Below are 105,071 nucleotides of genomic sequence, written 5' to 3' on the forward strand. Positions count from 1 at the left end.
TTTGGCCTATTTCAGCATTATCATTAGGCAGGTGTCAGATATCAACACTTCATGTGTGTTTTACATTTTTAAACACGATACAGCACGAGATATCGTTAATGTCGATGTAGTTTATTTTAAATGACAATAAATTTCTGCCCTTGAGCCGCCAATTCGTTTTGATGACCTGTGTGTCATCAGTTGCAGTGCATTGTGGGATTTGTAGTATGAGTGAGTGGTGGGAGAGCGATTTACCGCGGGCCATTAATAATAGACGTATGAAATTATCCAGACACGGAAAAATATCTATATATGACTTTTAGTCCATATCGCACAGCCCAACTATAGATTCTATGCAACAATTACCTATACTCCATAGTTTCATATAGCTCCAAGTTGATCTCTGTTTTCATCTAGGCATTGTATTTTTGTGTGAATGATTTTACCACTTTTCTTACTGTAGCTCCTAAAGTTTTCAATTTATCATATTATTCTGACCTCGATTAGCATATTGCCGCCAACTGCAGATAATGTTAAAGGCGGTGGCTAATATAATTCCCAATAAACCCCTATGTCATTGGACACATCCCTATTAATTTATGGTGATAATTAACGAATGATGGTATAGATGGCACTAACTAACTTTTTTATTCAGGTTCCGTTAGTATATGTATATATCACTAAGTATAAGCCTATTCATTACCTACCTTTGAGGATGAACAAGTTTAAATGGTGGGTGGCTGAAAGAGCGAACACGACCCCCTCAATCTCGTCAATCTGCTTGACCTCTCGCAGCTATGTTACCCACATGTAAAAATGTGATGCCACTTATGTATGTTGTTCGGGTCTGTTTGACCCGTTTTCATTTTTTTTCAAAAGAAAAATAACATGATTAATTATTGTTAAAACTCAGACACTTTGGCCTTGGCTCATTTTCTGTGAAGAATATAAATTTATTTAATTATTTAATTATTATAAAGGTACAGAACATTGAACTGTATAATTGCACAATTTTCATTTGGAGTGTTGCAGTTTTGCACCTTGATACTTCTTCCCTGCTATACCTCTAGTCTATTATGGTCTTACACCTTGTAATTGACATGCAATTAGTATGCTTTTTCCACTACTGAAATAATGTTATTTACCTTGTACTCATCCAGGAACGCATCAACCAGGAATATATCATCCTCGGGGTCAAGATTATTCATTTTTCCACGCTTCCATTTCCTCCTTGTTTAACTTTTCCTGATTTTCCTTTTTCGTGGGGAATTTACGCGCCAAATCCCGTCAATGAGCTCGCACCAGACAGGAAGTTAAATGCACGGAGGTTCCGGTAGATGTTAACATTAAAACCACTCATCGTAACTTATCAACATTAGTTTCACCCGTTGCCACCGATTGATGTGTTGATCAGCAAATCAACCTCAGACGCAACGCATACAGTAGGCAGGGGTTTGATCCGTCAGACGGAGCGAAATTGTAAGGAAGAGTATGTGGAATCTGGGGCCACAGCTATGTTTAGGCAATAGTAGCATCCATAGCAACCAAAACGTAGCAGTTTCACATTATTCTGGTGAGATCTGAAAAATCTTTGCAACAACGCACAAGCGAGTGATTATGTACATTCACTGAATGAATATTATGAAAATAAAATATATATTTTTTGCTTAGAATGTAATCAAACCTTATTTTGATGCAGAAAATCAAAATATTGTCCATAGCAACCAAAACGTAGCAGTTTCACATTATTCTGGCGAGATCAGATAAATCTTTGCAACAACGCGCAAGCAAGTGATTATGTACATTCACTGAGTGAATATTATGAAAATAAAATATATATTTCTCGCTAAAAATGTAATCAAAACTTATTTTTATGCAGAAACTAACTCAAAATATTGTTTTTTTTCACTAAAAAGTAGAGAAACGTCCGCCATGTTTTTTGTTCTCACGGCCGGGCTCTCTAAAGTCACGTGACTTGGACGCAAAACAATAGGCAAAAAAAATGTAACAGTCATACAATTTAAGGGCCATTATTGTAACCCCTCTATGTTTTGCACTTTGGACCAACGTAGTCAGGATACATTTTCATATGAGACTGGGATTGGTCAAGGGGCTGGTGAGGTCCGAATAATTAGGTACAAACCTTCTATAATATCCTGCCAGCCCCAAGAACTGTCTCACCTCCTTTTTGGTCTTGGGACGCGGACAGGTCGCAACTGCTGCTGTCTTGTCAATTTGGGGACGCACCTGTCCATGTCCCAAGTGGAAACCCAGTTTTTACTTCCACCCGCCCAATTGCACACTTCTTTGGGTTGGCCGTGAGTCCAGCTCCTCTCAGCGATCTCAACACGGCCCTCAAATGCTGCATATGCCGCTGCCAGTCATTACTAAATATAATTACATCATCAAGATAGGCAGCAGCATACGCAGCAGCATCCTATCCATGAGACGCTGAAAGGTAGCCGGAGCCCCGAACAGCCTGAACGGAAGGGTGACAAATTGGTGTAATTCAAACGGCGTGGTGAAAGCTGTTTTTTCCTTAGATAATGGAGACAAGGGGATCTGCCAATAACCCTTTGTTAAGTCCAGTGTCGAATAAAAGCGAGCCGTACCGAGCCGATCAAGCAGTTCGTTCACCCATGGCATTGGATACGTGTCGAATTTTGACACAGCATTGACCTTACTGTAATCCACACAGAACCGAACCGAGCCGTCCGTTTTCGGAACTAAAACTATCGGGCTCGCCCAGTTACTGTTGGATTCTTCTATTACTCCCATGTCAAGCATTGCCGCTAATTCTGCCTGAACCACTTTTTTCTTGTGTTCAGGCAAACGATACTGCCGGCTGCGAACTACCACGCCCGGCTCTGTCTCAATATGGTGCTGAATTAGATTAGTACGGCCAGGTAGGGGCGAGAACACGTCCGCAAATTCCGCTTGTAATTTAGTGAGATCAGTGAGCTGGGAGGGTGAGAGGTGATCTCCTCCTGGAGCCAGCGCGAGAGATTGTGTTTTGACATTCACCTCTGGCCCAAGATCATCCTCTCCTCCAATCACCGTCGCCAGCATCACTGTCTCCGGCTCATTCCATTTTTTAAGGAGATTGAGGTGATATATCTGACGTGCCCCTCTCCTATCTGACCGTATTACTTCATAATCGAGATCTCCAATTTGCTGTGTGACCTCAAACGGTCCTTGCCACTTTGCAAGTAATTTTGAGCTTGACGTGGGGAGCAATACAAGCACTTTATCTCCCGGTGCAAATTTACGTAGATTAGTTCCCCTGTTGTACAACCGGCTCTGTCTGTCCTGAGCTTGTAACAAATTCTCCATTGATAGCCGCCCCAAAGTGTGGAGTTTTGTTCTCAAGTCCATTACATACTGAATTTCGTTTTTACTTTGAGATGGTCCGTCCTCCCAAGTCTCTCGCAGGACATCCAGTACCCCATGGGGCTGGTGTCCGTAGAGAAGCTTGAAGGGGGAAAACCCAGTGGAGGCTTGCGGGACTTCTCGCACAGCGAACAAGAGGGGTTCTAACCACTTATCCCAATTTTTGGCGTCTTCCTGAACGAATTTCCGAATCATGGTTTTAAGCGTGCGATTAAAAGGTTTGACCAGCCCGTCAGTTTGTGGGTGAAAGACGCTGGTACGAATCGTTTTAATGCCCAATAATTCGTAAAGTTCACGTAATGTACATGACATAAACGCCGTGCCTTGATCGGTGAGGATTTCTTTTAGAATCCCCACCCGGGAGATTAGACTAAACAGTGCGTCCACAACACTCTTAGCAGAAATGCTGCGGAGAGCCACTGCTTCAGGATATCGTGTTGCATAATCCACAATGACTAATGCAAAGCGATGTCCTCGAGCTGATAGCTCTAATGGCCCGATGAGGTCCATGCCAATTCTCTCGAAGGGGACCTGCATTAATGGAAGGGGGCGCAAAGGCGCTTTTGGGGTGGCTGGTGGATTCACCAACTGACATTCACGACAAGACACGCACCACCTGCGCACATTCTCATGAATGCCCGGCCAAAAAAATCGGGTCATGAGGCGATTTAGTGTTGTTGCCTGTCCTAAGTGTCCAGCCATTGGATTAGAATGAGCCGCTTGGGAAAGCATTTCCCGGCGGCTCCTTGGAACTAACAACTGGGTTGTATCTTCCTTTGTCTGGGTGTCATGGGTCACCCGATACAACCTATTTTTTATCACTGTGAAATATGGATAGGTAAGCGCGCGTCCAGGCTGGAGAGGCTGACCGTCAATGACTTGGACCTGTTCAAATGCACGTTTTAATGTCTTATCCTGAGACTGCTCCAGGGGAAAGTCATCGCGCTCCGAGAGAATTATTCTCTCGATTTCACTCTGCTGCCCTGAAGCAACACTCAGTGGTCCCCGATCAGTCTCCCCCGCCTGCACCCGCGCCTCCGCATCCACCGCATTTTTTCCCCAAGAAGCATCCGTGCATAAATAACCCAATAATTCAGAAAATGCTGGCCAATTTGTTCTCAGAATTAACGGATGCCGGAGGTGCAGATTAACTGCCACCTTAACACTATGCTTTTGTCCCCTGAATTGAATAATGACCGGTATTACAGGATATTCCACCACATCCCCGTGCACACACCGCACCTTAACCACGCAGCTTGTATCCAATACCCCGGATGAAATCAGGCTTTGATGTATCGAGGTTTGGTTACAGCCTGAATCCACCAAAGCCTGTTGGTACCCCCCTTGATACTCACGGGTATTTGGTACCAGTCAGCCTGACCGGGGGCAGCCTGCGGGACGTCCGGGACCCGGACCATTGTCCCAACCTCCATCACGAGGCACTTATCTATGAAATGCTTCGGGTCCCCGCAACACCAACAGGCTGGTCCAGACCTCCCTGCCGCTCCAGTGGCAGGGAGTGGGGTAAATGATTGGCGTGGAGAAAGCGGAGAAGCAGGAGTGGGGTCCTGTCCCGTGGCAGCCAGTCGGGACTCGCGGATAGCCAGGTGGCCGCGACCTGGGGAGAGGGACAGGACGAGAGAGAGGGACAGAAGATGTAGAGGGAGAGAGAGAAGCAGATGGAAGGGGTTCGCCGACCCCAGGGCACGCCACCATATGGTCCTCTGCGAGTTGGATGGCCGAGACCCGCGACATGGGGCGGTGGCACTGGACCCACTCGGCTGTCTTCTTCGGTAGCCGAGTAATAAACTGCTCCAGTACCACTCGATCGATAATCCTCTCCACGTCGCTTCCCTCAGCCAGCAGCCATTTGCGGCAGGAGTCCCGGAGCTGTTGGCCCATCGCGAAGGGCCGGCCGGACTCAGCCAGCTCGAGTGAGCGGAAACGCTGGCGATGTTCCTCAGGGCTCCGGCCGACCCGCTGGAGGATGGCCCTCTTCAGGTCGTCAAAGACCAGGAGATTCTGGACCGGAAGCTGCTGTGCCGCTATCTGGGACTCCCCGGAGAGCAGCGGGACCAGGCGCATCGGCCACTGGTCCTGCGGCCAGCCTGACAGCTCGGCCGTCTTTTCAAACAAGTCAAGGAACGCCTCCGGGTCGTCCGCAGATCCCATTTTGTTGAAGGGCAGGGGGGCGGGCACAGCGCGATGTTCCGTGGCTTCCAGTCGAACCTCCCGGTCAATCCAGCTCCGGAACCTCTCACGGTCCTCCTGCTGGGCTTGGACAACGACTTGGAAGGTTCTTTCTTGATCCTTCCGTAAGTCCAGCAGGGCCTGATGTTGTTCCTGTTGCATGACCGCGAGGCTGCTGTTAATCTCCGCAAATGGCATTCCGGAGGACGATTGCATGGCGGCGGCTTTCCTCTCCCTTCCCGGGTTTCGGCACCAGTGTAACAAAGTTCAGTATTAGGAAGGAAGAGGACAGGGTCGGCTTTGACTACTGACAGCTCTTTTATTCAGTTTCTGAGAATAAACAAAAGGGTGTGCAGACAGGCACAAAACGGTCACAACATAAATCACAACTTTTCACTCCAGCACTTCAGTGTCTCCGAGGCAGCAGCAGTCAGTAGTCCTTCTCTCTCTCTGCCACTCCTGTTTCTCCTGGCGTTATATACTCTCTCCACGCCAATTACTGAAACAAGAGACAGGTGTTCGTCATTTGCATTTAACCCACTCACTCACCGCTCGTCTCCTAACTCTCTCTCCCGCTGCAGACTTCGCTGAACCACGCCCCCCTTGCCACATAATGCAATTAACCTTTTTGCATGGCACCTAACGTTTTCTGCAGCAATTTGTTTCTTCTATAAAGAGGGCATTGAAGGTATTTTATCTTGCCTGTACTCAACCAAACTTGTACTTTACATGAATGCGAGTGCATTAGCAGTTAGTTGTGAATTGTAGGTGTTTGATTTAGGAGATGAGGTCATGACTGCACCGGTGATGAGCAGGGTTGCCAGGTTTTCACAACAAAAACCTGCTGTAAAACACATTCGTTCTACCATTGGTCCGTGACGATAACATAATAGGAGGTGTGCGCCGAGGCTCCGCCTTCACTCACATGGAACGCTTCTATGACTCATGTGTTTCAGTTCGTTGAGGTAAGATCTCCGCGGGTGAAAACATGAACATAGCCGTAATAGTACAAAATGAAGTTGTGCTTCTGATGAATTGAGGCACTGACACTGTTTTTCATGTTTGATACTGTAAAGCTGCTTGCTTTTAAGCAATCTATTGAATAAAGTGCTATATACAGTGGTGTGAAAAAGTGCTTGCCCCCTTCCTGATTTTTTTGCATGTTTGTCACACTTTAATGTTTCAGATCATCAAACAAATTTAAATATGAATCAAAGATAACACAAATAAACACAACATGCCATTTTTAAATGAAGGTTTTTATTATGAAGGGAAATCAAAATCCAAACCCACATGGCCCTGTGTGTCTTGTTCAGCCATGTGTGTTTAAACGACTGTCTCATAGCTTCTTTGTTTGGTGTTTTGTTGTTCTGAAGCCAGTTGCCTGACTAAGTGTTCTCTTAAAATTAAAATTATTTTATTTATCTGTTGTATTGACAAGACCTTTATGAAGGATATTGGTTAACTTGTGGCGTTTTGGGCACTTGCGCTTAACAGATTTTTGTAGACTTTTGAGAGGCTGTTGTGTCAACCTTGAATTATTACAATGTTGCGGTGTTCAGTTTCATTTTGATTTTAGAAAATAAACATGATTTCTCATCAATCAAATCGTTTATTTTTACTGGCATTTCTCTTAGGTATCGAAGACTAGTGCATCTCTGAGCCTACATTTAGCATGAGTAAAATACTTAAGTAATGTTAAAATCAGATGCTCCAAGATTTTTTACTCAAGTTGTATTAGAATTTGTCACTTTTAACTTGTAATGGGAGTAATTTTTTGCTGTCAGGTATTTCTGCTTTTACTCAAGTATGGTTTTCAGGTACTCTTTACACCTCTGCTCTTTCCACAGGTATGACTTCTAAAACAGTTCTCTTTCAGTGAATCCTCATGTGGCACTTAAACTCACCTTTAAATCTGAAACTCTTTCAACACTGATCACATGTAAAAGGCTTCTCTCCAGTGTGAATATTCATGTGTTTCCTAAGGTTTCGTTCCCGTGTGAAGCCTTTCCCGCACAGAGTGCAGGTGTAAGGCTTTTCTCCAGTGTGAATTCTCATGTGGACTTTAAGGTTTCCTTTAGGTAAAACTCTGTCCACATTGTTGGCAGGTGAAAGGTTTCTCTCCAGTGTGAATTCTCATGTGGATTTCAAGGTTTCCTTTCCCACTGATACTCTTTCCACACTGTTCACAGGTGAATGGACTCTCTCCAGTGGTTTCCTTGGACTATAAGGTTTCCTTTTACAGTGAAACTCTGTCCAACTGTTCACAGGTGAATGACTCTCTCCAGTGTGATTTCTCATGTGGACTTAAGGTTTCCTTTTACAGTGAAACTCTGTCCACACTCTTGACAGGTGAAGGTTTCTCTCCAGTGTGAATTCTCATGTGGATTTCAAGGTTTCCTTTCCCACTGATACTCTTTCCACACTGTTCACAGGTGAATGGACTCTCTCCAGTGTGATTTCTCATGTGGACTATAAGGTTTCCTTTTACAGTGAAACTCTGTCCACACTCTTGACAGGTGAAGGGTTTCTCTCCAGTGTGAGAATTCTCATGTGGGCTATAAGACTTCCTTTTTGACTGAAACTCTTTCCACATTGTTTGCAGGTGTGAGGCTTTTCTCCAGTGTGAATTCTCACGTGGACTTTAAGGTTTCCTTTAAATGTGAAACTCTGTCCACACTGTTGGCAGGTGTAAGGCTTTTCTCCAGTGTGAATTCTCAAGTGGTCTTGAAAGTTTCTATGTTGATCAAAACTCTTTCCACACTGTTGGCAGGTGAAATAACTTTTAGTTCCTGTCTTTTGAGCTTTTTTTTGTGAGGAACACTTTTTAGCCTGTGTCAATCTTTCTCCAGTCATGAAATCATAATGTTTATCGTAATGTTTTTTCTCTTCTTCCCTTTCATTAAGTTCATGACTCGCCTCTTTCAGTGCCATCAGGTCTAGGACGAAAACAGACATAAAAAAATGAGACATTTAATGCATCAAAACCAAAAACATGTATGCTCTAAACCAGGGGTGTCCAAACTTTTTTTAAAAGGGGGCCAGATTCAATAATAGGGACTTTAAGCAACAGCTGTCGATGGAACGGCAACGGCGACTGGAAGTAAACTGTCAACTGCCGTAGCTAAAGAACGCAAAAATCGCTAAGCAACAACAAAGAGGACGGCGTGGATCATTTAATCATTTAACATAGTAAACAATACATTACATGTAAGTAAAAGAAAGAGAATTAATGCCAAAAGCAACCAATGACATACAGATATAACTAAAATACCACATAACCATAGAACATAACATTTACTTATCTAGTCTGTCACGTATTATCAACTACGGCAAATCAGCTACTCTCCCGCAGTAGACGGTAACAGTAGAATGCCAAAAAGTAGCAGTTAAATTTGCGCATGCGCAACAGAACGCCAGAATGCCGTTGCTGTTGTATCAGCAGCTGCTGCTTAAAGTCCCTATTGTGGACACATCTGGGGTTCCTTTTCTATATATACAGGTGCTGGTCATATAATTAGAATATCATCAAAAAGTTCATTTTTTTATTGTAAATTATTTTTAAAAATGAAACTTTCATATATTCTAGATTCTCTACATGTAAAGTAAAACATTTCAAAAAACATTTTTTATTTTGATTAAAGCGTACAACTCATGAAAGTCCAAAATCAAGTCTCTCAAAATATTAGAATATTTCCTAAGATGAATCAAAAAAGGGATTTACAAAACAGAAAAGTTCTTTAAAGTATGTTCATTTGTGCACTCAATACTTGGTCGGCAGCACATATTACAGCAAATGACTTGCTCCTAGCACAAATTACAACATCAGTGAAGTGTGGCATGGAAGTGATCAGCCTGTGGCACTGCAGAGGCACTATTGAGCCTTCAGATCATCTGTATATTGTTGGATCGACTGTTTCTCATCTTTCTCTTAAAAATATACCATAGATTCAGGTCAGGCATGTTGGCTGGCCAATAAAGCACAGTAATATCATGGTCAGCAAACCACTTGGAAGTGGTTTTTGCACTGTGGGCAGGTGCTAAAGTCCTGCTGGAAAAGGAAATCAGCATCTCCATAAAGCTTGTCAGCAGATGGAAGCATAAAGTGCTCCAAAATCTCCTGGAAGATGGCTGCATTGACTTTGCACTTGATAAAACACAATGGACCAACACCAGCAGACGTCACGGCCCCCCAAATCATTACTGACTTCAGAAACTTCCCACTAGACTTCAAGCAGCTTGGATTCTGTGCCTCTCCAGTCTTCCTTCAGACTCGTGGACCATGATTTCAACATGAAATGCAAAATTTACTTTTATCTGAAAAGAGGACTTTTGACCACTGCTCACTGTCCAGTTCTTTTTCTCCTGAGCCCAGGTAAGATGCTTCTGATGTTGTTTCTGTTTCAGAAGTGGCTTGATACAGGGTTCCTACGCGGTTTGGAAAAGTATGGAATTTGATTTGAGTAATTTCCAGGTCTGGAAAAGTATGGAAAAAAGAAATCGGAGTATGGAAAAATATTTGTGTTTCCAGACTATTGTCTCTATTCAGTTTTCTAATTTATCATACCTGCAAACTAGTCACTTTACAGCAAAATTAGCCCTTTTGAATCAAAATACATAATTTATGTGAATCGTGTAGATCCGAAGAGGTTTTTTTGGGGCGAGTGTGTGTGTCTCAGGATTCTCACAAGAATTGAAAATGGGCTACTTTCCCATAGACTGGAGTGAGTCGCAATCTTTCTTGGCGCTCTGTGTCGTCATAGATCGCTGTAGCACTCGTGAACCGACATCTCTTCTGCTTTACTAATTACAACACACAATAAACATAAATGAACATCCAAAGGTATGTTGAAAGATACAGTACAACTTACCGAAATCTGTATCATGTCACATGCAATCGATCAATCAGTGTTTCAACCGCAGAAAGGCGTCAATAAAACGGCTTGTAAAAATGTCACATTTAGCCTACCTCAGAAAAGCCGTTCAATGTCCAAAAACTAATGTCAGCTACAAAAATGAACTTCAAGAGGAGCATTTTGCTAAATATATGCACTATAGGCTATTGCATATTCATTGTATTTGTACTTAACATGTGCTTCAATATTGAATGTAAATCTGTTTCATGACAGCCACCATTTAAATGTTTAGGCCCACATAAAAAAAAAAAGAATAGAAAAATAATTGTCATTAAAAATGTATATAAACTTCCTTATATGTACATTTTTTTTCTTTGAGGAAATTTGCCTTGTACTGTACCTGATAGGCCCCAAATTAATCAATACTGAATCAAAGGTAATCAAATCAAATCGCAAGCTTCTGAATCAAAATCACATTCAATTGTGAAATTTGTGCTCAGCCCCTTCTGGCAATAATTTATTATTATTTCATAACTTGAAGCAAATGTTGTTGTTTTTTCCATTTATGTTCTTGTCAGAGTGCACTAGAATGCTTCGTTTACATGTTAAAATAACAAAAATCTTCTCATGGGGGAGGATGCCCCCAGACCCCCCTACAACAACTTCATTCCTACACATCACCTTTTACACCTCTTTTGAATTTGCAGAGGTCTAGAAACGTATGATTTTATAAAATATTACGGAAACTGATACTGTGCTTGTGTAGGCTACACCTACTCGTAGGCTTCTCTATATAAATGCTTTGATACCAACAACAAATACCGACAACAGAGCAGAATGGATAAATCAGAGAAGGATGTGAATGAAGTGAATGTGTCGAATTATTAGAATGTTAAACAAATTAAATATTTACGCCTATGTAGCGAGTGGTATTGTCAGAAATGGAAACAAACTAAGTCACTGCGCCACCCTGTTAAACAGGGAATATATTAGTACTTGTAGATTATTCCCAAACAGAAGTCACACAGGTTTGTGGTTTTAAGAAGAGAAGGGCCTAGCCTGGATGCCAGCCGAACTTAGCCCCGCCCACAACATTTTGAGGTCGGGGAGTTCGGTCTGGACTTGATCCGTAGAGGAGTAATTATGCCCGAACAGAAACTGTTCGGACCAATCACATTGTCAGGGCGATGATTGACAGATTATCACCAGAAACGTAATCAGCCACGTCATCAACAAATGACAAGCGATCTAACCAATCAGAACGCCGCATCCGCCATTTTGTCCAACAAAGCATCAGGAGTTAGAAATTAACATTGGTAGAGTTAAACTTGAAAAATTGTGCATATTGACGTCTTTCCGCGTTTGAAACAACATTCATTCTCATGTTCATTCATGTTTATTTGATGCTATAAATGGACTCGTAGTAAGAGATGATCGGTTAAGGAGCCTCTTGAGCTGAGGCATACAGCAATCTGTCACGATCATGGTCACAACCCATTAAAGAGCCACAAAACGGTTTTTATTGTTTGATTTTTTTTAATAACTACACAGTTTGAAAGCTGGGACTTTGTTTAATATCATAAGTAACCTGCTCTGTCTCGTCTGTCGACGTGTTGTCAGTTTCCTCTTTGCTCCGCGATGTATTTTCCACTCTGTGTGGCGTGACAGCGCCACGGCTTGTCGGACAAAGCAACAGTAACTAAGGGGGGCGGGTCTTTGCGAAAGGTCAATTAGTTTACAACAATGATGGCTGTTGTTGAAGAACTGAGATGTGTAGATTCCACCATCGCGTCCATTTTAGAAGATATCGACAGTGCATTAATTTTAAAAGAGGAACAGAGGACCGCGATCAAGGCATTTGTCGATGGGAAAGATGTCTTTGCCGTCCTTCCTACGGGATTCGGCAAAAGTTTGATTTATTTTGGCCCCGATGGTCGCTAAGAAGAGTTCTGTTGACAACTATGCATCGCTCAACATACGTCACTTACTCTGTAGCTCTGATTGGTTGTAGGTCTATCCAATTGAGGTCTTTCCTGGATCGGTTGAAATACTCCCCCATAATCAAAGCCCAATGGAGCAGTATCAGACTCATATTCGAACTAGAATTGAGTATGACCACGTCAGGCTAAGAAGGGCCTAGACGTGAATACTAAATACCAAACTTTATTTCAACAATCAAACACTAATTTAAAAATCAGTAAAAAACTGTAAGACCCCTACTACAAACATGAAGCAGAGAAAACATAGAAAAGGAGACCAAGGATTACCAATGGCAGAAAATCGTTTGGAAGGAGGTCTGGAAATTTGAGTATGGAAAAGTATGGAATTTTGAAATGGAAAATGTGTAGGAACCCTGTTGATAGTCCTTTTCCTGAAGATGTCTGAGTGTGGTGACTCTTGATGCACTGACTCCGGCTTCATTCTACTCATTGTGAAGCTCTCCCAAGTGTTTGAATCGGCTTTACTTGACAGTATTCTCAAGCTTGTGGTCATCCCTGTTGCTTGTGCACCTTTGCCTACCCAATTTCTTCCTTCTAGTCAACTTTGCATTTAATATGCTTTGATACATCACTCTGTAAACAGCCACCCCATTCAGTAATGACCTTCTGTGACTTACTCTCTTTGTGGAGGGTGTCAATGATTGTCTCCTGGATCATTGCCAAGTCAGCAGTCCTCCCCATTAGTGTGGTTTCAAAGAACAAGAGATACCCGAAATTTATACTGTAGGGATGGTCATTTAATGAAACTCAAATGTAAATATTCTAATATTTTGAGATACTGGATTTTGGATTTTCATGAGCTATACGCTCCAATCAACAAATTAAAAAAAAAAAAAAAAAAAAAAAAAAAAATTTGAAATGTTTTAGTTTACATGTAGAGAATCTAGAATATATGAAAGTTTCATTTTTTTAAATAACATACAATAAAAAAAAATAACTTTTTAACGATATTCTAATAATATGCCCAGCACCTGTGTATATATATATATATATATATATATATATATATATATATATATATATATATATATATATTATATATTTATATGAATGTTCTCTGAATCTCTGGATGATATTATGCACTGAAGATGATATCTTTAAACTCTTTGCAATTTTCGCCGCAGCATTGGGGGAATTTGTGATCCTCTGCCCATCTTGACTTCTGAGAGACACTGCCACTCTGAGAGGCTCTTTTAATACCCAATCATGTTGCCAATTGACCTAATAAGTTGCAAATTGGTCCTCCAGCTGTTACTTATATGTACATTTAACTTTTCCAGCCTTTTATTGCTACCTGTCCCAACTTTTTTTGGAATCTGTAGCTCTCATGAAATCCAAAATGAGCCAATATTTGGCATGACATTTCAAAATGTCTCACTTTCAACATTTGATATGTTATCTATATTCTATTGTGAATAAAATATAAGTTTATGAGATTTGTAAATTATTGCATTCCTTTTTATTCACAATTTGTACAGTGTCCCAACTTTTTTGGAATCGGGTTTGTAGTCCAAGTGCTTTGCAGTGGTCGGTTTGTTCAGGGTAGACAGCTTTTAGCTGTTGCGGCGTGTCTGGTGTACGAGTCGAGTCGAGGATCTATTTCAGAACCGGCCTCTATTCAAATAATCTGGCTGCTGGCACGGGCCAGATATTATTGCTGGCGGGCCAGTTTTGGCCCAAGGGCCGCCTATTGCGACCACTCCTTTATGGTATTTAGTCTATAAACACATTTAAAGTGCATATTGCAGGTTTAACATTTTTTTCGAGATGAATATATAACCTTGTACAAAAATACCATATAAAAAGGTACTGCAGGGTTTAAAAATGTTTTGCGAGACATAAGGGCATTAATTTAGTAGATAAAGTGACGGTCTCTGTAAAAACCGCTTTTTTTTCAGCGTCGCGTCATTTTACGTCACTACAGGGAGATGTTCGCAGAGCTCTGTGTTGATTCAGTGCAGAATATATTGGTATTTAGCAACAGCGGCCGTGAATCGGTGTGTTTTCGGTAGTTTTTGTATTCTATTTATCATCGTAATGGTAAATTATTGTGTTTGTGGAGGTTGCACAAACTTCAGCCTGTCAGGACATCGAGTACAGAGGTTTACTAACAAGAAAAACTACGCTGCTATCTTCTGTGCCGGGGTTTGTTTTGTGCAGGTGAAGAGACGGGACTTCACTTCTGCATCTGCGTCGAAAAACGCGTTCATTTTAGACTGGAGGATTATCATCCTGGCGATATGATGGAGTTCAACATTGTAATACTTCTGTAAATTATTATATTAAATGAATAAACTTACACACGCTATGCTTATTCACCGTTTTTACTTGAATCAATTTCAACACTGATGAATACAAATTATGTACACATGCATACAGTCTCACACTCACACAAAACAGTTTTGAATGATGTGCTGGTAATGTAAATACTCCAATTTCATGCATGCCATGTATGTAAACTTATATATACATTCAAGTTCACACAACTACATAATCACGGCGTCATACATCCTCACACAATCAGTGAATGGGCAAGGAATAAACTCATAACACAGAATTAATGAATAAAGGATAACATGAAATACATACAGTAAGTTTGTTTGGCCGCCGGCGGGAGACATGATCACGGATCCGTCAGAGATGCAGCTCGATGAAGACTTACGGTGCACATTTTAAGTTTTGTGTTTGATTATTACATTTGCTAACTAACTTACCAAATCAGTCGTGATGAGAAACGGCTATATCACGTAACGTTAGTGTGGACGGATATTAACGCGTGTGACATACGCTTGATCAAAGTTTATTCGTTTCTGTTATTAGTAATCAGTTAGGCCTACTCCTAGATGACCAATAGCTTTGCTATTGCCTGATTCATGATAATAATCTGTACAATATTGTGATCTGAGCACATGTCGTTAACGTTATATCTGTAAGCTAACACCGGTCTCTGTCCTGTTCTCCACTGGTTCTCCTCACACGAAGGCTCAATTTGTCTCTTTTGACCGTTATTCTGTCTAATCCTGGCCTGTCCCTGCTCTCTTGACCACATAGGCTAATTGTATGGCTGTGATTAGTTATACGAGTATAAATAAGCATTTACAATTTCCTCAGCATCCGAACTGTCATTGCGAGCCATTGTGTTCCTATAGTTTATATTGATCGCGTTCCCTTCAGTGACGTCACGTCCGATTAGGCATTTTTCAGATGCGGAAGTAAAATTTTCTCACAAAAAACGACTCCAGAAGCCTATGTAGCGTATTTATGCGTGTTTTTTCAAGAAAATCTATTTCATACATTATTTTTCTACACATTGAATCACTAAAGCTCTAACCTGCAATATGCCCTTTAATATAAATACGAATGCACAAAACTGTAAGTTTGACAAAAAATAATAAAGACCAAATTACAGACTATTTTTTCTTTTGAGCATGAACAGAAAAACATATTTTCCATTGTTCTCTATTCAGAAGATGATATTGGGTTTATTGTTGCAGAAAATAATTGTTTTGGCTACTTCTGTAATATTCTCTAAGATTATATTTCTGTATATTCTCTATTTCTGTAGAGCTGGGCATTTTAATAATGATCAAATTCATCTGTGAGAATAAAACCAACCTGTTTGTTCCTCAATATCTTCATGTTTGACACTGAATGTTTCTTTAATCTTCGCGTCTTCAATCTCTTCTTTAATAAACATTATCTTCATATCTTCACTCTCCTCTTTATTAAACTCCATATTTATGTCTTCACTCTCTTCTTTAATAAACTCAATCTTCGTGTCTTCAGTCTCCTCTTTAATAAACGCCATCTTTAAGAAGAGAATAATTAACAGAGTTAATGGTCTTCAATGACCGGTTGGACAACAACAACACTTAAAAAGTGTTTGCTAAAAATTAATAAACTTCATATTTAGACATTCATGATCTACATGTGGTATTTAAAGGATTATAGATTAAATGATTACTCTTTGATGAAAACACGATTGGTTAGCTTGTTAGTGTTGTTCTCGCTCATGTTCACTGTTTGAGCAGCACGAGTCGTGATTCACTGAATCATTTCTCAAAGTATTTGATTCAATTGACTCGGAGTTGAAAAGTTCAGTTTCTCCATCATTACTCGCCACAGACTGAACTCGTGTTCATGATAAACTGATTTATGATATATAGAAAGAGAGAAATGAGACGCAGGTTTACTGTTTCTCATCAGTGGATATGAGTTTTACTCACACAAATATTCTTCATTACAGATAGATAAAGAATCACACTGTTACATTAAATAATAAAGAAACTAATTTCACATCGCTTGTAAAACTATTAAAAACCATTAAAGCTATTTTTGTTGATTAAAAAAAGATTCAATTCTTAAAACAAACCTTTATTCAGCAGAATCACAGCAGATGCAGGAGCACGGCGCAGTCTTATGACATCATGTTGTCACTCCAAAATAAAAGTCCTGTTCAGACGCTGCATTGTTTACAATAACATAAGTGCATAAAATCCAATAATTTTACCTGGGGGGTATTGCACAAAAGCAAGATAAGGGATTAAGCTGGGATTTTCCAGTTATCCTGGCTGAATTTAGCCCTGACTCGGTTGCATGAAGGGAGGCTAAATTAATCTACATTAAGTTACTATGGAGATTTACACTTTGCAGCTAGCCTGCTCCGGAGCAGGCTAACTGTCAGGCTAAACTGAGCTCCTCTAACACTGACCAATAGGAATGCAATGATATTACAACTGACTCTCTCACATACAATTATTTGACTTTATTAACATATATATATATATGGAATTCAGGTTGATTAGGACACTTTTTGCTATTGAAATGACTGGGGAAAAGTGTCCTAATCGACCTGAATTATTTATATATATATATATATATATATATATATATATATATACATATATATATATAGGTTTTCCTTTCTTACTGGCTAAATGTTTTGTGCCCAATATTTAATTATATTGTTTTAAAATATATGAATACATTTCTCTCTGGTTTTGTTTGGCAGTAGTACTCTTTATGGTTATTAGAAGAGCAGAAATTAAAATCACAAAATTAAAAATTAAAATTAATATGCACAGACTAAATTTTAATTGGTAAGATGAATCAAAACTCAGTAATTGTCCCAAAGTATATAGATTTACCCCATTACAATAGTCCATTTACAGTTACTATCATAAAAATACACTTACTTGTAGGTTTAAAATTGTACATAAGGCACATTTAATGTCCAACATCAAATATTTTAGCGAAATGTATATTTTAGAATTATTGCTTCTATTGCGTCCCGTCTGTTTAGCGCGCATGTGTGCAGCAGCGCTCGTTCAATGTGAAGTTTAGCCTCAAAATGGAAATATTTGCATTACTTTCTAACATTTACAGATGGAGAATAAACTTGTGAAAAGTAAGTTATGCACTGAGGAAAACAGCATGTCTCAAACGCATAAAATAGCACAAAATGTATGCCGTTTCCTATGGTGGATCGATTTGATCCATGATCGACCTCTAGGGCTGCTTAAGAAAAGTGTGCACGCTAAATTATCTTGACTAGGTGAACCTGGATCGAATTAGCGGGACTGCGTGAACTTCAATTACCTTTTATGAAACCGTTTTAGCCCAAACTCATTTGTTAGGTTAATTCAAGTCAGGTTTTGGAGTTTAATCCTCGCTTTTCTTAGCATCTTTTATGAAACAGCCCTCAGGTAATCTTTGTAGTAGAATTAAAACAGTGACAAATATTATACAAACAAATGTGTTAAAAAGGTTGTTTGAGTTCATAAAGCAGAGTTCATTCATGTGTCCGAATTGAAACACATTAAAACTCAGTGTGTTTTTACCAGTATATAAAATGTGGACAAATTTTAGTTTAAACATGGGTATAAAATGTGTAAAACGTTATATTTCAAGGATCAGTATAAGTAAAAGAAGCAATCAATATTAAAGGGTTAGTTCACCCAAAAATGAAAATTCTGTCATTTATTACTCACCCTCAGGCCGTTTCACACCCGTAAGACCTTCGTTAATTTTCGGAATATTTTTGGCGCTCCAAAAATATTCTTGTTGCTTTATAATATTAATGTTGAACCACTGTACTCACATGAACTGATTTAGATGTGTTTTTAGTACCTTTATGGTTGCCTGGAAAATCCAGCCTCACCACTGCTAATCAGACACATTTAAACCCAGTATTTTAAAATGACATAAATGGCATTACCAGAATAAATAATAGAGATTACAAGGAAACAGAGGTTTTTACAAATTCAACAGCTCTAACTGAACTGTGGTGCAAAACGCTACCGCCTATTTTTAGAAAAGGGTCCAAAGCTGTTCAATATGTTCCACCCTGTCTTCCTGTTTCAATTTAAATACGTCAACACATTGAATAAAACTGCCCGTTTTTACTTTCTTGCCTTAACACTTCCTACCTCATTACTGATTTAAAATATCAATTTCTACAACAAAATGCATATCAAGCGCGTTTAATGCCATTTTGACATTTAAAATCCATTTAAACTATATAAAATCCTTTTAATACTATTACAAATCACATTTTATCAAAATTTACCACTTCATGTATTCATCTGACAAATGTTTTAACAATAATATAACATTACACTTACACTGAGACTTTATTTTTAAAAGGGAAACCTGGAACATGCATTTTCTTATCTCACTCTTGATTATTGTAAGCACATTTAATTAATGAAGTTAACAAGGAAAATAAACTTAACACAAAACAGACACTTGAATAATGAAAGTTAAAGGGTTAGTTCACCCAAAAATAAAAATTCTTTCATTTATTACTTACCCCCATGTCATCAAAACACTACTTCAAAAAACTTTAAAGCATTATAAATCTTTTGTGTTGTATCATGATTCAGATTATGTGTTAAACCAGCAAATTCAGGGCCAAGTGATGAAATCACGTGACTTTAGCTCTCCAAACAGCTGATTCAACACACTGATTCATTATGTTTTAAAATCAACCATCACTATATAAGTCCACTTTAATGAATAGATTTAGCAACTACAATGTCAATAACAAAAATCACAAGGTGTGGACAACAATAACTGAAAAAGTTAACAGCGTCAACCCGTCTGTCTCGCGATCTGTCAAAGATATTCAGAAACGTTTTAAAAATATGGTTCAAGAGGCAAAAAAGGAAATATTCAAGCGAAAAAACCCTGCAACAGGGGGAGGGCCAAATCCTAAATTGAAAAGGACAACGGAAATGATAATTGAAATATATGGAGACGAATCTCCAATGTTTTGGGGAATCCTATGGGATCACATTCCCGCCAATAGTATTGCAGTCACGGATCAAAAAATAATAAGCGTAAATCAAAAATTTAAAAACTGTAAAAAATATATAGCGCAAACTTTAAAAAATAATGCAAAATGATTGGAATGGCAAAGAACGTGGTCATGGATCATAATATAATAACTGTAAATCGAAAAATCAAAAGCACATTTAAAAAAATAACAAGCATGAATCAAAACTTTAAACACATTAAAAATGATATTGTACAAATCTTAAACTTGTGTTTATGCGTTCTTAAAAGTTGTTTTCCTTGCTTTTATTACTCTTTTCTTTCTGCTCATATTTTACTCTTTTGTGCGCTTGTGCTGTTTTTCTCTTTGCTCTTCTTTCTACATTTTGCTCTTGCGTTTCCAAATGTTGCAGTTCGAGTTTCATGCAAATTAGGCTGGGCTTAAACACCACCATTGGTCCACTAGCTCTAGATTGACAGCTCCTCCTTTAGCCAATCAATCGAAGAGGGAATTTGACTTCACTCCAGTTCAGTGCGACTCATGGATGCTGTGGCTAATTCGTACAGGTGTGAAGATGAATAATTAATGTCAGCTGGCAAATGTCGGACAATCTCAGGTAATTGAACATAAACATATTGTTAGTGGGTTAAATGTGATATATTATAGGTGCATTAACTGCTCGCTTTAATTTGGTTTGATAATTTCACTTAATATTTCGTGTGTATTCACAGGCAGTGTCAAGGCTGCTTTTAGAGATGTTCTTTTTTAATATTCAGATATGGCTTAGTAATATTTGGGGGCATAGATGGCTACTCAAGAAAGGTTAGTGATAAATTGAGTCTATACAGTTATTAAATAATTGTGTAAATATGTTGTCATACAATTTTGTAGATGCCAATAACTTTACAAAACGTGTTATTCATCAGGTCATGTATCTGAGGGCTGCAACCAACAACAGGGCAGAGACTGCTCTAGGTTTCTTCCTCGAGGCAGTAGGAAAGCACAAGTTCCCTCACGGTATGTATGTACATTTTGGTACATCCATCTACTGTTGATATTAGCCACACCCTGCTTCATTAGGGAATGCAACTTTCCTAGGCTACTTGTACCTCTTCTGCTTATAAAGAATAATAACAACACAGCTGAGACTTAAGAGGAAAAAAACATTTGTGGAAGTAAGTGATTTATAAGTAATAATAATGACAACACAACTGTGATTTGAAGAAAAAAAGAAAAAAAAAAGAAAACAGATGTTAGCCATTTATGAAGTACAGCTGTCATTTTGATATACACATTTACATTAATATTACACTTTCACTATTGGCGATAAGCACTGAAATTACATTACGCAGAAGTTAAACAAACATGATATGAATTGAGATAGTAGATGTGCTATTCTATCACTTTTCCTGTGACACGCTGTTTTAATGACAGCGAGGAGCGCTTGGAGCACAATTTCTCTTTAAACTAAACTGCAGATGTTATGACAAAATATTTTGATCAGTGATGCACACTTAACTTGGATATTATGGAAGACACTGCTGGATTCGGTAGTCTAACAGTCCATTGTCCAGATTGAATAGGTCCAATGATAATATCTTACTGTACAACCACAGCTGCAGGAGGTGTTGATGTCGTGTGAAGGATCTTCAAACAATTACCATTTAAAGGAAAAATATGAGGAAAACGGTAAGATTTGGATGTTTTCTTTTTAAAATACTTTGTCAGTGACGCGCCGAGAAAGACAATTGTATTTACACTGCAATAAATAAGTATGCCTATCTGTCTCCACTAAAAATAACTTATAAACTTCCTAAAAGATATGTTCACCTTATCAGTAAAACTGCTTAAATTTGATTTGAATTGTTTAAAACTATTAAAATACTATTTGGCCAGTGGAAATGAATGAAGTAACTCTATATTAAAACCTTTGTCTGAAGCAATTTATACAATTTTGTTTTTATGCATATTTTGATATATTTATTCTAAAACATAGCATTTATAGTCCATATCTAATATTTTCCAATGTCTTGTACCTTTGACGGTGTTAACCGTGGTGTCACGTGGTTGGGAATGTGCATGGAAATGATATGCAGATGAGGTTATGCATAGTAAAACTAGGCGTCGTAATCTCCATATATGGTGATTTCGGGGAGGAGACAGGGTGGAGATGCACGTACACACAATCTTCCGCTGACTGGGATTTATAAAGGGATTTGTGCGCAGGTTCTGGCGTACGCATGGTTTTATAAATCTGATTTTTTTTGTGCGTACGTAGAATTTAGCTTTTGCACGTACGTACACTTTTAGGATGAAATCTACGCAAAGTTTTATAAATGAGGTCCCTGGACTTCATTTTTGGAAAGATACCAATGATTTTTATCAGCCATACACAAGTGCACTTTGTGGTTGACGTGCTTCAGTCAGTGCTTTTGAGTGATCTTGGACTTAATTGCCTAGAAATTTCAGAAGAAAAATTTCTGTGTGTTCATGCTGATAGATTGTGCGATTACTACCCTCTTCCAGTATATCAGGCTTCAGGACTAAATGTTGTATCCCTGCATCATGCAATATACCTTTTCTAAATTAACACAGATATGGATATTGAAAGCTTATCATGTGAAATTAAAAAGATACTGCCTGAACTTGAGGATGAGATGCTGAAGGACACTTGTTGCACACCTAATTGATATTATTGGTGTCAGAAAAAGAGAAGATCTTATATTTGTTGGAAACGATGACATTACTCCTTTTCTGACTCCAATACAGAGCCGAAAACTCATCCAAGCTTTTAAAAATGGTGAGTGCAATCTTATTCACAGCAGAATGTCTTTAAATAGATAGTTAACCCCCATACCCAAACCCCCCAGTCATCATTTACTAACTCTCATGTTGTTCCAAACATATATCACCCAGATAGCAGAACAACCTTAAATCAACATTGAATCAAGGTTGAAATTCAAGTTGATTTTTCATCAGGTTTGCACCCTGAAATAATGTCATTTCAATTTACATACTGTACATATGTATTTCTAACCACACACTGTTTGAACAGGAATTAACATCACATTCAGGAAAAACAAGTGGCTGTAAAAATGGCATTTCATGGTGACTAAAACAAATAGACCTGGTTTCACAGACAGAGCTTAGGCTAAGCCAGGATCAGACCTTAGTTCAATTATTTAAGTAGATTTTATAGACATGCCTCAGAAAAGTGTTTATCTTGAGACAAAACAATGGCAGTGACATATTTTAAGATATGTTTTCAGTTAAAACTGCTCAGACAGCATTTTAGTCTGGGACTAGATTTAAGCCTTGTCTGTGAAAGGGGTTAAGTAGTAAAAAAAAAATACACAAGAGCACAGACACATTTTAACATGTCAGTACTAGTTACTTTCAGTTAAAACAGCTCAAATATGCATTTTAGTCATTGGAAAAAGAGCCTGGAAAACTGTCACAACATAAATGCAATATGCATCTGTAAAATGGAAGTAAATACAAAAGGAAACTCACCAACAAAGACAGAAACACAGTACTACAGACTGAAACACTACCACAGTTCACTGTTCAGGACTTGAAGCTTTAAGGATTGAAGCTCTTCTGATGCAAAAAGTATGTCCTTATTCATTAAATTGATACTCTGACGAACTCAGGGATTTCCACCACGAGCAATGCCCGAAAGCTGATCAGGAGCATAAACAGAGCCAGTTTTGCAGAAACAGCAAATACAGACTTTGAGGCCTCCTTTTTTACATCTAAAGAAAACAAAAACCAACAGGAAGTTAGAACTACACAACATTCTTGAACATTTGATCGGTAGTGGTGTATGACTGACAGAAGGTGGGTCATAAATATTTGGAAATGTGACTGTTACAATGTACAACAAAATTAAGTGAAACTTTAAATATGATTGTGGCGACCAGGGCGGGCGAGAGCCGTGAGAGAACGGCGCGAGGCCGGTGACGCGAGAGATAACGAGCTACACCTGGGAGGCGCACCGGCCTTGAGTCTCTCACGCAGGACATGCAGGAGCGTAAAAGGAGGAGCGACGTCAGTGAAGGACGAGAGAGGACCAGGCCTGGACTTTATTTTACGTTTTATTATGTTTGTGTGGCCGGCAGACGTCCGCGAGGGTCTGCCGGCATTACTTTCGTTTTGTTCTTTGTTTATTTATATTAAAGTTTTGTTGAATGTTCGCCGGTTCCCGCCTCCTTCTTCCCGTATATACGAACTGTGTTACAATGATTAAAAAAAGGTTTAAGTTAAAACACGCTGAATTCAAATTTATGACTATTTAATAAAGACCATTATAGTATGATGTATATCATACCCAGAAGCAGGGCACAAGCTGATGTGACTGAAGTGAAATGATTCAAAACTTTAACTCCCTCGATCACAATGTCAGTGTCAGCAGGAGGTTCAGGAAGTTCTCCAGCTCCTTCTGAATAATGAACACCACAAAGAGCTGTTCAGGGTCACCCACAGAATCATCTGTCTGGTTATCCTAAAGTTGTGCACATAAAACAAACAGATGCATTGCCTTTTGCTAGAATAAATACAAAATAAACACATTTATACTTTTACTGAAAAATAAATTGAAATCAGAGCTAACATGTCAAAAACAAATAAAAGAACAGACAAATATTAAAGCTGCAGTCCACGATTCTTCCTCTTTGTTGCCATCTCTTGTTTGGAAACCTGCAATTGCAGTCATATGCGGAGCAGTTACCTGTACGTGCGTTGTGCCTCGGCACAGTTCATCAGCGGATGAATCTAATGCTTGCTGTCAATCACCGCACCGGTGTGGATACTGAACTTCTGAATCACAGACTCTACGTCTTGAAAGTATGACCAATATAAGAATTTTCACTGGAAAATATCATCTGAACAAGTAAGTAACATGTCTGCCACTTTTGTTCTGACCAACTGAGGAAAAAAGCATTAGGCCTACAATAAATCACGCTGCCAATGATGATTAAATCTAACGATCGCTTAGCTCAGATAACATCAAACCGTGCAAATTATTATTGTTATATTGTTAATGTTAACAACATCAGCATTGCTATGACTATGTGTGTAATAGCTTTACCTGTAGATTTCAATGTCTGTAGTCACTCCACACTCCAGTCCAAAGTCTTTTGCTTTTTGACTACGAGTGAATCTCCAGTTGTCACTGATGATTGTCATTTGGATCTTTCTGGATTACAATCCACCATCAAAATGATCAGTTTAATTATTTCAGCTGCTGTGAGAAAAGGCTATAAATGGTCCGCTACCAGCAGCTTCCTCACATGATATAACTGACTAGCCTCTCAACGGGACTCCTTTTTTCTGTTTACGGACGTGACGTAATGACGCACAGACGAACTGCTGCATGCTTGAGTTTCCCACGGAAATCCACCATGTCGCTCTTATTATAAAACATTACAAGCTTACCGTTGTGAATCGAGCTAAGATAAGGAGATAGTTTTGAACACTGGCTGATTATGTACTTGCTCAAAAATTGATTTTGGATCATTTTTAACCAAAAAAAGTTACAGACAGCAGCTTTAAGCAAAGATACATTTAACTAAAAATTACATATTTAATAATTTTATAAAATATTTTGAACTATTGATTTTTTTTTAATTTTCCTACTTTTTAAAAGTTATATTCATTTAAAAAATCCCATGAAAATATGTTTGCACAAAAGACATTTACAAAAAATACATTGAAAAACTTATTTCAGAATTGTAATATTTGAATTTTTGATCAAATTATTAGCTCAGCCTTGGTAAACATAAGACATAAAAAAAAAAAAAAAAAAAAAAAAAAAAAAAAAAAACATTACATTTAAATAATCCAATTTTTGGCCACAAGTGTGTATAGCATTAAGGTTTGTTTTTGAACCCGTCTGTGGGACAGTAAAGTTTAAGTGTACAGACACAGCCTTAATGATTCTGTAGTTTTTTTTTAATATAGCAAAGTCATTTTTTTAATTTAGTTTTTCCAATGACAACATACAATAGTTAACATACAAAACAAAAATCTGAACAAACTGAACATACTCTAAAATGGCAAAAAAACAAACCAAAAAAAACAAAACAAATAACTGTAAAAAGAAAAGTTCAAACAACCATAACTATATACATTATTATAAAAAAAATAAAAAATCAATTTCTTAGCAGTTTTAAAAGAGACCACCCTGTTGTTTTTGTGCAGCAGGATGACCTTCATCAGGAGCTCCCTCAGGATGTCATCTATGGTCCCGTTGTAGAGGTGTGACGGCACTTTGTACACAATGTCATTTCTGCTCAAAATGTGACGCATTCCATTTACGTCTGTGACCCCAACCACCTCAATTTCCTCCTCCAAGGGCTCAATCTCCTCAACCTGGATTTTCAAAATAAGTAAATAAACATTAAAGGTGATACAGAGGATGTTTTTGAACAACTGAGAAACCAAAGACTGTTAGTGAGTTTTTGAAATGAGCGCATGCGTAAGAACAACCCCCCTCCTTCACAGCTCATTTCGAGGAAACGCTTCCCTAAACTTGTGCACTAGTATTGGAACACGAGTGTTTGTTTACCACCGGCTTTCGCTGTGTCGTGTTAGTGGATTCATTATGTCGGACTCACCGCAGGTAACTCATAATCTGCAGTTGTTACTCCTGACAAAAACATTGCATGCGGCGCCTGTGGAGTGTGGAAAGTTACTGGAGCGCGCAGCCGCGCTCGTCTCTCACAAGGAACGTCATGGCAGTGATTGACAAGCCAGAGGGCCAATCGTTTACGCAATGATCGCGTAAACGATTGGCTGATGTTTTTAAGGCCCTACCTCGTGCACAGATGATGTATATTAATATTATTCCTTTCAGTGCACCTAATAAATAGTCTTTTATCAGTTAGTAAAGACAGTTTAAAGTAATATTGCAAAAATGTATGAAACAAAACATCCTCTATAGCACCTTTAACAGATTACTGTGTGTGTGGGAAATTATGAAAACAACATAAAACAGAAGGACAGATGGATGATCATAAGTACCTTGATAGATGTATAGTTTGAGGACTGGAGTACTGGATTACAGAGCCAAAATAACAGAAATCATGACAAATGTCCAAATAGTTATGGACCGAACTGTAGGTGTGTGCTCTCACTTCTGTAATGTCAACCTCATGAAAATGTTTTGGAAATGTGTATTTAATCTGTCCTTCAATGTGTTAAACTTAACACCGTTTCCTCTTTCTTTACAACTCCCAGTTCTGTCCAGCAGCGGTTTTGACTCGACTCCAGACCCGGTCTCCTCTGGGCTCTGACACAGGCCCTGTTTCCACCTGGAGTTAAGATGCATTTTCGTTGATCAGATCACAAGTGAACGAGGGAGACACATACACGTTTACACCTGGTGTTATAATCCATCTCTTTTGTCCTCTTTCAACCACTTCTGTCCCGATTTCTTCAAGGGGGTGGGTAAATGTATTGGTTTTTTTAGATCTTTCAATCTAATAGACAAAATAAGCTTGAGCAGTTTACATATGAACACGCCTAGAGATGACAGGAAAACATACAGAGAGCATCAGTGTTTGTTACTGCTCTGACAGCCGTGAGACCAGCTGAACGCAGTGAGTGTGTGTTAGAAATCAGGGATGGTGAGAGAACATTGTGCTTGGTACGTTTTTCATCTTCAAACCAAACTTGGGTCTTCAGCCAACAAAGTTTAAATCCAATCTAGCTAGCGTGCTTCCCATAATGTTTACACATTAGATCAGTAGGCGGAGAGTAGACGGTCTTTAGTGGCGGTTTGAACGCATTCGACCACATGAGCGTTTACACTATGAAAGCATCATTTTCAAATATCTCTGGAAGTGGTCGAAAGTGGACAAGCTCAAACTAGACCCCATTTACACCTGTATTTAGTGTTGTCCACTTATGATCAGCCAAAACGCATCTTAACACCAGGTAGAAACAGGCCCACAGTCTGCTTCTGGCAAGGTAATGCTTTCACCCAAAAATTCAAGTAACTATAGCATTACCTATAGTGTGGAGTTTGAATGCTTTTGTTATCAATGTATATATAAGCATTTGACTGATTCTTGATTCACCACCAGGTCTCCAGATCATCCTACAGCTGCGCTGGAAGAATGTAATGGCTATTGTGAACACTTATATTCCTTTTCTGGCCTGCTTTCTGCCATCTTACTCTCCCTGTAGGAAGTTGAATGAGTTTCTTTGAAGACAGAACATTCAAGGAAAACTTACCTACTCTCTCCCTGGATATAATATATAATTAAATGTTTTGTTGAATGCAATTGGTTGCCTTGTATATTTTTCACTGTTGACCAGACTTCTTTCTTGACTTAAACTGAGCAGCTTCATTCATTGATATTAACTTGTTGTGCATGTTTATGTGAATGTATCTTAACATAACGCAACATTAGGATGTTAGTAATATTTATGACCATAGAAGCATGAGAAAATATATATACAGTACATGCTGTAAATGTATACCTTATGGGAGCAGCCCCCTTAAACACTCACAAAAAATTAATTCAATTCAAAGGACTTTATTTGCATGAAAAAAATTATATATAAATCCATTTGAATTGAATTACTTTTTAATTCATATATATATATATATATATATATATATATATATATATATATATATATGAAACATACTACATACATACACATATTTTTGTATGTATTTGTGTGTGTGCTGATGAATGGTATATCCTATGTTTAGGGAAGGCTATGATGAAGGGTTACATTAGCCATACTGAAATGAATGCAGTTAACAGAAATTCTAACGTTATGGATCGTATTTAGGAACATTGTTAATTCACTCAGTAACCATCTCTCCAGTTACCTATACATTTTCACATACTACACTGTTAACGATAATGCCATCTCTCTTTCACTCTCCAGATATAATATACTACTGTAAGTGTAGTCAATGTAGTAATCAATTTTATTCAATATTTAATAAGTATTATGGGTTAATATTTACTGAAAAAATTGCTGCAAATACAGTAGTTGCTGTGAATGTATTTTACGTTATGGGAGCAGCCCCTCGCTCCAAAATTAAACACAGAAACTGATTAATGCTGTTTCCGCCACTCCCCAGGAAAAAACACAACACCACACCTACTTTTACCTTTAATCTCTAACAAACATATTTAACTAAAAAATAATAATAATAGTACTTGTGTTTAACACTTTTTCACTAAATGACTATTTTAACTTTTTTAACACAATTTTAAAAATTTAAAAACCAACTAAGTTGTAATATTTACAACTCCATAAATAAACATAATTAGCAACTTTTTCTTTCCTGAGTTCCCAGAATGCTTCAACTTTTTGTCACATTTGCCATACTTTGGACGTGCTGATGCTTCCGGCTCTTTTTCCTCACTCTCTTCAACAACCTGTTCTGTTGTCCTGCAATCAGTCAACTTGCCCTTGCCATTATCTTCAATGTTCACAGTCTCCTTTTCATTCACAACATCCAGTGAATTGACCTGTTCACCACAGTCATTCCTAAAAAAGTCCTCCAACATGAGATCTTCTGCTGACGTGCTGCAATTTGCAGTAGGAACTGAATCTTTTGCCTGATCCATTTCTTTAGTGGGTTTGGCACATGCAGGCAAAATTGTATCTGCTGTAACACGGTTTCCTCTGACTGTCAATTGAATTCCCTCTTGCACAAGCAGCTTTGACACCAAACTATCTGTCTCAAAGAATCTTTCAGAAACTAAATTTAACAGCTGCTGCAGAACAAATTCATCAATGACAAAATCACTCATTTTGCCAGTTGCATCTTCAACAGAAACTTTTGAACGCAAAAGTGCAAAAACTGAAGCAGTTCTGCAATACGCCCCACACTGTTGGCATCTTGTGATGGGTGTTGTCAGGTTCACATTTTCCACTACATGTTGTTTTGGACACAAGTAGTCCACATTTACCTCTGCTGTCACAACCTGCCCTTCAAAAACTGTGTAGTTGTCAAAAACTCGAAATACCTCAATCTCAAGATCTCCTAACATCATTAATTTTGACTGAGCTGTTGTGGATATGCACATTTCTCCACCAAACTGCTGCATGGACACATTTGTCAAGTTGTACCACTTGGCTTTTGAGAGAATTTCACCTCCCCATACACATAAGGAGATGCTGTGTGTTTTATCTGCAACATTATAGGTTCTTTTCTTCATTCTCTGATGGGATCGTGTGAAACTCTCCCGATCTTCAGTAATTTGAAGAATTTTCACCGTCACTTTGATCTAAAAAAAAAAAAAAAAAACCTGCTTAATTCCATATAACAACAAAGACACATACACATCAAATTACTAACGTTTAAGGCCAAGCTAATATAAACTACCATAACTCTTTTTGTAAAAAAAATATAGAACATAATTTATAACATACATAATTATAGAATTAATTTGTTACTATTTGTAATCAACGTCATTATCAATTTTTTTTTCTTTTTTCCCAACACAACTTATAAATTCACTCAGTCAATATGAACTTAGACAAAATACTATATTGCTTAATATATTATTATCTATTCAGTCATTTCTTTACTTATACAATCAATGTCAACATTAGATATAAAATGTTTTATCAACGCATATAAAGTAATCAATCCATACTTTGCAAACACTCAAATAAATACAATATTACAAAATTTAAGTCCCCATGTAATCAATTATTTTATACCTTAAAACTCATCTTTGCTTACCTAAATGACATTTAAATAAAAAATCAAGTAAAAAAAATGTCCATGACTTAAAATACCTTGAATGTTACACTACACCCTTGCCTCATTTAAAGGGGTACTTCACCCCTGGAAAGATGAATGTGTATTTAAAATTGGTCATTTATGTAGTAGAAATGTGAAATTATTTTTGAATTTGGAGCTTTCTAGACTGAGAAAAGGCAGAAAATGTATTTTTCACTAATGTGGATGAAAGACAACAACTCCCAGAATGCACTTGTTTTGCTGCCCTTGCGAGGCCACGCCCAAACCACGCCTATCGGTTACCAGGAAATTACCAGGAAAATTCAAACAACTAGGCTTGCTTTGTTATATATTAATTCTATAAATCGTGAGTTAGTTCATATATTTACAGCGAAATTGTGCTAAATTGACACACGGCCTAAGGCTGAAACAAATTCCTGCAAAATCATTTACAAGTAAACAGTGCCGTTGATATTCCGTATCATAGCAACAAAGCGTCTCAACGGAAAAAAACGCTGCGCTGCAGAAGCGCTCTCAAGCGCTCACAGACGGGCGTTTTAAGCAGAGCGCCTAGCGTTTTCAGCTGGCTAAAAACGCTCTGGTGGACACACGGCCTAAGCGTATTCGCCTAGAGGTAAGACTCGCTGATACTAGCCTCTATTTCTGATAACACAGGAGCCTATATGTAGTGTTGTAGGTAGCAGTGAAACTGCAAACTTAGCAAAGTAACGTTAGATAGACAATTACATATAAGTTGCATATAAGGCTACGTTCACACTGCAGGGCTTAATGCTCAATTCCGATTTTTTGAAAAAATTCGATTTTTTTGCAAGGCCGTTCACATTTTCAATTCAATGCGACCTTTAGTGATCTCCTGTGTGAACGTGAAATGACCCAGAAATGACCCGCATGCGCAGAAGAGTACGCGACGTCACTCGTTGTTTGCGGAAGTAGCTAACGTTAAACATGGATGTCAACAACAGTGTAGTCAACAGCGGAGCTCTTGTTGCAATATTTTCCCAACGGAGCCAGCACAATTACAATCTTCTCGTTCTAAGAAGAAAATTAAAAAGAAGGAGGAGAGCAAGGTTTTTGGCCATGGCGTTTTGTGGAGCAGTGTTAGCAACGTCGGTACAGAGAAACGTGTGGGTGCGGAGTCGCAGCCAGGAGTGGTGGGATACTGATGTGAGTGGCTTCACTAATACAGAATTCATCAGTAACTTTCGAATGACCAGATCCACATTCGATTATGTTTGTGAGCGCCTTCGATTAACTCTGTCACGGGAAGAGACATGTCTGCGGCGGCCCATAACAGTGCAGAAACGCGTTGCAGTTGGAGTGTATTGGCTAGCAACAGGTGCGTGCTATCGTACGATAGCTAACTTGTTCGGCATAGCCAAGTCTACAGTCTGCTCCATTGTACACGAGTTCTGCCAAGCAGTTCGCCGTGTCCTCATGCCCCATTACATAAAACTGCCCAAAGGGGATGACCTGCAAGAGGTCATTGAAGGCTTCCAGCAGAGATGGGGTTTCCCGCAGTGTGGAGGAGCAATTGATGGGAGTCATATCCCCATCATTGCTCCAGAGGATAACCACGCAGAGTATTTCAACCGCAAAGGGTGGCACTCAGTTCTGCTCCAGGGTGTCGTGGATCATCGGTTTTGGTAAGAAATATAGATATTGTTTTATAATAGTTTAAAAGTACTGTACTTGCCTCACTTTCTTTTGGTAGAACCATACATCTGCAAGAATATTATCCTTGAAAATACTGTACATAGGACACTGTACACTGTTCAGTAATTTAACACTGTCTTCCAACAGCTTCACCAACATCTATGCTGGATGGCCAGGGAGTGTTCATGATGCGAGGGTACTCCGGAATTCCCATGTGTACTCACTCGCAGAGAGAGGGGAGCTTTTTCCACCTGTGAATAATCTAGTAATATAATGTATACAATGTCTTTAATTATTTTGCCTTTATATGTGCTTTTAAATCTTAAGGACACTGAGGAGATAATGGGCGTTCAAGTGCCAATCATGCTGCTCGGTGACCCGGCTTATCCCCTTCGAAGCTGGCTGTTAAAAGGATACTGTGACACAGGGACCCTGACAGCTGAGCAGAAGTACTTCAATGAGCGCCACAGCAGAGCCAGGATGACTGTGGAGTGCGCTTTCGGCCGACTGAAGGGCCGGTGGAGGTGCCTTGCTAAACGGCTGGATGTGGACGTTTCCCTCGTCCCCACCATAATCAGTGCATGTTGCACACTCCACAACGTGTGTGAAATGCACGGGGAGAATTATGAAGAGGCTGGTGGAACTGTTCCTCATGTTCCTCATGTTCCTCATGTTGAGAGATGGGCTGAAGGAGGGGGATTTGTAGATGTGCAGCCATCAAGAGTCAGAGAAGCACTGACTCAGCTTTTTTTTAGCCAACGTTGAGCCACAAACTGGGCTGTCACAATAATTACAATATCGTTCGACATTTTGTACTTTTTGACCTCAATGTTTATCTGTACATATATTTGTTAGTTAGTTTATGTGTCATTACAAGGTCTTCAATATTTTAATAGCTCAATATATTGAAATGTTTTAAAAATCTTGCATCATTTGTTTGATGATGTTACTTGACTTGTGTGTAAAATAAATTAAAGTTGAACTTCATGCTTTTAAAAGCCATTCTATGAGATGTTTCATGTGTAGTTTTTAAGTGAGTTGCTTTGCATTTAGTGTTAGATGTATAAAAAAAATGAATTAAATGAAAATAAATTTTATTTAGGCCTACTCTAGGATTGCATGGGATGCTGGAGCCTATTTCAATTCACAATTGACACAAATAAAATGAAATAACCTCAGGAAATGTATGACTTTATTTAAACATTTAAGTCAAATTATCCAACAAATCACAGTTCAGGAAAATGATTTCACAGGACAATCACATAGGTTTAAAAGAAAAAAAATAACATTTCTTTTTGCATTTTACTGTAATATGTACCTGTTATCTTGACAGGCCTAACCACAAATTAGTTACTATAGCTGCAATAAGTTTTTAAAGAACATTTTCAATACTGCTATTGCGGTTTCCTTTTTATTAAGAGAAAACAGTGTGGCTATAATAGTGCAAACAAATACAATGCAACTTCAATTTTCCATCAACAAAATAACCTTGCATATCAATAACCTTCACACTTCAACCTGAACATTGTGCAAAACTGCATCATTAACTGGCATTAATGTTTTAGAACCATTCATAAAATTGTAAAGTGGGTTTCATCATCTTTAGACTGGAAAGGTGGCTGATGATCCTCGTTGTCTAAAGCCTGTTTACCCTGAGTATTTGCCGGTGCCTGGAAAAATGGCGGATGTGGATGAGTATTATTGAAGGGCAGTGGTTGATTTAAATCTTGAAAACAGGGCAGGGCTGGGTGGGAGATGGAGAGGAAGCCACAGGAAACCATGTGGAATGATGAGTAGGAGGACGAATTGAGTTGTAAATCTGAGAGGGCTGAATTGGTGCTTGGTAGAAAGGTGGCTGTGGAGGCTGGATTGATCTCTCCATAAACTGAGATATCATGACGAACATTTTACGATCATGCTCTTGCTGAGCTGCTTGCATCTTCAACAAAACATCTGTGTCGTCATCTTTAAGGGCACTGGTAATCTTGTCAGCAAACACCTCCAGCGTTGCCTCCATCTTTGATTTTCTTTTTCTGCTCTTGGCAGTAGTAGCTGTAAAAAAAAAAAAAAAAAAAATCAGATCAAAATAAGGATTACCATGTTTATTTTTTTATTAGTATAACAGTAAAAATACCAAGCATTCCAGTTTATATCTAGTAATAATTATGATTATTTATGGCCATTTATAAACAATACTAAGCTGTTCAGGAGTGGAAGCCAGTTCAACGTTTAATTCAAACAAATTAATTTCATATCACATGTTTTAGGTCGAAGGTTGCCAAGACTTCTATCAACCTCTTAACTTCCGCTTTAACTGAGTGCATTTTCTTGGGCTTTACCCAAATCTAAAAGCTTACAGCCTACAGAACAGACTAACACCTCATTTGAAAGCTATAAAACTGATCCAGTTGCCATCACTTTTTGACTTTTTTTATGATCATTCATCTGTCAATTTTTTGTTGCACTTTCATCATATTTTTTTATTTCTTTTTGTCACGTTATCACTTTTTTGTCATGTTTTTGTCACTTTTTTGTTGCATTTTCGTAACATTTTCGTTGTTTTTTTTCCAAGAAGCTTTTAGATTTGGGTAATGACAAACTGTAGAAAATGTATTCGGTTCAGGTGGGGGTTAAGAGGTTAATTCAGTTGGAAAACGATCAAAATACAGCCAAGTACATACAAGCAGTGGGTGTGGAAGATGCATGGCTGTTCACAGATGTATCTTCACTTGCTGCAGAACTTTCATCGGAGGTAGAGGCAGAAGGCGAAAGAGCTACAAGGGTCCCATCACCTGTGTATGCATTTAACAAACTGTCACACAACGTATTTCAATTTTATAAAGTTAAGTCACAGTAGCTATAGGCCATGTGCAAATAACCCACCTGTATCACCGCAAGAGCGACTAGCTAGGCTGGCCGCGACAGCTGCGGGACCTGGGCTCTCCTCCTCGGGCTCCTCTTGGCCAAAGCAGCTGTCCAACAGTTCTAGTGGCTGAACGCTGGGCTTATCCCCCAAAATGCAGTCCAGCTCTTCGTAAAATGGACAGGTGATACGTTGACGGCCACTTCGTTTGTTCCAATCTTTAACCTCCTTGTATTTGGCTCGGAGGCTTTTTATTTTTCGCTGGCATTGGAGCCAGGATCTTCGGTAACCACGCTCGGCCATTTCGCTAGAAATGGTTTCGAAAACCGCCCGGTTCCGATAACAGCCCTCAAGTTTGGCCTGAGTAGAGCTGTCACCCCAAATATTTATAAAATCTGCAGATGACTGCAGAGACCGATAAATTTGCGAGATGAACCACTGATGTAGTGCAGACAAAATAATGTTAATTACTGTAAGCTTAAAAACATAATTGACACCCACTTTTGATAAAATCTTTGATCTATGTCCGTGAGTAACCTCAAACGCGCATATGTTATGGGCGTGGCGAAAAAATGCAGAACTACCTGTTATTACTGGCTGTAGTTTTAAGCCTCTGGCCAAAAAAGCCTCCGATGACGCAAAATGACGATTTTTGCGTCATCTGAGGCTTTTTTACAGAATAAAAATGCATAAATCTCTCATCTCGGGCTGATATGAAGGGGGAAAGCACAGTAATAAGAAAATACTAGTGGTATTCTACTAATACAAAGCTTAATGCTAAATCCTGAAGTAACCCTTTAATATACATGGTTCAATTAATATGTAAATTAGCCCCACTTCACAACTTATTTAGTGATACTTGATTTCAAAACACTGCTTCAGGAAACATCAGATCATAAATGAATTACTGTATAAAATCATGATTCAGATCATGTGTCAAACTGCCAAACTAATGAAATCACATGACTTTGGCACTCCGAACACCAGATTTGATTAATTTATGATTACACACTGATTAATTTATGCTTATATGCTTCATGAAGCATTATTCTGAAATCAACCATCACTAAATAAGTCATTATTTAGTTTTTTTGGTGCACCAAAAATATTCTCATTAATATTGAACCACTGTACTCACATGAACTGATTTAAATATGTTTTTAGTACCTATATGGATCTTGATAGAAAAAATTTCATTGCTCCCTATGAAAAACTCACAAAGCCATCGGATTTCAACTAAAATATCTTTATTTTTGATCTAAAAATTAATGAACGTCTTACAGGTGTAAAACAGCATAAAGGTGAAATAATTTTTGGGTAAACTAACCCTTTGATAAAAACCTTCTAAAGCAAAACAATGATTTTGTATAAGAAAAATATTAATATTTACACATTGCAAATTACAATTCTACCTTTGGCCCAAACAAATATATGCAGTTTACATACACCTAAACCAGTGGCGTGCAGTGGTGTTCTGAAATGAGGAGGCACATTTTTTTTTTCTTATGAATCAATGTAAATTCATGTGCATTACTCTTAAAGTTGACACATCTTCCTTGTTAAATGAACATTACATTACAGTACATCAAAAAAGAAAAAAATAAACCAAATACAATTCTATTTTGTAAATTTACATTAAAAATGTTATACTCTACTTATCAAAACCAAGTCAATCTCATCAGGTTAGTGTTTTAAGCATTTCATTCCACTACATTCATTCCAAAATAATAACTAAAGGCAATAATAATTTAAACAATATATTTTATTAGTGTATTGCAGTTTTTCTTTTATTTTGGATTATCAGTCATGCTCCGTAAACACCGTCTTTCACAGACACTAATTTTATTTTTAATTTCACCAAGCTGATTGCACTAAAAACCCCGCAGTCATGTTTTAAGTCCTTTTCAAGTTTGATTTTGACGTGACAGTGATATCTAACTGGGTGATCTGGGGCCGGTTGCATAAACCACTTAGACTAGTCTTAAAAGTTAAGACACTAATGTTTTTCTTGAAGAGTGGTCCTAATTTTTTAAAGTCTGTTACATAAAAGGTAGACTGGTGTAATTTGAATTGAAAAATAACATTGATTACCCCTTGTTAACTGCAAGTTGGTCAAACTAGTTCTTAAGACACAGTCTTAATATAGTGACTAAGTTTATGCAACTGGCCCCTGTTTACTTACTTTTCAATTAGTCTTCCGATTGACGCCATCATTTGTTCAGTTAAACTGACGCGTGGAACGCGCACGTCAACGAGAGGCGGGATTTATCGCACAAACCAATCATATCCAATCATAACCAATTACATCCAATCATAGCGCGATGGAGACATTGCCTCCTCTCACGAGACTTTCCCCCATTCATTCTCAATTACCCCCCACAAAACCCACCGCACGCCGGGGGTCTGATGATTTTCTATGGATTCCTATGAGAGCAAAAGGGAGGCACGACTCCTGTAGACTGTAAAGCATGACTCCTCTGTGTAACTTCACCTGCGGGTGTCGCTGTTGGACAGTGTTCCTTAAGAAATACGCGTGACTTGTGCTCTTTTTAATTTCATAATTTGTAATATTTGTGTTGTTTTATATGTAATATGGATTATTTTCTCATCCTATTTTTTTGAGGAGGCTCTGCCTCCCTTGCCTACTCGGAGGAAATGCCCCTGACCTAAACCATAACTTACACTTGACACACTTCACTACTTATGGTGTCATAAATTTTGCTTTACACATAAGTAGACTGCTTATGTTAATTTATACAGAAGCTACAATTTTAAACATCCATATTCATTTACACATCCTAGACACATATATCTTACCCATGCCCTGACAATACTTCTGATTATATTAACAATATTAACCAATTGTAATAAAACTGGTCTCAGTAGATTCCTTCGGTCATGCTGAGAACATAGATATCAAATTTGCCATAGTGGGCTAAACTTCCTGTACGCCATATTATTTTTCTATAAAAACCTACTTTTTAGAACTCCTCCTAGACCGTTTCTCCAATTTTACTCCAAAATTGAACCATATCATCTTCAGCCCATGCCGACAAAAAGTTATTGACTTCAAGTCGATACAACAAACAATTTTCGTATACCGGAGCAACAAATTTGAGGCATGATGCAAAACCCAGTCTTGAAGCTGTATCTCTGCAATGCTTTGACATATTGACACCAAACTTTGCAAGTGTCATTGTCACCTCACTCTGACCATACCACATTAATTTGGTCACAGCGCCACCAATTGTTTATGTTCACACACATCTGGAGAGGTATACTGTCTAGTGTAGTCATGTTTACCCAGACACACAGGCAGCTGTTCAGGAGCAGAAAGCTGAGCAGCAAGTTGTTCACGGAGACGGTTCCCAGACAGGTCCCTCTCATCCACTGCTGCATTATCCGTGTCCTCCTCGTTGTCGTCTTCTCCGTGGCTTTCCCCTTCCTCTTTCATCATATCACCTGCTGTCACACAAACGTTGTGGAGGATGCAGCAGGCACCAATCACCATTTGGGCCGAACAGAGGCCTTATCTCCAGGGGCCTTAAGAAAATGGCACACTCGATGATGTTCCTTGCCCTTGAATGATGCTTCAACTTGACCATGTTTTTCAAAAATCATGTAGAAAAATGTGTGGTATATTTCAAAGTCATGAAAGTAACCATTTTCTGTCATCTGTGTGTGTGTTCTTACCTACGACAGGCTGGCGGTATGGTGTCATGATTGCAACAGGATGCTGCAGGCATGGGTATCCACCATCTCCTAACAGGAAGTATCCAGCTGGTGGATACAGAGCCTGCTGGTACATCGGTGATCTACGCAGGACAAGGGCATCATGAGCAGAGCCTGGATTGCCAATGTACACATCTATAAATGTGCCCTTGGCATCACAGGTGCCCTGCAGTATTATAGAAGGAAACAGTTTCCTATTAATGTAACATTTTTTTGTAGCTCTGCAGGAGGAAGAATTCTGATGTGGCACCCATCGATGGCACCAGCTGCATGCCGGAATGCCTCATGACCAGCAAGGTCAGCAAAGCCAGCCCCCACATGCTCCATCTCCTCTGGTTTAGGGAAATGAATAAGTTTGTGGAGGATGGTCATCATCTCCTCCACAATGTTGTGAACAGTGCTACAAACCGTCGCAAGTGGCATGCTGAAAGTGTCTGAAGTGACCTGTAGGACGCTCCACAGGCAAGCCAATATACCATAACCAGCACTTTGATTTCATGGCTCCATCCATGGGCTTTCTGATGGGGCAGCATCTGGACCAGCATGTTGATGTTGTTTCTGGAGAGCCTGAAATCATCTCCAGAAAAAAACTTGACCAGGATGGGTACCTGGTCATTGATCTGGGTATAACTTGTTATTGGACGTTCTTCCTGTTAAAAAAACAAAACTATTTTTTAGAGTGTGTTAACACTGTTGTTTTAGTATGTATTTATTATATATGTATTGCTTATTTCATTGTCTTTACTGTCAAACCATAATATCACCATAGGCCAGTAGGTTCGATTATGGAGATGTAATAAAGACAACACCGGTTAAAGAATAAAGCAAATCTTTGTATTCAAATTAACTATTAAAGAAATTGACTATTTTTTAAAGGGAAAAAATAAATAAAAATGTTAAATCAACAATTTGTCACAATTTTTGTTCAATAACAACACAGATTTTTCAATTAAATTCAATTGACAGTAAGTGAACAATTTCACCTGACTCTTTGTTTGTTCGTTAAATTATTCTGTTGGGTGCACCCTCTAGGCTATATGATTTTCCTAGAATACTACATTAATATCAATTTTCAAATAAACATTTACAAAGTTCACAGTTGTTAACTTGAGCAGTTCACTCAATCACATTCCAAAAAAATAAATCCTTGGAATTGAACACAAAGCAAAAATAACAGTTCAGAAGAAAACAAGTTCAATAAATCAGATCAAAAAAGTTTTAGTTCGAAAAATTCAATTCAGAAAGAATTTATCTGTGCAAAGTCAAATCCAAACAAAAAATAGTTTGTCGTGGTAATCTTTTGTAAGGAACTCAGTACGTGTGTGTCTGAGTCCGGGACTCTTGTGTTGAAGTGTATTCTTGTCTTGTCATGTCCATCTTCACCTTGTGCTTGCCCTCACTCCCTTGTTGGTTACTATGGCCACCCTTGTTAGTTGCCTTGATGATTTTCCCCTCCCCCTTGTTACCTCATTAGTCTTTCTCTGTATAAATAGGTCCCGGTTTTAGTCAGAGTTTGTCGGTTATTGTTTGAGTTTCTCAATGCCATGCCATGTTTGACCTGGAGTTAATGTTATTTTAATGGTACAATCTGTGATATTTTTTTCCGCTAGAGGTCGCTAGAAGCCTATTCAAAACAAAGGCGTAGTTTGATGACACCAAGTTTTAGAGCGGAAACTTGGGACATGTGGTCTCCATCTCAACGGACGGTGTACAAAAGAATAGGGATTGGACTCGGGAAGAACTCATGTTCATGGATGCGATTATTAACATTACTGTAGTATGAAGCAGAGCAGGACCGTGTGTTGCGGGAGCTGAACGAGGAGCTGGAGCGATTGATCAACACACGCCCCACGAGCAGCGGGACTTTTATTATGACACAGTCGCCGGCGCCGCTTCCGCTTTTCCGGTCATGAGTATGAGGTTTACGGGAGCTGTCCTTGTCGACAGAACCAGTGGCAGATGGTAAACAGTAATTATGTTCCATAAATAAGTAACACAATCCACCATAAAACGTGCAAGAAGTAAATAAGGAACTGCTTGAAGCAAGCTAGTGGTTTGCTGGACGCTAGACACTACTTCCGCATTTGTCCACGACACTGTTGTCATGTGGTTTCTACGTCAGTAAAGGCGGTAACAAAGGGTAACTGGAGTCATTGACAGGCGACTGCACTGCCCCGTGTCACTGTTAAGAATGGGAATTTTCTCATGATTTACAAGTAGTTGAAAACATTAGAAATATTGTTAGTAATCAGCTAGACAAAATATATAACACTAGCCTAGTGGTTTTTGGATATTTTACTGTGAATATCTTACAGATTGTACCTTTAAGCAAATTGGTTACATAAAACTATGTAAACATACAGTCTTTGCTTAACGTGTGTTATGTGCATGTTGTGCAAAGTAGAAACGTTAGTACACAAGTAAAAAACAAACAAACAAACAAACAAACAGGTAGTCTATTTTTATCAAGAGTCACAGCCCTCCATCTGCCACTTGAACAAGACTTGCGAAATTTCCAAATACGCGTGGGCCTTTCTTCTCATGGACAGTTTGCTCAGCTTCTTCCCCACCATCTTGCCAAAGCACATATATTTGTCCTAAAGTTCCTTGTCCTCGTCGTACTTCTGCAATCTCGCCATTATGGCTTCTTGGACTGGAGTTAACTGCTCTGTTTTCCTCTTCTTTGAGCAAAGAGGCGACGGCACAGATGTGCACGCCGATGAAGACATGCATAGTGAAGAGTCTGATGAGGAAGATAATGGTGAGGACAGAAGGGCAACTGGTTCAACAGGGTCAACGGGGTCTGGGTTGATGCATTCCAGGTTGATCGATGACAAAGATCCAGGTTCACTGGAGCACTCCATCTGAAACAATGTAACAATAAAAAGTCCCTATCCTTTGCGATATTTTTACTGATCTCCCTCCATGAATTTGCCACCCTAAACACGTCTTTGTACTCTTTCGAACATGAATTGTACAAATGTGGGTACTTTCTAATCTCTTCACACAAATGCTTGTCGAGTTTGCCGTCTATTGTCGTGTTTTTCTCTTTTTTTTCACGCATGTTGTTTCGATGGCTGAAAATCGTGCTCAATTCTGTGCGTATTGCCACCTAGTGGACTAATCTGTACTACTTGCGCATGTGCTGTTACACGCGGACTGTCCGCGTGGTCTCGAAATTTGGGCTGTGCGCAGACGGGGTGTGCAGCCGGCCGCGAGCCTTCCGCATGACGAAAATTACATCATGCGGACGGTGCACTAACGCGGACGGCCGAAGTATACCCGGGGCTTAATTTTGTCCTTCAACCGTTTGGAGGTCGTTGAAGTCCACTATATGGAGAAAAATTCCTGGAGTGTTTTTATCAAAAACCTTAATTTGTTTTGGACTAAAGAGAGAAAGACATGAACATCTTGGATGACATGGGGGTGAGTAAATTATAAGGAAATTTTCATTTGAAAGTGAACTAATCCTTTAATTAGTCTTTAATTTGTGCCGATAGATGATAGTTTTGTGTGTCGATAGTCAGAGATATGTTGTTGTTTAAAGGCAAGGCAAAAATAGCATTGTTGTTCATGTCACACAACCTCAGTAAAAATTCCAGGGCAAATAAACTTCTGCCACTCTTCGACCGAAACTCGAACTTGTGTTTAGCTGTTACTGGAAGCCAGGGATTGTAGTTTAAAGTTATAAATGTGGATATTTTTCTTACAAAAAATGCATTGCTTTGCCCTGAACTCTACACTTTTGCTGAACTCTACACTTCGGATTGTGTCCTCATGATCAGTGCTATTTTCCATCTAGCCATACCATTCAAAACCATGTGCATTTGTCTTTAGTAGCAGGAAGGTACTCTGGTCTTGAAAGCGAAGAAAGTGAATGTTATCTCAACAGTATGTCACTTTTTTCTTGATGTCTTTTATTTTAAGGTGGCATTCTGTATGTATTTAGATACCACTTACAGGTGCTGGTCATATAATTAGAATATCATCAAAAAGTTGATTTATTTCACTAATTCCATTCAAAAAGTGAAACTTTTATATTATATTCATTCATTACACACAGACTGATATATTTCAAATGTCTATTTCTTTTAATTTTGATGATTATAACTGACGACTAAGGAAAATCCCAAATTCAGTATCTCAGAAAATTAGAATATTACTTAAGACCAATACAAAGAAATTATTTTTAGAAATCTTGGCCAACTGAAAAGTATGAGCATGTATAGCACTCAATACTTAGTTGGGGCTCCTTTTGCCTGAATTACTGCAGCAATGCGATGTGGCATGGAGTCGATCAGTCTGTGGCACTGCTCAGGTGTTATGAGAGCCCAGCTTGCTCTGATAGTGGCCTTCAGCTCTTCTGCATTGTTGGGTCTGGCATATCGCATCTTCCTCTTCACAATACCACATAGATTTTCTATGGGGTTAAGGTCAGACGAGTTTGCTGGCCAATTAAGAACAGGGATACCATGGTCCTTAAACCAGGTATTGGTAGCTTTGGCACTGTGTGCAGGTGCCAAGTCCTGTTGGAAAATGAAATCTGCATCTCCATAAAGTTGGTCCACAGCAGGAAGCGTGAAGTGCTCTAAAACTTCCTGGTATACGGCTGCATTGACCTTGGACCTCAGAAAACACAGTGGACCAACACCAGCAGATGACATGGCACCCCAAATCATCACTGATTGTGGAAACTTTACTCTGGACCTCAAGCAACGTGAATTGTGTGCCTCTCCTCTCTTCCTCCAGACTCTGGGACCCTGATTTCCAAAGGAAATGCAAAATTTACTTTCATCAGAGAACATAACTTTGGACCACTCAGCAGCAGTCCAGTCCTTTTTGTCTTTAGACGCTTCTGACGCTGTCTGTTGTTCAAGAGTGGCTTGACACAAAGAATGCAACAGCTGAAACCCATGTCTTGCATACGTCTGTGCGTAGTGGTTCTTGAAGCACTGACTCCAGCTGCAGTCCACTCTTTGTGAATCTCCCCCACATTTTTGAATGGGTTTTGTTTCACAATCCACTCCAGGGTGCGGTTATCCCTATTGCTTGTACACTTTTTTCTACCACATCTTTTCCTTCCCTTCAGCCAGCCTCATGCAGACGGCTCACGCCAGCCGCATGACGAAAATTATATACGTCAAATTCACAAACGCGGACGGCCGAAGTATACCCGAGTATTCAGTGATCACAAAAATTCAGCTGCAGGCTGCCACTGTTCAGAGAGTAAAGCTAGTCCACAGTCTAGTAAACATTTCTTTGTAGTAGCGCCAACTGAAAACACATGAGAAACATCATGTGACTGGAGAGACTCAGACATTGCAGTACTGAATATTGAACAGTCCACGCAGTAACCTTATAAAACTCTATTGTCCCGCCAGCGGACCACTGGGTCGTTAAAGGGTTAAACTTGTTTGCTTAATTTTTGTGAATAATTTGCTGATGCAGGTACAAAAAGACGTTTTGTAACTGCAAAAAAATTTTTAAAAAATAAAACTTGTAACCCATGGTGCCAACTATAGCTGGAGAGGAGAGATTTGGCTGTGGCTAACTTACACAGAAGAGATTTTTTTGTTCAGCACATAAAAATGAACTACTTCATTTCACACCGTGGTGATGTGGTTTCTCCACTGCATGGATCTTCATGTGTATCTTCAGGTGACTTTTAATAGTGAAACTCTTTCCACGCTGATCACAGTTGTGCGGCTTCTCTGTGCTGTGGATTTTCTCATGCCATTTCAGATTTGATGACTGATTGAATCTCTTGTCACAGTGTGAACACTTGTAAGGTTTTTCTCCAGTGTGGATCCTCTCATGTGTTTTCAGATGTGATGACACACTGAATCTCTTGTCACAGTGTGAACACTTGTAAGGTTTTTCTCCAGTGTGAATTCTCTGGTGCACTTTTAAATGGTTTGCTGTAGTAAAAGTCTTCTCACACTCAAAGCACATGTACTCTCTCACACCAGTGTGTATTTTCTGATGTCTATGCAAATTTTGCAGCAGTGAAAAACTCTTTCCACACACAGAACATGAATATGGCTTCTCCTTTATATGAATTTTCAGGTGTCTCTTTAAGGCTGATTCCCCACGAAATGTTTTGTCACACTGATCACATGTGAACGGTTTCTCTCCGGTGTGGATCCTCATGTGTTCTTTAAGGCTCGATGATCGCGTGAAACTCTTCCCACACTGATCACATGTGTGTGGCTTCTCTCCAGTGTAAACTCTCATGTGTTCCTTAAGATGTCCTTTTTGTTTGAAACTCTTTCCACACTGATCACATGTGAACGGCTTCTCTCCTGTATGAACTCTCATGTGAACCTCATGAGTGCGGAAAGACAGCGCGCCATCAAGCCCCGGGTATACTTAATTTTCCACGCCTGGATGTGTCTCGCGTGCAGTCGTGTCCGTGAATCTTTCAAAGTATACTAAACCACGGATGCACGTGGATCACCGAGTTTGACACATGCACAATAAAACATTTTCTATACTATTACCAGACATCATGTCATCTATGGGACATTCGCTGGGCAGGATCGAAGAAGAAAAATAGTGCATCCACCACTGCAACATAGTTCAGAAGATACACCAAGAGAACAGGAATTATAAAACGATGGGGAAAGCATGCCTCTGAGTTTATTCGTCTTGTTTTTGAATCGCTATTTACACACTTCTTTGACGACTGCACATTGTGCTCAGTACTGTGTGTATTGCCACCTAGTGGACTCTTCCGTCTTGCTTGTGCATGTGCACCATCTGCACGGTCTCGAAATTTGGGTTGCCTGCGGACGGGGTGTGCGGCTGGCCACGAGCCTGCCTCATGACGAAAATTGTGAATGTCAAATTCACAAACGAGGACGGCCGAAGTATACCTGGGGCTTCAGTGATCACAAAAATTCAGCTGCAGGCTGCCACTGTTCAGAGAGCAAATCATAGTTACAAAGAAGAGATTTTTTTTGTTCAGCACATAAAAATGAACTACTTCATTTCACACTGTGGTGATGTGGTTTCTCCACTGCATGGATCTTCATGTGTATCTTCAGGTGACTTTTAATAGAGAAACTCTTTCAACACTGGTCACACGTGTGCAGCTTCTCTCTGCTGTGGATCCTCTCATGTGTTTTCAGATGTGACGACTGACTGAATCTCTTGTCACACTGTGAACACTTGTAAGGTTTCTCTCCAGTGTGGATCCTCTCATGTGTTTTCAGATGTGATGACACACTGAATCTCTTGTCACAGTGTGAACACTTGTATGGTTTTTCTCCAGTGTGAATTCTCTGGTGCCGTTTTAAACTGTTTGCTGTAGTAAAAGTCTTCTCACACTCAAAGCACATGTACTCTCTCATACCAGTATGGATTTTCTCATGTTTTTGTAAACTACACAGCTGTGAAAAACTCTTTCCACACACAGAACATGAATGTGGCTTCTCCTTTGTATGAACTCTCAGGTGTCTCTTCAGGTTTGATGCCCCTAGAAATGATTTGTCACATTGATCACATGTGTGTGGCTTCTCTCCAGTGTGAACTTTCATGTGTTCCTTAAGACTTCCTTTTTGAGTGAAACTCTTCCCACACTGATCACATGTGAACAGCTTCTCTCCTGTATGAACTCTCATGTGAACCTCAAGACTATGTTTGGTTGAGAAACTCTCCCCACATTGATCGCATGTGTGTGGCTTCTCTCCTGTGTGAATCCTCATGTGTGCTTTAAGGTTTGCTGATTGACTGAAACTCTTCCCACATTGATCACATGTGTGTGGCTTCTCTCCTGTATGAACTCTCATATGCCTCTTAAGATGTCCTTTTTGTGTGAAACTCATCCCACACTGATCACATATGAACGGCTTCTCTCCTGTATGAACTCTAATGTGAATCTCAAGATATTGTTTGGATGTGAAACTCTTTCCACACTGAGAGCAGGTTGTAGATTTCTTTGCTCTCGTTTTCTTTAAAAATGTCTTTTTAGTCTTTGAGCGACTCAAAGGTTTTTCTCCAAGTTTGTCATGATGTTTCTCCTCCACTTCACTCAGTTCTTCACTCTCCTCCTTCACTTCCATCAGCTCTGAAATGAAAGAGAAAAAATCATTTAATTTTCAATAAATCAAAATAATTTAAAGAGAGAAATATGAAGTTAAAGGTCATAAAATTGAGACTTGTTGTGATAGACAACTGCTACAAAACATTACGATCATTTTGAAGCATTTGCATAAATTAGTTGCATATGTCCCTGAAACTTTAACATTAATCTTCCAATCGTAAAGGACCAGCTGTCGTTCCAGCGACAGAATCCAGTGGTCTGGTGAAGGTATAATGTGTGTACGTCTGTTCAGCGCTCCTGTGAAGTTCACTTAATTTTAGAATTTAGTCTCAATTTTACTTTAGCTGCTCATTTAATCTGACTCCAATTTCAAATGTTTTTACATCAAGATTTACTGAATTAAGACAATCAGCACTGAATGGACGTCTTCTGGCTACAGAATTTCCCAAATCGCTGCTCTGCCACCTTCCTTTAAATAATTCTTAATAATTTATAAATAATATTATAAAAAATATTATGAAAATAAAGAAAACATTGCTCTGAAATATTTTCAATCAATGACAAAATGATCTAATGTGATATTAACAGGTTTACATTTAAATAATTTTCCTAAAACTGTGTAATTATTAAGGGCCGTTCACAGCAGACTTCTCCTTCCACTGACTTCCTTTCATACACATGTGAATGTGGGACACCAGAAACACAAGATCAAGTGAAGTTTGCAGTAAAGTGGAGTAGATTGTATATTTTAAAATTTTGGAGTGATTATTATTCGTTATTCATATGTTTTTAAAAATATTTCACGTCATATCTTGATGTTTCAGCTTCTGTAGAAAGTTCACATGCTCAAAGTCTAGACTGACTGCATCTTTAAATGTGTTATTATCAGTGTCCTACATGATTCACTCAACCCTGTTACTTCTGACATGATTTTCCTCCTTTCAAAACCACACAGGAAGTGACATCATCTGGGCTCTCTCTACAGCATGATGGGAGGACAAGACAATAATCTCAATCCATTTTCTCAGTTTTACACAAATGAATGACTGCATTCATCAACCCTGTTACCAAAGTTACTGTAAGAAGAGATTTTGCTCAAGTTTCACTCACAACTCTGTCAGCCATTCTGGAAAGTTCATTTACTTCATACATTTTGGTGTTTACAGATTATTCCTAAAAATAACAGTGTTGAAAACTGTATTGAAAATGCCTAAATTCTGGTAACACTCCTGCAAATTGTGAAGCAGATATGAAACAAATGGAAAATACGTAAATATTATTTTGATCTCATGTTGACAATCAGTATGAAAGCTTCTCAAACTTCCCTTTACTGAACTAGAAAAGAACATTATGTCTTCTGTTAGAAAAGAACTTTAACTGTTTCTCTAAATATGCAGAAGTGCTTGAATCTTTCTAACATGAATGTTGTCGTTAAAAGTTCAGTATGTATTTGATAGTTTATCTAAATGTGCAAGAACATGAATGTTGTTCAGCATCATGAAAGAATGAAGAATAAACACCAACCTCTTTGTTCTTCAGTATCTTCAGTGTGTTTCATTCTGCAGGGTTCTGGATCACTCATGTTCTTTGCAGATTTCAGCTCTTCCTGAAGCTTCAGTGCTCGTCTGATGGGAATAATCCAGCATTTATTGATGAACTGCAGTGGGAGGAGCTTCACTGATGATGTGACTGCTGTGGGCGGAGCTTCACTGACTGAACTACAGATTGGTTGGAAGAGATGATCTGCCCAAATCAAAAATATCAGTTACTGTGTTTGTTTTTATAGGGTTAAAAACCAGAAATCAAATTAAATGTACAAAAAGTGAATTTAAATAGCAAACCCATTAAATCCAAGTGTCTATTTTAATGTTTCAAATTACTTTTGTGAAAACCAAATGTTTTAATGTCCCATCATCATTTAGTGTAACAGATATATTTAATGCAAAAAGAAAACAGTTATTTTGACCAGTACTTAATAAAGTATATAAAAGAGTAAGAGATCATACTAAATTTCATTATATTTTAAATGATTAAACTTGGTGACAAATAGATGAAAGCTAGTGGTTTGAAGGATAGTGGCAACGTATAAAGATTTAAAATGACAATTAAAGAGTATTTTGGGCTTCATTGTGATCCTTCAATACAGTGTTTGAATGTTGTCAAATGATTCTTGTTCTAAATATGCCTGACAAGTTTTTTTGTAATATTAACCCCTTTTTGTATTTCACTATTAAACTAATTGCATTAATCATTTATATCCGTCTATCGTAAAGCAACTGATGCTAATTCAGAACTTTATATTTCTAAATCAAACATTATTCTTTTAATTCATTAAAATAATGACAGATGTCTTGAAAAGTAGTAAAAAAAACAAAAAAGTAAAAAAAAAAAAGAAAAAAGAAATAAGCAGACATAAATCACCTGTCTGCTGACAGCAATGAAATGAGCTTTAAGTGTCAATTTATAGCAGATCTGAAGACATCAGCATAATAAATGAGGTGAAAACAGGAACTATTGACATGAAATAAAGAGTGTGAGATAATCTGATGATGATCTGAATGTCTTGTTGAATGAGTGTTGATAGTCTGAGGATCATCTCACTTTATTCTGAGTGTTTGCTGTTAGAAACTGATTATTGGAGTCACGATATATGAGAAAATCCTATAAACTGCTCTAGTGAAAGACAATACTGTTATTTCTCACAATGTGACATTAATAATACAAAAATCAACACACACTCACCATCATCAACCACTAAAGATGAGTAACTACAGAGATATGAACTGAAAGTTTGATTTTCTAATAATAAGTACATTGATTGCAGTAGTGAAATTAGATCAAAAGAGACAATGATCGCAAAACCTTTCGAAATAAAGAGCAGCACAAAGTAGAGTTGTCGTCATATACAGAATCATCTCATATTTAAGATATCTGGGTTTTCTGTTTCAGAATGGGAGGTTTGTCAAACCTGAGAAAGCAGGTTAAGTCAAGCCCATTTCTGAAAGAGAGGTAACTTCTACTCAGAGTCAGTTACTATGGTAACTTACTCTGTGAACCTAACCTGGTCAGGAGCAGGTTTTCTTCAGTAAACCCAGAGTTTCTTTCAGTCTCCTCCCCTTGTTGAAGTGCAAGTGATGTTTAAATAGTTCACTCACTCATTCACACTGCAAAAATTTGTGTTTTTCATCCTATTTCAAGTACAAAATATCTAAAAATTCCTAAATCAAGATGGATTTTCTATATAAGAAAATGATATAATATATTTAGTTTTGTTTCCTGGGGGATCTAAATTAAGTGCATTTTACTTAAGTAAAATTATATCTGCCAGTGTGGTAATAAAAATAATCTTAATGCTAATGGAAAGTGTCAGAGTGTCTACCCAGGTGAAAAAAGTGCAGTAAAATACACTTTATTTTAGTACACAGTACACTGCCATAATGTACTTAAAGTGCTCTATTTTCACGCACTTATTTTGTACTTAATATACTAAAAGCTCTTCTTAATATAATCTTAAGAACATCTAAGTGTACTCAACTGTGCTTTTTTGAGACATCATGAATTTGAACTAAAATGTGCTTTTAATATACTGTCTGTGTATTAAAAATATATATATATATTTAGTTACCATTTGTAGTACACTTGAACCCATCTTTCAAACATAAAATAGACTTATGATGTATTTCGAATTATAAGATTAATATATAATGAATATATACAAAATGTATTTATAATAAAAGTTTGTCAGACTTCCCTTTACTGAGCTTCTGTTAGAAAAGAACTTTAACTGTTTCTCTAAATGTGCAGAAGTGCTTGAATCTTTCTAACATGAATGTTGTTCAGCATCATGAATGAATGAAGAATAAACACCAACCTCTTTGTTCTTCAGTATCTTCAGTGTGTTTCATTCTGCAGGGTTCTGGATCACTCATGTTCTTTGCAGATTTCAGCTCTTCCTAATGCTTCAGTGCTCGTCTGATGGGAATATCGCAGCATTTATTGATGAACTGATGTGGGAGGAGCTTCGTTGATAGTGACTGTAGTGGGCGGAGCTTCACTGACTGAACCACAGATTGGTTGGAGGAGCTGATCTGCCCAAATCAAAAATATCAGTTACTGTGTTTGTTTTTATAGGGTAAAAGACCAGAAATCAAATTAAATGTACAAAAACTGAATTTAAATAGAAAACCCATTAAATCCAAGTGTCTATTTTAATGTTTCAAATTACTTTTGTGAAAACCAAATGTTTTAATGTCCCATCATCATTTAGTGTAACAGATATATTTATGTAAAAATGAAACAACATTGACCAGTACTTAATAAAGTGTATAAAAGAGTAAGAGATATAAAATTTCATTATATTTTAAATTGATTGAACTTGGTGACAAATAGATGAAAGCTAGTGGTTTGAAGGATAGTGGCAACGTATAAAGATTTAAAATGACAATTAAAGAGTATTTTGGGCTTCACTGTGATCCTTCAATACAGTGTTTGAATGTTGTCAAATGATTCTTGTTCTAAATATGCATGACAAGTTTTTTTGCTATATTAACCCCTATATTTGTATTTCACTATTAAACTAATTGCATTAATCATTTATATCCGTCTATCGTAAAGCAACTGATGCTAATTCAGAACTTTATATTTCTAAATCAAACATTATTCTGTTAATTCATTAAAATAATGACAGATGTCTTGAAAAGTAGTAAAAAAACAAAAAAAAAAAAAAAAAAAAGAAAAAAGAAAAAGCAGACATAAACACCATCAAATCCCTCAGTCTGTTGACAGCAATGAAATGAGCTTTAAGTGTCAATTTACAGCAGATCTGAAGACATCAGCATAATAAATGAGGTGAAAACAGGAACTATTGACATGAAATAAAGAGTGTTTTCAGCAGTTTCTCTGTTAATATTGATGATCCTCAGACTATCAATACTCATTCAACAAGACATTCAGATCATTAGCAGATCATCTCACTTTATTCTGAGTGTTTGCTGTTAGAAACTGATTATTGGAGTCACAATATGTGTGAAAATCCTATAAACTGCTCTAGTGAAAGACAATACTGTTATTTCTCACAATATGACATTAATAATACAAAAATCAACACACACTCACCATCATCAACCACTAAAGATGAGTAACTACAGAGATATGAACTGAAAGTTTGATTTTCTAATAATAAGTACATTGATTGCAGTAGTGAAATTAGATCAGAAGAGACAATGATCGCAAAACCTTTCAAAATAAAGAGCAGCACAAAGTAGAGTTGTTGTCATGATACAGAATCATCTCATATTTAAGATATCTGGGTTTTCTGTTTCAGAATGGGAGGTATGTCAAACCCGAGAATGTAGGGTAAGACAAGCCCATTTCTGAAAGAGAGGTAACTTATACTCAGAGTCAGTTACCATGGTAACTTACTCTGTGAACCTAACCTGGTCAGGAGCAGGTTTTCTTCAGTAAACCCAGAGTTTCTTTCAGTCTCCTCCCCTTGTTGAAGTGCAAGTGATGTTTAAATAGTTCACTCACTCATTCACACTGCAAAAATTTGTATTTTTCATCCTATTTCAAGTACAAAATATCTAAAAATTTTAAATCAAGATGGATTTTCTATATAAGAAAATGATTTAATATATTTAGTCTTGTTTCCTGGGGGATCTAAATTAAGTGCATTTTACTTAAGTAAAATTATATCTGCCAGTGTGGTAATAAAAATAATCTTAATGCTAATGGAAAGTGTCAGAGTGTCTACCCAGGTGAAAAAAGTGCAGTAAAATACACTTTATTTTAGTACACAGTACACTTCAATAATGTACTTAAAGTGCTCTATTTCACGCACTTATTTTGTACTTAATATACTAAAAGCTCTTCTTAATATAATCTTAAGAACATCTAAGTGTACTCAACTGTGCTTTTTTGAGACATCATGAATTTGAACTAAAATGTGCTTTTAATATACTATCTGTGTATTAAAAATATATACATTTAGTTACCACTTGTAGTACAACTTGAACCCATCTTTCAAACATAAAATAGACTTATGATGTATTTCAAAATATAAATTAATATATAATGAATATATACAAAATGTATTTATAATTTATTGCCTACAACATTACGAATACATTTTGTATATATTTATCATATATTATTCTTGTATTTTAAATAATTCATAAGTGTATTTCCTATGTCTGATGAGTATATTTAAAGGTGTATGAAAGATGGGTTCAAGTGTACTACAAGTGGTAACTAAATAAATTTCATTGTGTCTCAAAATAGCACAGTTGATAATGTATATCTTTGACACTTTTATTTAGCACCTAAATAAAGAATGTACTACAAATATACTTGCTTGTATTTAAGTATATTTTTAATGCACTTTTTTTTCCTCCTGGGTATTACTAAGTGCAAATTTACAGTAGCTCTGCCTCTGCCCACCAGAGTCACATCAGGTTAAAATTGTCTCATGTTCTAGTGGCTGCAGTGGTGTAGGCAATAGTGTGTTGGGTGTGGAAAATTAATGTGTGATGTGATTGACTGGGTTTGAATCCGCCTTTTGCCGAGCTCACTATTTTCCCTTTTCCCATCACATATCACATCAGAAAGTATTTATTTTCAATAAAAATGAAGAAAATTTTCTAAAAGTGGAAGTAAATTGCCTAACGAGTGTCTAATAACGATAAAATCATTTACACTCTTATTATTGCATCCTGCATAATTTTTTTCTTCTTGTTTTTTTTGCATGTGGGAACCATGAAAATAAATATTAGTTCAATAACTTACTATTCTGACAGTTTTCACCATTGATATTATAACAGTGATAAGAATTAAACTTGCATTGACTCAGAAGTATGCCGATGTTCTTTTGTCACGTGCTGTTGCCATGGCGAATCATAATATCGGAGCTCCATTGATGATGGCTTTTCATAGTCATGGTGCACGCGCTTAACTCAGAGTCAACCTACTCAGAGTCGATTGAACTAACTCAATTCAGCTGTTCTGAAACTGAAAACTCAGAGTTTCTCATCTCAGATTAACTCAACTCAGTATAGGCTACATGTAGATTAGACCGGAAGAATTAAAGTGTGAACTCAATGTAAGTGAAATACACTAAAATGAGTTTTCAGAAATATAAACCAGAATGAGAGTCTGAGGAGTGAAAGGTTTCCTCAGATGAACTGCATTAAGTGAAGATTATAGAGCTTTTTAGCTTAAGCGGATTTAAGTTTTATCTGCTTTGTATCGTCATGACCAATAAAAAAGTGTTTTATTGTTTGAGACTTTCCTTAAACTGAGCCTCAGAACAGAAGCTCAAGAGAGTCTTCTCCATCATTCCTGAAGATCTTCAGCTGCGGCGGGTGAGAACTTTATGATTGAGGCAGATCTGACTATCCTGACCCTACCTGAGTGTTTTGTAATATTTATGTTGTATAATCTGCAGATTGATATGAGCTTTGTTCAGAATTACTTCTCAGATTATTATAATTAATATTATCATAAAATCATACAATATTTCATAGTTATTTAGCAGTAGTTGAAGATGAGTGTCATTAGTGTTTGTTTTTGTATTATTGGTGTCATATTGTGAGAAATAACAGTATTGTCTTTCATTAAAGCAGTTTATAGTCTTTTCTCATTTATCCTTCCTGACTCCAATAATCAGTTTCTAACAGCAGAATAAAGTGAGATGATCTACTAATGATGTGAATGTCTTGTTGAATGAGTGTTGATAGTCTGAGGATCATCAATATGAACAGAGAAACTGCTGAAAACACTCTTTATTTCATGTCAATAGTTCCTGTTTTCACCTCATTTATTATGCTGATGTCTTCAGATCTGCTGTAAATTGACACTTAAAGCTCTTTTCATTGCTGTCAGCAGACTGAGGGGATTTGTGGACCTCAAATATGAACAATTATTTTTGTCTTTGTGCTTTTAACTGTTTTTCTTACAGTTCTTTACTACTTTTCTAATATCTGTCAATATTTTAATGGAGAAACAGAATAAAGTTCTGAATTAGCACCAGTTGTTTTACGATAGACCGATATATAAATTTTTTAATGCGCTTAGTTTATGGGCGAAATACAAAAGTTAATATAGTTAATATAGCACAAAAGAAAAAAAGCATATTTCAGGCATATTCAGAACAAGAATCATTTGACAACATTCAAACACTGTATTGAAGGATCACAGTGAAGCCCAAAATACTCTTTAATTTTCATTTTAAATCTTTATTCTTTGCCACTTTCCTTCAAACCATTAGCTTTCACTTATTTGTCAGCAAGAAGTTTTTTAATAATTTAAAATATAATGAAATTTAGTATGATCTTTTACTCTTTTATATATCTTATTAAGAACAGGTCAAAATAACTGTTTTCTTTTTGCATTAAATATATCTGTTACACTAAATGATGATGGCACATTAAAACATTTTGTTTTCACAAAAGTAATCTGAAACATTAAACAGACACATTTCATTTAGTGAATTTTCTATGTAAAATCACTTTTGTACATTTCATTTGATGCAGACACTACAGTTTGATCTCTGGACTTTAACCCTATAAAAACAAACACAGTAACTGATTTATTTTTGATTTGGGCAGATCATCTCCTCCAACCAATCTGCAGTTCAGTCAACAAAGCCCCGCCCACTGCAATTCACTTAATGAAGCTCCTCCCACAGCAGTCACATCATCAGTGAAGCTCCTCCCACAGCAGTTCATCAATAAATGCTGGAATATTCCCATCAGACGAGCACTGAAGCATCAGGAAGAGCTGAAAACTGCAAAGAACATGAGTGATCCAGAACCCTGCAGAATGAAACACACTGAAGATACTGAAGAACAAAGAGGTTGGTGTTTATTCTTCATTCATTCATGATGCTGAACAACATTCATGTTAGAAAGATTCAAGCACTTCTGCACATTTAGAGAAACAGTTAAAAGTTCTTTTCTAACAGAAGCTCAGTAAAGGGAAGTTTGAGAAACCTTCATACTGATTGTCAACATCAGATGAAACTAAATATTTATTTTACATTTATTTCATATCTGGTTCACAATTTGCAGGAGTGTTACCAGAATTTAGGCATTTTCAATACAGTTTTCAACACTGTTATTTTTTAGGAATAAACTGTACACCAAAATGTATGAAGTAAATGAACTTTCCAGAATGGCTGACAGGGTTGTGAGTGTAACTTGAGCAAAATCTCTTCTTACAGTAACTTTGGTAACAGGGTTGATGAATGCAGTCATTAATTTGTGTAAAAACTGAGACAATGGATTGGGATTATTTTCTTGTCCTCCCATCATGCTGTAGAGAGAGCCCAGATGATGTCATTTCCTGGGCGTCACAGTTTTAAGAAATCCTCTGGTTTTAAAAGGAGGAAAATCATGTCAGAAGTAACAGGGTTGAGTGAATCATGTAGGACACTGATAATAACACATTTAAAGATGCAGTCAGTCTAGACTTTGAGCATGTGAACTTTCTACAGACACGGCAATGGAGATATCTGCACTGCACTGCAAGATATGACATGATATATTTTTAAAAACATAAATAACGAATAATAATCACTCCAAATTTTTAAAATATTCAATCTACTCCACTTTACTGCAAACTTCACTTGATCTTGTGTTTCTGGTGTCCCACATTCACATGCATATGAATGGAAGACAGTGGAAGGAGAAGTCTGCTGTGAACGGCCCTTAATAATTACACAGTTCTAGGAAAATAAATTAAATATCAACCTAAAAGTTGATGTCAAAATATGGCTGTTAATATCACATTAGATCATTTTGTCATTGATCAAATATTTTACTGAAAATATTTCAGAGCAATGTTTTCTTTATTTTCTTAATATTATTTATAAATTATTAAGAATTATTTAAGGGAAGGTGGCAGAGCAGCTATTTGGGAAATTCTGTAGCCAGAAGACGTCCATTCAGTGCTGATTGTCTTAATTCAGTAAATCTTGATGTAAAAACATTTGAAATTGGAGTCAGATTAAACGAGCAGCTAAAGTAAAATTGAGAGTAAATTCTAAAATTGAAGTGAACTTCACAGGAGCGCTGAAAAGACGTACACAAATTATACCTTCACCAGACCACTGGATTCTGTCACTGGAACGACAGCTGTTCCTTTACGATTGGAAGATTAATGTTAAAGTTTCAGGGACATATGCAACTAATTTATGCAAATGCTTCAAAATGATTGTAATGTTTTGTAGCAGTTGTCTATCACAACAAGTCTCAATTTTATCACCTTTAACTTCATATTTCTCTCTTTATTTTGATTTATTGAAAATGAAATGACTTTTTTTCTTTCATTTCAGAGCTGATGGAAGTGAAGGAGGAGAGTGAAGAACTGAGTAAAGTGGAGGAGGAACATCATGACAAACCTGGAGAAAAACCTTTGAGTCGCTCAAAGACTAAAAAGACATTTTTAAAGAAAAGAAGAGCCAAGAAATCTACAACCTGCACTCAGTGTGGAAAGAGTTTCACAACCAAACATAGTCTTGAGATTCACATGAGAATTCTTACAGGAGAGAAACCGTTCACATGTGATCAGTGTGGGATGAGTTTCTCAACCAAACATAGTCTTGAGGTTCACATGAGAGTTTATACTGGAGAGAAGCCCTTCACATGTGATCAGTGTGGGAGGAGATTCACAGAAAGAGGAAATCTTAAGAGGCATATGAAAGTTCACACTGGAGAGAAGCCACACGCATGTGATCAATGTGACAAAACATTTCTAGGGTCATCAGACCTGAAGAGACATCTGAGAGTTCATACAAAGGAGAAGCCACATTCATGTTCTGTGTGTGGAAAGAGTTTTTCACAACTGTGTAGTTTACAAGAACATGAGAAAACACACACTGGTGTGAGAGAGTACATGTGCTTTGAGTGTCAGAAGACTTTTATTTCAGCAAACCATTTAAAAGTGCACCAGAGAATTCACACTGGAGAAAAACCTTACAAGTGTTCACACTGTGACAAGAGATTCAGTGTGTCATCACATCTGAAAACACATGAGAGGATTCACACTGGAGAGAAACCTTACAAGTGTTCACAGTGTGACAAGAGATTCAATCAATCATCACATCTGAAAACACATGAGAAGATCCACAGCAGAGAGAAGCTGCACACGTGTGATCAGTGTGGAAAGAGCTTCACTATTAAAAGTCACCTGAAGATACACATGAAGATCCATGCAGTGGAGAAACCACATCACCACAGTCTGAAATGAAGTAGTTAATTTTTTTGTGCTGAACAAAAAAGTTAGCCACAGCCAAATCTCTCCTCTCCAGCTATAGTTGGCACCATGGGCAACAAGTTTTATTTATTTATGTTTTGCAGTTACAAAACGTCTTTTTGTACCTGCATCTGCAAATTATTCACAAAAATTTTAAGCAAACAAGATGGAGCAGAACGTGGGAAATGACATATACCCGGGCCTTAACCACTCCTAATTGTAGTGGACTGGAGCTGACGGCTCACTTTGGGAAAAATACCCCCCTAATGTCCCCCATGTTATTATGTCTTGACATGTAGTTTAACTGTTGCTGGTTGATGTGAGAGGCATTCTGGGATACCTGGCTGTCACAAGTACCCTCTCGATGCACCCTCGATAAAAGTCGGATCAAGAACTGTGATGGAATTTTTGAACTAATTAATAATGAACTGACATTTCTTTCTTCTACAGGCATAATAATAATAATCTAACTTTGAAATAGAGAAACAGTCACTAGGACTGAGTGTTGTGATTCAGAAACATTCTGCTGTGCTGGCTAGACAGCATCCTTCTGGGGATAAAAAATAGTCTTTGAGGAATTGTTTTAACCTATTGAGTAATCTGAACTATTAACCCCGAGACATTTTTTGATGATCTTGTGATTCAGTTGTTCTAATCTAAATTTATGCGGGACAGAGGAACTGAGATGTTTTTCTTAAATCTAAACCATTCGTAATAAGACTGATGATAATGAGTAATAGATCATGCCATACTGACTGTGGAGTGTACCTGAAATCCTATAAAACTTGTTGTATTCCTTTGTTCAGAGAGAGATTCTCTGGATTGATGAGAACTCTCCCGGCCGTGATTAAAGCATATTCTGAGGCATAGTCTGGAGTCTGTCTGGTTTTTAGGCTGCAGCAAACCTAAGCACTAGAGATCTTTTTCTATACTATAGTGATAGTGTTTAGTGGAGGTGAGGAGCACTAAAGAGCTTAGTTATCAGGTGAAAGTGCAACAAAAAAGGCAGAGATGTCGGCTGACTCGAAGAGGTATTGAAGTACGCTTAGTAGAGTATAAATATATAGATTTATGGGTGGTGTTTGACACCCGGTTTAACTAAGTCAGGTGTTTAAGGAAAAATATACCATAGAACCCATTCGGGGATTTGAACTGTACTTGGCTAGATGTGAACTTTGAATTGGATCAGTACTCGGACAGCAGCTGATGACGTTTCAAAATCGTTTTGGTTGAGGGTAAAGTAAAGTGTCATAACTTTATATATTTAGGCTATTTTACTTTACTGTTGTAGTCTATTAGAGCGCTGACTTTGAACGTTTGACTGAACTGTTTGCTTTAATGTTCATTGTAGCTTCTTATACCTGTAAATGTAAATGTTCCTTTTGCTAGATTTTTATAATGGCTATTATTGATTATTAAAACTGACATTTAACAAAATGAGTTGTGTTTTATGATTGCAAACTATATGCACGAGAAACCAGGCTTAGTCGGGGGGCCAGTTCTCCTCTGGCGAACAGTGCTTTGTTATGATTCAGGTAGCTATCATAAGTCCGATAGGATCGCAACATTTAAAGTATTTAATCCAGTTCCATCTAGATGAGGATCGTATTCATAATGCCGGTATGGACGGTCTGTTGAGGAACTGTGGCACTGGTTGTCGTGTCGTCACCGCACGTCATGAGCCCACGTCCAAAATGCAGCAGTTTTAGTTATAATATCCAAGCAGTGCTGTCGGACTTTAAGGTGTCTTGAGAGGGATATTCTCCAGCCATAGTAATCTCACAAACAAAACTTTTAGCCAATGCCAAGACGATCATTTCCTTCCACATGCGTGCACATCTGTCTCAACCATTAACACAGCAAACCATATTATTTTATAATTGTATAAATTAATCCCGAAAAAAGCACAAACACGGCAGAGATGCCAAATTCAGTGGCTGGAATTAGCTGAGGTAAAGTGACGGCTCACAGACAGCAGAGGCAATCACCTGTCACTCAAGTGACTACGCCCTTAATTATGCAGAACTTTATGGCTTAATATAATTTAAACGGATGAGTTGAAATTAAAAAATGGGGATGAAAAAATTCACCCCCTCAGAGTTGTCATGAAGGGCAAAATGATCAGTATAGACCAAAACCACAATTTGTACCAACTTGTAAACATGTTTATTTCTGCTGTAAAGTTAGGCACTTTAACATGGGACTCGATGAGATTTTGCCCTCTTTTGGAGCCTGTCCCTAGTGGCCAGTCGATGAATTGCAGTTTAATCCACTTCCGTAGTGGCCTCACGCGAAAAGGAGGTATTTTGTACGAGCATGTAGTTCATCAGGCGAGCAGATCGTTGCGGCCAAAGAGGTTGAGATCACTGGAGAGGTTGGTGACCACGGGGAAGCTTCAAATCTTGCGGGATTCAGAGCCGGCCATCCCCCTGGTCTCCGACTTCTCCCAGGCCGAGGCCCCACCTGACGCCTGGCCGGACGTTCAACTGCTTTAGGTGGCAGCCTTACCACCTCAGGTGCTGGCCTCACCGACTGCGGTGACGGAAGAGCAGAGGCTGGTGCAGATATGGAGTAGGAATCCACTGATCACCATAATCCTAATAGTTTTTATATAATTGTGTGTTTTAAATTAAAAAAAAATGTCCTTTTAATTGTGTTCTTGTCTTTTTTTGGCTCTAAAATAAATTGCATATATATGTAGTGTCCGCAGACCCAATATTTGGCGGCCACTAAATAAATGATATCTGGAATGTCTTTGTTTTTTTCGACTTCCATTCGTACCAGAAGGTTCCAAATGACTTGAAAGTCAGTGGAATGCATCTAGTGCAGTTAAAGGATTTTAATCCATAAAACTATAAAATAGGAAATATCATCTGAAAACACTGTGTCCAGGAACCTATTATTTGGCAGCCACTACATAATTGGGAAGTGGGATGTCTTTGTGTTTTCTGCTCCCGATCATACCAGAAGGTCCCAAATGATTTGGAAATTAGTAAAATGCATCCGACCGAGTGCACCAAGCATGGTAGTTTTAATCCATAAAACTTTCGTAAAAAATCTGAAACATCATCTATAAAAACTGTGTCCAAGAACCCATTATTTGGCAGCCACTGCATAATTGGGAAGTGGGATGTCTTTGTGTTTTCTGCTTATATCTCAGCAACTTGAAAACATGAACATGAAATTCAGGTCAACGGAAGGCCTTGGGGTTCTCTATCGAATGCGCAGATGTGGCAGATTGTCCTGAAATTTGAACCGTGTGTACAACTGAATTAGACAGTTCGAACGAGATTGGTGCTGCTAGGGTAGCTTTATGGGTCCCAGAGTTATGGTCTTTAAGGAATTCAGTGGCCCCCGGAGCTCATGAAAAGGTCTCGGGGGCCCCTGTCAAACGAGCCTAACCCTGAGGTCGGGGGCCTTCGGGTTTCGTGAGCTAGAGCCAACACAACAAAAGCATCCCACTTGCCAATTATGTAGTGGCCACCAAATAACGGGTCCGTAGACACTGCCTTTTCTATGCCAGTTAGTGCCAAGTATAGTAGCGGTGTTATAAATGATGACTGGGATGTTTTTGTGTTTTCCACACTAAGTTGTCCTGATTCCAGGTTACTGAATGTAGCCCGATTAATGGGTTCGTGGACAGTGGAATTTTGCGACGAAACTTGGTGCATTGTGGCCTGCCAAGTGCAGTAAAATAGTTTTTATCAGGACAGGAGCTACAGTTTAACTTGTTGAATGATAATGGTTTAACTGGTTAGTGAACAATCATCCCAGTGGCCCAATAAAGTGATCCTAATGCAACTGCAGTGTTCAACATGGGGCAACAGGTCATTTGCCAACTATAGTGGGTAATCGGACATATAGTGGGTCTGAGGGATGGGGCGTGGCTTGGGAGTGGTCAGAGAGGGTCGTCAGGTCATTTGCCAACTATAGTGGGTAATTGGACAAATAATAGGTTCGTGGGATGGGGGCGTGGCTTGGGAGTGGTCAGGGGGAGTCACCAGATCATTTGCCCACTAGTGGGATAATCGGACAAATAATGTGTGAACTGTAGCTTTTTTAGCTCCCCGAGGTCAGTTGGACAGGGTGGGGGCCTTGCTTTTTAAAAATAAGTTTAAATGCAGACTTCTATTTACTGAGGTTTACTCAATGTTTGAAGTTCAGTTAATTATGTTGAATTCTTTTAAATATGTGTGTGGGTACTAGATGTTTTTCAGTCCTTGTTCTGGTATGGGACGTGAGGAGTTGATTTTTCAAGTTTAACTCTTCATTGTTCTGAATTCTGTGGCTCCTTTTGAAAACTAGGAAGAAGAAAGTCAAGTCAAGACTCAGCCCTGGTTGAAGAGCAATAGCAATACTCTTAGGCAAGAGTGCAGGAGGGCTGACTGTAAATGGCTCAAAGATAAAGATTTATATGAGATTTATTTGAGAGATTGTTTGACAAAGTTTCAAAAAGTAGTTAAATTAGTTAAACAGTTTTTTTTTTTTTTGACATTACTTCAAAGAATTATCATAATTCAAAAATACGCTTCAGGTAGTCTTGTTCTTATATTGTTAGATCTCAGTCCTGCTTTTAATACGGTCAATGATAAAATTTTTGATAAGCACAGTATAAATTATCATCTGTATGCTGATGATTCCCAAATTTACTTCTCTGTAAAACATGGGGAGCTATCTTGCTCAAATCTTTGTTTAACCTGCTTGGCTGATGTGAAGTGTTGGTTGGCAAACAACTTTCTCCAACTGAATGAAGACAAGTCTGTTGTCTGAGGAATGTGATAAGGAGTCTAATAACAACCTGTTATTGCTTCCTGGGGAAAAACTTTCCTTTGTGAAAAATCTTTATTTTTGACTGAGCTTACATTTGATCATCAAATCTAGATCTATAGCCAAGTTGATGTCTGTCCTCTCTTTCAATGATTTGGTGAAGGTTGTTCGTGCCTTTGTGCCTTTCTCATTTGGATTATTGTAACTCTTTGTATCTGGGTGTGAGTCAGGCCTCTCCCTCTCTCATCTCCAGCTGGTTCAGAACTCAGCTGATAGGCTTCTAAACTTCAAAAAGTTCAGTTCAGTTCTCTTTCAAGTGAATCCTCATGTGGACCTTAAGGTTACCTTTAAATAGGAAACTCTTTCCACACTGATCACATGTAAATGACTTCTCTTCAGTGTGAATATCCATGTGTTCCTCAAGTCTTTGTTCCCGTGTGAAGCCATTCCCACACAGACTGCAGGTGAAAGGTTTTTCTCCAGTGTGAACTCTCATGTGGACTGTAAGGTTTCCCTTTTGACTGAAACTCTGTCCACATTGTCGGCAGATATATGGCTTTTCTCCGGTATGAGCTCTCATGTGGACTATAAGGCTTCCTTTTCGACTGAAACTCTTTCCACACTGTTGACAGGTATAAGGCTTTTCTCCAGTGTGAATTCTCATGTGGGCTTTAAGGTTTCCTTTGTCACAGAAACTCTGTCCACACTCTTGACAGGTATGAGGCTTTTCTCCCGTGTGGATTCTCATGTGGGCTGTAAGGCTTTCCTTTATGTGTGAATCTCTTTCCACATTGTTGGCAGGTGAAAGGTTTCTCTCCAGTGTGAATTCTCATGTGGACTTTAAGGCTTTCTTTATGTGTGAAAATCTGTCCACATTGTTGGCAGGTGAAAGGTTTCTCTCCAGTGTGAACTCTCATATGGACTTTAAGGTGTTTTTTGTGTGTGAAACTCTTAGTTCCTGTCTTTTGAACTCCTTTTTGTGAGGAAACCTGTGTTGATCTTTCCCCATTCATGAAATCATAATGTTTATCATAATGTTCTTTCTCTTCTTCCCTTTCATTAGGTTCATGACTCACTTCTTTCAGTGACATTAGGTCTAGGACAAAAATAGACATAAAACAATTTAGACATTTAAAGCATCAAAAGCAACAACATGTATGTTCTATACCCTATCCTATCCTATCCTATGGATCAGGGATGGGCAGGTTTGGTACTGGAGGACCACTGTCTTTCATCCCTAATCAAATACACCTGCCTGTAATTTTCAAGCAATCATGAAGACTTAAGGCCGATTTATATTTCTGCGTCACGTGTACGCTGTAGGCTACGCTACGACGTATAACACGTCAATTCTACGCAGACTGCAAGCGCTGTGATTGGTCTGTTAGAATCCCTCCCTCGGGTCAAAAGATTGGTGTGGAGCAATCGGAGAAGAGCAAGTGTGTGGCAAGGGGGGTGTGGTTCAGCAGCGGGAGATGAGCAGCGCTTAAGTAGGTCAAGTGCAAATGATAAACACCTGTGTCTCATTGCAATAATTGACATGGGGAGACCAGATAAAGCCACCAGGAAAAAGGAAGTGACTGACAGAGAAGCTGTGTCTCATTTCGAAGGTTGCATCCTCCGGAGGTCGCATTCGAAGATTGCATACGTCATTGAGGCTGTATCAGTAAGTAGGACTCTCCGAACCTGACCTTGGAATACATCCTTCTTTCATAGGAATTCAGAGGATGCATGAGGTGTATCCTTCACTGCTGCAGATAACCCATAATTCTTTGCGTCTCTGTTAACAACCGTCATTTATTTGAAAAAAATAAATAAATGGTGGTGCCGGCAAATGTACATACAAGCGAATATATGTTTAAATGCAAGCAGTTTCATGCTTGTTTTTTTTTTAAACTTTGTTCTTCCTAATATCCTCCTCCTTTGTCTCTGTAACAGATATCTGTTGTACATAAGCCAGCTCCTCAAGCAACCAAAATAAAAAATAAAACAAGCTCATTCTCTTTTCAAATTACAAATTCATTAATAATTTCCATTCATTTGCTGAGAGCGCAATGAGGTTGCCGTGAATGTATTGGCATAGCAACGATATACTTCCTGTTTCCTTTCCTGCCTGTGTGTCCTACGAAGGACGTCTTGTTTAATTCTGGCTAAGGACACTCCATATACTACATCCTTCACAGGATTCGTCCTCTTGAGGATGCAGCCTTCGAAATTAAATGAAATGAGACACAGCTACTGACTGACTGCACACTTGTGGAGGCTGGAATTTGATTACTATGTTTGCAGCTTTATGTTGATTATGTTTTGGGAGCGCAGAGACCAGATGCATAGACTACTGCACGGAGGCTCCAGTGTAGGTGCTTAGTGATAAAAAAAAATGTTATTGTCAATATTTTGAAATCACAATTATGACAATAACATTTTTTAATTAAAGTTTAACTATTTTTTTGTTTCTCAAATTTTGAAAAAAAGTTTCTCAAAAATGTTGATTTAATACCGGTACTTTGCTTGTTTCATTAATGGATGAATCACTGTTTTTTGAACGAATCTCTTGAATGATTCAATAACAAATACATTGTATTTGTAACAATGCAATCGATATAATTGTTCTTTCATGCTCCATGTTACTTTCAAAAGGTGCTTTTCTCTATTTTGATTGCTTCTGTAGACACCAGTGTTTATATACAAACTATACAATTTAATTCTAGTTCCAATTTCAAGGAACTGTTGAGTGGGCTTAGGTGATCACCAGCTGGTTTTGCTATTTTTAAGGAGGTCCTTTTTTATCAGGTAATATTGACACAAATAGACTGCTGAAGGTGGACCCATAACATTCTACATTTTATGGCAACCCCAGAGTGGGCGAGAAATATTGCAGCATATAAACAAGACATTGTGGAAAGGAGCAGAGTGAACTATTTGAACTCCGTTATGATACAGTTTTGCAAAAATAACTCTGTATTCATTTGCAGAATGAGGGAAATTGAGGAAAGTGAGGCACTTCTTGTGCAACAGATGGATAGAGGCTGTAAATGCAGTTGGAATTGGTCTTGGCTGAAACTTGAAACTACAATCAAGGTCCATGCAGTCAAACACACATTCATACTGTCTGACTTTTTTCAGAAAATTGAAAAAAAGGGTTGTGCTAAATGCACTCTCTGCATGAAGGAAATTAACTACAGTAGCAGAGGGGTGCATGCCCTGTATGCACACTGTCAGACATCCATACACACAAACAGAGTGACCTCAATCGTAACAACTCAAAGTGTGGCACAACTCCTCCGTAAGGAAGATCCTTTACCAGCTACTCAGAACCAGGCCTCAGCAGCAGAAAAGATCAGGGAAAGTGTTAAGCTTCCAGTGCCTATGTGTAATCACATTGCTAATGGAGAGGTATGTATGTGTGTGTGTGTGTGTGTGTGTGTGTGTGTGTGTGAATGTGTGTACTTGTGTGCCGATCTGTTAGTGTGTGTGTGTGTGTGTGTGTGAGAGAGAGAGAGTGTACTTGTGTGCCGATCTGTTAGTGTGTGTGTGTGTGTGTGAGAGAGTGTACTTGTGTGCCGATCTGTTAGTGTGTGTGTGTGTGTGTGAGAGAGAGTGTACTTGTGTGCCGATCTGTTAGTGTGTGTGTGTGTGTGTGTGTGTGTGTGTGTGAGAGAGAGTGTACTTGTGTGCCGATCTGTTAGTGTGTGTGTGTGTGTGTGTGAGAGAGAGTGTACTTGTGTGCCGATCTGTTAGTGTGTGTGTGTGTGTGTGTGTGTGAGAGAGAGTGTACTTGTGTGCCGATCTGTTAGTGTGTGTGTGTGTGTGTGTGTGTGAGAGAGAGTGTACTTGTGTGCCGATCTGTTAGTGTGTGTGTGTGTGTGTGTGTGAGAGAGTGTACTTGTGTGCCGATCTGTTAGTGTGTGTGTGTGTGTGTGTGAGAGAGTGTACTTGTGTGCCGATCTGTTAGTGTGTGTGTGTGTGAGTGGCAAATGGGGCAGACCTTCAAGAGTCTGCATGCTGTGAAGTTTGAAGTTTACAACTGTGTGTTTGATCACTCTAGACTCGACATCAGAGAAACAGAAAGTCAATTTTAAAAGAGTCCACATCACAATTTAATTAGCTAAATAGGCAGCAACTCACACTAATGACCCCTGACATTGAAGACTTTACTTACTGATTTAATTACAAATATGTGAAACATTTCATTTTTAACTTGACTGAACCTTTTAGCAATATTTCTGGTATTGAATAAACTACATTTATACTTGAAATTTTGTTTCAAGAAATTACAGATTCTTGAAAGATAAATTGTGTTTCAGTTTGCACTGAAACATGAATAAACTCATACAACCTTTTTAACATGTTTCTTTGTATCATTTTTGTCACTGTTTTGATTTTAATACAAAGATTATCTGATAATATGGTTAGATTTCAGTTCACTTCTGTGATTGTAGACAATGCGGCGTCTTAGTAGGACTTTTATTTTGGAGTGACGACATGACGTCATAAGACTGCGCCGCGCTCCTGCATCTGCTGTGATTCTGCTGAAGAAAGGTTTGTTTTAAGAATTTAAGCTGTTTTAATCGATAGGAACAGTTCAGTGATTTATAGTTATAGTGTGTTTTGTTTTAAACAAGTGATGTGAAATTAGTTTATTTACTATTTAATGTAACATTGTAATTGTTTATCTAACTGTAATGAACAGTATTTGTGTGAGTAAAGCTCATATCCGCTGATGAGAAACAGTAAACCTGCGTCTCATTTCTCTCTCTATATATCATAAATCAGTTTATCATGAACACGAGTTCAGTCTCTGGAGAGTTATGATGAACTTTTCAACTCCGAGTCAATTGAATCAAATATTTAGAGAAATGATTCAGTGAATCACGACTCATGCTGCTCAAACATGAACGAGAACAACAAACACTAACAAACTAACTAATCATGTTTTCATCAAAGAGTAATCATTTAAATATAATCTATAATTCTTTAAATACCAAATGTAGATCATAAACTTCTAAATATGAAGTGTTTAATTTACAGCGTTAGTTTTGAGTGTTTTTTAACAGGTGATTGAAGACCATTAACTCTTGTTATTCTTTTCTTACAGATGGAGTTTATTAAAGAGGAGACTGAAGATATGAAGATAATTATTAAAGATGAGACTGAAGACATGAAGATTGAAGATATTGAGGAACAAACAGGTTGGTTTTATTCTCATCGTTTTATTGATCCTAAAATGTCCAGCTCTACAGAAATAGAGAATATTTTCTACAACATAAAACCAAACATCTACTTCTGAATAGAGAACAATGAAAAACAAAAAACTTTGAGCATCTTAATGCTCAGAAGTGCTTTACTTACATTTTAACATACCTGAACATAAACAGCAGTAATTGAACATTAAATCAAGCAAAAAAAATATTTTATAAATAATAATTTAATGTGTGTTTGTGTCATATGGAGGAAAGTCAGCAGGGCAAGTGTGTAAAACATTTTGAACAGAGTGAACTGCTAATATTTGATGAAACCAGTGAAAATATTCACCTTGTCATTTGTGGTTTGGTGTAGTTTGGAAATCAGTAAGCGCTGACAGATGAAATGGTGTGAAAATTACATGTTGAGACAAAATCATCATGGTTGTCATTTTAATGTTCTGTAAAAGTTCTGATACAAACTGAAATAAGTTCAGTTAAACTAACAAATTAAATCAGCAGCACTGGATTTGTGTGAATAAACATTAAAGGGAAAGTTGACCCAAAAATGAAAATTCTGCTGTCGTCCCAAACCCGTATGAGTTTCTTACTTCTGCTGAACACAAAAGAAGATATTTTGAAGAATCTTGACCAAACATTGACTTCCTCAGTAGAAGAAAAGTACTATTGAGGTCAGTGGAAATTGTAAGCTGTCTGATTACCAATATTCTCCAAAATTTGTGTTCAACAGAAGAACTTGTACAAGTTTGGAAAAACATAATGGTGAGTAGATGACAGAATTTTCATTAATAACCCATTAATATTGCAAGCCAAAAGTCACAATTTTGATTGTAAGTGCCAAATAAATACAAAGTCGGACATGGATCATTGTTATGTGCTCATAAATATAAATTTATGTGTAACTCCTAAATGCAATGAGATATTTTTACCAAGCTTGACACACTGTATGTATGGGCTCACTGTGAGGACACATAAAAAAATTGGTGGTGCTATAATTGAACAAAACATGAAATTAGCTTTTTCTACAGTACCGTTGTACCTTGAAAAACAAAAAACGTCACTGCAAAATGACCAAAAATGATCTAAAGCCGTAACTCTGCAATGGTTTTGCATATTGACACCAAACTCTGTGTCATTGTTATGCCACACTGACCACATCAATTAGGTGACAGTGCCACCTACTGGTCAAACACAAACGGCAGTTTAATTGGTTACTTTATTTTAAGATGATGATTACATTGTAATCATTCAAAGAAGAACTGAGTAATTTTAAAGGATTAGTTCACTTCAGAATTAAATTTTCCTGATAATTTTAACTACATTTATATACTATAGAGGTAGGGTTGAGGTTTGGTTTAATTTCATAATTAAGCATTATTAACTCATTACTATAGTGTGTAACTACATCACTTTAAATGTGATTTGAATAGGATTTGCATAGGGAGGCCTGCATAGGGAGCAATGACACTTCCTCTCTCAAGATCCATAAAGGTACTAAAATCATATTTAAATCGGTCCATGTGAGTACAGTGGTTCAATATTAATATTATAAAGCGACGAGAATATTTTTGGAGCGCCAAAAAAACAAAATAATGACTTATTTAGTGATGGCCGATTTCAAACCACTGCTTCCGCCAAAGTCACGTGATTTCAGCCGTTGGCAGTTTGACACATGATCCAAATCACAACAGAGCTGTTGAGAACATATCCACATCGCTATGATCAAATGCTTTCTTTATGCTGCCACCACTGTCATTTTTTGTTGTCTGTTTATTTTATTGAGAGAAAAACGTGCAGTACTTGACCGAGTTCGACACATGCGCAATACAAATTTTTTCTATACTCTTTACCAGACTTGTTTCATCAATGGGACATTCGTTGGGCAGGATCGGTGAAGAAAAATAGTGCATCCACCATTGCAACATAGTTCAGAAGATACACCAAGAGAACAGGAATCAAAAACGATGGAGAAGGCATGCCTCTTGAGTTTATTCTTCTTGTTTTTGAATCGCTCTTTACTCATTCTTCTTCGACTGCACATTGTGCTCAGTACTGTGCGTATTGTCACCTAGTGGACTCTTCTTTCCTGCTTGCGCTGTTGCACGCGCACCGTCCACACGGCCGCGAGCCCACCGAAAAATACGTCATGCGGACGGTGCACGAACGCGGACGGCTGAAGTATACCCGGGGCTTAACGCTATTGATGCACCTAGCGCTTCTCCGGCTTTACGTCAGTTTACGTTCTGAGATAACGCTGACATCTGGCGGTTGGGTTTATAAGCACAATAGCACAATTCGACTTGCTGTGGAACAAATAATAGATTAATAAGACCAAAGATTGCCCGTTTTATGTACTCAAATTGAATTATGTCTCATGTTTAACCACTATAAGAGCCAGCGGTAAATCCCCGAAGCACTGCCCGAGATGAAGCTGTTCTCCGCGCTTACACGACCCCTGAATGGCCGCTGACGCCCTGGAGCTCACATCTCTCGAAAACATCTAAATTAATTGTAAAATAGGCGATATTATTAAATATAAGTCACATATATAATATGTATATATATATATATATATGTATGTATGGATTATGCAGGCCGCCAGCAGCTAGGAATTAAGTCCTACCATGATGTACAGGGTACAACAGGCCATATTTTATTTCTTTAGCCCTTAGTTTCTCCCATGGACCGCCAAGCAGTTTGCGTTGGGAAGACACCTCTGCTGGAAAGTCCGGAGATATACTGATATGACTCCCATCAAAACAGAGAGCAGGCTTTGGTTACGGGCGAGCCGCAGTATCTTAGTCTTAATAGTATCATGATGTATCCTGGCAATCATAACTTGCGGTCTGTTGTTCACAATGGGGCCAATGCGGTGAGCTCGGTCAACCTTTGTCACGCGGAAAATTATCTTTAGGCCAGATTAGCATTATTTAGGCCAGAGACAAATTGTGTGGGGTTGCCCTTCTCGATGTTCTCACAAAGCCCAGCTATCTTGATAATTTGTCAATGAGATCTGGCCTCTAAACCCGTTACCTTGGACTTCAGAGACACATTCTCTTGTGATAAACTTGCTAGAGTGCCTTCCACTGTGTCAGCTGACGAGGACGAGCCTTTTTGACAGTCTTTTTAGATTTATTCATCATTAGCATGTTAATTATGTTGAGTGATCAAATTTAGCAAGAGCAACAAAGTTTTAAATGATTAATTTCAACAAGTGTGACGGAGCTAATTGAAAACACGTCCTACTCCATGTGCTGCTCTCTAGCGCTCTTTGGTATCGGGGGTATTTTTACGAGTACGTGTACAAGTATATGAGCTTGGTATCGGCCCAATACTGATACCGGTATTGGTGCATCCCTACTGAAAACCCCTGATTTAGATCATGTTGAGGTTTTATGTGTAATCATAGGAGCTGATTAATTATTGTTTATGGTCATGATGCCACCAGCTGGCAGCAATAAGTGTGGCACATATTCAAGCATTTAAAAAAGTCCTTTTATAGTTTATTTTATAAAAAACTGACAACTGACTACAGGTCGGCTCCATAGCAGATTTCAAGCAATTAAGAGCTTAGAGAGTTACATGTAAAGTACTAGACAGATTCTGCTAGTATTGGACATTTACAAGTAACTGTATAACTGTAAAATGTAAGTTTTGTGTTGAGGAAAGCACATCTCATTTAATTGTTTTTTTTTTTTAAGTTGCCAGCCATCACCAGCATTTTTGATTATTATTACAAAACTTTAATGACCCCAGAAGATTTTGTTGTATGAATAGCTGAACATGCAATATGTCAAGAAAAATAACACAGATGATTGCGTTAGTTTGCATGTACTTGATCAAAGCTTTTATCGCTTCTTCCTGCTGCTGCTTCTTCTGTGTTTTGATCCGGAGGTTTTGTACTGATTCAGATAAGTAAAAGCACCCCTACCGTATACCAGGAACATTCTGTCAATGGCGGGAAAGTTTTGTGTCATAAATTATTCTCAAAATGTCTTAAACCAAAATTAAGGGTGTACTCACACTTGTGAGCACTTTTGACCCCCAAAGTCTAGTTTATTTGGCTAGTGTGATTGCTCCATACCATGCCCTGGCCCGCTTGAAGAGATTAGGCTCGGTACGGCTGTAGTGAGATCGCTAACCGTGCCGCAGTACGGAACAGCTACTACTTTGTGTGTGCTATGTCTGACATCATTACAACGACAAATATCTTCTATTACTAATAGCATAGTTGAATTTTCAATTAACTTAATTAATTCAAGTATATTTACGTTTATAACAGTTCTGGTTCTCGCCTTATTGGTGAACAGGAATAGTAGTCTGCAAATTTCTCTATCAATGTCAGCTCTCCTCTAACAAGCTGATGATCTTCACCAGATGTGAAAAATACAGAAGACATACAAAATGTGCAGTGGTGGGTCCCTGTGGACCAGGTTTGAAAACCACTGGTGTACTGAGTATAAGATCTATAGACGGGATGGGCAACTCTGGTTCTGGAGGGACACTATTCTGAAGAGTTTAGCTCCATCCTTGATCAAATACACCTGCAAAATTTAACCCAACCCCAATATTTAACCCTTATTCTTGAGGACTGCTTGAAAATTACAGGCACATGTATTTAAATAGAGATAAAACTGAACTCTGCAGGTCCTCCAGGACCAAAGCTGCCCATCCCTGATCCATAGGGTAGGGTATAGATCAGGGGTGTCCAACCCTGCTCCTGGAGAGTTACCGTCTTGCAGACTTCAGTACCAACCCTGCTCCAACACACCTGCTGTAATCATCAAGGAACCCTGAACATCCTGATTAGCTGGTTCAGGTGTGTTTGATTGGAATTGGACCTGAAATCTGCAGGATGGTAGCTCTCCAGGAGCAGGTTTGGACACCCCTGGTATAGATCATACATGTTGTTGGTTTTGATGCTTTAAATGTCTAAATTGTTTTGTCTATTTTCATTCTAGATCTAACAGCACTGACAGAGGCTAGCCATGAACTTAATGAAAGGGAAGAAGAGAAAAAACATAATGATAAACATGATTTCATGACTGGGGAAAGGTCTACGCTGGCTAAAAAGACTTCCTCACGAAACAGAGTTCAAAAGACCGGAACTAAAAGATATTTCACCTGCCAACAGTGTGGAAAGAGTTTTGATCAACATAGAAACCTTCAAGTCCACATGAGAATTCACACTGGAGAGAAACCTTTTTCTTGCCGGCAATGTGGAAAGAGTTTCAATCAAAAAGGAAACCTAAAAGTCCACATGAGAATTCACACTGCAGAAAAACCTTACTCCTGCCAACTGTGTGGAAAGAGTTTCATTCAAAAAGTAACCCTTATAACCCACATGAGAATTCACACTGTAGAGACCCCATTCGCCTGCGTACAGTGTGGACAGAGTTTCAGTGAAAAAGGAAAACTTGAAATCCACTTGAGAATTCACAAAGGAGAAAAGCCATACACCTGCAAAGAGTGTGGAAAGAGTTTCACACAAAAAGGAAGCCTTAAATACCACATGCGAATTCACACTGGAGAAAAGCCTCATACCTGTCAAGAGTGTGGAAAGTGTTTCCGTTATAAAGGAAACCTTAAGGTCCACATGATAACTCACACTGGAGAGAGTCCATTCACCTGCCAACAGTGTGGAAAGAGTTTCAGTGAAAAAGGAAAACTTGAAATCCACAGAAGATCTCACACTGGAGAAAAGCCTTACACCTGCCAACAATGTGGAAAGAGTTTCAGTGAGAAAGGTAACCTTACAGCACACATGAGAATTCACACTGGAGAAAAGCGTCATACATGTCAAGAGTGTGGAAAGGGTTTCAGACAAAAAGAAAAACTTGAAATCCACATGAGAATTCACACTGGAGAAAAGCCTTACACCTGTCAAGAGTGTGGAAAGAGTTTCCGTTATAAAGGAAACCTTATAGTCCACATGAGAACCCACACTGGAGAGAGCCCATTCTCCTGCCAACAGTGTGGAAAGAGTTTCAATGTAAAAGGAAGCCTTGAAAGACACATGAGAATTCACACTGGAGAAAAGCCTCATACCTGCCAACAATGTGGACAGAGTTTCAGTCAAAAAGGACACATTAAAGACCACATGAGAACTCACACTGGAGGAAAGCCTTATACCTGCACTCTGTGCGGGAATGGCTTTACACGGGAACAAATCCTTAGGGAACACATGAATATTCACACTGGAGAGAAGCCTTTTACATGTGATCAATGTGGAAAGAGTTTCGCACATAAATTGTCACTTTATTTTCACATGAGAATTCACACTGGAGAGAAGCCATACACATGTGATCAGTGTGGAAAGAGTTTCGCACATAAATCGTCACTTTATTGTCACATGAAAATTCACACTGGAGAGAAGCCATTCATGTGTGATCAGTGTGGAAAGAGTTTCAGATTTATAGGTAACCTTAGGGACCACATGAGGATTCACTCGAAAGAGAGCTGTTTTAGAAGTCATCACTCTGGAAAGAGCAGAGGTGTAAAGAATACTTGAAAACCATTCTTGAATAAAAGTAGATACCTTATCTGCCTCAACTCCTAAATCAAACGCCTGCAATTCACAACTAACTGCTAATGCATTTACGTAAAGTAGCCTTGTTGGCAAGTTTGGGTGAGTAAAGGCTATGGGGGTAAATTGATGCCAAAACCATTGGAAATGGACAGACTAAAAGTCACAAATAGATATTACAACTTGTAAACAAAAAACACAATCTACAAATAGATAAATCCGCAAACAAAGTCCTCATGATCCGCAAATGTAAAACAAGATCTACAAATAGATACAAAGTCCTCAAACAAACTCTTTGTGATCCACAAATATAAAGCATGATCTACAAAAAGATTAAAAATCCACAAATAAACACATCCTGATTCACAAATAGAAATCAGTGACTTGTACTTGAAAACCAGAATATGAATGAATTTAAAGTTACTTGTTTGCAGGTGAAGATCATGTTCTGTTTGTAGATTGTGTCACATTTGTTTTCATAATTCTGACATTATTGTTTCGCTGTTGTGACAAAATAATGCCATAATCATTGAAAATGAAGAGACTATGAGTCAAAAATGCACATTACAATTTGTAAACACAAACAAGATCTACAAATAAATTTAAAATCTGCAAATGTAAAACAATCTGTAAATAGATTCCAAATCTGCAAACAAACTCCTCATGATCCGCAAATGTAAAACAAAATCTACAAATAGATAAAAAATCCACAAACAGACTCTTCATGATTCACAAATAGAAATCAGTGACTTGTACTTGACAACCAGAATTTGAATGAATGCAAAGTGATTTGTCTGCGCATGAGGGTCATTTTTAATTGTAGATTGTGTTGCATTTGTTTTCAGAATTTTGGCACAGCTGTTTCACTGTTTTTTTTTTTTTCATTAAAAAATCTACAAATGCCCTCCTCACAATTGGCAAACAAACACGGTCTAACTTGTATTTTCAAACCACTGTAAAAAGACATTCATACACATTCTGTGCAAAGCTCAGCATGCAAGTGTTGAATCTGTGTTTGCAGATCACAGGGCATTCACAGATCCCTCTGCACACATCTACAGATCTTTTTGGCACTATGGCCGTTTCTCAAAACCAAGTTCGCAAACTTCGGACTCGCGTCCTTGGTAGTTGGGACTTGGCAAGTTCGACTCAGGAGAACAAACTCCCGTGGACGGGAGAACACAAGTCCGGTGATTCTGCAAATGGAACAGCAGCGTACTTGATAACGTCACTCAGCTCGCTCTGGCTTCTCCGGTTATCTCTGCATGTATCTTTTAGCCAACAATAAAACGAAATTTGTTATAAAACACCACTCTGCTTCTTTTCATTTTATTTAAAAAACAAACAAAAACATATTAATAGTCTCAGGCAACGAGTGATTGATTATCTGCAATGTCTGCATATATTTATAACAAAACGAAATATTAAACAACCCTGCCTCTTTTCGTATATATTTCAAAAATATTAAATGTAATACTATTTGTGCATACTCTGATTAACTTCACTGTAATAAAATGAAATAGGCTATAACATAAAACCATGTCTCTATTTGTTTTATGTCAGTTTTAATGATCAATAGGCTAATTGCCATTATAAAAGGTAAGAATATACAATAAGAAATAAAGCAAACAATTCAGTCAAGCGTACAAAATCAGCGCTTTAGTAGGATACAAAAGTTAAATAGCCATATATAAAGTTATGAAACGTCACATTGCCCTTAGCCAAAATGAAGCCAGCGGCAAACGTCAGAAGGACTAGCTAAGGTAAGGCTGCTCTCGGCTGGGCACATGAGCGCTGAGCGTCCGGTGATCGCCTGGATCTCACAACTCCGACAACGTCAGATCAAATTGTCAGAAAGGCGCAATCTTTATCAATAAACCACAAATTTGAGCTTTAAACCAGAACATTTTCGCCTGAAAAACTCTTAACACTACATATCATGACATAATAACAGTAATATGTTTAAATTATGCGGGGTTTCTCCTTTACTATTGACGCTTGCTGGTTAGTGCGAGATGCATTCTGGGATACCTGGCTGTCTCAAGTCTGCACAAGTCACCTCTCGATGCATCCTCGATAAAAGAGGCGGATCAAGAACACATCCGGGGATTTGAACTGAACTTGGCTAGATGCGAACTTTGAATTGGAACAAACTTGGACAGCGACTTATGACGTTTCACAAGTCCACAAGTACAGACAAGTACACATATTAAGAAACGGCCTATCTTTCCGCAGAGTGTGACTACGATCCACACGTGTAGTCAGCCAATCAGGGGTATTGCTTCAATGTGATGTCACGCCCCCTCAATAAGCCCTTTTCAAAATAAGAGCTGACACTTCTCTGATGTGTGGGCTGGGCTCACTGCCATTTACCGTTGCCGGTGTCACAGCGGCTGACAGGCGGACAGAGCCTGGGCAGCGCTGCAGTAGGAATAAAATCTTTACGTGGCAGGGGGAGCTGCCACGGTTATACGCGCCTGCCTCGGGACCTGCCACGGATATATGATGCATATATGATGTATGCCGATTGATGAATGCGTGCAAACAGTGCAATCCTGCTCTTATGTACCTATTTATCATCTTAACTTAATACTTTATTCGCTCTTATTGCCCAGAATGGAGCGCGTCTCTTGGCTCCTACTAGCATCGCGTCTGCCTCAAGATCTCTCACTGTTTACAGCTACCAGACAATCTGATTGACACATGAGAGCAAACGGATACATAAATAAGAGCAGGATTGCACAATTTGTCATCTTAACTTTTATTTTATTCGCTCTTATTGCCCATAATGGAGCCCGTCTCTTGGCCCCTACTAGCGTCGCGTCTGCCTCAAGATCTTTCACTGTTTACAGCTACCAGACACCCAGGACTGATGCAGGAGAGCACAGAACAAAACATGTCACAGCCAAGGTGAGTAAATTGAACACGTAAAATCACATTGTGGTCTGTGAAATATTGTTTAAGGATCTTTTTAAGTACTAGTTTAGTAAGTTAATAAGATTTTTACAGTCTTTATAAAACATTTCTTTAAATGTTTGTGTCATTCAACAACACTGAAACAGCATTAGTTTTTAAAAATGTAAAAAATATCATTGTAAAAAATGGGCTACACATTGTGGCATTAAGGCAAACTCAAAAGGTTATGCTGTACAAAATAAGTAACTATATTAGTTCTGCAAAGTGACTTTTTAGACTGTATTATTCAACAAATTTGATAAAGATAACAGGGAAGGGGGCACAGAGAAAAGTCCAGACAGTAGCACAATGTGTGGTGCAGCAACAGGAGGCATCCCTTTGTCATCAAAACCATTCAGGATCACAATCTGTGGATGCTCTGTATAATTATTTAAGGGTTTAAGGTTAGACTGAATATTAAAATCAGGAAAAGGGAATTTAAAAATGCCATTTTAACACACTTACCCCAAATGTCCCTTTGTTCGCAAAGCCTTTTCCAGGGTTCCCACACTTTTTCAGCGATCATTTTTCAGGACTTTTCCAGGACATTTTCAATTTTACAACAATGGGAATAAAAGACTGGGATTATGCCCTAAAGTAATATATTGCTCTCTAAGTCTTTAAAAGTTGTATTGCCATGACTTAACTATAAAAGTAGCTGTGATTGTAATCGTTATCAGTGTCATTGATTAATAAGCAGATTAGATCAGAGTGTGCACACAAGTGTTATTTAGCTAAATCAGGACGAAATACTAGACTAAACACACACAAACACACTTACACAGGAAATCAGAGAGTGGACATGAATTGAACCGCATCATAACGGGAATGGAGTGATGAAAAGAGTAATTTAACCAGCTGGAAGAACCATCAGTTTCTCTCTCTAAAGCACATTTGTTAATAAAGGGGTTCACAATCTTAATACTAAATCTGTGCTGTGCAGCTTGTGCTGTTCGGATCTGCAGTCTCAGGAGAAATTCTTGATGGTCTGGTCCGATGGTGCTGAAGTTGTAATCAATATCTTTGTTGAATAAAGAAAATGACGACGCCTTGCATCATTAATTTAAGCCGGTTGACAAGGAACTTGCGCATGGATTGAAGGGAACAAGGCCTGGAGCCGGGTAGGATCTCACATGAGCAGTCTGTAACATCAGCGGGAACAAAGAACCAGAAGCCCAACTGCCATCTGGCTTTTTAAGAAGTCACCAAAGAGAGGAGATGTCCACCAAAGTCATTAGGAGTAATTTAATATGAAACACTACCTAGATGGACTACAATATCTAGATGTTCTGTCATCATAAATGTCTTTGAAGTGTGTGTGTGTTGCAAATAGGGCAGACCTTTAGGAGTCTGCATGCTGTGAAGTTTGATTTTTACAACTGTGTGTTTGATCGCTCTAGACTCTACATCAGAGAACCAAAATGTCTCTTTTAAGAGCGTCCACATCACAATTTGATTTGCTAAATAGGCAGCAGCTCACACAAATGACCCTTGACATTGAAGACTTTACTTGTTATTGATTTAATTACAAATATGTGAAAGATTTTATTTTTAATTTGACTGAACCTTTAAGCAATGTTTTTTGGTATTGAATAAACTACATTCATACTTGAAATTTTGCTTATTTTACTTGATTACTGATTCTTGAAAGATAAATTGTGTTTCAGTTTGCGCTGACACATGAATGAACTCATACAACCTTTTTAACATGTTTCTTTGTATCATTTTTGTCACTGTTTTGATTTTAATACAAAGATTATCTGATAAATATGGTTAGATTTCAATGCACTTCTATGATTGTAGAAAATGCAGCGTCTGAACAGGACTTTTATTTTGGAGTGACGGCATGACGTCATAAGACTGCGCCGCGCTCCTGCATCTGCTGTGACTCTGTTAAAGAAAGGTTTTTTTAAAGAATTTAACCTGTTTTAATCGATAGGAACAGTTCAATGATTTATAGTTGTTACAGTTTTTTTTAAAAGCTATGTGAAATTAGTTTATTTACTATCTAATGTAACATTGTGATTCTTTATTTAACTATAATGAAGGATATTTGTGTGAGTAAAATTCATCCACTGATGAGAAACAGTAAACCTGCGTCTCATTTCTCTCTATATATCATAAATCAGTTTATCATGAGCTCGAGTTCAGTCTCTGGAGAGTCATGATGGAGAAACTGAACTTTTCAACTCCGAGTCAATTGAATCAAACACTTTGAGAAATGATTCAGTGAATCACGACACGTGCTGCTCAAACATGAACGAGAACAACAAACACTAACAAACTAAACATGTTTTCATCAAAGAGTAATCATTTAAATATCTATATTTCACTAAATACCAAATGTAGATAATAAATGCCTAAATATGAAGTGTTTATTAATATGCAGCTTTAGTTTTGAGTGTTTTTAACAGGTCAAGGTTAACTCTGTTATTCTCTTCTTACAGATGGCATTTATTAAAGATGAGACTGAAGATATGAAGATTGAGTTTATTAAAGAAGAGACTGAAGATATGAAGATAATTATTAAAGATGAGACTGAGGACATGAAGATTGAAGATATTGAGGAACAAACAGGTTGGTTTTATTCTCATCGTTTTATTGATCCTAAAATTTTTATTTTCTACAACATAAAACCCAACATCTACTTCTGAATAGAGAACAATGAAAAAAAAAATCTTTAAGCATCGTAATGCTCAGAAGTGCTTTACTTACATTTTAACATACCTGAACATAAACAGCAGTAATTGAACATTAAATCAGGCCAAAAAAAAAAAAATGTATAAATAATAATTTAATTGTGTGTCATATGGAGGAAAGTCAGCAGGGCAAGTGTGCAAAACATTTTGAAGTATAAGCGAGTGAACTGCTAATATTTGATGAAACCAGTTAAAATATTCACCTTGTCATTTGTGGTTCAGGTGTAAGTTGGAAATCAGTAAGCGCTGGCAGATGAAATGTGACATGTGACAAAATTATCATGGTTGTCATGTACATGTTTTTGTTAATGTTCTCTGAAAGTCTGATACAAACAAGTTCAAAAGGTTTTTATTAAACTAACAAATTAAATTAGCAGCACTGGATTTGTGTGAATAAACATTAAAGGGATAGTTGACCCAAAAATGAAAATTCTGTTGTCGTCTCAAACCTGTATGAGTTTCTTTCTTCTGCTGAACACAAAAGAAGATATTTTGAAGAATCTTGACCAAACATTGACTTCCTCAGTAGAAGAAAAGTACTATGGAGGTCAAAGGAAACCGTCAGCTGTCTGATAACCAGCATTTTCCAAAATTTGTACAAGTTTGGAAAAACATAATGGTGAGTAGATGACAGAATTTTCATTAATAACCCATTAATATTGCAAGCCAAAAGTCACAATTTTGATTGTAAGTGCCAAAAAAATACAAAGTCGGACATGGATCATTGTTATGTGCTCATAAATATAAATTTATCTGTAACTCCTAATTGAGATATTTTATATTTTAAATGAGATATGTTTGGGCTCACAGTGAGGTAACATAAAAAAGTGGTGAGACTTCTTTCACTCTACCATCCCGAAATCTACTGATATAAAAATTGGGGAGTGATCAGATATTAGAATATTATGATATTTAGAGGATCTTGAAGGTTAATTTGAAATCGGTTAGAAAATAGTCAATCCTTGTATATTTGAATTATGAACATTAGGAAAAAAAGAAATGGTCCTTGTCAGTAGGATGATGGAGTCTCCAAATATCAAGTATATTCAATAACTGAATGTGGTTATTAAGAACAGTAGCTGAGTTAGAAGGTTTGGGAGTGCCTATTCATAAAAGGGTTCAAATATACAATTAAAGTCCCCTCCAACAATAAGATGAGTGGAGTCGATATCAGGAATGATATTAAAACAGATCGGAAAACATGTGGCTCATCGAAATTAGAAGTACAAGTTCTCAAATGTAACATGTTTCTCTAAAATAGTGCCCGTCAAAATAAGATAAGATTAATACCTGGTTTAGAGGACAAATGTTGAAAAGGAATATTCTTATGTATTAATAAAGACACTCCACAGGTTTTGAAGAGAAGGTAGAGTGGGACATTTAGCCTATCGACTTGAATCTAAGTCTGTGAGCACAGGAATGTTTAATATGAGTCTCTTGTAGAAACTATATGTCTGCATGCAAAGAATTCAAATGTGCGAAGACAATATTATTTAAACCACACACATTCCTGCTCAGAATATTCAAATGCTTCTTAAAGGTGCCCTAGAACCCTTTTTCACAAGATGTAATATAAGTCTAAGGTGTCCCCTGAATGTGTCTGTGAAGTTTCAGCTCAAAATACCCCATAGATTTTTTAAAATTAATTTCATAACTGCCTATTTTCCGGCATCATTAAAAATGTGCCGGATCTGTGCATGTCCCCTTTAAATCCTCGCGCTCCCCGCCCCCGAGCTCGCAACTCTATAATACATTGAATAAACAAAGTTCACACAGCTAATATAACCCTCAAATTGGATCTTTACAAAGTGTTTGTCATGCAGCCTATCAGATCATGTAAGTTTGATTCTGACATTTGATTCTGAATGAGTTTGATAGTGCTCTGTGGCTAAAGCTAACATTACACACTGTTGGAGAGATTTATAAAGAATGAAGTTGTTTATGAATTCTACAGACTGCAAGTGTTTAAAAAAATGAAAATAACGACGGCTCTTGTCTCCGTGAATACAGTAAGAAACGATGGTAACTTTAACCACATTTAACAGTACATTAGCAACATGTTAACGAAACATTTAGAAAGACAATTTACAAATATCACTAAAAATATCATGATATCATGGATCATGTCAGTTATTATTGCTCCATCTGCCATTTTTCGCTGTTGTTCTTGCTTGCTTACCTAGTCTGATGATTCAGCTGTGCACATCCAGACGTTAATACTGGCTTGTCTAATGCCTTGAACATGAGCTGGCATATGCAAATATTGGGGGCGTACATATTAATGATCCCGACTGTTACGTAACAGTCGGTGTTATGTTGAGATTCACCTGTTCTTCAGAGGTCTTTTGCACAGATCAAATTTACATAAGAAGGAGGAAACAATGGTGTTTGAGACTCACTGTATGCCATTTCCATGTACAGAACTCGTAATTATTTAATTATGCTGAGGTAAATTCAATTTTCAATTATATGGCACCTTTAAGGGAACTCATCAGCATGAAATAATCCATAGGGTAAAATGAGAAATGAATTAGTAGACACATAGGTATTGTTAAATGTGCAAAATAAAAGAAATTTTTTTTTTATTCAAAAATTTTTTTTTTTAAAAAAGAAAAACATTTCTAATACGGAGATGAGCTGGCATAATTCTAACCCAATAAACTCGCTTCTAGAATCCCTGCGAAATTCAAAACACCCCATTTAAAGTTGTATGCAAAAGTCCCCTGGTGATTTCCATGATTTTCATTTATAAATATTTGGGTGTTTGGATCAGCAATTTCAGACAGTAATATTTCAGTAGTGAAATGAGGTTTATTGGATTAACAGAAAATGTGCAATATGCATCAAAACGAAATTAGACAGGTGCATAAATTTGGGCACCATTGTCATTTTGATGATTTGAATACCTGTAACTACTTAGATCACTGATTAATTGGAACACACAGTTGGTTTGGTGATCTCATTAAGCCTTGAACTTCATAGACAGGTGCATCCAATCATGAGAAAAGGTATTTAAGGTGGCCAATTACAAGTTGTTGTTCTCTTTGACTCTCCTCTGAAGAGTGGCAACATGGGGGCCTTCAAAACAACTCTCAAATGTTCTTGTACATTTAGATAAACTATCAAATACATACTGAACTTTTAACGACAATATTCATGTTAGAAAGATTCAAACACTTCTGTATATTTAGATATGCAGTTAAACTATGAAATGATACATAATGTTCTTTTCTAACAGAAGCTCAGTAAAGGGAAGTTTGAGAAACTTTCATACTGATTGTCAATATCAGATAAAACTAAATGTTTACGTATTTTACGTTTGTTTCATATCTGGTTCACTATTTCCAGTAGTGTTACCAGAATTTAGGCATTTTCAATACAGTTTTCAACACTGTTATTTTTAGGAATAAACTGTAAACACCAAAATGTATGAAGTAAATGGACTTTCCAGAATGGCTGACAGGGTTGTGAGTGAAACTTGAGCAAAATCTCTTCTTACAGTAACTTTGGTAACAGGGTTGATGAATGCAGTCATTCATTTGTGTAAAAACTGAGACAATGGATTGAGACTATTTTCTTGTCCTCCCATCATGCTGTAGAAAAGAGCCCAGATGATGTCACTTCCTGGGCGTCACAGTTTTAAGAACTCCTCTGTTTTTAAAATGAGGAAAATCCTGTCAGAAGTAACAGGGTTGAGTGAATCATGTAGGACACTGATAATAACACATTTAAAGATGCAGTCAGTCTAGACTTTGAGCATGTGAACTTTCTACAGACACGGCAACGGTCATGATAAATAACACATAATAATCACTCCAAAATTTTGAAAATATATAATCTACTCCACTTTACTGCAAACTTCACTTGATCTTGTGTTTCTGGTGTCCCACATTCACATGTGTATGAATGGAAGTCAGAGGAACGGCCCTTAATAATTTAACTGTTTTTAGGAAAATAAATTAAATATCAACCTAAAAGTTGATGTCAAAATATGGCTGTTAATATCACATTATATCATTTTGTCATTGATCAAATATATTACTAAAAATATTTCAGAGCAATGTTTTCTTTATTTTCTTAATATTATTTATAAATTATTAAGAATTATTTAAGGGAAGGTGGCAGAGCAGCTATTTGGGAAATTCTGTAGCCAGAAGACGTCCATTCAGTGCTGATTGTTTTAATTCAGTAAATCTTGATGTAAAAACATTTGAAATAGGAGTCAGATTAAACGAGCAGCTAAAGTAAAATTGAGACTAAATTCTAAAATTAAGTTTTAAGTGAACTTCACAGGAGCGCTGAACAGACGTACACACATTATACCTTCACCAGACCACTGGATTCTGTCGTTGGAACGACAGCTGGTCCTTTACGATTGGGAGATTAATGTTAAAGTTTCAGGGACATATGCAACTAATTTATGCAAATGCATCAAAATGATCATAATGTTTTGTAGCAGTTGTCTATCACAACAAGTCTCAATTTTATCACGTTTAACTAGTGATGGGGAGTCGAAAAAGAGTCGATTCCTCGACTCTGAATAGCCCCCGAGTTGGGGTCGACTCCAGCACAGGAATCGACTCTCGGTGTCGACTCTGTTGCAGTGTCCGGAATCGCTCACTTGTTTACTGATTCTCGAATCCATAGCCTTCATAATGCATGGCAGTGAAGTGTATAATGTCTGTGGTTAAGTGCACCAAGCAAGGAGTGAACGAAATGAAGTGAACAATTCAGACACTGACGAATTGCGTTAGAGAGCTGTCGCAGAAACTTTGTCACTCACATATATTTATGCAGCTTACTTTAGAAATAGATAACAGTCATTTAACAGTGACTTTAGTTTGTAATTATACATACCTCCGTGTTACCTTTAGTATTGATGGTAGCTTATTTTATTGCAATAAATATAGATTTTACATAGTTAACTATGTTCATTAAACTAACCATAAATAAAAATTAATAAAAAACTCACATCAACAAAAATACATTAATAAGTGTAGCCTACATTGTATGCATTTTTTATGTATTGTATTAATTTTAGAATCTTTATCTCTCGTGTCCAAGCACTTTTAAGACATCATATGCAATGATCATACGCGTTTAGCACCATCCCCCGACCATTATAATGAGATGAATTCATTAAAGATTTCCTGCTTTCTCGTTTATTAAATCTGATATAATATTCAACCACAGATGTTTTTTGTGACTTTTCTCTCAGTAAAATTAGGTATCGGCAATAAGCAACATTGATAGGCTATTCAGGTCATCTCTAAATTGGGCTAATTTAGACAGTCTCGCTAAACGTGTGTTGTTTTAATAAGGGGATTTTAAGGCTTCACGCCGGGGAAAAATAAATTAAGTGTGTAAGGACTGCCATCTCAGCTTAGTTATGAACCTGTTTTGATGTACAGTAAATGGAGTCAATGGAATGGAATCGACTCCTACAGTGGGAGTTGGGAGTCGGAGTAGACTCAAAAACTGGAATCGAACACCCCTACCTTTAACTTCATATTTCTCTCTTTATTTTGATTTACTAAAAATGAAATGACTTTTTTTCTCTTTCATTTCAGACCTGGTGGAAGTGAAGGAGGAGAGTGAAGAACTGAGTGAAGTGGAGGAGGAACATCATGACAAACCTGGAGAAAAACCTTTGAGTCGCTCAAAAACTAAAAATAAATTTTTAAAGAAAAGAAGAGCCAAGAAATCTACAACCTGCACTCAGTGTGGAAAGAGTTTCACAAACAAACAACATCTTGAGATTCACATGAGAGTTCATACAGGAGAGAAACCGTTCACGTGTGATAAGTGTGGAAAGAGATTCAGTCAATCATCAAGCCTTAAAGCACACATGAGGATCCACACTGGAGAGAAGCCGTTCACGTGTGATCAATGTGGGAAGACCTTCAAACAAAAAGGACATCTTAAGAGTCATATGAAAGTTCACACTGGAGAGAAGCTACACACATGTGATCAATGTGACAAATCATTTCTTAGGTCATCAACCCTGAAGAAACACCTGACAGTTCATACAAAGGAGAAGCCACATTCATGTTCTATGTGTGGAAAGAGTTTTTCACTGCAGTCATATTTAAATGAACATGAGAAAATACACACTGGTGTGAGAGAGTACATGTGCTTTGAGTGTGAGAAGACTTGTACTACATGGAGCGATTTAAAAAAGCACCAGAGAATTCACACTGGAGAAAAACCTTACAAGTGTTCACACTGTGACAACAGATTCAGTCAGTTAGCACATTTGAAAACACATAAGAGGATTCACACTGGAGAAAAACCTTACAAGTGTTCATACTGTGACAACAGATTCAGTCAGTTAGCACATTTGAAAACACATGAGAGGATCCACACTGGAGAAAAACCTTACAAGTGTTCACACTGTGACAAGAGATTCAGTCGGTCAGAACATCTGAAAACACATGAGAGGATCCACTCTGGAGAAAAACCTTACAAGTGTTCACACTGTGACAAGAGATTCAGTGTGTCATCACATCTGAAAACACATGAGAGGATCCACACTGGAGAAAAACCTTACAAGTGTTCACACTGTGACAAGAGATTCAATACGTCATCAACTCTGAAAGCACATGAGATGATCCACAGCAGAGAGAAGCCGCACACGTGTGATCAGTGTAAAAAGAGTTTCTCTTTTAAAAGTCACCTGAAGATACACATGAAGATCCATGCAGTGGAGAAACCACATCACCGCAGTCTGAAATGAAGTAGTTCATTTTTATGTGCTGAACAAAAAATCTCTTCTGTGTAAGTTAGCCACAGCCAAATCTCTCCTCTCCAGCTATAGTTGGCACCATGGGCGACAAGTTTTATTTATTTATTTATTGCAGTTACAAAACGTATTTTTGTACCTGCATCAGCAAATTATTCACAAAAATTTTAAGCAAACAAGTTTAGCCCTTTAACGACCCAGTGGTCTGCTGGCGGGACGATAATAAAAGTAGCCTAATAATAACAATAATTTAACAGCCCTGTGTGCCCATCCGCTATACGCCACTGTGAAGGGATAAACGGTGTTCAGGCACGGCATCAAAGCGATTACCTGTTTAATCAAAATCCATATGCGTGGACTGTTCAATATTCAGTACTGCAATGTCTGAGTCTCTCCAGTCACATGATGTTTATCATGTGTTTTCAGTCGGCGCAACAAAGAAATGTTTACTAGACTGTGGACTAGCTTTGCTCTCTGAATAGTGGCAGCCTGCAGCTGAATTTTTGTGATCACTGAAGCCCCGGGTATACTTCGGCCGTCCGCGTTTGTGAATTTGATGTTCGTAATTTTCGTCATGTGGCAGGCTCATGGCCAGCCGCACACCCCGCCCGCATGAAGCCCAAATTTTGAGACCGCGCAGATGGTGCACATGCAACCGCGCATACGCAAGCAAGACGGAAGAGCCCACTAGGTGGCAATACGCACAGTACTGAGCACAATGTGCAGTCGTCAAAGAAGAGTGTAAAAAGTGATTCAAAAACAAGACAAACTCAGAGGCATGCTTTCCCCATCATTTTTTAATTCCTGTTCTCTTGGTGTATCTTCTGAACTATGTTGCAATGGTGGATGCAATAATTTTCTTCTCCGATCCTGCCCAGAGAATTTCCCATTGATGACATGATGTCTGGTAATAGTATAGAATTTTTTTTATTGCACATGTGTCGAACTCGGTGATCCACGTGCATCCGTGGATTAGTATACTTTGAAAGATTCACGGACACGACTGCACACGAGACACATCCAGGCGCGGAAAATGAAGTATGCTTGATGGCGCGCTGTCTTTCCGCACTCATGCAAAGAATTATCTTTGAAAGGCTTGCACACTCAACTGTGCGCGAGATGGAGCAGAACGTGGGAAATGACATATACCCGGGCCTTAACCACTCCAAATTGTAGTGGACTGGAACTGACGGCTCACTTTGGGAAAAATACCCCCCCAATGTCCCCCATGTTATTATGTCTTGACATGTAGTTTAACTGTTGCTGGTTTATGCAAGAGGCATTCTGGGATACCTGGCTGTCTCAAGTCCCCTCTCGATGCATCCTCGATAAAAGTGATCAAGAACACATCGGGGATTTGAACTGTACTTGGCTAGATGTGAACTTTGAATTGGATCAGTATCGGGACGCAGCTGATGACGTTTCACAAGAACAGACAAGAATGCATATTAAAAAATGGCTAACTAATGAATGAATGAGGCATTTATATAGTGCTTTACTATGTACTACTGTACACCGTAAGTGCTTCACAATCACAGCAGGGGTCGCTCCTCATCCACAACCTGGATAATTCAACAGCAGACACAGAGCAACAGCACCAAGATCAAATCTGTGGTTTATTGATAAAAATTTGAAAATTTGATCTGACGTTGTTGGAGTTGTGGATCCTTAGATGACTCCACTGGTGCGTTCAGTGCTCATATACACTGACGGCTCACCTTGGGCTCATGTTTGCCCCCTGATGCTGTAGTGGTTAAACATTAAATCTTTGGTCTCATTAATCTATAATTAGTTCCCTGGAAAATCGTTTTGGCTGAGGGTAAAGTAAAGTTTCATAACTTTATATATTTAGAGGCTATTTAACTTTACCGTTGTAGTCTATTAGAGCGCTGACTTTGAACGTTTGACTGAACTGTTTGCTTTAATTTTTAAGGTAGCTTTTTATACCTGTAAATATAAATGTACCTTTTGCTTATATTTTTATAATGGCTGTTATTGATCATTAAAACTGACATTTAACAAAATGAGACAGAGTTGTGTTTTATGATTGCAAACTATATGCACATATTGCCTGAACCACATATGTTTAATATTTTTAAAATGTAAATGAAAAGATTTTATAGTTCTGGTTTATACCATTCTGGTGTTTTATAGTTTGTTTGGTTGTAAATATACATGCTGTGAAGATAATCATTGACTGTGTTGCCTGAACCACATGCATGTGTATTAATATGTTAATTTTATTGTTGCCTAAAATATACATACAGAGATAACTGGAGTGGCCAGAATATCAAATGTCAAGTGTCCCCAACTAAGCCAAAGGCGACAGCGGCAAGGAACCCAAACTCCAACAGGTGACAAACAGGTGGCAAACGTGTTAAAATTGAGAAAAAAACCTTGGGAGAAACCAGGCTTAGTCGGAAGGCCAGTTCTCCTCTGGCGAACAGTGCTTTGTTACTATTCAGATAACTATCGTAAGTCCGATAGGATCGCAACATTTAAAGTAATCCAGTTCCATCCAGTTGAGGATCGTATTCATCACACCGGTATGGACGGTTTATTGAGGAACTGTGCCACTGGCTGTCGTGTCGATGAGGCCTTCACAATGGATTATCTAGTTGACTCGATCTCTGCTGATACTTCAGGGCTGCATTGTGGTCATGTCAAGGTGCAGGTCCTTGGTCTCACCTGGATATGGCCCGGATCCGGTTGACTACGGTAAACCTCGGTATAAACAGAAAGACTAATATTTGCGTAGATGCCATTCTTCTTCTGATGTAACGAGTACATCTGGTGTTATAGGAAGTGTTCCCGTTCCGGCTGACCTAATTTATGCAGCCTAATAATCCTTTAATGGATTTGAAAATATAAATTTATAATGTGTTATGTGTATGCCAGGTTAAAGAGATGTGTTTTTAGTTTAGATTTTAACTGACAGAGTGTGTGCATCCCGAACAATGCTAGGAAGATTGTTCCAGAGTTTAGGTGCCAAATAGGAGAAGGATCTACCGCCTGCGGATGTTTATCAACTGGCCTGAATTCTGAGATACTATAAATGTGAAAGACTATAATACTTTAAGAGCTCGCTCAGGTACTGGGAGCTAAACCATTTAGTGCTTTGTAAGTACTTAGCAAGATTTTAAAATCTATATGATGTTTAACCCTTTAAAACCGCACGTATCATATTTGATACACGAGTTTCTAAGACATATATTGAATCAGTGAGAGCAATACTTTCTTTGAAAACCTGTTGTATCTATTTTGATATGTGTATTCTGCCATCTTGTGGAATTTCACTGTACTGCAGGCAGTAGAGGGGTGAATTTTTAGCTTTTCAAAATGGCTGCTGCGATTGGATCAAGCCAGACGCTTTCGGCAGGAAAATAAAGGCTAATTTCAAGTTGTTAAGGTAAAAAATAATATTGGATTGCGCCTGATATAATTAATTTAACACTTTCTGAATTGAAATAATGCATAATTACTTAATAATTTAATCGTTAAATTACAAGTAAATCGTGTTGGAAATTGTGTATCAAATTTGATACTGCAGGTATTAATGGTGCTTTATGTCTAAACAGTAATGTCAAATTGTAGTAACGTTATCTACTTTATTTTTACAGTAACAATTCCTCTAAAATTATAATCAATATGCTGGAATCATCAATTTTTTATGTGTATTTTTAGATGTCAAAAAGATTAGAGGAAGAAGAGAGAAAAAAAAAGCATCTTCAAAATGTAATCGACATAATAATGGATGGCAATTCAAGTGACCTAGAGCAGTTAGAGGAAGAGGAGGATGATGATGATGATGAGGAATGGATTCCTCAGGCCATGCATGATGATGGAAGTTCAGACAGCAGTGATGAGGAAGATTATCAAGTCGAAAGTGTAGTCCAGAGCAGCATAGAAGTTGAGGTCCCAACAACACAGGACACATTCAAAAAGCAGTCGGTGAAGGATAATGCAAAAAAGAAAGAATACAGATGGAGAAAAAAACAATTTCAACCTCCATCTGTCGATTTCATTGCATCTGATGAGGAAGGGACAGAAGACAGGTGTAACTGGACTCCATACATGTATTTCAAACAGTTTGTCACTGATGAAATGCTACAGGAAACGGCAGAACAAACAAATCTGTACAGCGTACAAAAAGAGGGCAAGTCAGTAAACACAACTGCCAAAGAGATAGAGAAAGTTCTAGGCATGTACATGCATATGGGGTTAGTACAGATGTCCTGTGTGAGAGCATATTGGGAGATGGAGACAAAGCTTCCTGCAGTTTGTGATGTAATGTCTCGAGATCGGTTTCTGAAATTGCTCACACTGATTCACTTTCAGGACAATTTCAGTGTTTCTGATGATGCAAAGAAAGATAAACTGTGGAAGCTTAGGCCATGGTTACAAAACCTGCGAGAACAGTTTCTTTGCATACCTCCTGAAGAATGTCATGCAGTAGATGAAATTATGGTGCCATTCAAGGGAAAATCTCATCTACGTGTCTACATGCCTGCAAAACCACACAAATGGGGTTTTAAGATGTGGGGACGTGCAGGACAAAGTGGCTTTCTTTATGACTTTGATGTTTGTCAAGGTTGCAGAACATCAAGACAGAGAAAAATCAGAAGTGGGTGTTACAGGAGAAGTTGTGCTGAAAATGACATCAACACTTCCAGCAGGAAAAAATCACAAGGTCTTTGCAGACAATTACTTTACATCAGTTCCCCTGGTGCAGCACCTAAAGGAGAGAGAAATCCACTACATTGGCACAATCCGGATGAACAGGATGGCCAACTGCACCATGATGGATGAAAGGGAAATGAAGAAACATGGAAGAGGGTCAAGTGGACTTCAGAGTGAACCAGGACAACAACATCATTGTAAGATGGTTTGACAACAAAGCAGTGAACCTGATTTCTTCATTTGTGGGTATTGAACCTGTGGGAAATGTGAAACGCTGGGATCGCAAATCCAAAACTCACATAATGGTTCCCAGACCAGCCATCGTTGAAGCATATAACAAGTTCATGGGAGGCGTCGATCTCCTTGATATGCTGTCTGCACTTTACAAATTCAGCTTCAGATCCCGAAGATGGTACATGTACATCTGGTGGCACACTGTTACAGTGGCAGTCATCAATGCGTGGAACCTCTACAGAAGAGACCAGAAGATGCTAGACCCCAAGATGAAAACCATGGCTCTGCGAAGGTTTCAAGCTTTGGTTGGTACTTCACTCACAAGTGCTGGAAAGGCTAAAAAGGTTGGCCGACCACTATCCTGTCCAGAAGCAGCTCCATCAGCACCCCGTAAAAGGTCAAGCTGCAGTGTGTCCCTGGATGTCAGAAGGGATGCCATGGATCATTTTCCAACATGGGAAACCCGACAAAGATGCAAGCATTGCACCAACAATCACTTCTCACATGTGTACTGTGAGAAGTGTAAGGTGCATCTTTGCCTGAACAAAGACAGAAACTGCTTTCGTGACTACCACAAAGTGAAATAAAAGGACTGGAAAAAAGATCTATGTAAAAAAAAAAAAGAGAAAAACTGCCTAAAATGTTCTATGTTTTCAAACTGTTAAAGGCATAATAGATTTTTTGTATCTAAAATCTACACTGTTGTAAGCAAAACGTTCCCAAAAAGCCTGATGTATCAAATGTGATACAAAAAATATATCATAAACAAAATGAGTTGGCAATTTTTTTTTTTTTTTGATTTTGATTCAAGGCTTAATAAACATCTAATTTCCAAAAATATATAATTTTCTGCCATTTTTTTAATGTGTCAGGCTTTAAAGGGTTAACAGGAAGCCAATGCAGTGTTGACAGAACTGGGCTAAAATGGTCATACTTCCTAGTTCTAGTAAGAACTCTAACTGCTGCATTTTGTACAATCTGTAGTTTATTTATCAAGCGGGAGGAACAACCACCCAGTAGAGCGTTACAGTAATCTAGCCCTGAGGTCATGAACTAACTGTTCTGCATTTTTCATTGAGAGCATATGTGACAGTTAAGATATATTTTTTAGATGGAAGAATGCGGTTTTACAGATGCTAGAAACATGGCCTTCCAATGAAAGATTGGTATCAAAGAGCACACCCAGGTTCCTAAATGACAACAGCCATCAAGTGTTAGACAGTATTGTAAGGTTATTACATGAAGATGTTTTTGGTCCAAAAATTAGAATCTATGAATTTAGTAGTAGGAAATTTTGTGAATTGGTAAGTTTCGTCAGGGTGCGAAGAAATATAGAGAATGATGATACTGATGATACAATCACTGATGATACTATAGAGAAATATAGTATCATCAGCGTAACAGTGAAAACTAACGCCATGCTTCCTTATGATATCTCCCAAGGGTAGCATGTACAGAGTGAAAAGCAACGGTCCTAGTACTGAGCATGGCTGTACTCCATATTGAACTTGTGATCGATATGACATCTCTTTGTTCACTACTACAAACTGATAACGGTCAAATAAGTATGATTGGAACCATGCCAATGCAATTCTACTAATGGCAACATAGTTTGAGTCTATTTAAAAGAATATTGTGATCAATAGTGTCAAATGCAGCACTAAGATCCAGTAACACTAATAGAGAGATACAACCACGATCTGATGATAAGAGCAAATCATAAGTAACTCTAATGAGAGCAGTCTCAGTACTATGGTACGGTCTAAATCCTGGCTGGAAATCCTCACAGATATTATTTCTTTCTAATATAGGAACATAGTTGTGATGATGTTGCCTTTTCTAGTATTTCTGACAGAAAAGTGAGATTTGAGATTGGCCTGTAATTGACTAATTCTCTAGGATCAAGTTGAGGTTTAGTAATAGCCAGCTTAAAATCTTTTGGTACATATCCTAGTGATAAAGACAGTCTATGATCTATGACCTCTGGAAGCATCTCTTTCAATAGCTTAGTCAGTATAGGGTCTAACATACATGTTGTTGATTTTGATGATTTAACAAGATTAGACAATTCTTCCTCTTCTAAAGCAGTGAATGAATGTAATTTTTCCTCAGGGACACTACAATGTACTGTCTGATGCGATACTGTAGTAGACAGTTGCATGGTTGTAATTTTCTCTCTAATAATGTCAATTTTGCAAGTAAAGAAGTTCATAAAGTCATTGCTGTGCTCTTTGGAAACATCATAAGTTGAAGCTTTATTTCTTGTTAATTTAGCCACTAATCAAATTAATACCTAGGGTTGTGCTTATTCTATTCTAAAAGTTTTGAGTTTAAAAGTTTCTTTTTAAATGTTTTTAAGGCCTTTCTGTACTCAATCATTCTCTCCACGAAATGCGAAATACTTCTAGTTTTGTTTTCTTACAGCTGCGCTCCAATTTTCTGGCTGCTACCTTTAGGGCCTGAGTGTGCTCATTGTACCACGGCGTTGGATTAATTTCCTTAATCTTTTTTAAGCGCAAAGGAGCAACTGAATCTAATGTGCTGGAAAAAACAGAGGCAATAGTTTCTGTTGCAACATTGAGGTCTTCTAAGCTGTCTGGTATATTAAGGAGATGAAACTGATCAGGAAGATTATTTATAAAGCGATCTTTAGCGGTAGAACTGATGGTTCTACCATAATTATGGCAGGGAGGCAGTTTAGCTGCCTTGACTAAATGTAGTATACACAAGACTAGATAATGATCTGAGATGTTGTCACTCTTCTGCAGAATTTCAACGGCATCAATATCGATTCCATGTGACAATATTAGATCTAAAGTATGATTACGACAATGAGTGGGTCCTGACACATGTTGTCTAACACCAATAGAGTTTAGAATGTCTGTAAATGCCAATCCCAATGTGTCTTTTTATTATCTACATGGATATTAAAACTCACCAACAACAAGGACTTCATCTGCAGCTAGTACTAATTCTGATATAAAATCAGCAAATTCTTTGATAAAGTCTGTATGGTGTCCTGGTGGCCTGTATACAGTAGCCAGCACAAATGTCAACTTACATGATGTTACATAAAGTACCATCACTTTGAAGGAATTATATTTGAAAGACTTTTGACTAATACTGTAAATATTACTATAAATTACAGAAACACCTCCCCCTTTGCCTTTCTGATTAGGATTGTATCAATAATCGTAACCTTGAGGGCTAGACTCATTTAAAGTAATGTAATCATCCGGTTTTAGCCAGGTTTCTGTCAAACACAGCACATCTAGTTTATTGTCTGTGATAATATTGTTTCCAATAAGTGCTTTTGAAGAAAAGGATCTAATATTTAACAACCCAAGCTTTATCATTTGTTTATAATTATTATCTCTATTTTTTATTTGTTAAACATCAATTTAATTTTTACCATTAAGTGGGTTTGGAAGTTTTTTGTTTTTACTAATTCAGGGTACAGACACATTCTCTATGTGATATCTATGTGTCAGGAATTATCTGACTTCTGCAGATCTGCCAACATGTACGCATTTTGACCTCAAAGTACGCTGGTACGATTTGTCACTCTATACTATGCAAAAACACGGTGACTCCTCTGTGCACGACTAGTACTCAAATCCAGCAAAAGAGTTCGACCAATCAGCGCTGGGTTTATTTCCCCAAATAGCAAGCGGGGATGATTGACAAATGCGTACGGCCTATCAATAAAAAGAGACTGCAAATCGACAGCAACACAAAATCCCGCTCAATCCCTCCTTCCACTCCTGCCGTCTCAGTGACTGAATTCTCAAGCGAGGACAGCACACTCACGCACTTTAAACTTCTTAAGGTAAACGGGTATAAAATGCACAAGTAATGTTGAACAACAAATCTAAATAAAATTGAAATCGCTGATTATGAAAATGTTGTGATGTGTGACTGACTGACAAGCGCGAGTTTGGAGTAACAGGCGTTTATTTATTTATTCTCAGTGTTGCGAAACATATAGCCTACATGTGTTGCTTTACTATACTAACTAAAGTGACTAATTATGTTACATAGCCTACTTATTTTGTATGAAAACTAGCACATTAGTTACTTATGCATTTAAAATGACCGTTGTCTCAATGCTGCGCGAGCCCTCTCTCTCATAAACACAAACGCGCACGCACACAGAGAGGTAAAATGAAAATTGCTGTGTTTGGTTTAAAATTTGTTCTTGCTTGTGTTATTTATTTATTTATTTATTTATTTATGTCAGAAAATATTTTTAATTATCCACCCGTGTTTTTAAGATTCGGTAAATGACGGATGCTTTAGTTAACACAACCCCTCGTTATATGACTAACTTCTTGATATTCTTGAATACTCTATTCGTTTGCTCTTATTGGTCCTTTCTATTCATTGTCAACTGTTTTCTATAAATATGTTTGTATTGGCTAACCTTTATTCAGCGAATGTTTGTCTTGTTTATAATTCAAAGACAGCACGCCACAAATAGAAACCCTTTTTTTCTGTGGGATTTAGTATCATATTTGGATATTGGAATAATAAATTAAGTATTTTTAAATGAATCACATGTAAACTCAATGTTTACTGTTTTCTAAGGGTTTCTTAATTGAAGACTAGTTTTCATTACAAAACCTGTATAAACGACTGTTAGGTTAGTTCCCATTCAGTCGGTCACGTTCGACGTATGTCGGACAGACCGACGAATAGGAATCTCGCTAGAGAGGCCAATCTACTTCGAGTGTAACTACAACGAGCCAATGCACATTGGCATGCAATCATATGCATCAGCTGCTCGCCTCGCAGCTTTTCGTTTCGGAGCCGAACCGTCTGTAACAAACGGGGGTCTACGAGCGAGTGTTTGTCTTCAACGAGTCAGCTTTTTTAGAGAATCTGCTCTTTGTGTTGGTGCAGGCGGACAGCACTGCAGCGGGACCGATCTCTCCTCTTTATTTTCTCTTTTCTTTTGTTTTGCCTTTTTGAGAGAGCAAAGCCTCAGTTGTAAAAAGCCGTTCTCACGGCTGGTGAACGGTGCACTTTTGAGCGCTTAAGAGCTGTTCTCACAGCTGGTAAGAGGGCGGCTACAAGGAGAGAGTGCACACGACAGGCTGCACTATTCCCTGTCTGTGCTGCAGCAGTCATTCCCCTGCGTGCTTCGGCACCTAAAAGAGTAGTCCCTAAAAGAGCTTACACAAGTAGATTTGCGTCTTTTAAAAGATGACGTTCTACCTGTGTGCTTCTGGTTGCAGTCGTTTCCTGTCCTCACTGACGGCCACGATCATTGTTTCACATGTCTGGGCGCGTGTTGAAGCGATGCTCGTAGGTGATTCGTGTTTTCATATGAGAACATGATCACGTCGACACACCGGTCGTGACTCTTCTTTCTCCGGGAAGCTTGAGTCCCCTCTGTTGTTGGCCAGCTGCCGCTTGTGTGTAAAAGCACAGCTGCGGGTCTGCCCGACACTTTGGGAGACCGTAGAGATCAGCGAGAGCAAAACTCTCGCTCCTCTGCGTGTCGTGTGCCGTCGGGCTGGAGCGCGGGTTGTCACGGCAACCCAGCGCTCGCTCGGCGCTCTAGATGCGCGGTTCACTTGCCTAATCTCACTGTAGCGCCCTCTCTGGTGCACCAGAAGAGGTCTACTTTGCTGATATGGCTTGGGTGACATGAGGTTGAGGGGTTTCTTCGGGGAACCAACCCCCTAGGGGCCCTCCCTCTCTAGCGCATTGCAAGCTGTGCAGTTTCTGGATTGGATTGCTGGTCCTTCTCATAGGGGAACTTAGCATTTCATTCAGAGCTCCAGCTGAGGGTCAGACGTCGATTGCAGCATCGGAGAGACTGCTGTTTTGCTCTGGAAATGAGGATGACGCTGCCCACTGTGATGGTATGTGCCTATGCTGACTCAGATTCAGAGTTTATAGCCATGCTTTCCCGGGTGTCCTGGATGTGCATGGAAAACTTGGCAGTATGGAGGTATTTTGGTGCCATAAATATGGAACGCCAAAAGTGCCAAAATCTGCATAAGTTTTTCCTCTCTCACTGCCCTCCTGGATGGGGTGGCTGTACACAGACCACTCCCACCCTGCTTGTGAGGCCAAGGCACTCTTTATGCATGAGGGTAGTTCTGAGCTGGGGTTGAGCTGCGCTTGTTGACTAACCGTGATCAAAGTCACGGCGCAGGCCCTCAGCCAGACGATGTCCACCTCAGTGGTCCAGAAGCGCCCCCTGGCTTACCTTGTGAGGTGCGAGAGGTTGTCGAGCTAATGCTTCTCAACGCTCCCATCCCGAGGTGGCCTTTTCGGGACATGTCGAGGACTGAGCCCAGCAGTTCTTCTCAGTTGTAGCAGACAGGGAGCTTCCCAGACAAACCATTGAGTTCCTCTGGGCCGCCCCTCAGTCTGCTCGTTGCCAAGGGTGCTCCCCTGCAAAAAATTCCGGCCCAGCCTGCCACTGTGTCCGTTGTGGGGAGATGCACCTCCTGTCTCTGCTGCTGTTTAAGCGGTTGGTGAGAAAATCACTCCTGAGACGGGCGACCCAGAGATGGGTGGGGCTGCCCCGGAGGAGGGCCGGGTGGTAAATCCTTTTATTGGGTTTGTTTCTGTCCGCCGCAGAAAAACCTCACCACTCTCATCCCCCTCTTCTGTCGCCAGCGGACAGCAGTGAGCAGAGGGTAAACAAAGCCTTGACTGCTTCCTCTGTCCAACCGTGGAACCAGGTAAGTGTCCCGCTTGTTCGGTCTCTGCGAGCCTGGTTAGCTCCCCAGTCCGTCTCGCTGGCTCATTCGGACCATCAGGCTCAGCTATGCGATTCAGTTCGCCCGGCGTCCCCCACAAGTTCAGGGGCGTCCTCTTCACTACAGTGAAAGATGTCTGCCCCTGTCTTGCGGTGCGGAGATCGCAGTCCTACTGGCGAAGGACGCGATAGAGCCGGTCCCTCCAGCCGATATGAGGTCAGGGTTCTATAGTCCCTACTTCATTGTACCCAAGAAAGCGGTGGGTTACGACCTATCCTGGATCTGCGAGTCTTGAATCGGAGCCTTCACAAGCTACCGTTCAAGATGCTCACGCAGAAACGCATTTTCGAATGCATCCGTCCCCAGATTGGTTTGCAGCGATCAACATGAAGGACGCGTACTTTCATGTCTCGATCCTTCCGCGACACAGGCCATTCCTGCGGTTCGCGTCAAAGGACGAGCATTTCAGTACAGAGTCCTACCCTTCGGGCTGGCCCTGTCTCCCCGCGTCTTCACGAAAGTCGTGGGGGGAGCCCTTGTTCCCATGAGAGAACAGGGTGTTCGCATCCTCAACTTTCTCGACGACTGGCTCATTCTAGCACAGTCTCGGGATCAGTTGTGCGAACACAGGGATTTGGTGCTCAGACACCTCAGTCAGTTGGGGCTTCAGGTCAACTGGGAAAAGAGCAAACTCGCCCCGTTGCAGAGGATCTCTTTTCTCGGTATGGAGTCGGATTAGTCTAACAGATAGCACGCCTCACAGAGGAACGTGCTCAGTCGGTGTTGAACTGCCTGAATACGTTCAATGGCAGGACAGCTGTCCCACTGAAATACTTTCAGAGGTTCCTGGGGCATATGGCGGCCGCAGCGGCTGTAACACCGCTCGGTCTGCTTCATATGAGACCGCTTCAACACTGGCTTCACGGCCGAGTCCTGAGATGGGCGTGGCAACACGACACATTCCGGGTGGGAATCACTCAGGAGTGTCGCCAAGCCTTCAGCCCGTGGTCGGACCACTTGTTTCTTCAGGCAGGAGTGCCCTAGAACAGGTGTCCTGGCATGCTGTGGTTTTCACGGATGCCTCGACCAGGGGACACCTTAGCTTATATTACATCTTTTAAAAAAACGTTCTCGGGCACCTTTAATTCGTTTTTGCTATGCACATTCTTCTTCAGGATGTCTAAAAGTTTGCGATATTGATATGGCAGAGCTGCACTTCACAAATTTGTGCTAGATTTTGAAAGGTTATATGGACCTGTTAATGTTTCTTTCAATGGCATTTACTGATTCATTTGACAACAGTGTGTGCAACTGGGAACCATTGTGGGCAACCTCGACTTTTCATTTGAGCATTTATTGGGCAAAAAGGTGAGAAGTCATGGTAAGCAAGTGAGAATGTGAGGAAACTTTTTAACAAAGTACAAAGTGCTCTAGACTTACAAACAAGTCTGAGGACTTTCATAAACATGTATGGGGTTTTGGCTCCTGTAAAGGAGAGAACACTGAGTTACAAAAAACGGCTATTGACATTTTCTTCATGTGACAGTTCAATCAGGGTTATTTTACAAACGTTTATTTCTAAAGGTGATGGCTTGTGCTTTTAAATTGGATACCTCCAAGACAAATCTCTCTTGTCTTTTAGTTAAGGAGCTTGCGAGAATTTAAAATGAACTTTGCAAAGATGTTCAACTTAAAATATCCTCTACATTTGTGACTGAAGTGCATGACACAAACAATGTATTTGCTATCCATCCTTACTCACTCAAAAGAACATGTATCATGAGCAGGTCAAAAGACAAAATTTATGTTATTACAACGCCAAACAATATTGAAAGGGACTAATAGTATTTCCTGAATTATAGGCTGATATTTAAGGGTTCATGCAGTCCTATTTTTTTGTCTTTCTTTTGTATGAACTGCAATGACACATTACTAATGTTTTTCTCCTGAATTTCCATGTCCATGTACAAACTGAATGAAATGAGAGATATACATGTAAACTTAGTGTCAGTGTTGTAAAAATATGTAGTTTCAATAAATTTAACATTTTTGTTTCCATTAGTACACTAGTGACATCTATTGTAAGGAGTTTTAAAGGTGCCCAAGAACGTTCTTTCACAAGATGTAATATAAGTCTAAGGTGTCTCCTGAATGTGTCTGTGAAGTTTCAGCTCAAAATACCCCATAGATTTTTTTAAATTAATTTTTTTAACTGCCTATTTTGGGGCATCATTAACAATGCACTGATTTACACTTGGCGCCGCCCCCTTAAATCGCATGCTCCCTGCCACACCAGCTGTCGACTATATTACAGCGCATTTACAAAGTTCACACAGCTAATATAACCCTTAAATGGATCTTTACAAGATGTTCGTCATGCATGCTGCATGCATGCTTCGAATTATGTGAGTATAGTATTTATTTTGATGTTTACGTTTGATTCTGTATGAGTTTGAGGCTATATGCTCTGTGGCTAACAGCTAATGCTACACTGTTGGAGAGATTTATAAAGAATGAAGTTGTGTTTATGCATTATACAGACTGCAAGTGTTTAAAAAATGAAAATAGCGACGGCTCTTGTCTCCGTGAATACAGTAAGAAACGATGGTAACTTTAACCTCATTTAACAGTACATTAGCAACATGCTAACGAAACTTTTAGAAAGACAATTTACAAATATCAGTAAAAATATCATGCTATCATGGATTATGTCAGTTATTATTGCTCCATCTGCCATTTTTCGCTGTTGTTCTTGCTTACCTAGTCTGATGATTCAGCTGTGTGCAGCTCCAGACGTTAACTGGCTGCCCTTGTCTAATGCCTTTTATAATGTTGGGAACATCATGGGCTGGCATTATGCAAATATTGGGGCGTACACCCCGACTGTTACGTAACAGTCGGTGTTATGTTGAGATTCGCCTGTTCTTCGGAGGTCGTTTAAACAAATGAGATTTATATAAGAAGGAGGAAACGATGGGGTTTGAGACTCACTGTATGTCTTTTCCATGTACTGAACTCTTGTTATTTAACTATGCCAAGGTAAATTCAATTTTTGAATCAAGGGCACCTTTAAATTATAAATGTGTATATGAAACTTTTCTGTTAAATAAATAAATTTACAACTTATTTGTAGGGCACAAAGTTACTCTGTGTGCATTTGAAGCAAGCATGAAATAAGTACAATTATGGGGTATTTTCATTTAGTACATAAACGTGTTAAGGTATTTGCAGTATACTTAGTATAAATGATAGAATAAATGCATTTAAATGACATTTTAGTATATTTATTTCTCACTAGGGAATGCATGCTCTTTTTGGTTTTACTGAGTCTTTTACCAGTAATTACTTTTGTCTCTTGTGTCTAACTGAAAAATCTGAGGCCCAGAATGTTTATAGTGAGGATGACCTAAGGGTAGTGGTCCATGATAAAGCCAGCTTTGAGATGGGACATTCAGTCAGATACACAGTTGAACTCTGTATATTGGGGTTAAAAGAGGCTCTTCGTTGAACACTTTACAGTATTTTCATGTTTGTTCCAATTATTCCTTTGATATAATCCATGATATATTAGAGGGTGTCGCTCAGTATGAGCTGAAACTTTTATTTGGATACATGACTGAAAATTGCATATCAAAAAATCATCTCCTTTTTAGGATTTATTCTTTTGACTTAGGTTACACAGAGCACAGAAACCGCCTGACAAACATTAACTTGAAACATTGTTGAAATTCTATAGGATTTAACTCTATAAAGACACTCTGTTTGGTGTGAAACATCATCTTACTGCACATTATTAATATTGTCTTTTCAGCTGTTGTTACTTATGGCATGACTGTTTTTTTAAACACTTGATCAACGAGAACCATCAACTTTTAAAACTGGTGTACCATCAGAAAAGATTAATACCGAAGCATCATTTTATGGTCCATTATCCTTTTGCAATTTGAGTCGCAAAACTTTTCAAAAACATGCTAAAAGAACATCACAAAGTCACTTGTGAAAAAACATCAAATGGCAATAGGAAGTCACTGGGAAACGCTCAGTTTACAGCGGAAAGAATTTGGACCAATGAACTATTTCTCTCTAAGTGACACTGAAAATAGTGAAGACTTGGCAAATACTTTGCAAATCGCAGTACAGTACCTTGCTATATGCACAGAGATAAAAGATGAGCTGCCAGTATTCTGTAAAGTCACCAGCATTCTTGTGTTGGGTGAAAATGTTTATTTTGTGGTTGACAAACCTGTTATGAGCTCTTCATTGAAACAAAATTGTGACGATCTGATAGGTATGACCTTAACCACCGTATTGCCTGGCCCTGAATACCAGTGTAATTTTGTAGTCGATCAAGGAATATTTTATGATCTATAGTGTCGAACGCAGTACTGAGATCAAGTAACACTAGTATTGAGATACAGCCTTGGTCAGAAGCTAGAAGTCGTTTGTAATTTTAACGAGCGCAGTTTCTGTGCTATGATGAGATCTGAATCCTGACTGAAATTTTTCATATATAGCGAGAAAGAAAGAGCATAACTGGGCGACACCACTTTTTCTAGTATTTTAGACATAAATGGAAGATTTGAAATGGGTCTGTAATTTGCTAATACATTTGGATCTAATTGTGGTTTCTTAATGAGAGGCTTAATAACTGCTAGCTTGAACGGTCTTGGGACGTGACCTAGAGATAAAGACGAGTTGATAATATTGAAGCTCTTCTGCTACAGGTAACAATTCTCTCAGTAGTTTAGTGGGTATTGGATCTAATAAACATGTTGTTGGTTTAGATGCAGTGATAAGTTTATTTAGCTCTTCATGTCCTATAGTTGTAAAGCACTGCAACTGTTCTTGAGGGGCGATAATTGAGGTTGAATCATAAAACTCTGTTAAAGATTGTGCATTTACAATTGTATGTTCACCTAGGCAAAACAAGACTTTGCGATGTACAGAGGTGCAAGGCAGTCTTGAATCCGTGTTATGGGTTACAGCTGGCGGTGCAATCTGTCCCTGCAATCTGTGAGGGTTTATTTTGTTGCCAGACTTGATATGACTTGACAAACTGAGTTGTATCCTTGGGAAGAGATGGCCACCAGAACCGATTCTGAATGAGCTGCCTGGTAGCTGTGATGCCCAGATGACCAGACAAAAGGGAATTGTGCACCATCTCCAGGATGCGGTTGTGGAAGTCTACGGGCACAAAGGTTCTCTCTGGGGGACAGTCAGGAGGTGTCTCGTTTCTAGCATTGGCCTGCTCCAGTTCCGTTATAATATGGATAATTTTTGGATTCAGGATGATAGGTGACAGTGAACTGAAATCGAGGTTGAGTCTCTTGGCAGTTCACAGGTATTCTAGGTTTTTGTGATCAGTTAAGAGAACAAAAGGATGTGTAGCCCCCTCCAGCCAATGGTGCCACTCCTTGAAGGCAGCTTTCATGGCCACAGTTCCAGATCACCGACATCGCAGTTGCACTCTGCAGATGTGGATTACCTTGTCTTTGAGAGATTATAGCCCCGAGACCCGTGTTGGATGCATCCACTTCAACAAACGGGAGAGAGGGATCTGGATGGTGGAGAATGGGAGCCGAGGTGAAGTGTTCTTTAAGGTCCTGGAAGGCATTAATTGCAGGTGAAGACCACTTGTGTCGATTTTGCCCCTTCTTCACCATGCTATTAAGTGGACAGGCTATGGTACTGATATTTCGGATGAAGCGGCGGTAGAAGTTGGCAAACCCTAGAAACCTTTGTAGTTCCTTTAGTGTATTGGGACGGGGCCAGTTCAAGATGGTAGTTACCTTCTTCTCGTCCATGGCGACGTGGGTGCTTTATGGAACTCACATTTTTCTGCTTTGGCGTAGAGTTGGTACTGGATTATCCTCTGGAGAACCTGTCTGACCTGGGTTATACGTTCCTCCGTGTTATCCGAATAGATCAAGATATCATCAATGTATACGATCACAAATTTGTTCAGCCTGTCTCTGAATATGTCATTAATAAAGGCTTGAAATACAGATGGGCTACTGACCAGGCCGAAGGGCATAACCAGATATTCATAGTGCCCAGTAGCCGTAGAGAACGCAGTTTTCCACTCATCACCCTCTCTGATGCGGATCAAGTATCTCAGGTTGAGATAACGGAAAGATGTGACCCTTGGGTGGTGATGTTCCTGGAATAAGATCAATAGCACAGTCGTGCAGATGATGAGGAGGTAACTGGGACACACGTACCTTGCTGAAGACTACAACCAGATCTTGGTATTCGCTGGGGCGTTGTAAAACCAGGGGAAATTTCCATTGCCCGACTCAGAGGTGATTTCAGTGGGTTCGGTAGCCTGGATGGTTCTAATACAAAAAGGAGGTGAATGAGGTAGATATTTGGATAAGCAATGTTTGTTCCAGTGGATGATTTGTCCTTTTCTCCAACAGATGTGTGGGTTGTGAGTGCGAAGCCACCATAATCCCAGAATGATGGAGGAGGTGGATGTGGGCAGGACATGGAATTGGATGCGCTCTGTGTGAAAGATGCTGATCTGCATGGTTAAAGGTTGAGTGATGGCATTAATGCTTCCTGAGCC

At 38.4% G+C, this 105,071-nt stretch overlaps 7 protein-coding genes, 1 long non-coding RNA gene and 1 pseudogene across 8 annotated transcripts in view; 5 read left to right on the forward strand and 4 right to left on the reverse strand.

The window, feature by feature from the left end:
* The window catches only part of LOC125278676, a 10,913-nt gene extending 5,421 nt beyond the window's left edge, over positions 1-5,492 (reverse strand). Inside the window, exon 1 of the long non-coding RNA XR_007187234.1 lies at positions 4,725-5,492. This is a non-coding gene — a long non-coding RNA (uncharacterized LOC125278676). The remainder of the gene's footprint in view (positions 1-4,724) is intronic.
* A 26,020-nt stretch (positions 5,493-31,512) lies between these two features.
* LOC125278814 (protein ANTAGONIST OF LIKE HETEROCHROMATIN PROTEIN 1-like) lies at positions 31,513-32,853 on the forward strand. The gene is made up of 3 exons (XM_048208147.1): positions 31,513-32,078; positions 32,236-32,284; positions 32,416-32,853. The coding sequence occupies exons 1-3, from the start codon at positions 31,513-31,515 to the stop codon at positions 32,851-32,853; spliced, it is 1,053 nt and encodes a 350-aa protein (XP_048064104.1).
* A 10,854-nt stretch (positions 32,854-43,707) lies between these two features.
* On the reverse strand, positions 43,708-45,599 carry LOC125278673 (gastrula zinc finger protein XlCGF7.1-like). The gene has a single exon (XM_048208005.1). The coding sequence runs from the start codon at positions 44,999-45,001 to the stop codon at positions 44,282-44,284; it is 720 nt and encodes a 239-aa protein (XP_048063962.1). The 5' UTR covers positions 45,002-45,599; the 3' UTR covers positions 43,708-44,281.
* Positions 45,600-45,637: 38 nt separating this feature from the next.
* Positions 45,638-48,434, reverse strand: LOC125278671 (zinc finger protein 239-like). Its single transcript, XM_048208003.1, has 2 exons — positions 48,252-48,434; positions 45,638-46,751 (listed from the first exon to the last, which is right to left on the reverse strand). The coding sequence occupies exons 1-2, from the start codon at positions 48,307-48,309 to the stop codon at positions 45,754-45,756; spliced, it is 1,056 nt and encodes a 351-aa protein (XP_048063960.1). The 5' UTR covers positions 48,310-48,434; the 3' UTR covers positions 45,638-45,753.
* A 3,617-nt stretch (positions 48,435-52,051) lies between these two features.
* On the forward strand, positions 52,052-57,929 carry LOC125278815 (zinc finger protein 239-like; the record flags this gene model as incomplete). The annotated part of the gene is made up of 2 exons (XM_048208148.1): positions 52,052-52,058; positions 57,109-57,929. Coding segments are annotated over exons 1-2 (828 nt in total), but the record flags the coding sequence as incomplete, so codon positions are not given.
* A 4,740-nt stretch (positions 57,930-62,669) lies between these two features.
* On the reverse strand, positions 62,670-63,553 carry LOC125278816 (annotated as a pseudogene).
* A 4,105-nt stretch (positions 63,554-67,658) lies between these two features.
* On the forward strand, positions 67,659-75,898 carry LOC125278668 (gastrula zinc finger protein XlCGF57.1-like). Its single transcript, XM_048208000.1, has 2 exons — positions 67,659-67,936; positions 72,910-75,898. Exons 1-2 carry the CDS (start codon positions 67,843-67,845, stop codon positions 74,457-74,459), a joined length of 1,644 nt encoding a protein of 547 aa, XP_048063957.1. The 5' UTR covers positions 67,659-67,842; the 3' UTR covers positions 74,460-75,898.
* Positions 75,899-80,669: 4,771 nt separating this feature from the next.
* On the forward strand, positions 80,670-87,778 carry LOC125278817 (zinc finger protein 239-like). The gene is made up of 2 exons (XM_048208149.1): positions 80,670-80,747; positions 85,815-87,778. Exons 1-2 carry the CDS (start codon positions 80,670-80,672, stop codon positions 86,862-86,864), a joined length of 1,128 nt encoding a protein of 375 aa, XP_048064106.1. The 3' UTR covers positions 86,865-87,778.
* A 3,918-nt stretch (positions 87,779-91,696) lies between these two features.
* LOC125278819 (piggyBac transposable element-derived protein 3-like) lies at positions 91,697-92,585 on the forward strand. Its single transcript, XM_048208150.1, has one exon. The coding sequence runs from the start codon at positions 91,697-91,699 to the stop codon at positions 92,369-92,371; it is 675 nt and encodes a 224-aa protein (XP_048064107.1). The 3' UTR covers positions 92,372-92,585.
* The last annotated feature ends 12,486 nt before the right edge of the window (positions 92,586-105,071 follow it).

This window comes from Megalobrama amblycephala, linkage group LG11 (genome assembly GCF_018812025.1).
Source record: "Megalobrama amblycephala isolate DHTTF-2021 linkage group LG11, ASM1881202v1, whole genome shotgun sequence".
In the NCBI taxonomy this organism is placed as follows: Eukaryota; Metazoa; Chordata; class Actinopteri; order Cypriniformes; family Xenocyprididae; genus Megalobrama; species Megalobrama amblycephala.

What these genes read in the sequence shown, in the direction of transcription:
- LOC125278817 (XM_048208149.1), top strand. Translation starts at nt 80,670, where the DNA reads ATGGAGGTCAAAGGAAACCGTCAGCTGTCTGATAACCAGCATTTTCCA. An exon ending in AAGTTTGGAAAAACATAATG is followed by an intron (nt 80,748 to 85,814) that starts GTGAGTAGATGA and finishes AAATTTTTAAAG; the next exon opens with AAAAGAAGAGCCAAGAAATC.
- LOC125278819 (XM_048208150.1), top strand. Translation starts at nt 91,697, where the DNA reads ATGGAAGAGGGTCAAGTGGACTTCAGAGTGAACCAGGACAACAACATC.
- LOC125278671 (XM_048208003.1), bottom strand. Translation starts at nt 48,309, where the DNA reads ATGAGTGATCCAGAACCCTGCAGAATGAAACACACTGAAGATACTGAA. An exon ending in AGATACTGAAGAACAAAGAG is followed by an intron (nt 46,752 to 48,251) that starts GTTGGTGTTTAT and finishes CTTTCATTTCAG; the next exon opens with AGCTGATGGAAGTGAAGGAG.
- LOC125278668 (XM_048208000.1), top strand. Translation starts at nt 67,843, where the DNA reads ATGGAGTTTATTAAAGAGGAGACTGAAGATATGAAGATAATTATTAAA. An exon ending in AGATATTGAGGAACAAACAG is followed by an intron (nt 67,937 to 72,909) that starts GTTGGTTTTATT and finishes TTTTCATTCTAG; the next exon opens with ATCTAACAGCACTGACAGAG.
- LOC125278673 (XM_048208005.1), bottom strand. Translation starts at nt 45,001, where the DNA reads ATGAGAGTTCATACAGGAGAGAAGCCGTTCACATGTGATCAGTGTGGA.
- LOC125278814 (XM_048208147.1), top strand. Translation starts at nt 31,513, where the DNA reads ATGGCGTTTTGTGGAGCAGTGTTAGCAACGTCGGTACAGAGAAACGTG. An exon ending in GTCGTGGATCATCGGTTTTG is followed by an intron (nt 32,079 to 32,235) that starts GTAAGAAATATA and finishes GTCTTCCAACAG; the next exon opens with CTTCACCAACATCTATGCTG. An exon ending in GGAGTGTTCATGATGCGAGG is followed by an intron (nt 32,285 to 32,415) that starts GTACTCCGGAAT and finishes TTAAATCTTAAG; the next exon opens with GACACTGAGGAGATAATGGG.